Consider the following 144,179-nt stretch of genomic DNA (forward strand, 5'->3'; position numbering starts at 1 on the left):
ATGAGATAACCTATGTAAAGTGCAAATCTTTAAAAGTACTTTATACCAGTTTTATTATTTTTATCATCATCATCACCTTCAACATCACCATCATCACCATCATCATCACCATCATCATCATCATCATCTCATTCTCCTTCATTCACATGTACAATCGATTGCCTAATCTTGTCCATTTTACTTCTACTACTTCTTTAACATCTATCCTCTTCTCTCCTGTGACACAATTGCCAACCTAGTTAATTTCTCATCAGCTACCATCTGGACTGTTACAAGGGGCTCCTAATTGTCCTCGCTGCCTCCAGTCTCTCCTCTCACTAATGTATGTGCCACACAGTGTTCGAAGTGATATTCTCACATAGTTTGTATTTTGTTACTCTCTGCCCATTAAATTCCAGTGGTTCCCTGATATGCTTAGGATCTGATACAAGCTACTGTTTGGCATTTATAGCCCATTGCAATCTGGTTCCAACCTACTTTTCCAAGCTTTTTTATATATTACTGCCTTTTATGCTTTGAGTTCCAACCAAAATTGGTCTTCTGACTCAAAGATTCCACACATGGAATTTTTCTGTCTCCTCATCCCCATCTCATTTGCTTCAAAACTCAGTTCCAATGCCATCTGTTACATGAGACCTTTCATGATCCTCCCTCCCCACTTCAGCTGCTAGTCTCTTAAAATTAACTACTATTTATTTTTACATATTTTGTGTATATGTGTACAAATGTATATTTGACATTTTATCTCTCCTTCCCTCAATAGAATCTGGGCTTCTTGAGTACAGGATTGCTTCTTTTTTTCCATTCCAAGTACTTAGTATAGTTTCTTATATATAGTATGTGCTTAATAAACATTTGGGGGCTTGAAGTTAATTGACACTTCATGTCAATTCTAATGAGGTGCTCAAGAATGAGGCTCAGTATTAAGTTCAATAAAAACTTGTTTTCCATCTGAAAGCAGGCAACAGATGAACCAAAGGAAAACATCCTAGAAACACCTTGTAAGCATATTGCATTTTCATAAAAGATGGAAAAAATATCTTCAAAAGTCTGCTGCATTATGAAAGAAAAAGAATAGTACAAAGCAATCTGACAAAGATGTATGGTTCAATCAGAAAATAAACTATGTAATTTTCCACTGAAGCAACACACCTGTAAATGCGTATCATGCTGTCCCCTTCCTGAGTTACACATCCTCAAAGTGAAAAATGATAAATGAATTTCTTGGCTTTGAATAGAACAAACAAATTAAACTTTTACTGCCAATGGGCTATTGTGAATAGACTACTGGACTTGAAGTTAGGAAAACTTGAATTCAAATACCACCTTTGAGATCTAGTTTTGTGATCATCCACAAACCACTTAACTTCTCTGATCCCCAGTTTTCCTTTCTGCAAAATTAAGACATTAATATCATACTTTTTATGCAAAATTAGTGAAGTTTAAACGAAGAGTATGGTACCACAGGGAGAGAGTACTAACTCTGGAGTCAGAAAACATGGGTTCAAATCTTGCCTTTCCTGCCTGCCACTTCTGTCACCTTGGGCAAGTGTCCAATAGACTGCCAGGGCCTCAGTTTTTTCAGTTGCAAAATTAAATAGTCCAGATAGCTTCTGCAGACCTTTGGAACCCCATTTATATGCTCCTATTTTTGTAAAGTCCTATTAAAAGATGAGTAGTGATTACAGACAAATGCATGTGGGCCATTGGCTCTGAACTTAAGCAAGTAAAAGAGTCCAATTATCATGCTAGCTAAATGGAAAACAATCATAAAAAACTTCTCTTTCTCCATGCTTTAAGAACTGAATACTTCAAGAAACAGAAAATGAAATGTTTATGAATCTTCCGCCACACATAGGACATCTGGGTATATCAAAGCTTTTGCTCTGAATATTCTGTAAGTTTGTAATTTTTACAGAGTTCTTAAAAACATTTGAAAGTGTTTGACAAAAAAAGAAATAGATTGATGCCTTTAAGAAGAAATTTCTTGCAGGAACCAGTCTGGGACCTTAAAGATCAGTAGTAGAATACAAATTAAACAGAAAAAAAAAAGATAGTGAAGGCACAATTCAGGTATAAAGTAAACAGGGGATTTTTCCCTCTGACTCAGAGAAAAATCACTAGAAACAGTAATTGGATTAGATAGTAAAGAAGATGCTACAACATTCACACACAGTTGGTTCTGACTCTGTCCTTCCATAGGTAAATCATTGAATCTCTCAGGGTCTCTATTCCCCTATATGAAGATGAGATATCTCTTATACAATGTCCTGCCATGATGCTCCAATGCATAGGAGATTCTGGATCCACTCAATGCATGCCTACCTAGCTCCTATCACTTTCCATACACTATGGTGCTATTCCTTTTCTTCTTAATTTCCCAAAAACAGGATTAAGTTTTTTTTTGAAATGAAACGTACTAAGAAACCAAAAAAAAGCATCTAATCAAATTTCATTTCTTGCCAATTTCCTCTAAAACAAGGACAAAAAATTGTAGAAATGATAATACAAACAACCTATTTAGGTTATTCAAGTCCTTATGTCTTTCCCCTTATTCATATCCTGTCTGAGGATTCCTATTACAAAGTCCCCCTTTCAATAACTTCACAGCTTCTCCCCTTTCCCCTCTTCCTCTCCTTCAAAGGAGTCACTTGGGCAGAAGTCCTAGTTTTTCCTCTAACCAAGTTGGAATAGAATGACTAATGGATCAGCCATTCACTTATTGGCTTAATAGTAGCTAACCACTATATCATCTGCTTAACAGTAGGTAAGCACTTTTTAGCAGACATAGTACCAGAAGGACAGACTCTCCCAAGCCTCTAAGAAGTAAAGCAGTCTAGAATTTTCTTACATCAAAGTTGTTGATGGTTGATTGGTTAAATCCTTGTTCCTTCAATAGGACCAGGAATAGGACTCACAATGGGCTGAACATGAGAGTATTTTATGATACAAGTTGAAGTCTTCTTATGGGTAAAAGAGGGAAATCCATGAAATAGAGGACACTATTCAAAAAGAGGATAGAATCACCAGATGATTCATATGGTTAGCTGTCATCAGTAGTTGAGGATATAGTTTGATAATTTGAAGGGTCACAGATAGATAGTAGTGTCCAGATTGAAAATAGGGTAAAAATAATTGGTCTGAGCAAATAAAGAGACATGATTTGGCATCAAACTATAGATTTTAGAACTTTTCCTCTCTCTGGCAGAGATTATGCTACTGGTGAGTTTGAATTCATATTTCCATTCTGTTGATTCACTGGTTCATTAGGCTCTCATTTCTAGTGTTCCTGGGGTAGTTCTAGAACAGATATTTTTAACTTGGGTTCCCTGAACATCTTTTGTTTAATATTTGGATAACTAAATTTTAATATAATTCATTTTCTTTTATAATCTTATATATTTTATTTAATTCATTTAAAGGCATTATTCTGAAAAGGGGCCCATAGCTTTTACCAGAGTGTAAACAGTGTCCATGACATACATGCCCACACACCCACACCCCCTCCACACCCTCACACACACACATACGCAGACATAAATGCATACACATTTCAGGGTTACTATGTATACATACATACAAATAAAGTTACTATGTACTAATTACAGTTCATATACTACCAATCAAAGAAATTCCTCTAGGTAATATACTGAGACCAGCAGTAAACAATGGTTTATGCTTTCTGAAATATCCCCCTTATTCTATTCTGAATGTTTTTGTTCATTTGTTTCTTCATTTTTGCCCCAGAACGCAGAAGATAAACGAATAGATAGCTCAGATGTTGTCTTAGATGACAAAGTGATAACAGCAGAGTTCTTTTTGTTAGGCAATCTGTACATTGCCATACACATATATATTAGGTAACCCAAATGAGATGAAAGAACACATCAAAATTTAGTTGGACATTAAGCGGAAATTCATAGATTCTGTGAGGCTCAACAATAAATTTATAATATTTGAAGTATGTGTCCATTATTTAATACTTAATTGTAATGATCTGCGAATCATAAGGACTAAGAAAAAAACCCAAATGAGAATTAGGAAAACCTAGGCAAAACCCTGAGTACTTCCAAGCATAGGTGGGTATTTTCATAATTGCTGCCAATTGTCAGCTGGGTGGCAATGTGGATGGAGCTCTGGGCCTGGAGTCAGTAAGATCTGAGTTCAAGTCCAGAATCAAAAATTTAGTAGCTGTGTGACTTTGGGCAAGTCACACCACCGCTATTTGTCTCAGTTTCCTCCTTTACAAGATGGGGGTAGAATAATAGCACCTACCTCTCCCAGGGTTGTTGTGAAGATTAAATGAGATGACTATAAAGCACTTACTACAGTGCCTAGAACATATGAAATATGTTATAAATATTAGGAATTGTTATTAGCTATTAATGTAAGACAGGAAAGGGCTACAAAACAGAAAAACAGATTTCAGAAATAAAAACAATACAGTGTCCGAAAATGGGATTTGAGGTTCTGAACCACGTCATAATTAGAGAGACTGTAGGTATCTTTTCTTAGTTTGAGTACACCTATGAGGGGCTATTAAAAGAGTATTTGCCTGAAGCTTTGACCTCAAATCAAAATTGAGCATGGAAACTGTGCTTTTATATCCACAGAGCTGGAGACAACTAAGACTATCTACAATGTACAAAGAAAACTACTGTTAGAGATAACCAGAAATTCATGAGACAAAATTCAAGAAATTAGATGTTCTAAGGTTTATACATCATATTTGTGTGAAAGTCTGAATAACATGCTAGGTGAACTGGAGCTCTTAAGGCAAAAAGTGAAATTTTAATTCATAAGTATTACTAGTATTGTGGTAGAACCATCTCAAATAATTTAGTCAGACCACCTCTAATCCAAGTATAGGCATTTATTGAGATTGTTGCCTCTCATGGAGGCAGCTAAGTTCCAAGAGGAACCAACAACTTCAGAGAAAGTAAGATGAATTTTTATAGGTTAAAGATTACAATGACACAATCAAAATTTACATAAAATATAGGAATATGATTAATATTGAAAAGGCAGAAGGAGTTTGTTAAGGGATTAGGTAATGGAGGCAAGATCCTAGCTTTAGGGGAACTGGCAGATGCTGTCATAGGGTGGGCCCCTTCTATGGTTTGGTAATCAAGTGTTCTGGTCATGTTGCCCTCCAATTGGCTAGCTATTGTGGTCCTATCTGGCCAACATAGATAGTTAGGTATTGTGGTCCTTTCTTGGGCTAGATAGATGATGTGATTGTGATTGAATGGGTCTGGGGGCAGTAGCTAGGTAGAGGCAGTGGCTGGGTTCCCATCATATGGACATGTCTGCTGTTTCTGTGGGAACTAAGAGTTCAGGGACACATCTGTTGTTCTAGTGAGCAGTGAGGCATATACGAAGAAGTTAGGATATTGTCAGGGGAGGGGAGCTAGGTAGATACAGTAGGCCTATAATGAACTTAGATTATTGGGGTTGGGGGCAACTCTATTAGGACTCCACCAATTAGGACTTTGGCAGGTAAGGCATTTGATTAAAATGATGCCCTGGAAGGGAATTTTTTTTGTTCAAAATGAATATATTTGGTAAAGGGGGAGGCAAAAAGGGTGGTATGGTGCATATTTAAAGTACATATTTATGATAGAAGGCATTTTGGTAGAGAAATGTAAAACAACCACATTGATTTTGTCATTAATGTATACCTCAGTTCACTGCAGAAAGAGGAAATAGCTGAGGTGTTAGAGAAACAATTCACAATCACATCAAAAGGGGATGATACAGTAATGAAGGACTTCAATTATGTGAACATATGTTATCTCTCTTTGTGTGTGCAAGGACAATCTTTTCCAAAATCAAAGTAGCTAATCATTTTATGGCTTGGCTGCTATTCAGAATGTGACTCTCACCATTCATCCATCAGCCCATCATTGAGCATTTATTAAGTATCTCAGCTTAAAATGGCCAAAGTCTCTCATTGCATTTGGGGTCATCTCCTGTTTGACTGATTCTTGATATCTCATAGAGTCATTAGCTTTCATTTGCCCAATGCTAATTTTTAACAAATTGTTTCCTTCTATTAGATTTTGTACCTCCTTTTCCTTTTAGCCCATTTCACTTTTTAAGGAGTTCTTCTCTTCAGTGAGTTTTTATGCCTCCTTTTCCATTTGGCCAATTTTACTTTTTAAAGAGGTATTTTCTTTAATGTATTTTTTTTCATTTGGGCAATTGTATTTTTTAAGGACTTGTTTTCTACAGTCAATTTTTGTCCTTCCCTTTCCAAGTTATTGACTCTTTCTTGCATACCTCACATTTCTTTTCCCAATTTTCCTTCTACCTCTCTTACTTGACTTTTTAAATCCTTCTTGAGATCTTCCAAGAAGGCTCTTTGGGCTTGAGACAGATTCATATTCCCCTTTGATATTTTGGATGTGGGTATATTGATAATGCTGTCATCTTCTGAATTTGTGCCTTGATCTTCCCTGTCCCCATAAAAAGAATATATGGTCATTGTTTATTTTGCTTTTTGCTCATGGTGTTTGCCTATTTCCTGGCTTTTAGAGTTGAGTTCTCCTGCTGGAGTGCAGGGGGCACTGACCCAAGCTTATTGTGCTGGGAGCCCAAGACCTAGTCAGCAACTTTGTGTGCTGGTGCCTCAGGTGCTGGCAGCTGGCAGCTGTAGGGTTCTGGCAGATTACCTGGCATTGAGCTGGGGTCAGCAAACACTGGAGCTCTCATGGTGGGGGTGGGGAGTTGGGCTCCTGGGAATGCCTCCTCACCCAGGCTTTGCACTCAAATGTTTGGCTGCTGAAGGATGTCTACCAGTCTGTAGCTGTGCCTCCTGGAGTTGTGCTTCCTGGAGTTGTGCTGAAGCACCAGGAGATTTGGCTGCTGGAGATTGCTGGTGCAAGCACATAGTGGTTTTTGAAGTTTGAGTCTACTGCTTCTCCTGCCTATGCTGAAGCACTCAGGGGGTCCTGGTCTTGGTGTTATCTACTGTACCATCTCAGGCTCAGGGTCTGCCCTGGGTTTGCTGAGGTGAGGCTTGCTGGGATGCCTCCCATGCTGTATTGCTCCCCCTTCCCCAGAGGAAGTGGGGCCTTTCCCATTAAGCCCTCAAGCTTCCTGAACTACAAGACTGCTGAACTCTATCTTTCTTCTGGCTCAGCTGTTCCAGGGTTTTTCTTGGGACAATATTTTTCTGAGCTTTCAGAGTTCAACAAGGGAAGGTGAGAGCAACTTACTTCTTACTCCACTACCTTGGCTTCCAGAGGTCTGTTTTATCTTTCAAGGAAAATAATCTTTGCACTAGAAAAAGAAAAATCAAATGGTTAATAGTTGAAATCAAGATGATCAAGGAGATATAGCTACTTAAGAAAAATTTAGATTTCCAAGCCCAGAAAAATTATATACCAGGATACTAAAAGAACTGAGGGATACAATTGCTTATTTTTCATTTATAGTTCTGGAAAATGTGAGATGTTGCTAGTATTATTATGAAAATAGTTTTGACCTTGAGGATCTCCTGAAAGAGTCTTCAGGTAGAGGAGGGGTACCCTCCACTCAGTGATAAACATTCTCAATCCTGCTCATAACTCTTTACATCCCAGTGACACTGAACTCCTGTATATCATTGTTGAGCCCCACTTCATGCTTCCTACTACCCAATTCCTCATTCCCACTCCCCCCAATTTTCCTATCCTCAGGTAAGGGTCCACAATCCTTCCACTGTGCCCTATGGGATGCCTATTCATAGGCAACAGACTTCCCTTCATCTGGAATTCATTCCTCTCCCACTCGTTCCATTAGCTCTTACTGAAAACTTGACTTTCCCAGGACACAACCTCCCTGGTCAACCTCTCCGGTACTGGCTGCACTTTCACTCATTCTTCTCTGCTTACTACTCAGGAGAGAGAGTTGGAATACTTCTTGCTCCCCATTACCACCTCCAGGTTCTCCTCCTCCTTTCAACACCCAATAACTTTATCTCTTTTCCTTTGAGGTTTATGTGATTTGTATCCACCATTCAATGAAAGTCCTGGTAGCTGTCCAAGTCACTCTCCTTTCTTCCTCAATGAATTTTATATCTGTCTTACAATTTGTCTTTCTCCCTCAGCTCCTGCCCTCATACTTGGAGACTTCAGCATACATATTTATTGTCCCTCAAATACCCTAAAGATTTACTTCCTCAACCTACTCACCTCCTATAATCTACTCTTTCACCCTACTTTACCAATATACAAAGATAGCATCTTGCCATCAACCATAAATATACTACCTCCATGTTAAAAAATTCTGTAATCCTCTACCCAACCATAATCTACTGGTATTTCACTTCTCCTACTGCCTTCCTTTTATATAGCCCTACTCTTCATCCATACTGTGACTTTCAATCTCTTGAACCCTTAGTTCTCTCCCAGGCCATCTCCCTTGCATTAGCCTCTTTCTCCTCTTTTCCCCATCCATTGATGAACCAATTCAACTCCACATTGTCCTCCTCTCTTGAATCCCTAGCATCCCTATCATATCACCTATTATGCCCAGCCAAGCTTCAGCCTTGGGTCACTCCCACCATTTTCAGCTACATGTGTGCTACTGAATAAAGGTGGAGAAAATCACACAACTGTTCTTACTGAGTCCAGTACAAATTTGTGTTACATAACCTCAACTGGGCCCTCATTGTTATGAGGCAATCCTGTTATATTTCCCTTATCAACTTGCTATTCTTCTCTCCACGGGAACTCTTCTAGTCCTTTTCATCCCTCATCAAACCTCTCATGGCTCCTTCCACCTCCCACTCTCTTAGATGAGAACCTTACTATATATGTTACAGAAAAGATGAGGCCATTCACTATAAGCTCCCTCTTCTTCTCTCTTCCTCATCTGCTATCACTCAGATATTTTCTGACATTATCTCCCCCTTTGCCCCTGTTTCACATGATGAAGAGGCAGTTATTGTTTACCTAGACTTTAGCAAATTTTTTTGACAAAGTATCACATGAAATTTTCATAGAAAATTGGATAATGGTACGGTCAGATGAATTAGGGAAAGGATTAAATTGTGACAAAGTATGCCATTAATAGTCTGATGTCAGTTTGGAGAGATGTTTCTGTTGGAGTGTGCCAGGAATCTGTCTTTGTTCCTATGCTATTGAGAATTTCTATTTATGATTTGGTTAGAGGTATAGATGACTTTCTTGTCAAATTTACAGCTTGCAAAAACCTGTCAGGGATAGCTAACATGCTGGATATTTGAATCAGGATTCAAAACAATCCAAGCAAGATCACATATTGGGTCAAATCTAAGAAGATGAAATCTTACAAGGATAAATATAAAAGGTAACACTCAGGTTCCAAAAATCACTTTCATAATTTTAAGATGGGGGTGGAGCCAAGATGGCCGCATGAAGACAGCATCTTACCGGAGTTCTCTCACAAGGTCTGTCAGATTCCTATAAAAAAAGTGAATTTGAGCAGATTTGAGAGAGTCAGAAACCGCGAGGAGTCTGTGTGGGGCAAATTTCCGACCCAGGAGAGTCTGAAAGGCTGGAGGCACAAATCTGTAGGCTTGGAGAGGGCTCGGTGTGGAGCTGCTCCAGACCAAGGCGGAAGCGGCTGGCCGGGAAATCCACGTGGGAGACAGGCTGGGAGAAAGCTGGGCACCCAAAACCGGCGGAGATCCCCAGGCCTCCCAACACAGGACGGCAATCTGTGGAAGTGACGAGAGGCAGCGCAATGCCACTGGCCCTGAAACATCTACTCCTGAGGCTTGCAACCCAAACATATGAAACGTGGCTTCTTGAACTTCGGGAGGCATAATGGCCAGATAAAGGGCTCTAATCCCTCCCCTCCCCACCCAGAGAATTCCTCGGGAAAAAAAAATGCTGGAACTGAGCAGAAAGTAGTGGGGCTTCAGTGGTCAAATAGTAGAGGTTCATCAGTCCCATAGGGGCAGAGTCGGCAGGGGTCAACGCCAGGAGCCCAGACATAATCTTGCTCCCCCAGGGGAAGTGCCAGACATCAGCTCAAACAACAAACAGCTGAGACCATTGCTGAAAAGCAAGTGCTGGAGAGCACCCATAGGGAGTGAGAAGCCAGGGAGCCAGACCCCTCCCCCACACCTCAGGAAACTGAAGGCTATAATTCTAGACTCACAATCCCCAGAATAAGAAAGCTGGGACAGAAAGCCCTGAGGCCCAAATGTAGAAATTCATTGTAAAGCCAGCAAAAGGCAAACCAACATGAAGAAGAACACAAAAAAAACCGAGGACAATAGATTCTTTTTATGGAGACAGGCAGGATCGTAATTTTAAGGTGAGAGTAAGGGGAGGCATAGTGCTTCTGGGGGATAAAAAAGGTCTAGATATTTTAAAGTATCACAACATTAATATTAATGAAAAGTGATATTATAATCCAGAAAGCAAATCAAAACTTGGTTATAATAATACAATCAATGTAAGGAGGACAAAAGAAATAACTGTGTCTCTGCATTGTGCCCTGGCCAAAGTACCCACAGAGCATTGTACTCAATTAAAATAGCCAAATATTAGGAAATATATTGGTACACTTGAGAGTGTATACAGAAATCTAACTAGGATTGTTAAGGGTCTTGATATAATACCATATATGAATCAATTGAAGCAATTGAATTTTTTTACCCTGATGAAGAGAAGATTTAGGGTTAAAAGGATAGTATTTTCAAAGATTAAGAGTATCTCAAGGATTAGAAATTATACTTGTTCCACTAGGCCTTGTATGACAGTACTGAGAGCAATGGATAGAAGTTTCATGAAGGGAAAATTTAGGTTTGATCTAAGGAAAATCTTAATAACAATTAGAGCCATGCAAGTGGAATGGATTATATCCTTATGCAGTGGATTCCCACTCACTTGGAATCTAAGTATTCCCCTTGAGTAGAGATGACTTTACTAAAGGTCTTTGCTAGGATCAAATTCATGCTGGTATGGAACATTCTTTTCAGAAGAACTAGATGAAGCCTTCCAAGAGTGAGATGTTTTGCCTTTAGGTTTGTGAAAGGAATTGAAAGTAATTTTACTGAGGCTTCTTGCAGAGGGAAGAACGGCTAAAGGTTATAGTGGTTTTAATCTCTTAGTGACAAAGCTAGGAAGTCTCTATAGCAGAACTAGGCCTAGGGAACTGTATAAAAATGTAAAAAAGTAAAGATTCCATGCTTAGTTTGAATGATACCATTAGTCTTTAAAAAATGGTAAGCAAATCTCATTCCAAGAAATTAAGTAGAACAGAGAGATCAGGGCCAAATTTGAGACTAATTAAAAAACAAAAAACAACAACAACCTGGAATAATAAAATTTTGATTAAGATTGAGAGTGTTGCCAGATTAATATAGAGTGGCCTAATGGCCCTAAGAGGGAACCTTTGGTGATAGTAGGAGGAAACATCACTTAAAAAATACAGATATACAAAGTTTTCAAATCATTGATTCCTCCAGGGAGGTTGACAGACATGGCTGGCATAAAATCCATAGGAGGAATCTTTAGGGGCTAGATAGAGAAGTGTCTTCTTTGTGATGGGGTCACCTTGCCACTGATAAAACTAGGAAATATGTTCTAGAAAAAGGTTAAGAATCCTAGCAACCAGATCAATCTAAGTTTACCTCAACTAAAGCCTGCAGAGTCTGAGTAGATACCCAATGCAGAAAAACTTGAGGGAACTGAATGGAGACAATATGAAAACCATGTCTGTTGGGTCAGAGAAAAAGGCTTAGTTCTAGAAATATCAAGGTTTAATTTCCTGAATACAAATCTGGAAAGCCCAGGTTCCCTGTGGCAAATTTTTGTAATGTTACAACTTCACCCTCTATTTGCTTTTTACAAAATTTTGCATATTTCTCTATTAGCAGCAATAAAAAGCCTTAGAACACTTAAAGACACTGTCTTTATTTGTAAAAATAAGGTATGGCTTGGTTGAAAGCCACATGTCACCATATACCATTTTAGGAAATCTTCAGAGAAATAGGAGGAATTGGCAACATTATAGAGAGGAAGAACAAGTCACTTAGGTGTTGTAAAATTACCTATACAATCAGTTCATTCAAGACATTACCCAGGAATTCATTTTGTGTTAGAAATTCTTAAGAATAATTAAAAGGGAAAGCTCCTTTATTAAACTACTGACTAAACTGAGCGATTGCATTCTATCCATTTTCTGTAGGGTTGTAAATATTGGTGTGAGTGGAAGATTGTTCTTTCTTTGAACAATAATCTATATATGCTCTGGGAACACTGGAAACATCGGCTTTTCTGTTGTATTGCTGAATTATAGGAAAGTAATGATTTTTGTCGACAGAAAAGAAACACATTGTTCAAACAATAAATGATATATACCTATGGTGGTGGAGTGAAAAGATGATGTGTCATTTTCTGATATGTGCTTGTGTTGTCTGTTAGAAAGATAAGGCTAAAATGCTTCAGTCTGATTTTCACTGAGAGACTAAGAATCAAAATACTTTTTGGTAAACTGGAAAACAGTCTATAATCATCAATATTCATGCAAAATAAATTCTCATGATTTATTTATTAGTCACATCTTTCCAAAATATTTGTCATATTAAAACCCCACAACACTTTTTATTTTTTTTTGGTGGGGGAGGCAAAGCCAAAGTCTGTTTGAATAAGAGAACCTTATGAAAGGTTGAGTGCATGAAGGAAAGATATAGGGAAGTAAAAGAGCTGACAGTAAGATGATATGAAATGCTGTTTCTGCTCTTGCCTTTGTATCTGACTCCATTATTCATTGCTCTGGCCCTGAAAGTGGTATCTCAGTTTAGACTGTTTGTAAAAGCCCAAATTTTATTCAGCACAGAGTAGATGAAATTGAACATGAACTGTGAATTGGTAATTTATGCACCCTAGGTATGCTCAAGAATTATGAACAAGGTGACCCGATGGTATTTCTGAATAATTGGTTGTCTAGCTTCCTAGGAAATTTCACCTTTATTACCTCAGCATGGTACCATCCCTGTAATGTCTCATCAGATCAGGCCCCACCACGAAGTTTGCTACCAGTTTCTGTCTCTCTCAAACTCAAAAATATTACTGAAGGATGGAAAAACCCCACAACATATGAAATATGCATTTTTCTGAGATGGAATTCTGTCTATTAACATGAAAACTATCTTGACGGAACTAGTCAAGAGAAGTCTATGATTATGAATATAAATAGGGTTGTTTTACTCCCACATTGGAATGACTTCCTCCATATCAACTGAGTCAATCAGCTGCCATGGAGTTATAAAGAAAATTGTGGCAAACTGGTACGTGCTACAGAAGGGCACAACGTTCCACAGAGGTCTTTGAAAATCAGATCAAGTTTCATTTTTCAGGATTAGGTGTGGTCATAAATTAATGCAACATTGTTTGTATCATGCTTTCTCAAGATCTCTTTCAGTGCTACCCTTCTATAGCATTTTTAAGTCCTTAGTAGGATCCTTGCTACATTTTCAATATCCACAGCCATGTAATGCAATTAATCTTCTTGGGAGCTTCAAATATTTAAACTTCCCTTTCAGCAAATCTGGGACAAAATCATTCACTGGAGTAACAATGAGACTAGCTCATACTTTCTGTAGCTATTTAGACAGGCAGACAATTTGTGATGAGAAATCAAGGAAATGTCTCCTATTAGAAAAGCAAGAAAGAAAGTCATAGAAAATGATAGGCTTCTGAAATTGGAAAGTAAAGGTATCTCGATTTCCTCTAGAACTAGAAGGAACCTTAGAACTTAGGTCACATAGGTCAATTCCGTCATCTTATAGATAGAAAAAAAGGCTCAAAGAACATAAGTGGGTTGCCCAAGATTACACCAGAAGTGAGTATCAAAGCCAGGACATTCAATTATGTCCTCTGATTTCACATGCAGCCCTTGCCAACCAATCCACTGGAATTACTGGAAAATGTTTCATGGAAATTTTTCTCAGATATCATTAGGCTGTAGGAAATTTGAAAACAATTTCAAATATTAACTTACATTTTGAATTCAATCTAAGGAAATATCTAGTAGAGAGTAAAGTATGACGAAAAAATTCTGGATTTGGAGTCATAGACTTTGAGTTCCAATCCTGTCTCTGTCACTTTCTACCTATGTATCTTAGGCAAGTGACTTAATGTTTCTGGGACTCAGTAGTCTCAAATGTCAAAAGCAAAGTTTGGATTAAATACCCTCTGAGATCCCTTTCAGTTCTAAATCTATGATCTTATGATCTACAATCAAATGGCATGAAGGCTACTTTAAGTGCTATGTACCCATACAAATTACGACGGAACTATAAAGATGAAGTTACTGTTGTCCTTTTCTATTAATGATATCACAATTCTCCCATGAATCCAGTCTCCTGAGAATGTTTTTATTTCCCCTCTCTATCCTCTCCCTTCAATTAGTCACTAAGTCCTAATGATTCTTCTTTCAGTGTATAGTGGTGATGATGATGATGATAGTAATAATAATAATTATAATAGCATTTATGCAGTACTTTAAGGTTAGCCAAGTGCTTAACAAATATCTTATTTGATATTGAGGCAAAGAGGCTGAGTAACTTGTCCAGAGTCACACTGGTAAATGTGTGAGGCTAGATTTGAACTAAGGTCTTCCTGATTCCAAGTCCAACATTGTATCCACTGTACTCACACCACTTTCCTACCTTGAGTTCTCAACATCTTACATCTCAACATCTCTTTCTGCATCTATCTTTCCTATACATGAATTAAACAATCACAAACTAGTACTCACAAAGGGTATCAGGCACTATGCCAGGCTTTGGAGACACAAGGACAAAAATTAAACAGTCTCCTTCAAGAAGCTCATAGACATCAAGACATGAATGTTTCTGAAACATCACTTTGATGATATGATTCCTACTAAGAAACCTTCAAGAACACCCCATTTTCTTTCTTTTTAAAATTTTTCCCTTTTAAAAATCAGTTAATTAATTTAGTTTACAACACCCAGTTCCACAAGTTTTTGAGTTCAAAATTTTCTCCCCCTCCCTCTCCTACTCCCCTCTCCCCTCAAGATGGCATGCAATCTGATACAGGTTCTGCATATACCTTCACACTAAACTTATTTTCCCAATAATTAATTTGTAAAGAGGAGTCATAACCAATGAACTAAACCATTAGAAAGATGTAACAAAACAAAAAATAATATAAAATAAAATAAAGAAAAGAAAAAGAGAGAGCAAATAGTTTGCTTCAATTTGCATCCATGTAATTCTTTCTCTGGATGTGGATAGCTTTTCCACCATGAGTCTTTTGGAGCTCCTTAGAACTTTGCATTGTTGAGAAGAGCCAAGTCTATCAAAGTTAGTCATCATAGAAGCAATGTGTCTGTTGTTGTGTACAATCTTGTCCTGGTTCTGCTCCCTTCAATCATCATCAGATCATATTTTCTAGGGAACAAATCCGCAACTCCTTTAACCTGAAAATAAAACCTTCCATCATCTTTTGTGACTTTTTTTAACCTGATTCCTCACTAATCAACTACTCAAGCCTGTTCCTGACTGTTCCTTGCCGCTAAAGACTGTTCTCTAAAACTGCAGTGTACTCTGTCTTCATTTTCTCTCTTGATAGTTCATCTCATAAGCCATCTTCTTCATAAGACCCTTCCTAATCACCCCCAATGATTGTCTACTCTTACAATTACGTTGTATTTATTTTGCATTTGTTTATAGTAATTTATGTACATGTTGTCCCTCCTATAAGTCCATCTCACCACCAATAGAACATAAACTGGTTGAGAGTATTTTTTATTTATATCCCTAGTGCTTAGCACAGTGCCTGGCATGTCGTAGGTATTTTAGGAATACTTGTTTGATTAATGTGTTGAACAGGCTTTTTAATGGACATTTTCTGCCTTTCCTTCTACTACTTCCCCTGATTCCTGTGCTTTAATATTTATTCACTATAATCTCACTATGAAGCCTTCCTTAATACAACTATAAGATGATCTTTCCCTCCATTGAACTATAGCATTTAATGATTTTACCATTCATTGTAGTAACCATTTACAGGCTTGCACTAGTTATCTGTACCCTTGTTTTATCTTTCTACTTTATACTTTCTACATTGTGAAATCCTGTAGAGCAAAACCCGAGCTTTGATATACTTTGTATCCCCCAAAGAACCTAAGAAGTAGTTTGCTGATTACAAGTGAAGCAGTTTGTTTGTTCTATCATATAATTTATAGCCTTGTTCTTGTCCAGCTGACAATATCTTGTTCTGCCTGCAAGGAATCTTCTTGTACTAGAAAAGATGAGACCTAAACTTTCAAATAAATTTCTTAAAAATATGAAAAAGTAGTTCTCATTTTTCTTTTTGTTTTGTTTTCTCTTCCTAGCTTCCTATCTTCCTTCACATTTTCTCTTTTTATTTCTTTCTCTCTTTTTCCTTCCTTCCTTCTTTTATTCCTTTTTCTTTTTATTTCTCTCTCTCACCTTTTCCTCCATTTCCTTCCTTCTTCCCTTTATTCTTTCCTTCCTCTCTCTATCCCTATCTTTCTATCTCTCTGCTCCTTCCTTCCTTCTTTCCTTCCTTCCTTCCTTCTTTGTTCCTTTTTCCTGCATCTTCCTATCTAGGCCAAAGTGGAAGTGCAGTAGCTACTCATGGTCTTGACCCCATTGCTGATTAGCACAGATGCTTTGACTTGCCCAGTTTCTGATCTGGGATTATTCATCCCTTCTCACCTGGTGACTCCGACATCTAGGTGCTCAATTTATTGGTTGCAGATATAGTGCAGATACATGGTCAGCTTTAGCAGTACTTTTACTCAGAACTTCCAAACTCATGTGATCCACCAGGCTCAGCTTCTCTAGTATCAGGAACTATAGGAATGCACTGCCACACTCAGCTTACTTTTCACAAAATTCCAGTTTTCAGTGAAAATAGGAATTCTTCAAGCTTTTGATATAATATTTTATTATATAAAATTATGAGAAGACATGGAAAAAAATCATACAAGACAAAAATGCACGGATGGGCTGTAATCTGCAACACTGGAGGGAACACCCATAGTAATGAGACCATAGATCCTTGGCAATGTCAAACTAATGAAAAACTCAAATGAAACAGTGGAAGAGGTTACATTTACGAAAAATTGATTGCATAGTAATAGGTTCATTTTAACTAGTGTCTACAGAAAGAAGGAATTCTTTAACTTCTTAAATAACCATCATTATTTTGTAGCAAGTATTTTTTAAGTGGTAAATTGAGATGATATTATGGTTTCTCTCTTGAGGAAAATGTGAAATTCCAAAGAGGAGAGGTAAAATTTTAATCTAATTTAGGAATTAGTCCTTTCTTTTCTAGTAAGGATAGACTTAATGAGCTAAAGAGGATTTTGGGAGGGTGGAGCCAAAATGTCAGAGAAAAGCCAAGAACTCACCTGAGTTCTCCCCAGTTCCTCTACAAACAACTTCAAACAGTGTCTCAAAACAAATTATGAAAGGGCAGAAGCACAAAAGGAAAGAGTGAAAGATCTAAGACAACTTAGAAATTTGATGGAAAGGTCTGTTGCACTGGGGTGAAATGGAATGCGGTCTACTGCAGGTTTTACTAGCTTAGGCCAGGCCCCAGAAAACCAGCATCAGACCTTGAGACCAACCAAATCAGCCACAACAGCAGTGACTCCTAGAGTATTCAGCCCATAGAAAATAAAAGGGTCTGACAACTGGTCAGATGGAGATTGCAGATGTCACTTTGCTTGCACTGGATCCAGGACTCTGTTGCATTACTGATATGCAGATCCTGGTCACAGTCCTGAGTCATAGTTGTATTTCAAGAGTGAGGAACATTAGAACACCTTGAGCAGCAGGTACCAGTTCTAGAATAGAAAAGAGTGCTTATGATTGCTCAGAGACCATGGCACAGGCCAGGTATGGAAGAACTGAAAACTTACCGACCCCCAGAAGTAGCTTTGAAAGCAGAAGTAAGAAAGGCCCCCTTGAAACAGTGCTGCCTCCAGCCTAAGATCAGAGTCCAACTTTAACATACAGTTAAAATTTAAGAAATAGTCTGGGGAAAATGAACAAAAAACAACAACAAAATAGTAACAAAAAAAACCTGACAATAGAAAGTGATAGGGAAATTCAAAACACAGCCTCAGAAGAAGACAAAGTCAAAACTGCTATACCCAAAGCCTCAATGTACAGCGCAAATTGGTCTCAGGCCATGGAAGACCTCAAAAGGAGTTAAAATCAAATAAGAGAGGTAGGGGAAAAATTGGGGAATGATATGAGTGATGCAGGAAAATCATACAAAAAGAGTCAACAGTTTGGTAAAGGAGGCACAAAAAATGCTGAAGAAAATAATAGCTTAAAATCAGAATAGGACAAATGGTAAAAAAGGCACAAAAACCAAATGAAGAGAAAAAGTGTTTAAAAAGTAGAATTGGCCAAATGGAAAAAGATATTCAGAAATTCACTGAAGAGCACTCCCCAAAAAAGCAGAATTAGTCACATTGAAAAAGAGTTGCAGACATTCACTGAATAAAACAACTCCTGATAAGTAGAATTAGCCAAGTGGGAAAGAATGTACAAAAACTTGCTGAAGAAAATAATTCCTTAAAAATTAGAATTGTGCAAGTGGAAGATAACGACTCCATGAGACATCAAGAAACAAAACAAAATCAAAAGAATGAAAAATACAAGAAAATATGAAATACCTCATTGAAAAAATTATAATTTAAGATAATTTAAGATATTTAGAGTTAATTGAAGAATTATTGAACTATGTGAAAGTTATGATGAAAAAAAAAGCTTAGCCATCAACTTTCTTTTTTTCTTCTTTTTTTAATATGTTAGTGTGTTTTTATTTGCTAAAGCAGTCCACAGTTGTTTTTGATGTTTTTAAACAGAGAGGTAGCCATACAAAACAGAGAACTTATGAGAGTTTTGTTAACCTTAGGTTAATAATGGTAAATAATGAGATTTTTAATTTTTAATAAACAAAAAAGGAAACAAAGAGTCACATAAGAGCAACAACATAAAAGATGTCATCAGAAAACAAAAAGTTGGACTGATGTGAATTGGTTTAACCATTCTGCAAAATACTTTGAACTATGGGAGAATAATGACTAAACAATTTACCTTTTAAATGAGAGATCCCACTACTGGTCATAAATATCTAGGGTGTTTTTACATATATATTTTATTTAGTTTTCAGCATTGATTTTCACAAGAGTTTGAATTACAAATTTTCTCCCCATTTCTACCCTCCCCCCACTCCAAGATGGCATATATTCTGGTTGCCCTGTTCCCCGGTCAGCCCGCCTTCTATCACCCCACTCCCCTCCCATTCCCTTTTAGCTTCCTTTCTTGTAGGGCAAGATAAATTTCTATGACCCATTGCCTGTGTATCTTATTTTCTAGTTGCATGCAAAAAGTTTTTGTTTTTTGTTTTTGAACATCTGTTTTTAAAACTTTGAGTTCCAAATTCTCTCCCCTCTTCCCTTCCCACCCACCCTCCCTAAGAAGTCAAGCAATTCAACATAGGCCACATGCGTATCATTATGTATAACCCTTCCACAATACTCATGTTGTGAAAGACTAACTATATTTTGCTCCTTCCTAACCTATCCCCCTTTATTGAATTTTCTCCCTTGGCCCTGTTCCCTTTCGAAAGTGTTTGTTTTTGATTACCTCCACCCCCATCTGCCCTGCCTTCTATCATCCCCCCTTTTTTATCTTCTTCCTCCTTTTTTCCTGTGGGGAAAAATACCCAAATGAATATGTATGGTATTCCCTCCTCAGGGCAAATTTGATGAGAGCAAGATTCACTCATTCCTCCTCACCTGCCTTCTCTTCCCCTCCTACAGAACTGCTTTTTCTTGCCACTTTTATGTGAGATAATTTATCCCATTCTATCTCTCCCTTTCTCCCTCTCTCAATATATTCTTCTCTCATCCCTTAATTTGATTTTATTTCTTTAAGATATCTTCCCTTCATCTTCAACTCACCCTGTGCCCTCTCTCTCTCTCTCTCTCTCTCTCTCTGTCTCTCTCTCTCTCTGTCTCTCTCTCTCTCTCTCTCTGTATATATATATATATATATATATATACACACACATATATATACATACATACACATTCACAGATACATGTATATACATAAAGATACATACATACATACATATATATATATATATACATATACATATATATACATGCATATTCCCTTCAGCTACCCTAATACAGAGGTCTCATGAATCATACACACCATTTTTCCATGTAGGATGTAAACAAAACAGTTCAACTTTAGTAAGTCCCTTGCAATTTCTTTTCCTTGTTCTTTTTCTCGATTACCTTTTCATGCTTCTCTTGATTCTTGTGTTTGAAAGTCAAATTTTCTATTCAGTTCTGGTTTTTTCACTGAGAAAGCTTGAAAGTACTCTATTTTATTGAAAATCCATATTTTGCCTTGAAGCATGATACTCAATTTTGCTGAGTAGGTGATTCATGGTTTTAATCCTAGCTCCATTGATCCCTGGAATATCATATTCCAAGCCTTTCGATCTCTCAATGTAGAAGCTGTTAGATCCTGGGTTATCCTGATTGTGTTTCCACAATACTCAAATTGTTTCTTTCTGGCTGCTTGCAGTATTTTCTCCTTGATCTGGGAGTTCTGGAATTTGGCGACAATATTACTAGGAGATTTCTTTTTGGGATCTATTTGAGGAGGCAATCGGTGGATTCTTTCAATTTCTATTTTGCCCTCTGGCTCTAGAATATCAGGGCAGTTCTTGATAATTTCTTGAAAGATGATATCTAGGCTCTTTTTTTGATCATGGCTTTCAGGTAGTCCAATAATTTTTAAATTACCTCTCCTGGATCTATTTTCCAGGTCAGTGGTTTTTCCCATGAGATATTTCACATTATCTTCCATTTTTTCATTCCTTTGGTTCTGTTTTATAATATTTTGATTTCTCATAAAGTCACTAGCTTCCCCTTGCTCCAGTCTAATTTTTAAGGTAGTATTTTCTTCAGTGGTCTTTTGGACCTCCTTTTCCATTTGGCCAATTCTGCCTTTCAAGGCATTCTTCTTCTCATTGGCTTTTTGGAGCTCTTTTGCCATTTGAGTTAGTCAATTTTTTAAGGTGTTGTTTTCTTTGGTATATTTTTCAGTATTTTTTGAGTCTCCTTTAGCAAGTTATTGACTTGTTTTTCATGGTTTTCTCTCATCCTTATTTTTCCTCTACTTCTCTAACTTGCTTTTCCAACTCCTTTTTGAGCTCTTCCATGGCCTGAGCCCAGTTCGTGTTTTTCTTGGAGGCTTTTGATGTAGGCTCTTTGACTTTGTTGACTTCTTCTGGCTGTATGTTTTGGTCTTCTTTGTCACCAAAGAAAAATTCCAGAGTCTGAGACTGAATCTGGGTGTGTTTTCGCTGCCTGGTCATATTCCCAGCCAACTAACCTGACCCTTGAGTTTTTCAGCGGGGTATGACTGCTTGTAGAGTTAAGAGAACTATGTTCCACACCTGGGGGGATGAGCCAGTTCTGCCACACCAGCACTCCTCCTTCCCCAAGAACCCCCAACCTGGACTGGACTTAGATCTTCAGCAGGCTCTTCACTCTGCCACTTAATTCCTCCCACCAGGTGGGCCTGGGGCCGGAAGTAACTGCAGCTGTAGTTCTGTAGCTGTTTCACTTCCGCTGCCCCGGGGGCGGTGGCCAAACCGTGAACTCCTTCTACTCCCACAGCTTTTCCCACTAACCATCTCTGTTGTCTTTGGTGTTTGTGGTTTGAGAAGTCCGGTAACTGCTGCAGCTCATTGATTCAGGGCTTTAGGGCACACTCTACCCGGCTCCTGGTCTGGTTGTTCCACGCAGCATACGCTCGGCTCTGCTCAGCTCTGCTCCCCTCTGCTCCCAGCTCCGTGCGGGATAGACCTCACCCAGAGAACACCCAGGCTGTCCTGGGCTGGAGCCTTGCTTCCCTCTGCTATTTTCTGGGTTCTGCAGTTCTAGAATTGGTTCAGAGCCATTTTTTGCAGGTTTTTGGTGGGGCTCGGCAGGGAGCTCATGCTAGTCCCTGCTTTCCAGCTGCCATCTTGGCTCTGCCCCACCCCCCCAGCCATCAACTTTCAATAAAATATTAAGGAAAACTGCCTGGTAATTATAGAGCCAGAGGCTAAACTAGAAATTGAAAGAAGCTATAAATTGTTCCTAAAAAGACTTTCTGAAATGAAAATTCCCAGAAACATTATGAACAAATTCCAGAGCTCCCAAGTCAAGAAGAAAATATTGCATACAGCCAGAAATAATTCAAATATTGCCGAACAACAGTAAGGGAAACAAAAGTTTTGGCAGGTCAAAAATTGAAGGATTGGGGGAGCCTTGGAATATGATATTCTAGAGGGCAAAGGAGTGAAGTTTACAACCAAGAATGATGTACCCAGTAAAACTGAGCATAATCCTTTTGGGGAAAAAATGGATATTCAATTAAATTGAGGACTTTCAATCATTCCTGATGAAAACAACTGAATAGAAAAATTGACTTTCAAATACAAAATTCAAAAGAAGCATAAAATGACAAACAATAAAGACTAATCATAAAGGATTCAATAAGGTTAAATTGTTTTCATTCCAAATGGTAAGATGATACTTGGAACTCTTAAGAATTTTCTTCTTATTAAGGGAGTTAGAAGGCATGTGCATAGACATAGGACTTGAGTGTGAGTTGATTATGATGGTATTATATGTAAAAAATAAAATAATTTAAGATGTGAGAGAGGGATTCATTGAGAGGAAAAATAGGAAGGTAGAATTGGGTGAATTATCTCATATAAAAGAAAAATGAAGAGGCTTTTATAGTGTTGATAAAGTTGGGAGAACTGGGGAGGGGGGCACTTGAACATTACTTTCCTAGGAAATAGCTCAAAGAGAGAATATTATATACACTCAGTTGGATATAGAAATCTATATTATCCTACACAAAAGGAGGAGGAGAAAGGGATAAGAAAAAAGGGAGGCCTGATAAAAGAGAGGGTGGATTGGGGAAGTGGTGATTAGAAGCAAAACACTTTTGAAGATTGACAGGGTAAATGGAGAGAGAGGGAGTTGGATAAATGGAGGTGGGGGAGGATAGGATGGAGGGAACCATATAGTTAGTAACTGTAGCTATGAAAAAAAAATTGCAGCAAATTTCTCTGATATATATGTGTGTATGTGTGTGTGTGTGTGTGTGTGTGTGTATAAACTGAGTCAAATGTGTAAGAATTAAAACTATTCCCTGATAGATAAATGGTCAAAGGATATGAATGTTTTCAGACAAAGTAATCAAAACCATCTATAATCATATAGAAATGCTCAAATTGGCTAACATGACAGAAAAGGAAAATGACAAATGTTGGAGGAGATGTGGAAAAATTAAAACACTAATGCTCTGTTGGTGAAGTTGCATACTGATTCAGCCCTTCTGGAGAGCAATTTCAACTATGCCCAACAAGCTACAAAACCATGCATACCCGTTGATCCAACAATAATACTACTAGATCTATGTCCCAAAGAGATGTACAACAAAAAGGAAGAGGACTTCTATGTTCACAAATATTTATAGTACCTTTTTTTAGTGGTAACAATGAATTGGAAATTGAGGGGATGCCTATCAAATGGGGAATGTCTGAACAAGTTATGGCATAAAATTGTGACGGATATTATAGTTCTATAAGAAATGACAAGTAGGCTATTCTCAGATAAAGCTGGAAAGAATTACATGAACTGATGCAAAGTGAAATGAACATAATTGGGAGAACATTGTACACAGTAGAGCAATATTGTACAATGGTCAACTTTGAATGACTTAGCTATTTTCAGCAATACAATGATCTAAGACAATTCCAGAGGACTTATGCTATTTACCTCCAGAGAAAGAAGTGGTGGAATCTGAATGCAGATGGAAGCATAATTTAAAAAAAATAAACATGCTCTCAATTTTTATTTTTTGTCTGTTTTTCATGACATGACTAATGTGAAAATATGTTTTGCATGATTGAACATGTATAACCTTTATCAAATAGCTTGCTTTTTCAATAATGATGGAGTGGAACAAAGGAAGAAGGGAGATAAAGTGAATCTCAAAATTTTAAAATAACAGGTGTTAAAAATTGTTTTCACATGTAATTGGTTGAAAATGAAGTATTGAAGCAGTATTATCTGTGGGTAAAAAACAAACAAAAAAGAGGATTTTTTTTCTTCCTTCATTGAGTCCATTGACTTTGCTGCTGGCCTCCTAAAACAATATGCTCCAAAAATGTATTTGGGCGGTCTCTAATCTGATTGTCAGAAAATGGTCAAGCAAACAATGGGAAATAGAGGTTGAGTTTGTTCTTTTTGATAGAACTATTCTTGAGTAATCTCTGTGCTGCAGTTTCCTTATCTGTAAAATGAGGATAGTGATAAATTCACAAGAGACAGCCATAGTGTAGTGGAAAGGATGCTGACTTCACTGAGGAAAAATTGATTTCAAGTCCTACCCTTAACAGAAATTTGCTGTGTGACTCTAGAGAAGTCACATTACCTCTTAAAGTTCTAGGCAACTCTCTAAAATTATAAGTTACAGAGGAAATACCAGTCTTCATTGATAGAGAAATTTTCCTCACCTGCCATTCTAATGCAGAAAAAAATATGAATCTTATGAGAGATTTAAGTTGGAAATGATAAAATAATAAAATATAATATGCTCAATGCTGAAGAGAGAAGAAAGTGATGGGCAAATTTTGTGTCATAGTTCCCTCTTGGATTCTGCAAATCACACTAACATCTCAGGAAATTTTATTTGGTGTCTGAACCACAGTGAAAACAGCAGAGCAGACATATTGAGCAGCCCCTTATGGCCATGAATAAGATGTTTATAGATCAGATACATGTAACTTATGGAGAGTTTGTATTAGCAAATCACAATAACATTATGAAAATTGTGTTTTCAGACATCAGGATAAAAGACAAATTACCCAAGGAAAAATATCCTTTGATAAGCATCTATCAAGACGTGGGTGACATGCATTGAAAGGATCAAGACATAGTTTGGAATAACTGACTCATTGTAAGTTGGATTAATATCAAGTACATGAAAATAACTTTGATTTTAGCTAATTTACACAGAATAGAATAAAGATCATTATAAAAATGAATCAAAATTGTCATTTCTACAACAGCTACAAAGATATTTTTGGTGGAATTCTAGGATTAGGCAAAGTTAGGAGAAAATAATATGTGAGATGTCACTTGCTATGCTATATTTGACCATTCATTCATTCATTCATTCATGCACTCATTCATGGCTACTGTCTGTCAGATGCTGGAACACAGAAAGAAAGAAATAATTCTTGTCCTGAAATAGCTTACAGTAGGTGACAAATGGATATACGACCTCAATACCAAAGATCTTACTGTTAAAAATAATTAGAAGAGAAACAGATCATATAACTCTCATAATTATCAGTGTGGTACTCATAACAAACAAGGGATAGAGGCAATTACAAAGGAAGCTAAAATAGATAACTTTAATCAAATGAAACTAAAAAGATTCTGCATAAACAAAATAAATGTATCTAGGTCAAGATAGGAAGAGGTCAAATGGGAAAAAAATTGAGAGGGAGGGAGGGAGAGAGAGAGAGAGAGAGAGAGAGAAATTAAAACAACCCAGAGGTGCTCCCTCACAGAAAGCAAATTTTCAAAGATGATAAGCCAAACAATTAGAAATGAATGTTGCAGAATCCGTGATATCAAAGATGAGATTTGAGAAGACATATCTCCCCTTCTCCTTTTTAGTTTTAGCGTGTCCACAATTGTGGATCATCACATGTATTTTCCAACTTTTTCCAATGTATTAGTAGTCTTCCTGTGATTTTGCTTTTCTTCTTTTTTTCTTTTTGTTTATAATATGTCCTTGAATTATGGAATGGATTTCTGGAAGGGGAAGAGGAAGGATACTGAGATAAATGTAAGTGATGCAAAAAAAGATATATATATATATATATATATATATATATATATATATATATATATATATATAAATATATATATATAAAATATATATATGTATGTATGTATATGTATATACAACCTCCTTTTTAAATTATTAAATCATTAAAAGAAGATGGCTGAGTAGAACATTTGAAATTTAAAAAGAAGGGAAACTAAAAAATGTAAATGAGTGAAAAAACAAAAGGGACATGATTTATATTTTAATAAGAAATGTATTGTTTACATTTTAGGGAATGAAATAAGTATCCCAATAGAATTCTAAAGTTGTCAGGGGTCATAGAGACAGTTAAGGAAGTTAGAAAGGCTTACACTAGGTAATGAATGTATAGGAAGAGTGAATTTATTTCAAATTAATAGAATGCATAAGTAGATTACAGGGGGAAAAGAGGAAAGAGTGAGAGGGGTGATCGATATGTAAACTTCGCTTTTATCTGTATTGGCCAAAAGAAGATGGAACACACAAAATTGGGGTAAAAAAGAGCTAATGGGAAAAGAGAGGGAGGGGTACAAGAAGAAATTAGTTTCCTGAAGGAGTTAGCTATAAGCAAAATGTATTCTTACCTTGGAGAGTGCACTCTGCAGATGGGTTTAAAGAGAAAGCAAGAAAGAATAACTTTTGATTGAGGTCTGGCGAAATGATAAAGAGGGCAGGAGAATGGAAGACGAGTTCAAGAACAAAAAGCACTACTTTTAGCTCACCATCCTCTTCTTATTTGTAATTAAAGGATTTGGAGAAAGGAAAAGAAAACAAATACTAGAGAACAGGACCTATAAATATATTTTTTCACCTTTAAAGATATTTATTAATGAAAGATTCAATAAATGTATCATATAAATGCATACATGTTAACATAATTAACAGATTCTATGAAAAACATTAATATTTTCAAAAATAAAACGATTACAAAGGAAGAATGGAATTGTTTTATATAGAAATATAAAATTGAAAATAATAATGCTGGGAGGGAACCTATTCAACAACTTTCTAGAGCATATAGCTAATACATCTTAAAGGGATCCATTAGTAAAGTGAAAGGAAAAAAAAAGCATGAAAAACTGATGACTTTTAGCCTAAATTAAAAATTCAGTTCATTACCTTATTCATTCGTTTGAGAGTGTAAAAAATTAAATGTCACAAATATGTGAACTGAGAAGGAAAATATTGCAATCTCCATGGATGAGAATTGAAATCAAAAGTTTCTGCTGTCCTTATTATGATGTTTTAAAAATGACAAGTTAATTGTTTTTGTTTAACTATGAACAAATAAAAGTATTATTATGCAAAAAAGAAAAATGATTAAGCAATACACATTTCCATATCAACTGAAGTTTGCTAGAAAATGAATGAATAGAATCATTTCTGGATAACAAATAACTAAAATTCAGGATAATATCATTTAGGATTCTGCCAAATGTCATCTAACAGTGAAGTTTAATGGCTGAATCAAGCCTCCAACTGTCATTGGCATTTAGATAAAGTACATGACAAAATTGTCTTAATATTTTTCAATCCAATTCTCAAAACCTGAGTGGATCGAGATTATAGCATTGTTAGGAAATTTACATTGAACTTTCCATTACCTTCATCATACCAAGGAAGAAATATATATATATATATATATATATATATATATATATATATATATATTTACACATATATATATATACATATATAAATCATGTACATCTCTTTGTTAAATTAATTTTTAATAAGAAACTATACTTTATAGCTTTTCAGCCTCAATATTTGCAGGTACAATGGTCTAAATGATCTTATTTGCTTCTGGGTGAAACCTGTATGTATCACTTTATATGATTTAAGGTATTTGGGCTCTATCAAAACATGTTCTACTTGGGGCAGCTAGATGGCACAGTGAGTAAAGCACCAGCCCTGGAGTCAGGAGTACCTGAGTTCAAATTCAACCTCAGACACTTGACACACTTACTAGCTGTGTGACCTTGGGCAAATCACTTAACCCCAACTGCCTTGCCTTCCTCCTCCAAAAACAAAAACAAACAAAAAACATGTTCTACTTACATTGCATATACTCAAAATAGCAAGCATGATTAGAAGAACTCTGCTAATTCTTACATTATTGGCTTTGGGAACAAGGGACAGATAATTTTCTATGAGAAGCACATGAAAAAATACTAAATTCTACCACCATATCCCAAAGTTACATAGTTAAAACTTTCGTTTCTTTATCCAGTTAAACAAGACTCTAATTATTAAGTATAAAATGTTTTATTTTTTGTACTTGATAAATATGAATACTTTTAAATTAATGGAGATATTGTAAGGATATGAGAGCTAGCAGAAAACACAATTCTTTTAGAGTCAAAGGACTGAATCCTGGCTTTGTTACTTTCAGACAATGGGACCTTGCAAGCTACTTTGTCTCTCTGGGCCTCAGTTTCCTCATCTTTAAAATTATGTAGGGTATTTCTAACTAATCTCTAGAGTGCTTTCTAATTCTAAATTTATATTACAATAATCTTATATTATAGAGGATATTGAAAAACCCCCAAAGTATTTGTAATGGGTATTCATTAGATTTTAATTCTTCTTTTTAGGGTAGTTAACTATTTATTAACCTAAACAGATAAGCTCATATATTATACCTGCCCATATTTCACAGAGGTACCCTATGTCCTAAACAATCCACATACTTCACTAGCAATAAAAGAGGTTCAATATGCAGCAAGGATTTATATTTGTAAAATATCAAAATGTATGATTTGGAATAGGCATTCAAAAATATGTATGGGTTTCCTTAGATTTTATTTCTAGTTTGTCAGAGTTACTTATTAGCCTAAACAGATAAATTCATATATTCTTCAGTTAGTGAATATTTAGGCATGGCAACTCCTTTTCTCTCTCTGGGAGATGTAGGTTTTCCCAAAAAGTTTATATCATTTTCACAATTAAACATTGCCTTTAGTGGCACTCTTTTAAAAAGCTGAAGAACTTGAAGGTACTCTAGAGTAAAGTAACTCCCATTAATATGGACTCCACCTTCCATAGCCAATATAGTTCTCAAGACTTACAGTATTGCCTTGAGTTAGAGTGTCCCTTGAGGTGAAGACACTTAAGGTTGCTAGGGAATTGAGCAACATATCCTTATAGTGATCCCCAAATTTCTCAGGGGCCTATACAGTCACTGAAGGTTTATGCTACCTTCCTGTTGTTTAATATTGCTCTTTCCTCTCAAATTGAAAAAGAATACAAGAGTCTTTCTCTGCTAGCTCTTTGCAATCCACATGAATCATAGTAATAGTTCAGAGGAAGGTTTGAGTTTGTTCTTCCTTCTGTGTGGTACTATGATTTATTGTTCATTAGTTCTAGCTCTCACAGTTACTTTCTTGGATCATGGTCTTGCTTTGGTCCAGGAACTCTTCCACTTAGTTCAAGAAATCCTCTGGTGTACATCTAATGCCACCCTACGTTAGTCAGCTCATTATTGCGGTGACACAAGAGGAAAGGGAAGTTTCTCTGGGCAATGGCCACACATATCTGCTATATATATATCAGCCTTCAAATCATCTCTTATATTTGAAACTTATTTTCCCTCATTCTCCCTCAAATATATCTTACAGTAAAGCTATTGATATTCCTTATTTTTATATCACACGAATTTTCCTTTGTATTCTGATCCCTCTCCCTCCCAGGGATCTAGGCCATATAACAAAGAGTATTTTTTAAAATAAAAAGGGAAGGGGGAAAAATCAGTAAATTTGATCAATACATTGAAAAAATAGAAAATTTATGCAACATTCCACATATGTAGACTTCCCACTTTGGCAAAGAACTCTTCTTACTGTTCATGGATTTTTTTTTAATTTTGCAACATCATTTTTAATTGTTTTGTGGTAGTCGTTTGTTTCCATTTAGATTGTTTTAGTTTTGATTATTGTTTTCTGACTTAGCTTTTTCATTTTGCATCAGTTCATACAGATCTTTTGATTTTTCTCCATATTCATCACTTTTCTCAAATACAGAATAGAGAAAAGAAAAAGAAATATTATAAACTTAAATACAAAATAACAAAAGGAAAAAGAAATATCATGTACAGTTAACAACAACCTTGCTAGCAGCTACTGTGGCTATGTAAAACCGACAACCAGCATACAGAAGGGAAGCTAACAAAGGTTCTTTGATCTGCTTTACTAAGGAAAGCAACATTAAGGGGATAACAATCATACTTTAACCCAACGTACAAATATAACTTACTTAGTTCAGGAGGAAAAGCCAGCAACCTGAACTTCAGAGCAAATACAAACAAATTACAAACATACACAGTATAAATAGACCAAATCACAATTCATACTTACCAGGAAAGCATCAACATCTGGGCTTACAAGCCAGGGGCTCTTAAAATGACTGCCCAGAGTCCCACACCACTCTTGCAGTGACTGGGAGCCTCAAGGGAGAACCCCAACCCTTGGGTTTATATATTTTGTTCAGGGTCAAAGGACATCACAATGTGAGACTCACCACATGACCTAAGAGCATCACAAACCTGGGACTCAAACCCATGTGGCTGAAAATCCTCTGGCATCACAGACATTTCACTCAAACCCATGCAAACCAGGCTTTCCCTTGAGGCAAGGAAGTCATCAAAGACTCCTAATTTAATCACAGAAACAAAAGCTGGACTCATCAAGGGCACTTGATTAAATAAGTGCTAAAAGAGAGAATTGTAAAAAGTCCCACCTTAATTAATATTATGTGTATGCAGAACATAAGAGGATTCAAAATATATAACAACAAATTTTCATTTCAAGAAAGCTTGTATGATAAGTGCTACACGTTTTGTTGAGAGCTGTCCATCTCTTCTTTGCTTCCTTGTTAGTTTCCTTTTGTTCTCTGCTATGCACTTTTTGCATTGTTCTTTCTCCCCCTTTGTTCTTCCCCAAAAAGGCTACAATTAAGTGTGGATGTATTTGTATATAGATGTAGAAATATACGTATACATACATATATAAACATATACTTTCCCTAACAAATTCTACTCTTGATCTTTGTTTTTATGTTTGTGCATATCTTATTTCCTATCCTTCCTGACTCCTCTACTTTACTTCAATCCATTACCTTTCCTTCCTATTAGTTGCCTACCGTCCCATCCAACTATCCCTCCCCTATCTTCCCATTCCCCTACATTTAAGCACCTTCCTATAACCCCCTTTGACCTATTCCCTTACCATGTCCTCTGAAGATCCCTCCCTTATTTTCCCAAGGACTTCTTCCTTATTCTCCAATTCCCATTGATGTAAATACCCTTCTACACTCCCCTTTAATCTATCTTTCACCCTCTCCTCTAGAGATCTCTCCCTTCTCCTCTCCCCACCTCCCTATCCTCTTACCATGTTATTTCTTCTGAATTTAGAAGACTTTTGTATTCTTGTAAATTATCTATTTTTCCCTCTTAAACCCGTTCCTGATGAAAGGAGTTTACCAGAACTACCAGCCCTCCTTCCCCATCTAATTCCTCTATGTTGATTATTCCTCTACCATCCCATTTGTATAAAATAATTACTCTTTTTTAGCTGATTTTGTATAGTTTGTTTTAAATTTTCTTTTATTTAATTTATTTAATATATTTAGTTTTCAGCATTGATTTTCACAAGAGTTTGAATTACGAATTTTCTCCCCATTTCTACCCTCCCACCCACTCCAAGATGGCGTATATTCTGGTTTCCCCACTCCCCTCCCCTCATCCTTTCTCTTCTTCTCTTGTAGGGCAAGATAAATTTCTATGCCCCATTGCCTGTGTATCTTATTTCCTAGTTGCATGCAAAAACTTTTTTTTTTGTTTTTGAATGTCTGTTTTTAAAACCCTGAGCTCCAAATTCTCTCCCCTCTTCCCTCCCTGCCCACCCTCCCCAAGAAGGCAAGCAATTCAACATAGGCCACATGTGCATCATCATGTAAAACCCCTCCACAATACTCATGTTGTGAAAGATTAACTATGTTTTGCTCCTTCCCAACCTATCCCCCTCCACTGAATTTTCTCCCTTGACCCTGTCCCTTTTCAAAAGTGTTTGTTTTTGATTACCTCCCCCCACCACCACCCCTGTCTGCCCTCCCTTCTATTGTCCACACCCCTTTTGTCTTCTTCCTCCTTCTTTCCTGTGAGGCAAGACACCCAATTGAGTGTGCATGGCACTCCCCCCTCATGTCAAATCTGACGAGAGCAAGACCCACTCATTCCTCCTTACCTGCCCCCTCTTCCCTTCCCACAGAACCGCCTTTTCTTGCCACTTTTATGCAAGACAATTTGCCCCATTCTATCTCTCCCTTTCTCCCTCTCTCAATAAACTCCTCTCTTATCTCTTAATTTTATTTTATATTTTTTAGATATCATCCCTTCATATTCAATTCACCCCGTGCCCTCTGTCTATACACACACACACACACACACACACACACACGTATGCATATTCCCTTCAGCTACTATGATACTGAGGTCTCATGAATCACATACATCATCTTTCCATGTAGGAATGTAAACAAAACAGTTCAACTTTAGTAAGTCCATTATGATTTCTCTTTTTTGTTTACCTTTTCATGCTTCTCTTGATTCTTGTGTTGGAAAGTCAAATTTTCTATTCAGCTCTGGTCTTTTCACTGAGAAAGCTTGAAAGTCCTCTATATTATTGAAAATCCATATTTTGCCTTGGAGCATGATACTTAGTTTTGCTGGGTAGTTGATTCTTGGTTTTAATCCTAGCTCCATTGACCTCCAAAATATCATATGCCAAGCCCTTTGATCCGTTATCCTGATTGTTTCCCACAATACTGAAATTGCTTCTTTCTGGCTGCTTGCAGTATTTTCTCCTTGACCTGGGAGCTCTGGAATTTGGCAACAATATTCCTAGGAGTTTTCTTTGTGGGATCTTTTTCAGTCTGAGACTGAATCTGAATGCGTTTTTGCTTCCTGGCCATATTCCCACACAACTTACTTGACCCTTGAGCTTTTTGTCGGGGTATGACTGCTTGCAGAGCAAAGAGTACTTTGTTCCAAGCTTGAGGGGATGCACTGTTGCTTTCAGAGCTATTTCTATACAGCCAGCTCTGCCACACCAGCACTGCTCCTTCCCCAAGAACTGCCAACCCGGACCTGATGCAAATCTTAAGTAGGCTGTGCACTCCTGCTCTGATCCGAGACTTAATTCCTCCAACCAGGTGGGCCTGGGGCCAGAAAGGTAAATTTATTTGTGAAATTTCAAGGACCTGTATGATGATATTATGCTAACATTCAAATGAACAAATAACCCTCCAGAACCTCAGTCTTCAAAGTTTAAATAAGAAAAATGTAAGTCCTGTGGGACATTTGAAGATTGGAAAAAAAAAAAGAGAAGATAAAGGTAATACAGTAGTGTCAAATGGGAGAAGAGTGTAGAATTTGCTATTTCTTATAATTGGTGTGAGTGAGAAGAATATAGAATCATTGAGGAAGGAAAGCAGTAGGGATAAGATAAACCTATCTTTTTTTCTGAAAGGACATGTAGTCCTCATGGATTTTTTTTCCTTTTAGTCTCTATTTGCAATTTTTGTGGAATTTTTTGTTCCTTCTATTTGGTGATGTCTAGAGATTCTATATTTTTTATACTGATTAATAATTGCTATAATTTCTATGATTCATCTCTCCAACTTAATTGCACACACCCAAACACACACAGTTAGAAACAGTTGGATAAATAAATTCCTCAAACCCAAGAGGGAAAAATGATGGCATGGGTTATGATGGAGAATAACAACAAATAGGGAATAGTCACAACCAAAACAATTTCCATGATCATGAGGAGAATTTGAAAGGGGAAAAAAGAGTAAAAAACAACTAGAATCTCAAGAGATATTTGAACAAATTGTGTAAGTCCTGAACAAATAGGGTAACATGAGTATAACATATTATTTCACTTTGCACTATAATAAAATTATTTAAGGGAATCCTAGGTAGTACAAATTGAATTAGCGCAGAGGCAGCAGATCCAAGGAAAGCAACATTATAATGAAAAATAACTTTAAAAAACTTAACTCTGATCAATACATTGATAATATATTTCTAAAATAACCAATGATGAAACATGTTACCCACTTAGTGACATAAGGGGTGATTGGCTGAAGATGAAGAGAAATACATTTTAGGCATGCTATATTCTGCACTCATTTTTTTCTTGACTAAGATAATTTGTAATTTTCTTTTTCCATTTTTGATTTCAATGGGTGGGAGTGTGTGAAAGGAAAGAGAATTAGGAAAAATGATGTCAGAAAAGGAGTGCCATTGAAACATTTTTAAAAAGTGAACAGAAGAGACAGAAGTTCAGCAGGAAGTAGAGATAAGCAAGACAGTTTTAAAAGTAATGTTTCTTATAAGCTTTAAAAAAGTAATATGAAACAGAAATTCACAGTTCCATATAGAATGCTTTTTTTTGTGCTTGCAGTTCTATCTATAGAAATGCTCTTTTTATGGTGTTTAAATACAGATTTTTTTTTAAATTCAGGATTTTACTGTCTCTATGCTTTTCCCCCATGCATTTCTCCTACATAGGATGCCTTCCATACTGGCCTTTCAAAAAATTCTAACGGTCTTTTAAAGTTTTATTCAACTTTTGCTTTATCCATGAAAACTTCCTGGACTCTTCTTGTCTATATCACTTTTCCCTTCTTTCAATTCCCATTGCATTATTATGAACTTTCAATTTTGAACTTAAAGTATGGTGATCTAAATTTTTGCTTAAATATTTCCCAGATGTATTTTTTGTTTGTTTGTTTGATCTTGGTAACAAATAGCAACTGAGGTCCAGACCATGTCATGCATCTTTACTAATTCCCATAAAATATATTATAGCTCTAAATGTACTAAGTAGAAACATTATCTGGAGATACCATATGGCCTCTGATTCTGATTCCTTTGGCAGAAAGTAAATAATAGTTGCCTGCCTTCCTGACATGTTTTTGTCAGAAATAGTTCACCTACTTCAGTTTCTTGCCTTCCAAGTTACTGTTTCTTTTCTTTGAGCTGCCAATATTTAGTTCTGCCACAATTTCTAAATTATCTGTAAACTAAGGCAGGAAGTGACTGTTTCAAAGAACCTTTTTGACTACCATGGTCAAGAAAAAATGTGTATTATGTGTGCTGTCACCTGCCCAATTTATTGATTTTATGATATTTTGACAATATACAAAACTTTTTACTTGTACTTACTGATCAGAAAGGCTAGCGTTAGGTCTGAAGTCAGGAAGACTCATCTTCCTGAGTTTAAATCTGGCCTCGGACACTTATTAGCTCTGTGACCCTTGGCAAATCAGTAAACCATATTTACATTAGTTTTCTCATCTGTAAAATGAAATGGAGAAGGAAATGGCAAACCACTCCAGTATCATTTCCAAGTAAACCTCAAATGGGATCATGAAGAGTTTGAGACAACTGAAAAGACTGAACAACAACAGTAACAACAATAACAAATCAGAGAATGTAACTTATTCTTCTAGCCACGGAATATCAACTTAGCTTCTGTCAATATATTTCTAAAATCAACAATACAATAGCTATATTTCATTGTAATTATTTTGTTTTTAAGTGTTACATATTTTGTTTTATGCATCAAAACATTATTCTATGTAGTAGTGATTAGGTATCATAGAATTGGTAAAGGGGCCTATGACACAAAAGAAGGCTAAGATCCTCTGCTCTAGGGCTACAATGTGGAATAGTAATGATTAAGAAGTCATTAAAACAGTGTTAAGAGAGCAACAACTACATTTTATTAAGAATTCACTCCCTTTTACAAGAGGCACACTCTATAAAAGGAATCAAAATGGAAAGAGCTAATCAAACAATTATTTAATTTGCCTTCACTTTCATAATAAAAGTTAATTATACAAGCACTGTAGGGGGTGAGTGAGCATACTTATAAATTTATGAAGCATCACTCTTTTGTCTGGGCAACATCAGCCTTTTGTCCTAATGGGGAATATTGTATATTTATGGTTCACTGAAAGAGCAAAAGCTCTTTAATTGAGTTGATCTACAAAACTCTTTCCTTTTAAAATACCCAAAAAGTAATTGAATGTATTTTGTGTTTGATTAGGACCATTCCTCTGTATTAATTTAATTATTCCTTTTCATACAGTCATACTATTGGACTACATCTTAAACAACCCCTGAGAATTAGCTTTCTTTATCTTTAAGGTAACAAATGAACGATGGCTTACTTCAAGTTAATTATCTTCTGGCCTATACTTTCAAAATTGGGTTATACCAATGTTATAAGTGACTTCTCTTCCTTCCTTCCTTCCTTCCTTCCTTCCTTCCTTCCTTCCTTCCTTCCTTCCTTCCTTCCTTCCTTCCTTCCTTCCTTCCTTCCTTCTTTCATTCCTTTTCTCCTAGGTCATCCTATCTCATTCAGGCTGGAAGTACAGAGGTCATTCATGTGACCTAGGCAACTAGTGATCCATACAAAAGCTTTGACTTTCTCCATTTCTGATCTAAGATCGTTTGCCCCTTTTTGGCAGCTTGGGACACCACAGTCCTTGGTGTTTACCACATTAATGCCAGACTTTGGAAAAACAATGGCTTAGCTTTAGCCCACTGTAGTTTAGAACATCAGAGCTCAAACATTTCATAAGACTCAGCCTCCCTGGTAGTAAGGATTATAAGAGTAGGCCACCATATTTGTTTCTTACTGTTTAGCACAATCTTTGGTGCCTTTTCAATCACATTCATGTCACTAAATTCTGTTCTTGGATCATGTCACCAGTTCTAGAATAAAACCAAATATTGCATCCTCAGACTTCACAATACCTTCATTAAAGATTATTGTCCATGAAAGTAGATTGAAATTGGGGAATCTAGGTGGTGCAGTGAGTAGAGCACTGGCCGTGGAATCAGGAGGACCTGAGTTCAAATCTGGCCTCAGATACTTGACACACTAGCGGTGTGACCTTGGGCAAGTCACTTAACCCCAGTTGCCCTGCATTCCTCCCTCCAAAAATAAAGAAAAAAAGTAGATTGAAATGAACTGAGAAGATGAATAAATCATTCCATAGCTCAGGCTACATCACTGTAATATTTTTTTTTTCCTGAGTATTCAAAGAATTTCCTCAGAATTCTTTAGAGCACTCTGGCAATCTGCCTCTATCATACACATTTACAAATCAATACAAGAATGTAGATTCTACTGTATACATAGCTGTACCTGAGCACTAAATACATTTTAAGAGGGAACTTATAATTCAATTAATTTTATTTTTTCCTTCTGTGGTCAGTCTAACTGGATGTGCTCTTAAGTGTATAGAGAATAGTGGGAAAAAAGGTTTTCTCTTCCTAGGGACTGCTGTTAAAGACAGTAGACATTCAATAAATATATATTGATTGAGTAATTTTTAACAGGTTTCACTTGTCTTTCTCTTCACCTTTTAAAACATTTACCTTTCTAAGTTGTAGCATCTTTCGATTGGGGTAAAACACAATCTAGGGAGCAGACATTGTAATGGCAAGTAGGGTGGGACTTTTTGCTGTTTTTTCTTTTGGAGTTCTTCTCAGCACTAAGGTAATCAAGTGCCTTTGAGTCTTTCCTTCATTTCAACCAAGAGTCTTTGGTTGAATCAAGAGTCTTTGATGACCTGCTTAAGTCACAAGAAAGCCTAAGTCACATGAGTTTGACTCACATGCTTGTGATGCCCTCTGACCCTGAAGATTCATTTACATTCTCAGAGGTTAGGATTTTGCTTCAGGGACTCACTCACTGGAAGAGTATTTGTGTAATCTGTCCAGACAAAACTCTGGGTAGTCATTAAGGAGCCCCATCTTTGAAAACCCAGATGTTGGTGCTTCTCTCTATGGTAACTCTGTATGTATTGCTATGAACAGATGGTTAGAAGTCTTGCCTGCTGATTTGTGTTATTTGATCTCTTTATATAATTTCTGCTTGTAATTTTTCTAAAGTTTTTGTAAAGTTTTCTAAAGTTTTTGTTTTGCTGTAAAGTTTTCTCTGAAGTTCAGGGTGCTGACTTTTTCCCCTGAACTAAGTGAATGATATATGTATGTTTAATTAAAGTGAGATTGTAAACCCTTAATGTTGCTTTCCTTAGAAAAGGAGATCAAAGAACATGTGCTAGCAGCCCTCTTGTGTGCTGGTGTTATTGGCCTTACACCTCCACAGCAGCTGCAAGCAGCATTGTTGTTACAGATATTTATGAGGATTTTCAATGTGTTTGAATAACATAAATAGTGTTAAAATAAATAAAATACATATAAATGGTTGTGAAAAATTTTATACATGTTGCAGTTGCTAGTGAAGATCTCCACATTTATCAAAGTGTATTCCATATGTTATCAATAAACAAATCTCAGAAAGTATGAGCATTAATAGAAATGACACTAGAAATCTGATTTGATTTTAAAAAGATACCATATTCCTGAAGTTGGAATAATGTATCTTTTTATCTCCTTAAGAATATTTTGAAGTCTTGAAAATAATACCAATTTCACCTTTGGCAAATTATTTCAAGGATTAATTGTCATTTCATTAATGGGAAATATTTCATACTTATGGTCAAAATGAATTTAAACAAAATAGCCTCATATTCTTAGTTAGATGTCCTTATGTCATTTTACTAATTCTCCTTTCCCCTTGTTATTTAGACTCTTTATGTATTTGTAGTATGTTGGCATTTCACTATTGGTCATTGTTTAACCAAATTACCCTTGTTTACTTTTTTCATCTTTTCTCAGTTTCTTTTATCTGTTCATTAATTAATCATATATGCATATACAACCATGTATGTATATGTGTACATATCTGTATATGTGTACATATATACATATACAAGCATATATATGAATGTTTGTAAATATGCACGTGTGTAACTAATAATGTGGCTCCTTAAACTAAATATGGATTTGTTAATATTTTTCCTGGAACATTGCTCCTCCCTCTCTCTCCTACTCACGGATTTCACTTGCCAATAAGAATCATGTAGTTTTTTGGTCAGAAAAACTGACTACTGAATTCTAATTTTTAGAAAGTTTGTTACCACAGTAAGGTTTTATAAAACTTTTGGTAAGGTTCTAGTCCTTTATCCCAAAGAAAATAAAATTGCCCCTCCTACTCAAAAATATAAATAGCACCCCTTTAGTGGTGACAAAATGCTGGAAATGAATAGAATTTCTGGCAATTGAGGGATTTTGGAATAATTTATAGCATATATATGAAAAGGAGTATTATTTTGCTGGAAGAAATTAAGAAATAGATGAATTCAAAAACATGGACTTACATGAACTGACATAAAGTGAGCAAAAGCAGAAGAAAAACTTCAGTATCAGTATTGTAAAAAAATACCAATTGAGTGACTTTTATAAATTGATGAAGAATGAAATGAAACTGATAAAGAGCTGAATCTGGAGAACAATTTATATGACAGTACTGTAGAAACAGACTTTGAAAGGCATAAGTAGGGATATAAGGTGGGCCTACAGATATAAAATTTTGCATGAACATTCATACAAGTTCACTCTATTACTAATTTTACTTAATTATTTTACTTTGTCATAAGAGACTTCAGGAAGTGAGAAAAGTCTCTATTTCATTTATTTTATTTGTTTATTTATTTAAATTTATTAAATTTAATTAAAAGTATTTAATTGCAGTAAGTAAAGACAAAAGACCTTTAATATTTCTCTACCATCATGCTGTTTGTATATGTAAGTGTGAATATCAGTTTTTTTTTAAATCAAAAACAAACAAATGTAATTTCATACACTAAAACTAGTATTTATTTGAGAAATTATTAGCAATATTTATTTATATTTTAGGACAAAGTAGTTCTGGTTATTGATAAGTGGCTACATTTAGACCGAAGTAAAAATACTGATGACAATGGGGCAGAGTTTTCACTACCATTTTGTAGTACACCTAAATTGACAAAAAAGAAGAAAATGTTGAATTATTTTTGCAATATGGATTTCATTCTAATAATGATGACGGTGTGAAAAAAAACTTCTTTGCTTAATTTGTAATGAGGTTTTGGCTGGGGAGCTCATGAAAAGAACCAAAGTTAAATGACATCTTAATACCAAGCATGCATCTCACTTCAATAAACCAAATGAATATTTTGAATGACTTTTAAAATCTTCAAATAAAAAAATACAATGTTATGAGAAATTTGTTACTGTCAAAGAAAAGTATTTACTTGCATCTTTCAAAACTTTTTATTTAATTGCAAAACCTTAAAAGCTGTATGTGGCAGGAGAACTCATGTTACCTGCTGCTATTAAAACACCAGAAGTAGTTCCTGGGAAAAAGTGTGGGCATGAAATTCATAAAATACTTTTATCGAATGATACTGTTTTCAAAAGAATTTCTGAAACTGGTAATGAGCAATTCCAGCAGGATATTACCAGGTGCTGCTAAGGGAAGCCTAAAGATTGCAATTCATTTAGATGAAACAACTGATATTTCTAACATGGCACAATTGTTACTTTATGTAAGATATGTTTATGAAGGAAGCATACCCTTTGGAAGGGCACACAAGAGGGAAGATTAATATCTTGGTGAATTAATTTTTCATAAGTGAAGGGTTATAGTGGAAAAATTGCATTAGAGTCTGTGCAGATGGTGCTGGAGTAATGAGTGGTAAGAATGTTGGATTTGTAGCAAAAGTTAAAGCTGGTGGCAGTGAAAATATCACTTTTACTCACTACATGATCCATCGAAAAGGATTCATAGCCAAAAACATCAGAATTAGATGCTTTGTATCAAAATCATTAACTTCATTAAAAGCCATGATTTTAACACTTGTTTGTTTTCAAATCTTTGGAAAGACATGGACTCTGATTACAAAAGCTCCATGAATAGGTAAAGTGAATCTGAAGAGGGCAAAGTTTCAACAGGTTATTGAAATTTAAAGATGAAGTTGTTATATTTTTGACTGAGCAGAAATCTGCTTTGATTAATTTTTATAATGATTTATGGCTTTCAAAACTGTTATTTGTTAAATATTTTTGAAAAGAAATCACTGATGTAAACATGTCTCCAGGGGAAAAAAAATGTAACATTGATGTTAAAAGATAAAATTGAAAATTTTACAGAAAAGTTTAAATATGGAAGAATAGGGTAGAAAATGGTTCTTTAGAAATGTTTATAGCTACAGATGATTTTATAATTGAAAATAACCTTCCCAAAGATTAAATTGTAAGAGTTAGAACTGATCATCTGAAGTGCCTGGAGACACAGTTTCAGAAATGATTTCCTTCAAATTTTGATTCTAAAAACTAAGTTGGGTTCATAAACCATATTCAAATGAAATAAAAAAAATGTCAGTCATTTGCCATTAAAAGTTCAAGAAGAATTTGCTGAGTTATCAAGAGACACAGCTTTACAACTTGAGTTTATTAAGAAATCATTAAAAGAATTTTGGCTCAGGATTAGGACAGAGTTTCCAACAATTTCTGAAATGGCCCTAAACATACTTCTGTCATTTTGCATGTGTTTATACAAAGCAGCACTTTCAGCACTGAGGATTGTAAAATCAAAATATCAATCAACTCTGGAAAATGTTGAAGATGCTCTATCTATGTCCTGCAGTATTAAATATTCAGCTAAGCTTTATTCTTTATGTAAAAATAAACAAGCAAATCATCTCATTAGAATGCAAATTTGCTTTAACCTTAAATAAAGGGTAAAGTTATATGTATACCAAAGAATTGTTTTTAAAATAAATTTCTTTAGGGTTTATTATCAGTAAATATTTGATTTATACACCTATTTTATATACATATGTACACTTGGGTCATGTAAAAATTCCTTGGATGAAAATGGAGTGGAAAAAGTTTAAGAAGACCTGTTCTAAAACATGATGCTTTAGGTTGTTTTTCTACTTCATTCTTAAAACTTTGGGGAGTTTTAAAATGCAGGCCTAGAAAATACCTATAATATTTATATTAGCCTAGTGAGCTCATGACAAGTATAAAGTGGCATAATGTATTTTTGTTTCTTCTCCATTATTTATGGCATGTTCTATTTTTTCTTAACATGACTCTCTCAGATCTTTTCTATCCACTCTTTTTTCCTCACAAAATAATTGTTAGTAGTGCACTAAGCACAAACAATGTTTTCCTTGGTGTTCTTACCTACAGATTGTATCAAAGCACAAAATGGTATCATATATAACCTAAAATATAATTCACATTCAATTATTAATTCCTAATAAATTATTTTGAGTTGTCTTTCATGCTTAGTCTCTACGCAATTGATCACATTTCTTAAAAAAACAACCTCTTTGGGGCATTTTACTTAATGTAATTTACACAAATTCAGTCCCCATTTTAGCTGTTTGTGAGGTGTCATGGGTTTATTTTTTCTCATTTTCTCAGGTCTACTTCCTCTTGAGTGTTTCTTTCATCAAGGCTTTTATTCTGATATTTTGCATTCAATATGATATTATTTGGCTTTCCTATCTTTGATAAATTATTTTTGAAAGAATGTGTAATATCACCTGTTTTTCAAAATTATTTTTCTGAGGTACTGCAGCTAAAGAATTTGGAATGTATTTAATTGGTGGGCTTTTAAATGATCATGTTTCCTTCAGTTCCCAGAAATTTTAGTATTTGCCTTTTAATATACCCAAATCAGAGGATCTCTGCTTTTCCAAATTCTGATTTTTAATAATTCAGAGCTGTTGTGCTTCTTTATAATGTGAAGCCATGCTTTGATTTGCTAAAGTCAGAGAGCTCCTGGGAATTGACATTGTTATGTTTTGTTTCTGATAAGGTCACTTAGTCATATAAATTATTTCTCTATGATTATGATGCATGATTTTCTGAACTTCTGTGGAAAATAAATTATTCCTATAAAATCACCAGTGCTTCTTTCATTTCAAATAGCAATGCCTTGCTCATCAAAGGATCATTGATATTCATCATTTTAGTTCTAGAAGGAAACTTAGAGGTTCTTAAATACTTCTCCTGCCCTATTGTATAAATGAAGAGAAATCAAAACCCAGGGAAGTAAAGGTAGCTCATCGAGTCTAACGTCCATCTGAGGCAGGTCCCAGGTTTGACGAACAGTCATCTAATTGACACTTAAAGCTCTCCAGTGGGAGAGCTCACTATTTCCAGAGGCAGCGCATTCCATTTTTGGACAGTTTTGACTGCTAGGAAGTTTTTTTTTTTTTATTTCAAATTGAAGATGGCCTCCCACCCACATACTTGTCTCTCCTTTTACACACTCTTCCTACTTCTGTCTTCTGGGACCAATCATCACAAGATAACCCTTCAATTATCTGAAGGCTGCTATAATAACCTCTGTAACTCTTATTCTTAGGGTATAATAGGCTATCTTGGGAGGCAGGGAGGGATGAAAAGGGGATAGGGAAATAAGCATTTATATAATGCCTGCTTTGTACCACTGAGTAGAAAGTAATCTGAAAATATTAAAGAACTGCAAGTTATTTATATTAGTGCAATTTAAAAAAAATAAATTAAATTAAGTTAGTCTGTTACTTCTCTGCTCAAAAACCTTCAACCTACAATATTGTCAGACTGATATTTTTGAACCTTTGCAGGCAGATTCTTATCTACTTTTCCAGTTTTACTTCATTCAATTTTCCTTGAAATATTTTAAAAATTTAGGCCAAATGAAATACTCTTCTATAGATCCTCATCCACCGAATCATTATATCACAGAATTGTAGAATTAGTAGACATCTCAGAGGTCACCTAGCCTAACAAATTGACATACACTCATTAATAACCACTTTTGGGGGCTAAAGACATTTAAGTAGTTCTAAATCAATCTAACTTTATGATTGGTTAACCTATGCTCCATTTTCAATGTTCTTTCCACTAGAACTTGCAGAAGAAAACCAGGGAGAACATATTAGTTTATTCATTTCCATTTAATTTAGGTCTAAAGCAAAGTGGGAATATTGTGAACAGTGGGGAATCCATGACTACTTTTCTGTTTTTTTTCATGAAAATGGGATTCTTAGATCCTAAATGGAAACCAGTGTGTAAACTTAGTTTGGCCTTGTTTGGAACACTTTCTCTTTCCTTTATCAGCTTAGCCTCATTTGCATACTGTTCCCAAACTGTCCTTTATGTTTGTAAATGTTGTTCTTGTTGATTGCCAGTGTTAAGCTATATATAATATCTATTTTTATTTATGTATAGATGCCATGTAACTGTGAATTACAAGACTGCAAGAAAGGAATAATAATGAACTCATTTGCAATGAAGTGGACTCATTATCATGCCAGCTGCTGAAATTTTCCCACCCAGCATTCTTCCAGGCAAAGTAGGTCCCAGGGGGAGAAGCCTTCTGTCTGGTTAAAGGAAATAATTCTATCCTTCAAAAGAAGTCTCTTTAAATCTAGTTTTCACTGCTTTAATAATAAGTGTTATACCATTGATGAATAGCAATAGACTTTTAAAAAATCAACATTCACTTTTATAAGATTTTGAGTACCAAATTTTTCTCCATCCCTTCTTCACCTCATCCCTCCCCAAGAGAGCAAGCATCTGATGTTGGCTATATATGTACAATCATATTACACATATTGCTACATTAGTCATGTTGTGAAAGAAAAATCAGAATAAAATGGGAAAAAAATCACAAGAAAGAAAAACCATAAAACAAAAAAGTGAAAATAGTATGCTTTGATCTTCATTCAGACTCCATAGTTCTCTCTCTCTGGATGTGGATAGCATTTTTCATCATAAGGCTTTTGGAATTTTCTTGGATAAACATAGTGTTTAGAAGAGCTAAGTCTATCATAGTTGATCGTTGCACAATGTTGCTGTCATTATGTACAATGATCTCCTGGTTGTGCTCACTTCATTCAGCATCCATTCACGTAAGTCCTTCCAGGTTTTTCTGAAATGCACTTTACATTATTTCCTACAGCACAATAGTATTACCTTATATTCATATTCCACTACTTGTTCAGCCATTCCCCAATTGATGGCCATCCCCTAAATTTCCAATTTTTTGCCTCCACAAAAGAGCTGCTACAAATAATTTTGTACATGTGGGTCCTTTTCCCCTTCTTATTATCTCTGGGATACAGACCTAGTAGTGACATTGCCGGATCAAAGGGTATGCACAGTTTTATAGGCCTTTAGGCATAGTAAGTTGCTCTCCAGAATGGTTGGATCAGTTCACAGCTGCATCAATGATGCCTTAGTGTTCCAACTTTTCCACATCTCTACCATTTATTATTTTCCTATTTTGTCATATTAGCCAATCTGTTAGGTGTGAGGTGGTACCTCTGAGTTGTTTTAATTTGCATCTCTCTAATCAATGGTGATTTAGAATATTTTTTTGTATGACTATAGATAGCTTTAAGTTCTTCATGTGAAAACTTGCTATTCATATTCTTTGACCATCTGTCAATTGGGGAATGACTTGTATTCTTATCAATTTAACTCAGTGCTCTGTATATTTGAGAAATGAGGCCTTTATTGTTAATACTGGCTATAAAAATTGTTTCCCAGCTTTCTGCTTACTTTCTAACCTTGGTTGCATTGACTTTTTTATGCAAAACTTTTTTACTTTGGTGTAATCAAAATTATACATTTTGCCTTTCACAATGTTCTCTATCTCTTGTTTGGTCATAAAATTTCCCCTTCTTCATAGATCTAATAGGTAATCTATTCCTTGCTCTCTTAATTTGCTTATGGTACCACCTTTTATGTCTAAATCACATACTCATTTTGACCTTATCTTGCTATAGAGTATGAGATGTTGGTCTATGCCTAGTTTCTGCTGTACTATTTTTCCATTTTCCCAGAAAGTTTTATCAAATAGAGAGCTCTTATCCCAGGAACTGGAATCTTTGGGTTTATCAAACAGGAGATTATTATAGTAATTTGCCATTGTGTCTTGTGTACTTACCCTATCCCACTAATTCACCACTCTATTTCTTAGCCAGCACCAAATTGTTTTGATGAGCAATGGTCTAAGGGATCTTCAAATTATTATATTCAGATTATTGCTTTTATTATTGTTTCTTTTCCTCTAGGAAAATATATATATGTTACAAAATTTTAAAAAAAATAGCTTGAAGAAATATTGTAGTATATATACAGACTGATGAGGTCCCCTATAGAATATTTAAAATATATATAATCAAATAATGCTGCTATTGATAAATAGGGCTACCAAAGCTCTTTATTAATTACATTTGCACATACATAGACACATATTATGATGTGTATATATACGTATATGTGTGCCATGAAAACATGTATATGTGTCTATGTGTACTGTGCACACATACATACATTTGTTGTTATTGTTCAATCATGTCTGATTCATCATGACCTCATGGACCATAGCAAGCCAATACTGTCCATGGTGTTTTCTTAGCATATAATAATGAAGTAGTTTGCCATTTGTTTCTCTAGTGCTTTAAGGCAAACAGAGATTATGTGACTTTCCCAGGGTCACACAGCTAGTAAGCGGCTGAGGCCAAGTTTGAACTCAGATCTTCCAGACTCCAAGGCCAGTGTTTTATCCACTGAGCCATCTAGCTGAATACATTCACATCCATTAAAATCTCATCATAGCTTTGAAATAACCTTGGATTTTCAACTGCAATGCCAGTAGAGAACAGGTACTGGAGGGTCCTACCAAGCTAGAAAAAAACTTCAAGAAAGAGCACAGTGATTGACTACAAGCCTGCTGTCTGAGGACCAGACTATTTAAATGTGCAGAGGCTGAGTAGTAGGTTCATCAAAGGGCAATTCATTTTTCCTCAGCAGCAATCCTCTTAAATGAATGTGTCCTGACATTATATTCATTAATAGTGTGTATGCAACAGGGAAAAGATCATTTGTTGTATTCTTTTTATGCATGTCTACATGAGTGCTGAGTATTTGGAATTGCTTAATGTGATGAAATTAAATAACAATTTTGCACATGTGTTCATGATACCATGCAAATGAATATGCTTATTGTCTTTCTCATTTTCTTTTAGTATTTTTGTAATTTGAAATGCTTGGATTTAGATCAGCATAACTTTTTATTCTAATTTCTATAGCCTGAAGGAAATGCTAATTTTTTTTCTTTTGGTTTCATATTTCCTTTAACTATCACCCAGTTATTAGCATCAACACAAGCTGCTATTATGTATCATGTAAGAACTCTTTTAATCCAATGTATTCTCTGCAAAATAAAATAACTGCCTATATTAGAAAAGTTTTTTGACTGTAACACAAAGATCTGTTTATAGCCGGTTATTTCAATTGCTCTATTTGGTGTGAAACTTTGATTTGAAGACATTGTCTTCTTTTGTAACCCTCTAGCATTTCTTTGTCTTTCCTTACATTTGTGCTTAGCACAGTTACTGCACAGTATCTGTCAAAGTAAGCTCTTTTAATGAAAAGAAGCATTTCAAAACTCTTGCTCTAATCAGATAAGCAAAAGGAGCAATATTTTGAAGTGTCATGTGACAAGTACAAAAAAATGTAGAGGAAGGAAAGTAGGATAATTAAATTTCCTTTATTATATGCAGAAGTGGTTTGGTTTTCTTACAGTGTTACTTAACCATAGTGCACTCAACATCTACATATTTGGTAGATAGGCAGAAACTATTATAAACAAACATGTTTTCTCCATTAATTGAAGCTCATTCCCTTAATAATAGCTATAGTTTATATGTCATGGAAAGGTTTTATAAACAGCTTTGTATCCACATTATTTATAAGTAATGTCTCAAAAACAAATTCAACAAGTATTTAATAAGAATTTACTATGTACAAAACATGATATTAGATTACCCAGAAATAATCTAACACTGCAACAATTCTGTGATTTCATTGATATGGACATACCATCCAGTGATAGAGAAGGTGACCCATCTGTGAATACACATCCTATGGGATTTTCATCATATCTTCCTATAAGTTCTCCCCAGACAATCCAGAATGACTGAACTTTATAGTTGTTCTTGTAAAAAAGAATACCTCATTCAAATTTTCAGCATCAAAGATGCTTCTATATTGATAATGGAACTAGCAAGCAAAAATGAAGTTTACAAAACAACTAGCCCTCATTCTATTTCAGAGAAAGTTATTCAACTCTGACTTAAGTATATTTCTTTTTCTTAATTTTGTTTTTTTGTTTTCTGAAGGGGGGAAGGCAAGACAATTGGGGTTAAGTGACTTGCCCAAGGTCACAAAGCTAGTAAGTGTGTCAAGTGTCTGAGGATGGATTTGAACTCAGTTACTCCTGACTCCAGGCCTGGTGCTCTACTCACTGTGCCACATAGATGCCCCTCAAGTATATTTCCTAGTCACAATTATTTTGGTTTCCTTGCAGAAAACAAACTAAAAAAGAATATACCATTTTTCTCAATAACACTATTGCTCAGGAGAATCAAAATAGAAGAACCAAAACTAATTATACTCTTACAGATCCAAAGGCATGAAAAAAAATTATTGAAACATTTTGTATGTTGCTTAAGTTTCATTCAATTTTTTAAATATTGATTTCACAAATCTCACTAATAGATGGACTATATAATGAATATATGTTCACATAATATTTAACAGAGAGAGCAAAAACAATTCAGAATTCTTACTGAACAGTATTTCCATGTGACTATTACCACATTAAGGAACATGGAGGAAAGGGATGGCTATTTAGGAATATTCTTAAAGATAGGCATCAAATACTACCGAGCAAAAATAGCTTGAAAATACTATTGTAGACAAATAGAAAAAAATTAAAGATTATATCATTAAACATACCCATCACATCACCTAATGAAAGGTAAAGATAAAGAATCATGCAGGAAATCTAAAACACAAAAACTATATCAGAAAACTATTTCAATTTAAAATTTTAGTTTCAACACTACTTTGGGTCCTCTTTTGAACTTGATTTCATGTATTTTTTTTATTCTACCACAAAGATACATTAGTATCTATCTATCCATTTCTAGTCATCTTTACCTATATCTGGTCACTGTACTCAGATAGCTCCATAGGAGAAAGTGAGGCTGGTGACTTTGCATAGCCCTCCCTCACTTAAATATAATTCACTTGCATGCCATGGCATCACCTTCCTGATGTCATGGTCCTCTTTGAGAATGAAGGACAAACAACAGCCTCAGTAGTAGTAAGAGCTGATCCACTGGGGACCCAATTGAAACAGTTGAACAAGAGTTTCCTTTGTTCCTTCCTTCTTTCTTTCCTTCCTTCCTTCCTTCCCCTTCTTTATGTCATGTAGCGTATCATACCCTTACTTGCAGGTGCTCTGTCCAAAGGAATGTAATTTTTGATCACTGAAACCTTGCAAGATATCTCAGGATTTATGAGCTAGATTTTTTTTCTTTAAGACCATGTCTTAAAACCAAATCACTCTGGCTCTCACTGATTAGCCAACAATAGTCCCAGGCCAAGTTCCTCTTGGTCATTGTTTGGGCATTGATTGGCTCAGAGTCAATATAAATAGCAATTTTTTTTTTTGTTTTGACCGGGAACACAGAGAGTCTTCTCTTCCCAGATTCATTCATTCATTCATTCATTTCATCTATCTATTTATTTGTTTGTTTGTTTAATTAGGTAAATTCTCTACCTTATTTATTACCTAGCCTCAATCAAGGAACTGGCATTGTCACAATCAAACTGAGACAAAGACCTTGTTAAAGACCTTGAAAAGGACAAGGTCTACTACTGCATCATCTGACAACTGAGATCATCTCCAGTTGTCTTGACCTATAACTTGCTACTGGACCCAGATGGCTCCAGAGGAGAAAGTGAGGTTAGTGACTTTGCACAGCCCTCTCTCACTGAAATCCAATGTGCTTGCACGTCATGGCATCACCTCCCTGATGTCATGATACTCTTTGAGAATTAAAGACAAACAGCAATAACAATACAATCTATTTAACTATTATCTATCTATCCATACATATAGGTCCTTATCTTATTAAAAAATCTCTGTTGTTTAGGCTTAGTAGTGGCATCTCTGTGTCAAAAAGTATGCATGACTCAGTAACTTTTTCAAAAAAATAATTTAATTTTAAACTCAAGGGACAGAACACAAATACCGAATAGAGAAAAGAAACAAAACATGTCATAAACTTAAATATTGAAACTTAAATACAAAGTAAGAAAGAAAAAAGCCTGTCATGTGCATAGCAGAACATGAGAGGATAGAAAATATATATTAATGGATTTTCATTTAAAGAAAGCCCATACGATAAACAGTACATGTTGTGTGTTGAGAATTGTCCATCTTTTCTTTGCTTTCTTGTGAGTTTTCTTTTATTCTCTGCTGTGTACTTTTTTACTTTGTTTTTCTTTCCCTCACCCCCGAAGGCTACAACAAAGTTGAGATACGTTTCTCTATAGCTATAGATATATACATACATATATAAATATATACTTTCCCAAACATACTCTACTCCTGATCTTTGTTTTTATATTTGTGCATATCTCTTGTTTTATATCCATCCTGATTGCACTACTTTACTTCTACCAACTGCTTTGCCCTCCTATTACTTGCCTACCCCCTCCAAGGATCCCTCCCCACCTCCCATTCCTAAAAATCTAAACAGCCTTCTCCTCTCTAAAAATCCATCCCTTATCCTCTCCGCCCCCCATACTCTGACCATTTTATTTCTTCTAAATTGAGAAGACTTTTATGCTCTTCTAGATATATGTATTGTTCCCTCTTAAACTCATACCTGATGAAAGTAGGTTACCAGAACTACCAGCCCTCCTACCCCGTTCTGGTTCCTTCTCACCCACACGGCTCTTTGCAGCACAGCTGGATCTGGTGTTCCTCATCAGCATAGGTTCCCTCAATCTTCCTGGGCTCAAACGTCCAACTTCCCTCACTATCTGGGGTGAAAATTTCCTGCGACTAGGGCCTAGGCAGACTTTCCAACCAACTAACCCCAGGGCTTGCTGCTAGTTGTTCACTTGGCTTATTGCTTGTTGTTAAAACGGAACCTAGCCAGGAGGTGTTTACTCCTGGCAGGGACCAAATCTCTTCCTGGGATTTTTCTTAGTCCTGGGATTTTTCTATGGATCTTCCCAATTCATCCCAGGAAGATCTTGGTTGTGCCCCTATTCTTCTTTGTCTCCATCCACACCTTGTTTGCCCTAAAGTGTCATTTTAACTTTTGCCGGGGAAAATCTTCGAGCTTGGAATTTTCTGAACTATTCTGTAATCTTCCCAGAAAACTCTTGACTTAGTAACTTTTAAGGTCATATAGGCCACCAAATTGTTTTACCTAATAGCTGCTGATAATCATTTAATATTAATTTAATAACATCAGTAAGGGCCAAAGCCTGAATTAATCAACCAGCAGAAGAGTATGGACCTAACAATCTCTTTGTTCTCTGAGTAAAGTGAGAAAATATCTCTTATGTCAAGAAGTCCAGATGGCGATGATTTAAGAGCATTCTTTCCTATCTCTATGGCCATTAAGGATGAGACCCTTAACTGGAGATGCTATCCTGAAAACGTGACATTTTCTTATCTTAATATTTTATGGACACATACTATGTTATGGCATGTTAATTGTAAATTATACAGAGATTCTGGGTTATAATTTTAATTGACACTTTGTCAATCCTCTTATATTATTATATTTACAACCTATTCAATTAAGAAAAGTCGTTTTCTTGTATCATTGTTAAACATTCATGGAGATCATAAACTTGAGTGACACAGACATGCTGAGCTGGGACTGTTCTAAAATGTATTTAAGCCTTCTCATTCTTTTGTTCAGATAGCCAAATTTCTTCTGGCTCCATACATGTATGTATGATGCTAGCTTTAAGGGAATAAACAACGTCAATTTACATATCACCTAGCTTGTTTGCCTCCTTTAATCAAAAACTTTCAGGTCAACACTACCCACTGTACAATCTTGTGCTTTACCTATCACCTCCCTTCCGATTGCTCTTATTTCCATTTTGTTATTATTTTTTTTTACAAATTGATGAGTATAATGTAGATTATTAGAGTCATTTTAATTTGAATTTAACTTTTAATTATTTCTTTGGAGAATTTAATCTTGTAGTTGTTGATAGTTCACCTTTATTCTTTTGAGAACTTCCTTTTCTGTTGCTTTTACCACTTTTCTTTTTGACAAATGGTCCTTTTTTTGAACAATGTCCTATGTATCTTGGATATTCAACATTTATCAGTGAAAATTACTACAAATATTTCCTCAGTTAATTCTTTACCTTCTAATTCTAACTACATTCATTTTATCTGTAAAAAAACCTTTTCAATATTACATTATTAAAATTGTTTTATACACGGTGATCCTCTTACTCCCTTGTTTAAGAACTCTTCCACTATGCATATGTCCATATATGAAAAATACTATCTTCTCTACTTCTCTAGTTTGTTTACAATACAATCTTATATATCTAGATTGCTTATCCAATTGAAATATTTTGTGCTGTGAGATGTTTGTCTAAATCTAATTTCTCAGACTACTTTCCTCTTTGCTGGCAGATTTTTTCCTCTGGTTCTCTTCCCCTGAAAAGTGAGTTCTTACTACATTAGCTGGAATCCTTGTATTTAATGAACATTCCATTGTGAATGCTTTCTTGTGGGTCTTAGATACCAATTATATTCCACTCATTAACTTTTCTTTTTTTAATTAGTCAATAAGAGAGTTTTGATGACTTATTTCATAGTAAAATTTAAGATCTATTACTCCTCTGTCCCACATTTTTCCCCATCATTTCCTTGGAAATTCTTAACTGTATTTTTCCAAATGAATATTCTTTTTCTATTTCTATAAAGTAATCCTCTGGTTATTTGACTGTGATAACAAGAAATAGGTAAATTATCAAAAAATGTCATTTTTATTATATGAGCAGGTTCCAATCATGAGCTTTTAATATTATCTATAATGCAGACTTCTGGGAGCTAAGATGGAGTAAACAGTAAATAACTGTAACTCTTCAATATTCACCTCCAAACAACCATAAAATAGCACCTAAAAAAATCCTAGAAGAGCAGAACCAGGAAAAAAGACAGAGTGAAACATTTTTTTTACCCAAGAAACTCAAAAGATCATCATGGAAAGTCAATCTCACTCAGGTAAAAGAGGAACACATTCCAGGACAGGAAGCATCCCAGCAAACCAGCAGCAAGCCCCACCTCAGCAAAACAGCAGGAGATCCTGACCCCCAGGATGGCAAAGTAGGCAGATGCTAACACCAGGATACTCCTGAGGCCTTAGCATAGCTAAGGGAACCAGCAGACTCCAGCTCCAAGAACCACCAGGTATTTCAGCATAGCTCTGGGCAAACAGGCATCCTCCAGTAGCCACACCTCTACAGGGTAGCCCTGGGGAAATGCAGAAACACCCCACCAGGCCTTAGCAGATTCCACCACTAGGACCATGGCTTAGCACCAGATAACCTGGAAGACCCCTACAGCCTCTAGCAGTACCAGGCATCCCTCACTTCACCCCCTTAGCTTAGCACCAGATATGACGGCTACTGTGGGGCCTCAGTAAAACACCACATAAAGAACAAGGACCTGCAGGCTTTGGCACAAGAAGCCTGAGACCCTGTACCTTCCACCCTTGGTGCAGAGTTCAAATTTCAAAGAAAGGGAAAAAGGTCAAAAATGAGAAAAGTGTATCTGATCATAGAAAGTCATTATCATGACAGGGGAGACCAAGACACAAACTGAGAAGAGGACAGCAATGCCAAAACACCTATGGGCAAAACCCCAAAGAAAAATGGGAAGTTGTCTTAAGCCCAGAAAGAACTCATGGAAGAATTTGAAAAGGAGCTTAAAAATCATATAAGAAACGTAGAAGAAGAAATGGGAAAAGATATGAGAGTGATGCAAAATAATTATGAAAAAAAGAGTTAACGGCTTGGAAAATGGCTAAAAAGTAGAATTGCCCCAATGGAAAAAATAAATGCGCTGAAATGTAAAAATGCACTGAAGAAAGCAGCTCCTTAAAGAGCATAATTGGTCAAATGGAAAAGAAAATACAAATGCTAATTGAGAAAAATGACACCTTAAAAGTTAGAATTGCACAAGTGGAAGCTAATGACTCTAGGAGACATCAAGAATCAATCAGACAAATTTAAAAAATTGAGAAAACAGAAGAAAATATAAAATATCACTTAGAAACAGCTGACATGGAAAATAGATCCAGGAGAGAGAATATCAGAATCATAGGACTACCTAAAGGCCATAATCAAAAAGAGGATGTACATGGCATCTCTCAAGAAATTATCAAGGAAAACTGCCCTGATAGCTTGGAACCAGAGGGCAAAAGAGGCATTGAAAGAATGCACTGATCACCTCAGGAAGGACATCCCAAAATAAAAGCTCCAAGGAACATGATAGTAAAATTTCAGAACTATCACATCAGGGAAAAATACTACAAGCAGTCAGAAAGAAACAATTCAAACATTGGGGAGCTACAATCAGAATTACAGAGGACTTGGCAACTGCAGTATTAAGAGATCACAGATCATTGAACATGATATTCTGGAAGGCAAAAAAACTAAGACTACAACCAAGAATCACTTACCCTGCAAAATTAAACATAATACATGAAGGGAAAAATGGTCATTCAATGAAATACAAGAATTGCAAGGTTTCATAAGAAGGCCAGAACTAAACCAAAAATCTCACCTCCAGTATCAAGACCCAAGAGAAGCATAAACAAGTAAAAAAGGAAAAGAAAACATGCGGGATTCAATGGAACTAAGCTTTATCTGTACATGGCAAGATGATACTTGTAATTCTTAAAAAAATTGTAGCACTTATAGTATAGCTAGAAGGAACATACATAAACAGAATGTACAGATATAAGATGAATTTGAGAGAATGACATAAAAATTAAGGGATAAGAAAGAGGAGTATAAAGGGTGCATGAGGAAGGCAGAGGTAGAATTGGGTAAATTATTTCACATGAAGAGGTGCAAAAGACCTATCAGAGTGGAGGCCAAGGGTCAGTAATGAACATCCCTTGAACTTTATCATTATCAATATTGGATCAAAGAGGGAATTGTATATACAAATAGTTGAATACAGAAATATGCCTTACTCAACAAGGAAGAAAGAGGGGAAGAAATCAAGTAAGTAGGGGTTGGGGACTTACAGAAGGGAGGGCAGATCAGGAGAAGTAGTAGACAGAAGCAAAACACTGGTGAGAAGGGAAACAGTGAAGGGAGAGAGAGGACAGGCAGGAGGAAGAACAGGAGAGAGGAAAATACATAGGTGGTAACAATAACTGTAATGTGAAGGAAATGATCTCTCCCAAGAGAGACACACATATAGTAAAGGTAAGAAAGGTAAGGGGCCAGAGCAGAATCTCTTATGCTTCAGCTGAAGTAAAAAAATAGCAAGGATAGCAATCATGCTCTCAGACAAAGTAAAAATAAAAATAAACATAATTAAAAGAAATAAAGAAGGAAACTACATCTTGCTAAAGGGTAACATAGTCAGTGAAGCAGTATCAATATTAAACATGCATGAAACAAGCGGTATAGCATCCAAATTTGCAAAGGAGAAATTAAATGAATTATAGGAAAAAATAGACAGCAAAATTATACTAGTGGGGACCTCAACTGCTCCCTCTCAGAACTCAATAAATCCAATCAGAAATAGACAAGAAAGAAACTAAAGAGATAAATAGAATATTAGAAAAGTTAGATGTGACAGACCTTTGGTATAATTTTGACATAAAGGGTGATACCATAAGCAATTTGGAAGAGCAAGGAATAGTCTATCTGTCAGATTTATGGGGAGGGGAAGAATTCCTCACCAAGCAAGAGATAGAGAGCATTACAAAATATAAAATAGATAATTTTGATTATGTTAAATCAAAAAGCTCTTGTACAAACAAAACCAATGCAACCAGGATTAAAAAAAAAACAGAAAGATAAGAAACAATCTTTACAGCAAGTGGCTCTGATAAAGGCCCCATTTCTCATATATGTGTGTATACATACATACATACATACTATATATGTATATATATACACACATACATGCACATACAGTATACATGCATATACAAACATATGCATACATAGATATACACATATACATACACACATATAAATACATGTACATGTACAAACACACATACGGAAATTGTCTACCATTTTCAGAAGCGGGGAGGGGAGGGAGAAAAATTTGAAACTCAAAATCTTTTAAAAATGAATGTTAAAAATTACCTTGCCATGTAATTGGGGGAAAATAAAATGCTACTTAAAAACAATAAATCAATAAAAATAATATTATCTCTAATCACTGTCTTAAAGACTAATTTGTTTTCATTAATATAATTCTCATATTCATTGATAAGTGAACTCATAGATTTTCATATATTCTATAGGTTGAATAGAATTTCTTTTATGGTTCTTCTTGCTTTACTTTGTTGCAAGGTTGATGATTTTTGTATCCTGATATTTTACTGAATCAATTATTTACTGCAATTAATTTTGATTGACTACAGAGTTCTCTAGATATATTGTCTATTCATTTAGAAAAGTTATTGTTTCATTTCTCTTTTCTTGTATTTATTCTCTCAATTTGTTTTTCTTGTCATAGTGCTATTACTAGCCCATCTAGAACTACATCAAACAACAATGGTCACAATAGGCATCCTCATTTTACCCTTCATATTCTAGTCATGTTTCTCCAGTACAAATTATGCTACTTCTTTGTTTTATTTAGAGACTACTTACTATATAAAGAAGTGGCCCATTTATTCCTATGTGTTTAAATATATTTAACACAAAGATAATTTTGTCATAATATTTCCATATTTCTTCATATAATAATTTTATGTATGTCATTTTGATATTAATATGATCTATTAAGTTTTTCCATCTATAGAACAAATCCAAGGTTTCAGGCATAAATCCAATCTAGTCATAAAGCTTATAATCTTTTAAAATATGTTTTATAGTCTAGTAATCTATTCAATTTTTTGTCTTTATTCATCAAGAATATTGGTCTATACTTTTTATTCTTTGCTTTAATCTCTGCTTGGTTTAGATAACATAAGGATATTTTTCTTTTGAAGAAATTCAGCATAAACTCTAATTTTGGGAAAATATATAACATTAGAATTATCTGTCCTCTTTATATTTGATGGAATTCATTTATATATCCTTGTAGGTCACATTCAAATAGGGAAATATGATATGTAAATTATTTGATTGATGCTGTTTTCTAGTCCATTCTTCCATCTTTCTTCATTTATTGGTCCATAGTCCTCATTCATATCCACTTCTAATATTATTAATTTGTTATTTCTGTATGTGATAATGTTTTATATTTCTTCATATTTTTCCATCACTCTATTTACAAAGAAGTGGGTGGAGAAGAATCCATATAACCACTAGCAATATGTAATTTGAAAGATTTTCTTTATCCCTACAAGCTTCACAAAGCCCAGCCTCTGTTTTTTTTAACTTTCTTTCTTTCCTTTTAATCTCTCCCTTTATGATAAACCTTTTGAAAATGAAGTTGATTTTCCTTATAACTATTTCCCTCCTCTACACTAATGTCCTTCCTTTATGTGCTCACACCTTTTCTTGTATCTGTCTATTCCCCTGTGGAGATAAAAATATTTCTAATGAAAACTCTTGTGTGTGTACATGTATGCTCAAACTTATTTTATCAGTTTCAGATAAAAATGAGGTCATTTGATATCCAGTCTTTCCTCCGGGTCTGTATAGACAATATGCTCTGTACTCAAAAGGCAACTAGGTAGCTCAGTACTGGTCCAGTAGTCAGTAAAATCTGAGTTCAAATCTGGCTTCAGATATTACTAGACATGTGACCTTGGGCAAGTCACTTAACTTCAGTTTCTTCTATTAAAAAAAAGGATAATAATAGCACCTATCATTCAAGATGCTTAGTAAGTAGGTGCTGTACAAATACTAGCTGTATTTTTTTTTGCATAATCCAGTAATGTAAATGCATAAGTTCCTTCTACTTCTTGTTTATTATATTACTGAACATTTTTTCATCTCTTTTCTTCTTTTAAAACCACCAAAAATAGGAAAAGAAACTATACCCAGGACTCTATTTCTTTTATTTAACTACTTCTAAGACCTTTGATGGTATTAGGTCTATGAACAGTCAGTGATTTCTTCTCAGCCCATTAGAAGGTAAGCATTGCAACATCATTGTGTGTGTGTGTGTGTGTGTGTGTGTGTGTGTGTATGAATCTCCCCTCACCCAGGTTTTCTTGAATCCTATGTTTTCATTCCTAAATTTCTACTCAGTTCAATTGTTTTCATCAGAAATGTTTAGAAGTCTTCTATTTTATTAAGGATAAAAAAATATCTTACTTTTAGGATTATGTTCAATTTTGTTTAACATATTTGGCAGAATTAATTTTTGGTTTTAAGTCATATTCTTTTGGAATATCTTAATCTAACACTTTATCATCTTCATCATAGCTGCTACTAAGTCGTTGGTGGTCCCTATTGTGATTACGTGGTACTTTTATTTCTGAGTGACTCATCTACTCTTCTTTGATTTGGAAGCTCTGAATTTTAAGATAACATTCTTTGGTGTTTTCAGTTTGAGGTTTTTGTTTTTTAGATGGTTCATGTTGAATTTTTCTATTTTACATGAATGTCTCATTCTAATAGATGCAGGTAGTGCTGTTTTGTGATTTCATACATATGGCACCTAGGGGCTTTTTGCATTTTTTGAAAGGAATCCAGTGATTCTTAAATTCTCTCTCCTTCATTTTTTCTTTTGTTTTGATATAGAAATCCTATAATTTTTTTGAAGTTTCCAAATGCTGAGGTGACTATTTTCTTATACGCTCATGCCTTTAGCTGCAGTTAACACATGATATTTCTTTATTGTGTTTACTATTGGGAATCAGAGCATCATTTGCAACAAATAGAAACAAAATTATGTTTCAGAATTTTAGAGAAAGTGGTGTAGAGAAAGTACAAGACAGAAAGATAAGGTGCCAGAGCATGAAGATTCTACATGCCAAAAATATATTTTATATTTGATCCTATAAGGAATAGGGATTCATTTTAGTTTATTCAGGAAGGAGGTGACATGGTGAGAACTACACTTCAGATTAAAAAAAAACACTTTGGCAGCTAAGTAAAAGACTAATTTGAATTGAAAGAGACTTGACATTGGAACTAGAAAGATATTATAATCGTCCAGGTGTGATATCATAAGGGCCCATCCTAAGGTGGTTCATGGAGAGAAAAGGATAGATGTGAGAGGTGCTGATGAATATATAAATAGGATTTGACAACAGATTGGAAGTGGGATGAATATGACCAAGGAATTGAGGATAAGAGAGAGGGTTGAAAACATGGTGGACTGAGAAGTTAGTGATGACTTTCTCTGTAATTGAAATTCAGGAGAGAGAAAGATTTTGGGGGAAATATAATACATTCTACTTTGAATATCTTAAGTTCGAAGCGTCTGTCTTATATCCAAGTCAAGAAGTTTAAAACAAAGTTGGTGAGGTAAAACAAGTTCAAGGGAGAGGTTAGAAACCAAGAGTAATGGGGACAGATTGAATTCTTTCCAATAAGATCGGGGTGAAGTAAGTATGTCTATTATTATCACTGTCATTGAAGAACATATTAGAAATATTAGCTATAATGATGAGACAAGTAAAAGAAATTGGAGGAATACAAATAGTAAATGAGGAAAGAAAAGGGTTACTCTTTTCAGATGATATGATAGTATAGTAAAAGAACCCTATAGAATCAACTAAAAATTAGCTGAAACAACTAACAACTTGAGCAAAGTTATGAGATATAAAATAAACCCAAAAAAACCATCAGCATTTATATATACTGAAAACAAAACCCAGTACGAAGAGAGAGAAAGAGAAATTCCATTTAAAATTACTGTAGACAATAGAAAATACTTGGTAGTCTATCTGCAATACCAAATTCATGGACTTTTCACACAAATAAAGACAGATGTAAAAACTGGAGAAATATTAATTGCTCATGGTCAGGCTAAGCTAATACAATAAAAATGACAAATCTACCTATGTTAAATTACTGCTTCAGTTCCACATCAATCAATTACCAAAAAGGTATTCTATAGAACTAGAAAAAAAAGTAACAACATTTATCTGGAAGGACAGAAAGTCAACAATACCAAGGGAATCAATGGAAAAAATATGAAGGAAGGAGGACTAGTAGTAGAAGATTTCAAATTATATTACAAAACAATCTGGTACTGGCTAAGAAATAGAGTAGTGGAACTTTGGATTGGATTATGTGCACAATACACAATAGTAAATATCCACAGTAATCTAGTGTTTGATTAAACCCAATGGCCCAAGCCTTTGGAGTAAGTACTTGCCATTTCACCAAAAATTGTTGGGAAAACTGGAAAGCAGTTTGGCAGAAACTAGGCAAAGGGCAACATCTGATACTATATACCAAGATAAGGTCAAAATTAATAAATTATTAGGCATATAGTTAGATATCATAAATAAATTAAAGGCACTTGGGAGAAAAATGTATCAGATCTATGGATAAGGGAAGAGTTTTTGAACAAAAAGTGACAGAGAGGATCATGGAAAGTAAAATGATTAATGTTAATTGCATGAAATTAAAAACTTTTACACAAATAAAACTAATGCAGCCAGAAGTAGAAAGAAAACATGAAACTGGGAAAATTTTATAAAACTTTCTCTGATAAATGCTTCATTTCTCAAATATATAGGGAACCAAGTCAAATTTAAAAGAATAAGAGACATTCCCCAATTACTAAATGGTGAAATGATATGAACAGGCAGTTTTCAGAAGATGAAATCTAAGCTATCAATAGTTACATACAATGGTCTAAATCACTACTGATTACAAAAATGCAAATTAAAACAACCCTGAAATACCTCCTCACACCTATCAGATAGACTTATATGACAGAAAAGGAAAATGACAAATGCTAGAGACGATATAGAAAAATTGAGACACTAAAGTACTGTTGGTGATGTGAACTAGTCTAACTCTTCTGGAGAACAATTTGGAACTAGACCCAAAGACCTATAAAACTATGCATACGCTTTGACCTAGAAGTATCACTACTAGGTCTGCATCCCTAAATAAAAGAAATGGAAAAAAGGAACTATTTGTCCTAAAATATGTATAGCAGCTCTTTTTTTTTGGTGGTAAAGACTTGTTAATTGGTGGGATGCCCATTAATTGGAGAATGGCTGAACACATTGTGGTATATGTGTGTAATGGAATATTATACTCTAAGAAATGATAAGGAGAATGATTAAAAAACAACCTAAGAGGACATATAAGATGATGAAAAGTGAAATAAGCAGAACCAGAAGAACACTTACACAGTAGCAGCAGCATTGCAAGGATGATTAGCTATGAAAGACTAAGTTACTCTGATCAAGAAAATGATTCAAGATAGTTACAAAAGATACATGATGAAAAATGCTAGCCACCTTCAGATAGAGAACAGATGAATTCTGAGTAAAGATCAAAGCATATATTTTTACTTTATTTTTTGCATGAATTTTTTTTTACAACAGTGTTAAGGTGGAAATATGTTTTGCATGACTTCACTTGTTTAACTGACATCACATTGCTCACCTTCTCAAGGGATGAGGGAGTGGGAGGAGGGAGGGAAAAATTTAAGGCTCAAAATTGTAAAAAATAAATGTTAATTTTTACATGTAATTAGGACAAATAAACAAAATTAGTAAAAGTATATTAAAAACAACAGAGGTTCAGACTATATATTTATCCATTCTAATAATCTGCATAGAGGTGATCATTGAGCCCATGGGAGCTTATGAGATAATCAGGTAATTTAAGTATAGAGGGGAGAGAGGAATTGCTTTGAGAAATAGCCATGACATTTTTCGGTAGGACCTAGATAAAATCCAGCAAAGGAGACTAAGAAAGAGCAGTCATTCACATAGAAATTAAAGGGGAAAATGTTGGGAAAAATAGAGAGGAGAGAGTATCAAGAAAAGTATAATCAATAATCTTAGATGCTGAAGTTCTAGAAGGATGAAGATTGAGAAAACTCACAAGATTTTTACAATGATGAAATCATTGCTAGCTATTGAAAGAGTTGTTTTAGTTGAATGATAAGGTCAGGAAAAGATGAGAAGGGCTTAGATTAGAAGTGAGAACAGATGAATTTCAGGGAATAAGTGTAAATGACTTTCCCAAGGATTTAAGAGGAGATGGAGAGGAGAGAAATATAGGATGATATCTAAGATACATGTTCAGAGAAAAAAATGATAAATAAATAAAAACTTATAATTAAAAGTATGTATAGAATAATATTACGTATATATTTGTGTATATGTATATGTGTGTATACACACACATACCTATACCTATTTGTGTCTAATGTTAGCCATCGCTAGGTAGGATTGGAGGTTGGGAAGAAAAAAAGGGAATAAAAGACATTCACATCATAAGTTTTTGTATATTTGAAAAGAATGACAAGTTGTACATAGAACATTTCTAAAATATACAAAGAACTGAGTCAAATTTATAAGAATACAAGTCATTCCCCAATTGATAAAAGGTCAAAGGATATGAACAGGCAGTTTTCAGAGGAAGAAATTAAGTAAATTAAATTAATAGTCATATGAAAAAATGCTCTAAATCACTATTGATTAGAAAAATGCAAATCAAAACAGCTCTTAGGTACCACATCTCACCTGTCAGATTGGCTAACATGACAAAACAGGAAAATCATAAATGTTAGAGAGGATGTGGGAAAATTGGAACACTAATGCATTGTTGGTGGAGTTATGCAATGATCCAACCATTTTGGAGAGCAATTTGGAACTTTGCCCAAAGAGCTGTAAAAATGTGCATATGTTTTACCCCATAATGCCATTTGTAGGACTGTATCCCAAAGAAATCATACAAATGGGGAAAGGACCCTTATGTGCAAAAATATTTATAGCAGCTCTCTTTGTGGTGGCAAAGAATTGGAAATCAAGGGGATGCCCATCAATTGGGGAATGGCTAAACAAGTTGTGGTATATGAATATAATGGAATACTATCATACTATAAGAAATAAGGAACAGATGGACTTCATAGTAACCTGGAAAGGCTTACATGATCTGATGCTGAGTGAGGGGAGCAAAACCAGGAGAACATTATACATGATTACACACACACCATATCTCTGATCACTAACTTTTCTAGACTTACCTCCTTGCAGCAGTGCAAGCTTCTAAAGACAACTCCAAAAGACTCCTGGTGGAAAAAGCCATTCACACCCAGAGAAAGAATTATGGAGTCTGAACACAGATTGAAGCAAACTATTTGCTCTCTTTTTCTTTTTCTTTTTGTTTCTGTTTTGTTCCTTCTTTCTTGTGGTTCATTCCATTGGTTGTAGTTCTTCTTTGCAACTTGAATGTCGTGAAAATATTTTTAGTGTGAAGGTATATCTAGAACTTATATCAGATTGCATGTTGTCTTGGGTGGGGAGGGGGGAGGAGACAGAGAGGGAGAAAATTTGAAACTCAAAAACTTGAGGAACTGAAAGTTATATACTAAAACTAAAATTAATGAATTAATTACTTTAAAAGTTTAAAGTTTAAAAGAGTTGCAGTTTAATACACAAACATCTTTTTATTGTACTGTTTTATTCAATAAATTAAAAATAAAATAAATTATAAAAAAATTAAGAGACATATTCAGATCAGAGTCTTTTTTCAGGATCAGGATCAAGAATGGATGTTTTGTAGGCAAAAGGCACTCATTAGACGGGGTGAGATGAGATTGAATATTAGCAAGAGATTGAGGAAGATGATGGAACAAAACTGCAGGAGAGGATAGAATGGGATGGGATCATATGTGGAGATAGAGGGATTTGACTTAGTAATGAGAAGGGCTACTTCTTCAAATGAGACAAAGGTAAAGAAGGAGATAATAGCAGATGTAGTTGAATTGTTAGATGAGGAGAAGGGAAGGAGAAGATTTTGGTGAATGCTCATATTTTTCAATGAAGTGTGAGGGTAGGTCCTCTGCTGACAGGATGGGGGTGATGGAGTGTGCTGTGAGAGGCTTGATGAATGAGAAATAAATATGAAAAATTTAGAAAAGTTATTATGATTGATGGGATAGCAAATCTATTAGGGAGGTATCAAAGGATTTTGTTGCTTCCAAAAAGTCCATATTGACATTATGTAACATAGATTTGTAATGTAATATAAATTTGTAATTATGATTCTTCCCATCTCTGTTCAATAAAATATGAATAGAAGGAAAGGAGGGAGACAATGGGAGTAATCTAAACTTGAGCTTTGGCAAGGAATGATCAGCAAAGTTCAAAGGGGCAAGATACTTGGTTGTAAAAGATAGTGTAGAGTTCTAATGACTTACCAGGTTTCAAGATAGGGAATGGAGGAGAGTGTAGCTGTTGGACATTGTAGTTCATAATGGGGATAAAGAACAGGTTTAGAAGCTCTCAGGCAGAGGAAAATTTAAAAAAAAAAGATCAGCTAAAAGAATTTGGAGTTCATGTTTGTAAAGGTGGAACAAATGTGAGTGATGGTAAGATTCTGTTTCAATATTTAGAAAAATGTTTGTCTTGCAATTGCCTAAAAGGAAGCCATCAGGTACAAAAGGAAGAAATTATTAATATTAATATTAAAATATATGACTCATGCTTAATATGTTATGTGTAGCAAATGAAAAAGAAAAATATGGTAAAACTTTATGGCTTAAAATATCACTTCCTTTTGTTATACTTTTCATTAATTCTGACAATTCTTTGTTCTATGTTGTAGGTTATGCAAGACCTAGCTTCATTAGTATTATGGTTATTTTGTCTAACTATATAACTTATTTTCCCAGATAACACCAACAAAATGGGACCTCTTCAGGACTTTGAAAATGTCCCACATTCCTGCTAAGCATGTCCATCACATTGTTTCCTTTCTCTTGTATTTTAAAGGGAAATGCAAAGCTTCCCTAGCAGAATGAAATAAATGAAGACAGAGTCACCATATCCACATATTAAGAAGTAAAATGCTTTAAAATAATTACTTCAAAACAGATGGTGGTGTAGTGTTACAGCTACCTGTAGGTGTACCAGTTGTAAGTTGCCAGCATCAATCCATAGGAGATAATTTAGCAGTAGGAGCATCTGGCTTTTTGACGGGCTCCTCAGGCATTTTTGTTGGCAGGTGCTCTTTGTGTCTTGGTTGGTTACTTGATAAGGATAGACAACAGCTATATGCTATCATTTAATCTTACCATTTTCAACCCCTCTTTTACCTTTTATATCAACATGGAGGCTCAGCATTGGATTAGAAGTGTTTTTTTTTCATTTTTGTTCATTGAGACCACTTAGAGAACTCATATCACTTCTATAATGCAATCCTTCAAGACTGATGTTAGTGATGTAGGTATACCTACTATTTTTAAAGATCTCAAACCTCTCTCTCATTCAGGTAACTACTGTGATAATACAAGTAGAGAAGATGGTCTTTGAGAATTACTGTAACAGAAAAAAAAATCAAGACATGTTCCTTTGGCAATTAGATGCTTTGTATGGGACCAAAAATGTGACTCTCTCCAGTACAATCCAACTTTTAGAAAGTGTATGGCTCCTCAGTATTTTAAGTGCTTTGGTAAGCAGCCCTGCGGAATTTGAATACCTGTGGCCAAATACCCTAGGGTAAATCTAAAGGCCTATAAGATAACTGGAGTGAAACTGTATTCTAGGGAGTTCTGGTTCCATTTATTCAGGTTGTGGGGGCATTGCCTGTTCTGAGTAAAACAGAATATCAAGTTGAAGAATTCACTTAGATAAGAAAATTGCAGCGACCCTTGTGTGATTAGAGTGGTAAGGAACAAAGTGTTCCTCATAGCTAGGACTACTTCTGTTAGAATCAAAGTCAGAGTCATATAGGACAAGATAAATTCAGAAATGGAGGCCTCCTGATCTCTTTTACACGTTTAAATTTATTTTACCACAACAAGGAATTTGTGTAGTATTTGGTTCTAACTAGAGCCGGTCACCTGTGAATGCAAAGAATTAAGGCCATTGGTAGGTATTGAGTTAAAGTGCAGATAGAGATACATTCAGGAAAGGATACCTTGCAGAGAGGGACATCTGTAGATATCTTTTGGGACTCTAAGCAAGTAGGCGGAAAGATCCATAATCAGAAGTGATGATAGGAGGCTGTGATTGGTGACATATTCAGGGAGTTGGTTGAAATTTCAGAAAGCATGGAATGTATGTAAATAAAAATATTGGCCAGGAATTCTGAGGAGCTGTGATTGAGTAGTGTCAACATGAGAACAACCAATTAACTAATAGACCTAAAAATAAAAATAGTGTAAGTGAAAGACAATATGGAGGCCTGTGAGGAAGACTGCTCACTGGTTGGTATTGTCATTTCTCTGTGCTCTGATATGAGCCCTATTTGTTGTCAATTTCTCAATCAACAAACATTTATCAAGTGCCTATTATGTGATAGCATTTTACTAGGTGCCTAGCACACAAAGTTAAAATTAAAGTTTTTTTTTTCTCTTAAGTAGCTTACATTCTATCAGGGGGCAAATATTTAGTTACAGAAACACGTGTAAAATATATACAAAATAAATCCTTAAATGTAAGGAAGAACTAGCATATGTGAAATCAGGAAAGCTTTGATGGAAAGTTACACTTAAGATGATTTTTGAAGGAACCTAGAGTTTTGAAGATGCAGAGATGAAGAAAAAGTTCATTCCTAGGGTCAGGTCAGCCTGGGCAGAGTCACAGATGTGAGAAGATAGGAGATACCCTATGCAAATAGCAGAGGTCATTTTGACTATAATTAAATGTTTGTGAAGGTTGTAAGAGTGGCCTCATGTCAGACTTTAATGGTATTTAAATGCCTACTGAGTAGTTTTTATATTAATCAAGATTACGGGCAGTCAATGAAGTTCTTTGAGCAAAACATTAGCATGGTCATAGCTTTAAGAGGAGGAAGTAGTTCAGTTTGATTGGAGTCTAAGCTCAATTATGTGAAATAGTATGAAGTAAGTATAGGAATGTGTAGTATTTCTAGGTTGTAGGAATTGAATGCTGGGGGAATCTGCATTTTCACCCACATGCCCATTTTGCAGATTGTAATGCAATACTTGCCTATTTTGTAAGAGTTGTCCAAGTCTTTACAAAGAATTGCTACATTGGGTCCACTGAATATGCTGGTGGATATCTATGCTTTATTCTGACATCATTCACTAAATATGAGGGCATAAGTTATCCTCCACTTTTCCCACTTTGCCAGTTCATCCTCTTTTTCTATCACGCATTTATTTGATAACACAATTTATTGTTTTTCTTCTACTTAGTTTTTTTTTTAATTTGTTATGCTTTCCAGCCTGTTCATACCCATCAAGGGGCTTTCTCTTTTTCTCTGAGGGATATTCACTTTTATTTCTTTGTGTTTCATTTCATTTTCAAATTTTTAAATTTTCATTTCAAGAAAACATGTATGATAAATCACACACATTGTATTGAGAATTGTCCATCTTTGCTTTCTTGTGAAATTTATTTTGTTCTCTGCTGTGTGCTTATTTACTTTGTTCTTTTTCCTCTCTCCCCACCCTACCCATGAAGGCTACAAGAAAATTTAGATATGTTTCTCTATAGCTATAGATATATACTTACTCATATACATGTATACATACATATATAGGCATATATGTTACCAAACATACCCTACTCCTGATCTTTGTTTTTTATATTTGTGCATATCTCTTGTTTCCTATCCCTGTGATTCCTCTACTTTATTTCTACCAACTACCTTGCCCTCCTCTTACTTGCCTTTCCCTCTCCAAGGATACCTTGCCTATACTCCCATTCCCATAAATCTAAACCCTCTTCTATACCCTCTTATACCCATTCCCTTATTCTCCCCTCTAAAACTGTCTCCCTTGTCCTCTCCACCCTCACTATGCCCCTGCCATTTTATTTTTTCTAAATTTAGAAGACTTTTATACTCTTCTAAATATGTATGTATTGTTCCCTCTTAAACCCATTCCCGATGAAAGTAGGTTACTGGAACTACCAGCCCTCCTCCCCCAACTAATTCCTCTGTATCTCTTCTTCCTCTTGTACCTCATTTGTATAAAATAGTTACTTTTTCTAGCTGCTCCTAAATGGTTTTACTTTTTAAATTCATATCATAGTCAGGTTTATCCCAATATTTCTTATGAGCTTGCCAATTTTTAATAAGCATCTTAGGCATACTTATTACATTATGTCAAAGGTTAAAAGTCTGTCCTTATGAATCCTTATGATCAGTCTTTGTTATGTACCTTATGATTCTCTTGGTTCTTGTATGTCAAATCTATTAAGTTCAGGATTTTTAAACAAAGTTTTGAAAGTCCGAAAGTTTATCAAATGTCCATTTTTCCCCATTCAAGATAATACTTAAATTTGCAGTGTATGATATTTTTGGCTAGAACCCCAGGTCTTTTGCTCTTCAATATATTGTGCTCCAAGACCTGTGGTTCTTTAATGTCTCTGCTGCTAGGTCTTGTGTAATTCTAATTGTGGCACCATCTTATTTAAATTGTTCTAATCTTTATGCTTTTAATATTTTATCCTTGAGCTGAGGATTTTAGAATTTGAATATGATATTCATATGAGTTTTCCTTATAGGATCTCTTTTAAGTGGTGATTAATGGATTTTTTCTATTTCTACTTCCCTGACTTGTTCTAAAGCTTCAGGACAATTTTCTTTAATTATTTCTTGTATTATTGTATCAAGATTCTTTTTTAGATCATAAATTTCAGGTAGTCTAATATTTTATATTTTCTCTTCTTGATCTATTCTCTAAATCTGTTGTTTTTCTTATAACGTATTTCACTTTCTCTTCTGTTCTTCCTTATTCATGTTTTGTTTAATTATTTCTTGATCTCTTACAATTTCACTAGCTTCACTTTGCCAAATTCTAATGTTCAAGGTGTCATTTTCCTCCTTAAGATTCTGGATCTCCTTTCTTAATTGGTTGACTTTCCTTTCACAACTTTCTTGTCTTTCTTGGATTATTCTTATTTTTTAAAATTTTTCCTCCATCTCTGTCATTTGATTTTTAAAGTCTTTTTAAAGATCTTCTATAAATTCTTTTTGGGCAGGTGACCATTTGATGTTACTCTTGGGGGGTTTCTTTACTTCAATATCCTCCTCTGAAGATGAACTCTGGTCATCTCTATTCCTGTAATAGCTTTCAATGGTTGGATTCTTTCTCCTTTGCCTATGCATTTTTTGTGGTAAAAGCTTGATTTTTGTAATCATCTCTAGTTCTGGGGTATGGGGAATGGTGACTTTTGCCCCAGATCTTCAGTTCTCCCCTCTAGCCCAGAACTCAAGCCAAACCTCCAACTTCCTGTAAATGCCCACATCCAGGAGCTTTCTGCCCACTGCTTCTGCACTCACCCAATGTGTGCTGGTTCCTTTTCACCCCCACTGCTCTTTGCAGCATAGCTGGATCTGGTGTTCCTCATCGCAGAGGTTCCCTCTGTCTTCCTGGATTCAATCACCCAACTCCCCTCACTATCCCGGGGTGAAAAGTTCCTGTGGCTGGAGCCAAGGCAGCCTCTCAAACCAACTAACCCCAGCACATGCTGCTAGCTGTTTAATTGACTTGCTGCTTGTTGGTAAAGTGGAACCTAACATGGAGGTGTTCACTCTTCATGGGACCAAACCTAGTCCTGGGATTTTTCTTCGGATCTCTCAAATTGTCCCAGGAAAACCCTGGTTGTGCCTCTATTCTTTGTCTACACCCAGACTTTGTTCACCCTAAGGTGCTATTTTAACTCTTTTGTGGGGTAAAATCTTGAGAGCTTGGAATTTTCTGACCTACTCTGCCATCTTCCCAGAATCTTCTGTATATCTCCTTCCAACTGAATGTAGTTGAATTCTGTCAACAGCCATATAATTTAGATTACTAGTTGCCCCATCATACTACATAAAACACCAATAGGAAACTGATCAGTGATAAACAAAGTATCACGGATTTAGGATTGCTGTGTGCCTAGGATGTCATTTATGAGGTCATTCCCCACACCTTAGCACATTTGCCTCAGAAGTTGAGAGAAATGCTGAGAGATGATCTAGAGTCAAGAGAGACCAGAGTCAGGGAAGCCATTTAGAATACTCATAATAGCAGCTGACATTTTTATAGTGCTTAAATATTTACAAAGCACTTTAGGATATGTCATTGGTTTATGGTTCTCTTCATGTATAATTTTCATAGCTTCATTCCTTTACTTCTATTTACTCCAGATTTTCTTTGCCCTTACACAATCATTTTAAAGTTTTGACTGCTTGTTTAAGATAGAAGAATTTACTGCAATTACCAGGCAGTTGTTTATTTTGGCAACTTTTTTTCTCCATGAAAAAATTTGGCAGATTCTATTGTCTTTGCATTGTCTTTAGAGTGGCCGAAGATCAGCAATTCAGCATTCTCTGTAGAACTTTTGAATATAGTTATTAATTTGCTCTTCATTCTTGAACTGAATTCTCCAGACTAATCTTTCCTCATAAATTTCATTTTCTGTCTCTTTTTTCATTTGTATTGCTCCTTTTTGAATCCTTTCCAATTTCTCCAGTCTTCTTAAAATGTGAAGACTAAAACAGGACACAATTTATTATTGTCTGATCAGTGCTGACTATAGTAGAAGCATTATTTCACATAATATTTGAAGTTCGGAAAAGGAATCCTGTCTGCAAGATTGGAAGTGCACTTATAGTTTTTGTTTGTAGATCTCTTTGGAAGGACAGCATATTACCTTGCAAGGAAATGAATATCCTTTGGAACAGCCACAGGTCAATTATTACCAAGTTGCTCTCAGACTGAACTGAAATTTAACTCTCTGAAATGTCCACCCATTGTTCCATATTATGCTCTTTGGTATCAGGTGGACAAAGAATTTTGAAATAAAACCCTTGCAAATTCTTGAAAATTGTCTATCTTCTCCTGGAGAAACATTTCCAGTTCCTTCAACATCATTCTTAAAAAGTGTCTCGATTCAACTTAACAAAAAATTGTTAAAATGTTTACTATATGTAGGATATTGAGCTCAGTCCTGGGAATACAAAGATGGAAATGATACTTTCCCTAAACTCAATGATATTAGATTCTAAAATATTATGAATGAAGTCTGATTAGGACAAAGTATTACCTTACTTTTCCAGAATACTATGGCTCTCTGTGGTTGTGTGGTCTGTCCTTCATTCTCAGAGGACCAATGACATCAGGGAGGTGATGACAAGACTTGCAATTGAATTGGATTTGAGTGAGGGAGGGATATGCCCATGTACTGGCCTCACTTTCTTCTCCAGAGCCATCTAGGTCCAGAGTCACGATATCAATCATATTGGTTCTTGTAGTCCACTAAAATCCCTAGACTCTTGAATGTATGTTGTCTCTCCATACTTCTACCTTCATTTACTTTTATAATTGATTTCTAAATAATAGAAGGCCTTTACTTTATTTATCCCTACAATATATAACCTTACTAGATGTGAACCATCATTATAGCCTGCCAAGACCTCTTTGTAATCTTTGTCCAATTAGTACTATCTACTAACATATGAACCATTTTTAATTATGTTGACCAAGTTATGATCAACAGAAATAGAAATATAAAATTTTACATTTTCATTTCTGTTGGATTTGACCCATGCTGACTGAAAGCATCAGAATTAAGCTTATCACATTCATCTGATTACACACCTCAATCAACCTAAATGAATAAATGTGTTAAATCACCCACTCACATTAATTGCATGGATTACAGTGTTTAACTTTTCCAGAAGCACTTGTGCCCAATGAGTTATTTTCAGTTTTGCATATTGACTTTGGTTATTTGTTCTACCCTGGTTGATTTTTATCATTTGTCTTTCTTAAACACAATCCCAATTTAGAGAAACTATTTAATAAGTATCCATGTACCCTTGAATTGTATATTTATCTTTAAACATGTTAACAACACTTCACATCTATTCTTCAAACTTAATGAGATTGTTCTGTGTTCTGAGAAATTGGTGAATAGTAGTATGGAAAACCAGAATCAAGGCTATGCATACTCCATAGAAGAACACTGTAAACATCCTGTATACCCATGGGAGACATTTGCCCCTTTTTTTCCCCAGCGCACAGCTTCCTTGTTTGTATAACTAAAGGAGTACAACATTTCACACCACTTTATTTCTGAGTTAATATATCAGATAGAGAATACTTCTTTCTCCTTTTTGGCATGCAATGTTCTCTTTATCTGTTTAAATAGCAAACCAATAACTATTTTTAATATGTGGGCAAACATGATCAAATGATAAGAATGGATACTATCAATTCTACTGAATGGCAATGTGGTAACATTAATAAAAAGTTTACTTGATGTTAGGAGGAGATAGGTTTAAGCACCTCCTCTAACATTTACCTATGTGTACCCCTGAGCAAATCACTTAAATTCTCAGTGCTCTAGGTCATTTTCCAAGACAATAAATAATAGAGGAGTAGATAGTATACATTTCAGTGGGTATCTCTACCTCAGAAATTCCCCATACTGATGAAATCATACATCTGTATTGATTTTTTAAAAATCACTGTTATTGTTTGTCTTCAAAGAGGACAAAAGACATCATGGGGGGTTGCCTTGACTTGTGCAAGAATTGCATTTAAGGCAGAGTTGTGCAAAGTCGTCAGCTTTACTTTCTCTTCCAGAGAAATTGAAGTTTAGTGGCAAAATAAATTTGAGATGACTGGTGATGGCTAGGGATGCAGTGGATGACTTTGGAATCTTCAATGTCTGACCAAGTTCTAGGTGCTCCATAGCACCTACTTCAGCTGCCTTCATGGACATTGGAACAAATTGTTCTCATCCACCCATTACACCAGTGGAAGTCTTTATATGCTTGAGGCAGACATTTCCTTGACTCATGAGGTCTCTTTGCAAAGTGTTCTACAAATATAAGGAGGGGATGTTTTTTTTTATTAGGGATAACAGAATGAATTCATGTATTGATCACAGTCCATACCCTGCAATAAGAAGAAAGTGCTCCTTCCATGATGTCTACTTGGTGAAGGAGCAATTTAATCTAACAGCTAGTACTTATTCCAATCCTCTCTACTCCACCAAACTAAACCAGGCTGAATGTAATGGACAGGCCTAAAACCTGTCAGTAATATTACTGACATACAAATAAATTGCACCTTTTACAGGAAGTTTTCTATTACCCCTTTCCAAACAGCTAAATGACTTTTCCTTCATCTGCATTAAAACAAAGTATTGGTTTTATACACACATGTATATTTACATATTAACACATATGTGTGAATTAAAACACTTATTAGTGATAAAAATTCTGCCTAGCTTCATGGTATAATTCAAAGAAAAATAAAATTTTAACCACACCAGTGGGTTCAAATTCAGGTTTTAAGGACTTGCAAGGGCAGAGCCATAGCAGTAGCATAGAAAAAGAATTCATTGAACTCTCCTAACATTCCTCACCAAACACATTTAAGATAATGCCTCAAATGAAATTCTAGAGTAGCAGAGCTGAGAACAGTGAGAGCAAGAAATTCCTCCAGCCTGAGACAATGTAATAGATCAGAAAGTGATATCTTGGAAACAGGGATGGAGGCTGGCCCAGGGACTATATGAATGAAATACCAGTAGTGGGGTCAGGCTGCAGTGACAGAAATATCAACAGCTTCAGGAATTCTCAATTCAAGGATGGTAAGGAGACCTGGCAACTGTTCAAAAATAGATCAGAGGTGACCCTTATGCTAGCACTAGATTTGGTCTTGGAAGTTAATTGGCATCTCCATTGTATAGACCCATTTCTGGATAACAGTTCAAAGGTGGAAAGGTGAACATTGGTCAAGATGATGCCTGAAAGGCAGCATCACTTTTGTTCACAAAAGATCAGGGACATTGAAGAACAATATTGTCTCTGGTCCCAAGAGGGCCAGGCCCCTTCTTGGGTAATGACTAGAGTTCAGATAAGGAGAGCAGTAACCAAACCTCTCCCCATATCACACCAAACACTTCTAAACCAACAGAAATAGTGTTTAAAAACATCAATGTGAAAAAAAGTCCAAAGGTTAAGACAGTACCTATCCCCAACAGGCTGGGAACAGAGCCCAACACAAACATAAAGTTCCAAATTAAGAAATAGGGTGGAAAATGAGCAAACAACAACAACAACAAAAAGGCCTGACCATAAAAACTACTATGATGACAAGGAAGATCAAGACACAAATTCAGAAGAAAACAATGAAATCAAAATAGCTACAAGCAAAACCTCAAAGGAAAAAAAGTGAATTGGACATAAGACCAAATAAGAATTCCTGACGGAGCTAAAAATGATTTTCAAAATCAAATAATAGGGGTTGAGGAAAAAAAATTGATAAAGAGATGAAGGCAAAGGAAAATAATTAAGAAAATATGATTAAGAGATGGTAAAAAGGCACAAAATCTAAGAAAATAACACCTTAGAAACCAGAATTGGCCAAATAGAAAAAAGGTGCAAAACATCAGAGAATTCCTTAAAAAATCTTGAAAAACTAAAATTGACCAAGTGAAAAAAGAAGTGTAAAAGATCACTGAAAAAAAAATAATTACTTAAAATATAGAACTGCACAAGTGAACTTTGTGAGATAACAAGAAACAATAAAACAAAGTCAAATGAATGAAAAAATGGTAAAAACAGGAAGTATCTCTTTGGAAAACAAGTGAATTAAACAATATATTGAGAAATAGTTTAATAATTATCAGACCCCCTGAAAGCCATAATCAAAGAAAGAGCTTAGACATCATATTTCAATAAATTACCAAGGAAAACTGCTCTAATATTTTAGATCTAGAAAATAAGGATTTGAAAGGATCCATTAATCAACACCTGAAAGATATCCCACAATGAAAACTCCCAAGAATATTAGAGCCAAATTCCATAGCTCTGAGTTTAATGAGAAAATGCTTTATGCATTCAGAAAGAAAGTATTCAAATGCTGTATGGCCACAACTAGCATTACACAACAGTTACTATGTTAAAGGAGTGAAGGCCTTGGCACATGATATTCTGGAAGGCAAAAGAGCTGGGATTATAACCAAGAATAACCTATTCAGAAAAAAATGAGTATGATTCTTCTGGGGGAAAAATAGACAATCACCGAAAAAGAGGATTTTCAAGCATTCTCAATGAAAAGACCAGTGCTGAATAGAAAATTTGACTATCAATTGAAAGACTCAAGAGAAATATAAAAATGTAAACATGAAAGGGAAATTATAAGGGACTCAATAAGGTTAAACTGTTTACCTTTCTATCTGAAAAAATAATATGTATAGCTTCTAAGAATTCTATATTAGAGCAGTTAGAATGATTATACTTAGAAAGAGGGTACAGAAGTGAGTAGATTATGTTGGAATGATGTAAAAAAAGGATAAGAGAGAAAGAAGGATGCCTTAAAAATGGGAGTGAGGAGAGAAAGAGTGGGGAAAATCATCCCACATAAAAGAAGCATACAAGAAGAACTTTTACAGAAGTAAGGAAAATAGTTATGGGGCACAAGCAATGCTTGAACCTCATTCACATCAAACTTGTTTCAAATATTTTCTTCAGTATTTTTTGGGTCTCCTTTAGCCAGTCATTGACTTGTTTTTCATAGTTTTCTTGTGTCACTTTCATTTCTCTTCCCAATTTTTCCTCTACTTCTCTTACTTGCTTTTCCAAATCCTTTTTGAGCTCTTCCATGACCTGAGACCAGTTAATGTTTTTCTTGGAGGCTTTTCATGTAGGCTCTTTGACTTTGTTGACTTCCTCTAACTGTATGTTTTGGTCTTCTTTGTCACCAAAAAAGGTTCCAAAGTCTGAGTCTGTTTTTGCTGCCTGGCCATGTTCGCAGCCAACTTACTTGACCCTTGAGTTTTTCATTGGAGTATGACTGCCTGTAGAGTAGAGAGTACTTTGTACCAAGCTTGAGGGACTGTGCTGTTTTTTTTTTTTTCAGAGCTATTTCTAAACAGCAAGGTCTGCCACACCAGAACTCCTCCTCTCCCAAGAACTGCCAAGCTTGACCGGACTCAGATCTAAGCTGGCTCTGCACTCCCGCTCAGATCTGCTACTTAATTCCTCCCACCAAATAGGCCTGGTGCCGGAAGCAACTGTAGCTGTAGTTCTGTAGCTGTACCACCTCCACTGCCCCCAGGGAGGTGGATGAACGGTGAACTCCTTTCACTGTCCCAGCAGCTTTTCTCACTAACCTTCTCTGTTGTCCTTGGTGTTTGTGGGTTGAGAAGTCTGGTAACTGCCACAGCTCACTGATTCAGGGAGCTAGGGCCTGTTCTGCCTGGCTCCTGGTCTGCCTGGTCCAGGTGCAGCTCACACTGGGCTCTACTCCTCTCAGCTCCCAGCTCTGTGGGATAGACCTTACCCCACACCATCCAGGCTGTCCTGGGCTGGAGCCCTGGTTCCCTCTGCTATTTCATGGGTTCTGCAGTTCTAGAATTTATTCAGAGCTATTTTTATAGGGCTTTGGAGGGACCTGGGGGGTAGCTTATGCAAGTCCTTGCTTTCCAGCCACCATCTTGGCTCTGCCCAACTTGCCACATAATTAATTTGTACATTATACAATTATGTATCCACACTGATGACCTTAGTACTTGTTTCTAATCAGTTTCCTCCAAATTTATTTTTAAATATTTTCTTTTCAATTGTGGATGTAATTTCTCATCTGCATATTCTATAAAAGGTGTAAGGACCTTTAAACATATAGTACTATGAGGCATGCTAGACTTGCAATCAAGAAGACTTAAGTTCAAATATACCTACCGAAAATTACTACCTCTATGATCGTGGGCAAGCCACTTGACCTTTCTCAGCCTCAGTTTCCTCCTCTGTAAAATGGAGATAATTATAGCATTTACTTCTTAGGGGAGTTGTGAGGATCAAATGAGATAATATTTGTAAAGTGCTTTGCAAAACTTAAAATGCAATGTTCATGCTACCTATTATTATCCTGGTAAATCTTAATCTTAAAAAATTAAGACACCTTTGAGAAAGGAAAATGTTTAAGATATTGCTTTTTCCATCATTCTTTTGGGGATTATTTTTCCTAAAAACTGGAGCTATTTGACTATACCTTTAAGTCCAAATCATTCCAAATTCCATTGATTGGCCAATCATACACCCCAGCCCAGGCCTCTGTTGCTCATTGTTTGGGTTTTGATGCCTCAGAGTGCAAAAAGCAAGATTTTTTTTCAGTTCTGGCCGGAAATTCTGAGGGTCTTCTCTCATATTGTTACTTTTGTGGTGGTAAACCATGTCATCTTTTGTCTCAATTCTTAACTAATGCTTAGTCATTGAATGGGCATTGACTCAGACAAACTGAGACCTTGGAAAGACCTTAATTTAAAAAAAAAAGGCCAAAGTCACTCACTGCATCCTCAGCCATCTCCAGCCACCTTGATTCTTGTCTTGCCCATGGACTGTGATGACTCAGAAGGAGAGTGAGACTGAGAATTGAGCAGTTCTGAATCACTCAAATCCAATTCATGTGTTAGTCAAGACATCAGCCTCTAGATATCATTGCTCCTCTTTGAGAACAAAGTAACAACAACAAATATTTTTTCTAAGTAACCTTATTTCTATCCTTTGCTCCCCTCTATACCTATCCCCAGGATCTTAACCCTTGTGCAGGTCCATTTTTTCCCTACTGAACTATGTACATGTTTTCCTCCCTAAATTATCTTGGGTACATTTAGTTAGATTGATAAGAGTTTCGTGTTCACAAATCTGACTCAAATATCCCTTTGTGGAATAATTGGGACCTTGGAGAAGCCAAGGCCCTATCAACAGATTGCAAACTCAGATCCAATCCTCATGGAATGTCTATCAGTAGGTTTTAGACCACATACCCTGTCTATAATTACTGCAGACAATACTAATTAAGCACTGAGAGGCTTATCTTCTAAGCATGATGTCTTAGAATGAATTATTTGACTATTAAAACCTAACAAGGAAAGTTCCTCTTAGTCTTGAGCATTATCTGTCAGTTTTGAGATTATCTACAGACATTTATTTCACTGTGGATACACCATATAACTTCACTTCCACTCAGATCAGAAGTTCCACCTCCCTCTGTTTATGCAATCCTAGTCATCATAGGCCTACCCTTTGGGGAATTGTCTTAGCTTTGTCAAGGAATGGGGTTACATCAAAACACTGGATGCTTTGCTAGTAGCCAAAGGATAAAAATAATACCAGATCACTTGAATCATCAATCTTGACATTCTCACTTTAAATTAATCCAAAAGATAAACAAAATTTTAATTATATGCAAAAATGGCGCTTGAGTTCAAGGTGAAGAAACAAATACATCATTTTGTAGGATATGTAACCTATTTTTTTCTTCCAATGCTCCTGCTAAACATTTGCAAAAAGACCACCATGAAAATAATTGCAATTTATGTACCAACTTTTCCCATAGAGAATAAGGCAGAAAAATTTCATGGAGAACATGACATGACATTCCAAAATAAGTGAACATTGTAATACTTGATGTCTTCAATGCAAAGATAAAAATAGAGAAAGATGTGGGAAAATATGTTGGAAGATGTTGCTTGATAATAAGAAACCAGAGAGGCCAAAGATTTGTAGACTATACAACATTCTTACGCTTATGTATCATGAATATTTTCCTCAAAAATTGTTGAGAGGTACCATATGCATTGAGGATTGAATAATCTAACAAAAATGAAACCAAGATTATTATGAGAGGAACAACCTTGCCTTTTCCTATCCAAATTTTTATGTTTGTTTTTCTTCCAATCATAATATGTTCTATCCATATTACTGCTGCTTGCTATTTCATACATGCCTTATCTCTGGACCTTTGTACTGAATTTGCTCCATTTTTGAAATGGTTTCCTTCCCAATCTATGATCAGAATCCCTGCCTATAATCTCTGGCTTCCTTTAAGATTCAACTAAAGTATTCACTCCCCCAGAGGTTTTTCCTTCTCTGCCAGCTGTTATTGCCACCTCTTTGAATATTATTATCCATCTAGTCTATATTTATCTTGCATATATTGATTTAGATATGTATCTCTGTCATTAAAATGTCAGTCTCTTGATAAGAAGAACTGCTTTTTCTGCTTTTTCTTTGTAATCCCAGTGGTTAGCAAAATACTTGACATGTATGAAGTACTTAATAAATATTTTGCATTAATTTACCAGTTTGAGAGTCATTTCCAATTCAGCTGTTCATGTGTGGTCATACTGTCTACTTGTCAGGATAAAGATCAGAATCAATAACAGATTAGAATAAGAAATAAAAATAAAGAATAGATGCTATATAACTGAGGAAATACTAAGTAGCCCTAAGTAAATAGCTGCTAATGCTTAAAACAGGTAATGCTTAGAACAGATCATCAGCATTTCATAAGAAAGTTTAAAAAACCAATGTCAATCAATCAACAAGGTGTAGAACAAAACATAATAGATACTCTGTCTGTAAGCAAACATAATCTCTTTGCAAAATGGAGACTGTGGCAACTAAAAGCAACACCAGATTATAATATGTCAATCTATTTTTTTTCCAGTCATTTCTGACTCTTTGCGACCACTTTTGGGGTCTCTTGGCAAAGATACTAGAGTAATTTGGCACTTTTCTCCAGTTCATTTTATTGATGAGGAACTGAGGCAAAGAGAGTGAAGTGGCTTGCCCAGGGTCACACAGCTAGTAAGTTTATGAGGTTGGATTTAAACTCAGGAAGATGAGTCTTCCTGACTTCAGGCTGTTTCAACAATCTGGCTAGCAGCTGTTGTGGGGGTGAAAGACCAGCATAAGCCCAACAAGCATGCTGCCAAAGCCCAGGTTCTTTTGATCTGCTTTACTAAGGAAAGCAATGTTAAGGGGTTGACAAGTTTACTTTAATTCAGCATACGAGTACCACTCACTTAGTTCAGGGGAAAAAGCCAGCACTCTGAACTTCAGAGGAAATTACTAACAAATTACAAACATCAACAGACATACCAAATATGTTTCATAGTTGCCAACATCTAAGTTCAGCCCGGGAGCTCATAACAAGGGCTGGCCCAGAGTCATGCATGCCACCACAGCTGTGGGTAAGAGCTCCAAAATGAGAAAGCCAACCCCAGGTTTTATATCTTTTTCAGGGTCAAGGGTGAGTCACACTTGCAACTCACCCACGTGACCTAAAATCCTCACAAAGAGGCAACTTAAACCCACATGGTCTAAAAGCCTCTGATGTCCCAAACATGTCACTCAAACTCATGTGTAAACTAGGCCCTCTCCTGAGGCAAGGAAGTCACCAAGGACTCCCAAATCTAATCAAGGAAACAAAGGCCAAACTCTTCAAGGGCACTTGGTTGAACTGAGTGCTAAGAGCCCATTTTGTTTACAAACACACAGGCCCAGCCCTGTGTTACGTAGTTGCTGAAAGAGAGGCTTCAGGCTTCCTATATAAATTTTTCTTAGTTGTCGTATCAAACATCTCATGACTCAATTTAGGATTTTTATTAGGAAAAAATAATGTATTGCTTTGCCATTTTCTTCTCCAGATCATTTTGCAGTTGAGGAACTGAGGCAAACAAGGTTAAGTGATTTGCCCAGGGTCACACAGCTAGTAAGTGTCTGAGGCCAAATTTAAACTCATGATGATAAGTTGTCCTGATTCCAAGTGCAGTGCTATATGCACTGAACCACCAAACTAATTTGTACAGTGTTATAAAGGACAATGGTAGAAGATTAAGAATAACAAGCCTAGTGATAATGAAGGCATTCTTGATGAGGGTAAGAGAAGCAAGGTGCCAGGCTTTTGAAGATAACATTCTACAGTAGATTTCACAAGGAATACAAGGAATAACCACGGTAAAATAGAATAAATGTGTGATTTGGTGTAAGAAGACTTGAGTTAGTTTCTGGCTATATACCTTAATCTTTTTCTAACCTTGGGCAAATCACTTTATCCCTCTGGGCCTCAGTATCCTCAAATATGAAATGAATTTTCAGATTAGATGAAATCTAAGTTCCTCCCAGCTCTGAATCTCACATACACATTTTATTCAATATGGTGAAATGCTCCCTTAATCATCTCTCTGCCTTAAGGAGTCTTGGATATATTAGGTAAAATTATATATGCTTTCTTGATGAATGAAATCATAGCAATAACACTTCAATATTATTCTGACCATTAATTTCAAGTGAGACATACAACGAGGGGTGTCGTGTTCAATAAAGAATTTCACATTTCTGTGGAGGAAAATAAAACCAGAATCTAGGATGAAGAGGAGTTTCCCTAAGATGCAGAAGTCCTCTAGATGATACTGTCTGAGGACAACATTGTGCTGATTTTTTTCTTTAATCTTAACACACTAGGAAAACTTCTAAATGAAAACTGTAATCATTCAAATGCATTTGACCTGCTACATAAGAAAATCCAGATGAATGAAGAATATAATATTGGAAAGAAAATATATGGAGCTTGTCCACCAATACACATATTTTGGGAGGATGATTCAGATGCACAATTATCTGGACTCAGAGTTAAATAGGAGGAAAAATGCTAAGTAGACTGCAGGTAGGAAATCATAGTTTTTTAAGGATTCCAATCTTATCTCTGAAAGAATATTTCAAATACTGATACTATTAGAAATAGAGTGGTGGATCAGTGGAATAGCTTAGGTACATAAGACACATTAGTGAAGGACTATAGTAACCTACTATTTGGTAAACACCAAAACTCCAGTTTCTGGGATAAGAAATCACTATTTGACAAAATCCACTTGGAAAACAAGGAAACAGTATGGCAGAAACCAGGCATAGACCAACATCTCACACTCCATATCAAGGTAACATTAAAATGGGATCATGATTAAGACATAAAAGGTGGTACCATAGGTAAATTAGGAGAGCACGGAATAGTATACCTGTCAGATCTATGGAGAAGGGAAAAATTTATGATCAATCAAGAGACAGGAAACATTATGAAATGCAAAACTGATAATTTTGATTACATTAAATTAAAATTTTTTATACAAGCAAAATCAATGTAACCAAGATTAGAAAGAAAGCAGTTTTTTAGTCAGTGTTTCTGATAAAGGTCTTATTTCTCAAAAATATAGAACACCAAGCAAATTGATAAGGATATAAGTCATTCCACAATTGATAAATGGTCAAATGATATGAACAGGCAGTTTCCAGATGAAGAAATTAAAGCTGTCTATAGGTATATGAAGAAATGCTCTAAATCACTATCAATTAGACAAATGCAAATTAAAACAACTCTGAAATACCACCTCACACCAATCATATTGGTGAACGTGACAGAAAAGGAAAATGATAAGTGTTGGAGAAGATGTGAGAAAATTGGAACACTGATGCATTGTTGGTGGTGTTGTGAACTGATCCAACTATTCCAGAGAGCAATTTGGAACTATGCCCAAAGGGCAAAAAACTGTGTATACCTTTTGACCTAACAATACCACTACTAGGTCTATATCCCAAAGAGATCATAAAAAGCGAAAAGAACTCACATGTACAAAATATTTTGAGCTCTTTTTGTGGTGGCAAAGAATTAGAAATCAAGGTAATGACCATCAATTGGGGAATGGCTGAACAAGTTGTGGTGTATGAATGTAATGCAATACTATTGTGCTATAGAAAAGGATGAGCAGGCAGATTTCAGAAAGCCCTGGAAAGACTTATATGAACTTATGCTGAGTAAAGTGAGCAGAACCAGGAGATCATTGGATGTAGCAACAACAACATTGTGCAATGTTGAACTATAATAAACTTAGCTCTTCTTAGCAATATAATGATTAAAGAAAATTTCAAGAGCCTTGTGGTGGTATCCATACTATCAATATCCATAGGAAAAAAAATGTGGAGTCCAATGTAGATGGCAGCATACCATTTTCACCTTTTTGGTCTTTTACTTTTTTTCTTTCTCATGATTTCCCCCCCCCTTTTGTTCTGATTCTTCTTTCACAACACAACTAATGAAGAAATATGTTTAATATGACTGTACATGTATAACCTATATGAGATTGCTTGCTGTGTTTGGAAGGGGAAAGAGGAGAGGAAGAAAGGAGAGAGAAATTCGAGGAAAATTTGGAACTCAATATTTTACAAAAATGAGTGTTGATAACTTTCTTTAGTGTAATTGGAAAAAATAAAATTCTATTAAGTGGAAAAAAATAAAAAAAGAAGACTGCCATTAAAAAGAGTGATACTGTTTAGTTAGAGAATATTACATTGTCTTAACAATGATAATTTTCCTACAAAGGGCAGTGGAGAAGAACACTGTGGTATCAGGCATACTGCATCATATTACCAACACAAAATTATTCAGAAGAAACAAAGTAAGGGATATTATCAGACAATATATGATAAGTACAATAAGTGGGCTGCTCATATAGTGAGTTCAAGGATTATCTGATGGACAACTAATGGACTTCATGAATTGTGAAGAGACAAAGAGAATAACTATGTGACTAACAAGGCAGAGGACTAGATATTTTCCCTGATTTTCACAACCTCCCAAACTTGTCCAAAATACTAATTATGTACTAGACAAATGTATTTTAACTGAAAGCAAGTTCAGCTATTTAGAACACCATGATCTAGGGCAACAAAAAACAAAAACAAGTTAAAATTTAATGAACCAACAGCAAAGAAAGTTAACTGTTATCCCTCAAAATTCTAGGCAATCAGTGATATACTGATAAAGATAATTTGTAGCTTCAGTAGGCTACAGAATCATTTGCCTCAAAAAAGACTCAAAAATCAATTGCATTTCTATACAATAATAATATCCAAGAAGCAATAATAGAAAGGGAAATCCCATTCCAGATTTTTACAAAATATACAACATATCTGGAGCTCACTCTACTGAAGTACATCAAAGACTTGCAGAGATTCAAATTTAAAACATTTCTTAAAGAAATAAAGAGCAACTTATACAGCTGGAGAAATATTTGGTGCTCATCTTCGAGCTGTCTCAATATAAAAAATATGAAAATACTATCAAAGTTAATTTGTACTTTTAATGTTATACCAATCAAATTATCAAAGGGATACTTTATTGAATTAGATTAAAATATAATTCACTTAGAAAAACAAAAGATCAAGGATAGCAAAGATAAAAATGGTAGATGCAAAGGGAGAATAGTACTTCCAGATCTCCAACTACATTATAAAGTAGTAGTCATCAATATCATCTGGTATTGATTAAAACAAAAACATAGAGAGGTCCTAAACAAAGAAAGAATGCAACTCACTAAACTAGTGTTTGATAAATTAGAAAATATTAATTATTTATGAAAAAACTTTTAAAAAACTACTGGATAAACTATGAAGCAGTCTTGCATTAATTAGGTAAAGATCGGTACCTTACACTATATTTCACAATACATTCTAAATAGACCTCTTACCTTAATATTAAATATCATAGTATGAAAAGAAAACTAGAAAAGAAATAGATCATATACTTTTCATAGCGATGGGTAGGAGATGTATTCCAAACCAAAGGATGGAAGTAGTAAAAAAAAATAAATATGACAATTGATTACATGTAACTGAAATGCTTTTATATAGACTAATTCAATTCACATAGGATAAGAAAGAATGTGATTGAATGGGGGGAAAACTTTGTATCTGATAAAAGTTTGTTATTCAAGATTTTATATACACACATGAATGTATGTATATGTATACATATATGTATGTATGTGTGTATATACATACACACACGTATAATCTTGGAAAAATTGGAATACTAATGCATTATTGGTAGAGCTGCAAATTGATCCAACCATTCTGGAGAGAAATTTGGACTCTATGCCCAACAGGCTATAAAACTGTGAATACCTTTTGATCCAGCAATAGCACTGCTGTATCCAAAAGAGATAACAAAAAGGGAAAAGGACTGACATATACAAACATATATATATATATATATATATATATATATATATATATATATATATGTATATATATACGTATAGATGTATGCAGATATGTAGTACGTATGCATGTATTATGTGTGTATACACACAAATATATACACATACACATAGTGCATACATATATGTATATATACATACATATACATACACTAATGTGAATACACACACACCCATACATAGCTATATGTAAGACCAAATGCCATTTCCCAATACCTAAATGGTCAAAGCATGTGAAGAAACTGTTCTCAAAAGAAGAAATAAAATCTCTTAGCAACCATATGAAAAAATGCTCTGAATCACTAATAGTAAGAGAAATATAAATCAAAACAGCCTTTATGTTTCATTGCACTCACTGAAAGCTAGCAAAGGTGATGAAAATGGCATTAGTGAGTTTTGGAGGGGTTGTGACAATACAGGCATGGTGATGTCACATTATCAGTACAAATATTTTGGAAAGCAATTTAGAATTATGCAAATAAATTGACTAAAATGTTCATACATTTTGACCCAAAGATTCTATTGCTGAGCTCATATACTAAGCATGCCACTGATAAAATAAAAAAAATCCTTATATACACTAAAATATTTATAACAGCTCTTATATGACAGTAGATCTTTGGAAACAAAGTAGATGACCATCACTTGAGAAATGATGAATTAAGTTATGGTTCATGAATATAATGAAGAATTATCATGATAGAAGAAATGATGAATGTGATGAGTACAGAGTATGGAAAAATCTACATGAACTGATGGAGAATGAAGTAAGCAGATTCAAGAAAAATAAATATACATAATTACTATAATGATATAAATAGAAGGAAAAAAGCACACAAACACACAAATCATAAGTAAATATTGCAAAATTATAAAGACAACACTCATAAACTACCCCTTTGCAAAGGTGGGAGTTCCACAAGTATTCCACTGATGTATTTTCAGAATTTAGATGTATTGATAAAGTATGCTGATTTTTCCTACTTTTATTCATCATTTATTTATTTGTGTGATTTTTATTTGTTTACCTTAGAAAATACTATTTGCTGGATGGTATTGTTTTGTAGGAGAGACAAAGTCAAGGATACTGAGGAGAACTCTGGTTTTTTGAAAAACAAAAGACATAATTTTAAAAGTTCATTTTTTAAAGGAATAGAGAAAATTTTCCAGTATTTTAGGTAAACAATTTTGTGGAATTTATGAACTAGGTTTATAATGAATGTCAAGGCAGGATGTGGTTTTCTGAAGTGTTAGGGTATACCCACATTGATGAATGCACAGATTAATTCAGGTTTTTGAGAATTATGAGAGGTGTCTTTTTTATCAAAATCATAATATTTTCTAAAATTCCACATTTTATTGTGTCCTTAGAGCTAATTCTTCAAGAAAAATGTTTTAATTTACACTTCTTGATAAGTCATCAGCTGCCTACCTACCTCTATCACTATCCAAATGAATTATACTAGGTACATTGATTGTAAAGTGAATTTCTGATGACATTCATTAATTAGTCAGTCCAACATTTATGGAGTAGCTGATTTGTTCTTTGCTAAATGCTGTGGATACAAAAGAAGGTAAAAGGCAAGCAATGCTCTCATAGAGCACAAAGTCTAATGGGGGAAATAACATGAAAAAAACAATGTATGAAAATGTATACAAATTTAATAAATTTAAAATAATCCACAGAGGAAAAACATTCAGGTAGAAATTGAGGTTTCATAAAATGATTATAAAAATAACCAAAGATTGATTCTCACTGCAAAAAATATTCCCAGTAATATGAGTTGTACTTTTTGTTGAAAAATGAAATGACATGTTTGTTGAATATGTAGCAAATTAACTATTCTGTTATATTGTCAACATTATGCCCACTTGAAGCACTAGAATATTGAAATGATAGCTAATTATTAGTAGTTAAGTTTTGCTCACTTAATATGTTCTCATTCCTACTTTGCTGATTTTTTTTACCCTAGTGTTCCAGTTTTATTACTTGAAAAATATAGTCCTGGGCATGTGATACTCTCACAGCCCTTTTTGTCAGCCTAAGTAAATATCAACTTCACTTTATTTTTATTCTCTTTTCCTGCCTTGATAAACCCAACCAGGAAAATCTATGGAATGCCAAATTTCCCTGAAGTAGTTAGGGATTTGTTTAAAAGTTGTCACTTTTATATTGAACTCTATTTATATGGATCAACCACTGGCAAACACAGTTGATCCAAAGGCACAGGAGTTTAGCTGTCACACCTAGATAGAGGCTCTGCAACAGATTTAACAGATGTTCAGATATAGTTAATTGCATCTCTGCTCCCTAATGTCAGCTCTACTCCCCAGGGACTTTGTTCCTTTAGACTGTGCTTCTCAAGTGATTCATCTCATTTTTGCCTCTAGTGACTCTGTCATACCACTTCTTTCTTTCTACATGTTAAGTTCCTTAGCTTTCCTTAATTTCAATGAATCATGACATTCTTCTACCCAATGGAATGCCACCCTTACCACCACACCCCCAGATTTAATTGTCCAGGAACCCTCTCTTCCATTTTCTACTATCACAGAAACTTTCCTCACACTAATGTTTTCCTAGGTTCCCCTGCCTTAGTGTGTTGTACCCCTGTGTGACTTGGAATAAGTCACTTCTTTTTTTGTGGGGCTCAGTTTCCTTTTCTGTTACCTAACAAGAAGAGAATGAGCTGTATAATTTCTCAACTTCCATTGTAGTTCTAAATCTAAGATCCATTGGCCTGCACACTGAGGTCCAATCCATGTTTCACTTCCTACGGATTCTTTCTCTACTCACATTGAGGACACTAAAAATCACAATTGAGGATGGAGGAAGAATGAACTGCTAGCAGGAAGGTCACCCTACCCCTTCCCTTCCCATTTGCCTGTGCTGTTCAATTGCTCACAGGTTTTAAATAAAATTGAGTTATTATTTTACATAGGCATACCTTGCTTTATTGTACTTTGCTTTACTGTATTTCACAGACAATGATATTTTTTTCTTTTTATTAATTAATTTGTTTTTAGTTTTCAACATTCACTTCCACAAGATTTTAACCCCACATCAAGACAGTGTGCATTCTGCTTGTCTCTTCCCCATTCTGTCCTCCCTTCTATCACCCCCCTTCTCTTATCCCCTATTCTTCTATTTTCCTGTAGGGCAAGATAGATTTCTATACCCCACTGCCTGCATATCTAATTTCCCAGTTGCATGTAAAAACAATTTTTTAACATTAGTTTTTAAAACTTTGGGTACCACGTTCTCTCCCTTCCCCCCTCCCCACCCACTCTCAGTGAGAAGGCAAGCAATTCGATATAGGTTATACAGGTGTAGTCATGCAAAACACTTCTGTAATAGTCATGTTGCCCATATTTACTTCCATCCTGTCATGCCCTCCATTTATTCTATTCTCTCCTTTGACCTGTCCCTCCTCAAAAGTGTTTGCTTTTGATTACCCTCTCCCCCAAACTGTGATCCCTTCTATCATCTCCCCTCTCTTATTCATTTCCCCCCCTACTTTCCCATCGGATAAGCTAGATTTCCTTCTTATTCCCTCCTTAAGCCAAATCTGATGAGAGTAAGGTTCACTCATTCCCCTCTTACCTCTCTCCTCTTCCCCTCCATTGTAAAAGCCCTTTCTTGCCTCTTTTATGTAAGATGATTTATTACATTTGACTTCTCCCTTTGCCCTTCTCCCTGTAGATTCCTCTCTTACTCCTTAATTTTATTTTTAGATATCATCCCTTCATATTCAATTCACCCTGTGCCCCCCCTCCACATACACGCACACACACACACACACAAACACACATACACACACGCACACTCCATCCAACTACCCTAATGCTGAGAAATATCTCATGAGTTACAAATATTGCATGTAGGAATGTAAACAGTTCAACTTTCATATGTCCCTTATAATTTCTCTTTCCTGTTTACTATTTCATGCTTCTCTTCAATCTTGCATTTGAAAATCAAATTTTCTATTCAGTTCTGATCTTTCCATCAAGAATGCTTGAAAGTCCTCTATCTCACTGAATATCCATTTTTCCTCTGAAGGATTATACTCAGTTTTTCTGGGTAGAGGATTCTCAGCTGTAATATTAGCTCCTTTGCCCTGCTGAATATCACATTCTAGGTCTTCTGATCCCTTAATGTAGAAGGTGATACATCTTGCATTATCCTGATTGTGTTTCCACAATACTTAAATTGTTTCTTTCTGTCTACTTGCAATATTTTCTCCTAGACCTGGGAACTCTGGATTTTGGCTACAATATTCCTAGGAGTATTCCTTTTCGGATGTATTTCAGAAGGTGATTGTTGGATTCTTTCCATTTCTGTTTTACTCTCTGGTTCTAGAATATCAGGGTAGTTTTCCTTGATAATTTCTTGAAAGATGATGTCTAGGCTCTTTTATTTGATCATGGTTTTCAGGTAGTAAAATAATTTTTAAATTGTCTCTCCTGGACCTATTTTCAAGGTCAGTTGTTTTTCCAATGAGATATTTCACATTGTCTTCTATTTTTTCATTCTTTTGGTTTTGTTTTATAATTCCTTGATTTATCAAAAAGTCATTAGTTTCCATTTGCTCCATTCTAATTTTTAAGGAATTATTGTCTTCAGTGACGTTTTGGACCTCCTTTTCCATTTGGCCAATTCTGCTTTTTAAGGCATTCTTTTCCTCATTGTTTTTGGACCTCTTTTGCCATTTGGATTAGTCTATTTTTCAAGGTGTTATTTCCTTCAGCATTTTTTGGGTTTCCTTAAGCAAGCTGTTGACTCATTTTTCATGATTTTCATGCATCACTCTCATTTCTCTTCCCAATTTTCCTCTTCTTTTCTCTTTTACTTGACTTTCAAAATCCCTTTTCAGCTCTTCCATGGCTTGTGACCAATTCATATTTTTCTCGGAGGCTTTGGATGTAGGAGCTTTGTCTTTTTTGTCTTCTTCTGGTTGTATGTTTTGATCTGTCACCGATGTAATTTATATAGTCTGATTATTTTTTGTGCTGTTTGCTCATTTTCTCATTCAATTACTTGATTTTTTAGCTCTTTATTAAGGTACAGCTCTGCTTCCAGTGTAGAGGGTGTACTCTTCCAGGCTTCAGGGGTTTTACGCCACTGTTTTCAGAGATACTTCTAGGGGTCTCTAAATTTTCTGTTCTTCCAAGATGGTGTGATCAAAGGAGAGGTATTTATTTCTGTGCTCTGGTCTGTGAATGACCTCAAGCACTCTTTTCTGCCTTGGAACTGTGAACAGGATTCGCTCTCCACTGCTGCCACAAGCTTCACCACATAAGCCTTGCCCCAGGACTGCCACCCAGGAATACAACCCAAATCCAAGCATAGGCAAAACAAGAGAATCCTGTGTCAGAGCCAGCAAAGAAATCCCTGCAATCTGCCTCTGATCAGCTGCTCAATCCCCTCACCATCTGTGGGCCAAGAACTCTGGAAGCAGCCCCTGTCACTGCCCTGTCTCTGCCACTCTGGGGCTGAGCCTGGACCACACTCCTCTCTTTCCCAGGTCCCACAGGCCTTTCCTACTGACCTTCTAAGTTGTCTTTGGTGTTTGTGGGTTGCGAAGTCTGGAAACCTTCACAGCTGCCAGTCAATCAGTCCCGTTAGCCCTGCTCCAGTCTTGCTGGGGGCTCAATCTGTGCCAGTATGGCCCATGCTAGACTGTGCTCCTCTCCCAGCCTGGTGCAACAGACCTTTCCTGTCCAGCTTCCAGGTTGTCTTGGGTGGAAATTTGTTTCAGTCTGTCATTTTGTGGGTTCTGCTGCTCTAGAATTTATTTAAAGTCATTTTAGAGGAATTTTGAGGGGTTTTGGGGAAAACTCAAATCCCTGCTTTTACTCTGCCAACTTGGCTCCACCCCCTGAGTTTTTAGTTTGATTGAATTTAAAAAAAAATAATCCATTCTTCTGCAGAATGGTGGACTACCAGGTATTTCCATGAATCATGCAGCTGAATTTTTTTCTTACATGTGTTCTTCCCCAATTCCTTTACTTAGTCCTTTTTGGAAATAAGCACCTGTAGATCAAGGACTATATTGCTTCTTCTGTTTGCATCCCTAATGCTTAGCAGAGAATTTGGGACATTGTAAGAACTTAATGAACGATTTTTAAGTCATTCATTTATAACCAAATGAATTTTTAAATCTTTTCAGAAACCCTTTCTTATTTCAGGTTAAGAACTCAAAAGTAAGTTTACAAGGTATATACTTTCTTGTAATTTTTTTTCATTTTTAATTAAATTTTTATATATTAACTATCCATGGTCCAGTGGATATGATTTGCACACATAAACTCATTTTTCAGCAATCATGTGTTATTTATTTCCATGGGGAGATACCTTGGAAAACATATAAACAGAATAGCAAAAAGGAAAATTCATGCCAATGCTTATAAAATATGCACATTTGGCAAGTAATAAACTTTTGGTTTTTGAAAACCACCACATTTCCCTGGAATTTTATTATTGTACAATAACTATGCTGGGTTTTGTTTGTTCATTTTTTTTAAATTTGGAATCTGCACACATGTTTTGTTGTGATTCTTTGATGTAAGCCATTTGGGGTAGAGTTTAAAAGGAGAGTGATAAATTCTTTCCTGAAATACAGAGACATTTTTGGAATTGAAGATATGAACAAAGATGGCAATCGTATCTTACTTAATTAGCCGAAGACAGGCAGGGATACTGCATCAGTTGCTATCTTCACCTCTGAAGTGTTAACCGCAATTCTTTGTTTCTGGGGCTTCAAGGAAGGTGCCCCTAATGAGTACAGATCTTGAGTACCAGCAGCATTTTCCCAGTGTCACAGCAATGACCACTGCTTGTACATAGGAAATAGAGTACACATACTGGCTAAAGAAGTGGCTTTCTATTTATGTTGCTTTGGATTTTTTCTCAAGCATCAGAGGGCAGAGTCCATCCCTAGTAGCAGCAGCATTAATGGCTCTCCTTCCCAGCACTAGAAGGATCACAGAAACTTTTTGCATAGCTGGGCAGTCAGGCTTGCCCTAATAGAGTATAGTGAGGATCCAACAAACATCAGTAAAACAGTTCTGAGCTCTACAGAAGCATTCTGTTCCAGGATAGTGCATGAGAGCTTAAACTCCACTGGTAGCAGTTTTCTTGCCTCTGTATAGTGGGTAGCAATTGACTAGCAGAATGAGCAGCAGGCTATGAGTATTTCCTTATGTTCCAGTACTGAACTTAAGTCAGGGCCAGCCCAAAACAAGAAGAGTGCAGGTATAGGCAAGTAGGTCATAATTTTGATGTGTGTGTGTGTGTGTGTGTGTGTGTAGATCCAAAATAAGTCTGGACACTAATTCATTCAACAAACATTTAGGAAGTGCCTATTCTGTGCAAGTTGACCTGTACCACGAACAGAGAGTTGGCCTCAAAGCTAGTAAGAGCTAGGTTTAAGTCCCATTTATGACAAATATTGACTATATTACCTTGAGCAAATCACATAAACTTTTCCAACTATAGACAACTTTCTAACATAAAAAGGTGCAGAGGTGATCTGCACTGGTAGAGAGAGTTACCTCACCAGAGAAATCCTTGTTTCAATGCCATAGGTCTGGTCCCTATCTCTACCTCATCCTATAATGTCTAAAACACTATTCTCACCACTGGAGATACAAAAAATTTAAATGAACAGTTCCTCAAAGAGTTTTCATTACAAGGATGGAAAATTTATTTGCCCAACTGTTTTCTACAGAACTCTAATTTTTGACATGATATAGTGGGGTGAGGTTGTGGAGGTATATGAGAAGATCTCCATTTTAAGAATATTGTTCTCTCTAAAATCATGACCAGGAATGTATTAAAATTATTCTAACAACTGTAGTGAAAATTCTCCATTTTGCTTTAAAAGGTCTCTAGTCTCTCTTCTATCCTAAGAACATTTTAAACCCACAGGATCCTTGGCTCAGCACTTTGGGATCTTAACACATTTCACCTCCAAGGTAACCAACCAGATTAGCTTGTAAGAGACCATTATGTGACTGTATGGATGCAGGTGCCCAGCCTCCTCATAATCATCAATTTCCCTGCAGTTTGGAGCCCTACATACCCAGACATTGAAATGGGCCTTAGTTATACCCATGACATCAAGAAAACTTATTTTTCTGGTTTCTCTGTCATTCCTTAGCCCCACATATATTTTCAGTGATTAATATAGGGAATGAGTCTTGTGCCAACTGTTTAAATGACACTCCTTACAGTTTTACTGAATAAAGTTCACTTTTAAGTCATTAGAATACAGGTGATTTGGATACATCTTTTGACTTGTTTTTCCATAAATACTCCTCAGCTATCAGTTTGCCTGTTAATTGAGTCAGTAATTACCACAATAATAGAATGTATAAAGACCTCTAGACTGCTGACTGCATATCCAAAAGTATTCATGGAATTGAATGATTCTATCCTCATATATTAACATGTTAACAAATAATTAGGCCATTCCAAGGATTAAGTTTTTGATTAAGTCTGTCCCTTCTTGGAGAGATTTCAGTGAGACAGTGTCCTAAAACAAAAACAAAAACAAACAACCAAAAAATACCCTGACAAAATGCTCTAATTTTAAAGTAACTATCTTTAAAAAATCAGTCCTTAAAATAGTTCCCTTCATTTTGAGACCTTATATGCCAATTTTCTTCTCAAAGGGAAAGAAATTTTATGGCAAAGTTATAAACCATTAGCAATAGAGGGTTATAATAGAAATGCTGACAGTCTTAGCTCTAATGGTACAATCTGCAACACTTTAATCTCTTTGCCGCTGAAGGGAGTTACAGTCGTATGTACTAGAGGAATGCTCAGATTTGGGGGCTCGTCATGTTTATCCCAGTACAATTTGGTTCTAAGGTACCCTAGGCAAGTCATAAATGCCCTGTGTTTGCACATATGTATGCATTCAGCATTTAGAAGGAAATGAAGTTTTCCGATCCTTTGCTCAGAACTCATTTAAAGCACTTCTCAGATTTCATTCAAATGGACAATTTCCCCCTACAATCAGTAATATTAAAGTCAATTATGAAAGAGATTATGTTTACTGACTATGAGGCACGCAGCTGGAATATGCATTCTGGAAACTTTTTATCTTGAATTACTTGTCTTGAGCTGGACAAGGAACTGTGTAATCATTCCCATGTATTTGTCTATGTAAAAATATCTGCTGTTATAGATACCTCTCCTAATCTCTTCATCATAACAGAAAATTTCAGCTAACTAGAATTTATTAAGCACCTACTATCTGCTACACATCGTGCTGAGCACTGAGGATACAAAGAAAGTCCAAAAAAGAAGTAAAAGAAAACAAACAATGAAAAAGAGAGTACCGGCTCTCAAGGGTTTCACAGTATAATAGGTGAGACAATATACAAACAATTGTATATTGTGCAGACTAGATTTATGAATGATGAATTGGGCATAGCTTCAGAAGGAAGGCACAGAAAATAAGGAGGATTGGGAAAGGCTCCTACCAGAAGGTGGGATTTTAGATGGACTTGAAGAAAGCCAGGTAAAGTAGGAGGCTGAGACAAGGAGGCAGAGTGTTCCAGGTATGGGAAATGGCCAGAGAAAATTCTGAGTCTGTGTTCAAGGAACAGAAAGGAGGTCATTGTCAATGGATGGAAAAATACATGGAGGGATTTTGATCATGTTTAAAGGAAAAGCTTTTGTACAAACAAATGAATGCAACCAAGATTAGAAAGAAAGCAAAAAGCTAGGAAACAATCTTTACAGCATGTGTCTCTGATAAAGGCCTCATTTCTAGAATATATAGAGAAGTGATTTAAATTTATGAGAATCCAAGCCATTCACTAATTGACAAATGGTCAAAAGATATGAACAGGCAGTTTTCAGATGAAGAAATCAAAGCTCTCTACAGGCATATGAAGTATTCTAAATTACTTTTGATTAGTGAAATGCAAATCAAAACAATGCTAAAGTACCATCTCATTCCAATCAGACTAGCTAATATGGCAAAAGAGGAAAATGCTAAATGTTCGAGAGGTTGTGGGAAAATTAGGACATTAATGTACTATTAGTAGAGTTGTGAACTGATCCAAACATTGGCGAAACCAATGTGGAACTATGTCCATAGCGTTACTGTGTCTATATCCCAAAGAGATCATAAAAAGGGGGGAAAAGACCTACATATGCAAAAATATTCATAACAGCCATTATTTGAGGTGGCAAAATATTAGAAATTGAGGGGATGCCCATCAATAGGGGAATGGCTGAATGAGCTATTGTATATGAATATAATGGAATAGTGTTTTGCAATAAGAAATGATGAACAGGCAGATTTCAGGAAAACCTGGAAACACTTTTACAAACTTACGCAAAATGAAAGGAGAAGAACCAGGAAAACATTGTCCACAATTTCAGCAACATTATGTGATGATCAACTATGAATGACTTAGCTCTTCTCAGCAACACAATGATCCAAAACAAGTACAAAGGACTCAGGAAGGAAAATGCTTTCAATATCCAGATGAAGAACTGATGGATTGTGAATGCAGATTGAAGCATATTTTTTCTCTTTACATTATTCTTTCTTGTTTTTTTTTTCTTTTGATGTGTTTCTTCTTCCACAGTTGTGATGAATAGGGAAGTATGTTTTATATGATAGCACATGTATAAAGCACATCAAACTGCCTACCATTTTCAGAAGAGTAGAGAAAGAAAAAGCTGGAACTCAAAATCTTGTAAAAACGAATGCTAAAATTTTCTTGATACGTAATTGGGAAAAATTTAAAAAGATTATAAAATCAAGGTTATCAAAAAAATACATGGAGGGGAGTAAAGTGTAAGAAGACTCAAAAGGTAGGAAGGTGCCTGCTATGAAGAGCTTTAAAAACAAAGCAGAGAAATTTATACTTGATCTTATGTGTAATATGGAGCCATGGAAGTTATGGAATAGAGAGTGAGGGGAGGGGGAATGGTCAGAACTGTGCTTTAAGAAGATCAGTTTGACAGCTGAGTGGAAAATGGATTGTAGTGTGGAGAGAATTGAAGCAGAAAGACCAATTAAGAGGCTATTGCAGTAGTCAAGTTCATGGACACTTGTGCCAGGATGGTGGCAGTGTTAGAAGAAATAAGAGAGATGTCATGAAGGTAGAAATGACAGGACTTGACAACTGATTGGATATGAGGGATGAGAGAGAGAGTGAGGAGTCAAGGATGACACCTAGGATGCAGACTTCAATGACTGGGAGGATGGAACTCCTTGTGCAGTAATAGGGAAGTTAAGAAGAAGGGACAGTTTGCGGGGAAAGATAAGGACTTGAGTTTTAGACATATTGAGTTTAAGATGTCTACAAGACATCCTTCTATATAGGCACAGTGGATTAATCAAAAATGTACGGCATGATAGTTTTAGAAATTCTTCACTTTGCCCTTATAGAAATCATTATATACACTGGAGATTTTAAAGAATAAAATAAATTACATTTTTATCAATATAGAAACAGTAATAAAACTGGGATTCTCAGAAAGTAATTTCCAAACACCATTACTGTGTACATTAATTTTCCCAAATTGAGAAACACTAAATGTATGTATGTACGTATGTATGCATGCATGCATACGCCTATAGCAACATAATTTTCCATATAAGCATGTACATGTATGTAGAGACACACATATACACATGTGTATATATGCTTATGCATATGTATATGTGTGTACATACATATATGTGTGTGTGTCCACTGAAAATTGACATGGCCTAGACAGAGACCCTTTTAATACTTATTTGAATAATTCATTAGAGATGTAAAAGAATATAAAGGATATTCATGACTGCAGCTAGATGAAGCTAGATGAAGAATTCAGAACTGAGTGTCTTAGCTTTTATGACAGGATCCCAGAAGGTCTGATTTGGAGGGTGGAACAGTAGTGGCAGAGAAAGTGGGTGAAAAACCAAGGTACCTGACTTCTGAACTAAGTGTCTAGTTTGGAATATAAAAAAGTAAAAGAGAGGGGCCAGTCAAAAGATAAGAGGTAGAAACAGAAAATTAATGAGTGAAAGAGAGAGAATGTGGGTACAGAGACAAGACTAAGAGAGAAACACAGAGAATGAATGAAACAAACTGAGTAACATAGATAGACCAAGAGATAGAGACTAATAGATAGACTGAGAGATAGAGACAGACAGACAGTGCAAAATTCAGCTGTCATAATGGAGAGATATACAATACCTACATATATAGAAATCCTGTTTTCATCATCCCCTAGGCTATATCTCTCACTCTATGCGATTTGTAACTTTATTTCCTTGTCACTTATGTCTCTATAACTTTTCCTATTTACAGGATGTTTCTGACTGTTTAAGTTAAAATGTGACTTATGCATTCCAGCCTCTAAGTCTTATTTGACTACCATGAAGGGGCTGAAACTAAGAAGGTTAAAAAACCCACTGAAAATGTTTCTGAGGTAAGCAGTTTACTAAAAATATCTCTGCCTCTTTCTTAACAGTTATGAACCTCACTTTAGTAATTCTTTATCAATGTGACAATGACCTTGTATTTACATCATGCATAAGTGAAAATAAGGTCTAGTAATTGATTGCTTTAAGAATGGTCATAATTTTATCTTCTAAATGACTTACATAGGCATGAAGTAGTGCATCTATTTGGGAACAAAAACAGTGAGAGAACAGCAGTAGTATCCCTTTGTAATATTTTTGATTATTTACTAACCTAGGTGGTGCAGTGGATAGAGTACCAGCCTTGGAGTCAAGAGGATCTGAGTTCAAATCTGGCCTCAGACACTAGCTATGTGACCTTGGACATGTCACATATTTTGCCTCAGTTCCTCATCTGCAGTATGAGCTGAAGAAGAAAATGACAAATAGATCTAGTATTTTGGCCAAGCAAAACCCAAATAGGAGCACGGAGAGTTAGACACAACTGAAATAACTCAACAACCATAACTTGACAAAACTCTTCCATGATCTTGCTATGACTAGTTTCCTAAGGCCTCCAACAGTAAACAGCAGTTACATTTTGGGAAGTTTCAGACAGAACTCTGCTGAGGACATTTCACTGATGGAGAGGCTTTGGGGTATAGGAAACATAGATATGAAAGCTACCCAAAAAGGCTAGTGTGCTTCTCTTAAACAATATTTAGAAGGATTTGGCATCTTACCAATGTGTTCTTTCCAGAGAAGATCACTGCTAGGATATTATGTCCTTAGTCTTGGACACATCTGTCCCCATAGAATTCATCTTATGAGTGAAATGAGTGTTAGGCCTTATGCCAGAGCAAGGACTATAGTCTGTATCAGATAGGTCATAAGAAAGAGACATGGGATGAACTGTTTAGTCAGAAGGCAAAACATATACATATACATACATATATATATATGTATATGTATGTATACACACACACACATATATGTATATACACACATATATATGTATATACACATATACACACACATACAAATATATATACATACGCATATACACATGTGTGTGTATGTGAATATGTGCATATATATGTGTGCATATATGTGTATATATGTATAAAATTTTCCTCCAAATTAGTGTATACACTATATGCTAATATAATAATTTATTTTCCCCAAATTACATGCTAAATACAATTTTTAAACATTTTTAAAAAGTTTAAGTTTCAAATTTTCTGCCCTTTCTGCCCTTACCCATCCCTGAGATGGTGAGCAATCTGGTATAGTTTATATGTGAAAGCACACATTTCTTTTAAAACAATAGACATACAATTTTAGTTCTAGAAATAAAAAATAATTGTTGCAAATATGTGTATTTAGAAAACTTTTTCCTATACTATACAAAAAAATGATCCTTCAAAATATTTCTTACTACAGAGTTACCACTTTACACATTTGTACAGACCAAATATATTTTTCAGATCACTGCCTTCCTTTAAGACTCAAATCAGAGAACCTGGAAAGCGGGGACTTGTATGAGCTCCCCTCCAGGTCCCTCCAAACACCTATAAAAATGTCTCTGAACAAATTCTAGAACTGCAGAATACACGAAATAGCAGAGGGAAGCAGGGCTCCAGCCCAGGACAGACTGGATGGTCACTGGGTAAGGTCTATCACAGGGAACTGGGAGCAGAGCAGATTGGAGCAAAGCCCAGCATGAGCCATGCCTGGACCAACCAGAACAGGAGCCAGGTGGAACAGGCCCTAGCTCCCTGAATCAGTGAGCTGTGGCAGTCACCAGACTTCTCAACCACAAACACCAAAGACAACAGAGAAGGATAGTGGGAAAAGCTGCCAGGGACAGAGTGAAAGGAGTTCATGGTTCGGCCACCGCCCTGAGGGCAGCAGAGGTGGTGCAGCTCTGAGGCTGCTTACAGATCCACAGCTGCACTTGCTTCTGGCCCCAGGCCCACCTGGTGGGAGGAATTAAGTGTTGGATCGGAGCAGGAGTGCAGAGCCAGCTTAGATTTGAGTCTGGTCCTAGTTGGCAGTTCTTGGAGGAGGAGGAGCACTGGTGACGCAGAGCTTGCTGTGTACAAATAGCTCTGAAAAAAAGTTTAGCCCCTCAAGCTAGAGATAAAGTACTCTCTACTCTACAAGCAGTTATACCCTGACAAAAAAACTGAAGAGTAACATAAGTTGTCTGGGAACATGGCCAGGCAGCAAAAACGCACTTAGATTCAGACTCAGACTTTGGAATCTTTCTTTGGTGACAAAGAAGACCAAAATATAAAGCCAGAAGAAGTCAAAAAGGTCAAAGAGCCAACATCAAAAGCCTCCAAGAAAAATATGAACTGTTCAGGCCATGGAAGAGGTCAAAAAGGATTTGGAAAAGCAAGTTAGAGAAGTAGAGGAAAAATTGGGAAGAGAAATGAGAGTGACACAAGAAAACTATGAAAAACAAGTCAATGACTGGCTAAAGGAGACCCAAAAAATATTGAAGAAAATAACACCTTAAAAATAGACTAACTCAAATGGCAAAAGAGCTCCAAAAAGCCAATGAAGAGAAGAATGCCTTGAAAGGCAGAATTAGCCAAATGGAAAAGGAGGTGCAAAAGACCACTGAAAAAATATCACTTTAAAACTTAGACTGGAGCAAGTAGAAGCTAGTGACTTTATGAGAAATCAAGATATTGTAATACAGAACCAAAGGAATGAAAAAATGGAAGACAATGTAAAATATGTCATTAGAAAAACCACTGAGCTGGAAAATAGATACAGTAGAGATAATTTAAAAATTAGATGGTCTACCTGAAAGCCATGATGAAAAAAAGAGCCTAGATATCATCTTTCAAGAAGTTATCAAGGAGAAATGCCCTGATATTCTAGAGCCAGAGGGTAAAGTAGAAATTGAAAGAATACACGAATAGCCTCCTGAAAAAAAGATCCCAAAAAGAAAACACCTAGAAATATTGTCTCCAAATTCCAGAGCTTCCAGATCAAGGTCAAAATACTGCAAGAAGCCAGAAGGAAACAATTTGAGTATTGTGGAAACACAATCAGGATAACACAAGATCTAGCAGCTTCTACATTAAGGGATTGAAGGGCTTAGAATACGATATTCCGAAGAACAATGGAGCTAGGATTAAAACCAAGAATCACCTACCCAGCAAAACTGAGTATCCTGCTCCAAGGCAAAATATGGATTTTCAATAAAATAGAGGACTTTCAAGCTTTCTCAGTGAAAAGACCAGAGTTGAATAGAAAATCTGTATATATATATATATATATATATATATATATATATATATATATATATATATACACACACACACACACACACACACACACAGAGACATATATATACACATATACATACATACATACATACATACATATACATACACACACATACACACACACACACATATATATATATATACACTTACATATATATATATATATATATATATATGTATATAGACAGAGGGCATAAGGTAAGTTGAATATGAAGGGATGATATCTAAAAAAACAAAATCAAATTAAGGGATAAGAGAGGGACATATTGAGAGAGGGAGAAAGAATGGGGTAAATTATTTCACATAAAAGTGGCAAGAAAAAGCAGTTCTATAGGAAGGGAAGAGGGGGCAGGAGAGAGGGAATGAGTGAATCTTGCTCTCATCAGATTTGGCCTTAGGAGGGAATACCATACACACTCAATTGGGTATCTTACCCCACAGGAAAGAAGGAAGAAGGAGATAAAAAAGGGGGGATGATAGAAGGGAGGGCAGAAATGCCTTTGCAAAGGGACAGGGTCAAGAGAGAAAATTGAATAAAGGGGGATAGGATAGGAAGGAGCAAAATATAGTTAGTCTTTCACAATATGAGTATTGTGGAAGGGTTTTAGATAATGATACACATGTGGCCTATGTTGAATTCCTTGCCTTCTTAGGGAGGGTGGGTGGGGAGGGAAGAGGGGAGAGAATTTGGAACTCAAAGTTTTAAAAACAGATGTTCAAAAACAAAGTTTTTGTATGTAGCTAGGAAATAAGATATACAGGCAATGGGGCATAGAAATTTATCTTGCCCTACAAGAAAGTAAAGGAAAAGGGGATTGGGGGGAGAGTGGGATGACAGAAGGGAGGGCTGACTGGGGAATGGGGCAACCAGAATATATGCCATCTTGGAGTGGGGGGTGGGTAGAAATAGGTAGAAAATTTGTAATTTAAACTCTTGTGAAAATCAATGCTGAAAATTAAAAAATTAAATAAATTAAATAAATAAGAATATGGTGAAAAAAAGACTCAGATCAAACATCAATTCCTTTGGGATGCTTTTCTTGGTCTTTCCAGCTGTTAATGCCATTTCTTCTAAGATTAGTATCTATCTAGTCTTTAGCTTGTGTTGTGATTTATATGCCATCTCCCCCATTAAAATGTCAGCTTTGTGAAAGTAGAAACTATTTTTATGTTTTTTTTTCCCTTGTATCTATAAGGCTTAGCTTAGTGGCTGGCACCTAATAAGCACTTACTAAATGTTTTCTAATTGATTATTTGATTAACACTTTGCCACAGGACTAGCCTAGCTTCTTTTCTAATCATCTGATTTGTGGATGCTCCCCATTATGCCTCTTTTTGAACCTAGGTCAGAACTGTAAATATACTGAAGTCTATTTGTGCTCATCATATCTCTCTCCTTTGCTTTTTGCATGATCTGCCATATTAGTTCTTCAAAGACTGTGATATACTGCATAACTATATAGTAGTGCTGAAGAACATTTGTGTGGGGTGAAAAAAGATGAGGTTTTACCCAAGTGAGCAACTTGGTATTTTTCAAAGCACTACACAATGTTTTATGCATAATCCATCTCAGTCTTTTCTTCTTATTCAATTCTCGGTCCAATTTATGGTTTATCAGCAATGACTGTCACAGATAGATGCATGAACTCAATGGAAGGACCATCTGACTCTCTTATAGTTATAAAAGTGGGCATTTTTTATGAATTTAATTTTTTCTTGTATGGATTGTTAGGCTAATGTCATATTGAAAAATGAAGAGATCTCAAAATTATTTTTATTGGGACTGAATTAATAAATGGGCACATTTCAAATTCCTTATAATAAAAAATATTCATTACATACCAGCTCAGGTCTAGTGTCACAGGATCAAGGGTGGGATATTGCTGAATGCAATCTGGAGGTACCCAGACGATGGAAGTAGCAGACAACAGATTTGGGCATGAAAAGTCAGATCAAGAGGGAAGATTAAGGATGGGATGCAAGGGGGTTCCCACAGTGTATACCCCATTATGCAATTTATATTTTGTAAGAGCCCTTTTGATATATTTAGGATTTTCCTTCTATATAGCAAAACAGTGACTATTATCTCTTTAAACACTCAAGACCAGACTCTACCGTTCTTTGTTAAAATCTATTTTAAAGCAATCTAATATCCGACAATTCAAATTTCATATAAAACTCCTTCCACTAAAGCCCTAAACTTATGTTTCTCTGTGATGTGAAAGTCACCTGGGTTTTTTTTGTTTGTTTGTGTCATGGCTCACCATTTTCTTTATTTACACAAATGGTTAAATAATTATGAATCCATTGAGGGGAAATAGTGTTTATGGCTCAAACAATTCCCTATGTCCTGGAGCATTTTTGTATTCTCAGGACTAGCAGCTTTGTCCCAATGGTGCTTAACCTTCCAAGTCTGGGCTTGGCAGCCTGAGGATGAGTGGGCTTTGTGATCTTGCGGGTGGCAGGTGAAAGCTACCCCAGCAGAATGTAAGCTCTGTTAGATTCTAGCAAAAGTTAGAAAGTTTTTTGAATACCTGCCTAACTCTGAGCTGCTTGGGACTAGCCTCAGTTCAGAGAATCATTGCTAATTAGTTGGACACTAGCTAATGAAGTTTTGAATCATAGTAGCTCATGAAACACAGAAAAATGCAAAATAGCTCTCAGTTTTGTGTGGCCACTTTCTACTTTGGCAGTAAAAATGACAGAGATGTAGAGTGGTAAAAAAGGGAGTGTCTAATAAATATTTTTTCAGGCATCTAATCCATATTTAGTGTATACTATTTATGCTAAGGATCACACAGTTTATAGGACATTTTTAAACAATAATTTCGCTGTAGTTGTGCTAAATATGAGATTTTTCCCAGTGACCAGCCTCATAACATTTTAAGGCAAGCCACAGCAATGTTGACACCCTTGTTATAAATTATATGAGAAAGCAAGAGAAATCTACTCCTAATGGAAGGATGCCTTGCAGGTTCTCTCTGGAGAATTAAACAAAATAGTTAACAATGTAAGTTTCCTCATTTTCCCATACATATCAAGGAAAAAAAAACTCTTCAAAAAGATTTATTTTAAACTTAGAATTGAAAATCAACATAAACAGTTTTGTTTGTGTTGTAGTTATTTAGACTTAAATAAAGGAATTTTTACACATAAAACATCCCCAAATTTCCTCAGTCAGTTCCTCAAAGTCAATGTTAAGATTATATGGTTTTCCATTCGCTTACTTTCAATTATTTCACTGCAGCCCTTATTTTGTCTTAGCTGATATTGTTTTTCTACTTTTTTTTCTCTCCCCTTCTTCATTTTGTATTGTTTCATAAGCCTCCAAAGTTTTTGTATTGTTCTCACAGTTATAAACCTAAATTGCATTTTGGTAGTCTGTAACATAGGACTGGTGCCACAATTTAACGGCATACAACATGCCTAGGAATTGTTTTGGGTCTTTATGGTCACACTTTGTTTTACATTGATAATGAAACTTTATAAAAGGTGAGATTTCTTTCAAAAAGGTTAACTGTTACATAGGACATCAATTCCTTGCCTTGTCCTAAACTGTTATAATGGTTCTCATTGAAATTGCATCAGTGATAATTGATCAGGTTCACACATCTGAACTATATCTTTGGGCAGGACATTTACATATAAGGTAAAGAGAACATGAGTTGGAAGACTCTACAGAGAAAAGCAGGTAAGGTACACCAAGACATGGTTCCCTGAAGAGAACCCTGTGTTTCTAAGAGACCATGTACTCCAGGCAACCATAGGTCCCAGTATGACAGTGGAGTCCCTAGTGAAAGAAGTAGCAGTAAGGAATTGAATTTAACTGAGGCAGAGCTGTACAAAGTCATAAGTCTCATTCGTTTTTCCAAAGTCATTAAAGTCTAGTGGCAAGAGAAAAGTCAAGATGACTGGCTGTGGTCTGGGATGCAGTGGATGACCTTGGCCTTTCTAAATTAAGGTCTTTCCTAGGTCTCAGTTTGCCTGAGGCAATACCCATTCAACTCCTAAGGACTAGGTAAGAATCGATAGAAAAGATGGTCTAATTTACCATTGCAAAAATGCCAATTTTGGATTCTGGATATAACAGAAAACACTTGCTATTTGCACTCATTCTAAGCCACAAAAATCTAAGCTATGATCCATCGAGGGTTGGGCTGGAGGGTGGGTGGGGGGTGAGTGGGAAGGCGTATTGTTGGCCATTCAATGAAAGCCATAGTAGCTTGGGTTTAAAGGCCTAGTAAAGTAGCACTGTTTGAAACATAATGGGCTTTTTTAAAGCCTGTTTTTTTCAGAGCTATACTTCAAGTGGAAGTGTACCAACCTTGCTAGGGCAAAGGGAAAACAAGAGAAAGATCTGTAACATGGGAGGATGAATTTGGACCTTATATCTCATGAATTCAAATGAAGGTAGGGATCAACTCCCAATGAACCGCAATCTTTTTTTTTCTTCTCTTTATAGTATGGAGTGGTATCTAGGGTAGTACTGCAAATTTGGACACTTGTGAAAACCATTGAGATCTATAACTCATCATAGGTATAGTTTGTTGATCTTTCTAACAATCTTGAGTTCTTTCTCCTTGAAGTGAGATAAAACTTCTTTCAAGGTAGTAATATATCTGCAGGTCTATTTAGGTCTCTGGATGTTGAAGCTTAAAGAGAAGTTAGATTGCTTTAATTACTAGTGATTCTAAGTATTTTCCCTTGCCAAGGACATCTCAATTTATTTGAATGTCTCTACTTATAAGACCAAATAGGTCTTTAAAGGAAGAGGCTTATTGTTATCATGACTGTTATCAAGAGTTATCATGACTGGTTATAGTCTCACATGTTAATCTTTTTCAAGACTTTTTTTTGGAGGGATGTGTATAGAATCAGGTGAAAGAAAAACCTGGCACATATTTAATGTTTTCTTACCCTGAGTGCTTTTATGGGAACGGAGGACCTCTTTCTTTTTTGTTATGTTGTGGCAGGAGTAATATTTGCCAAAAACTTTGCCGTATAGATTGAACTAGTCTTTTCCCTAGAAAACAGAGAAGCTATCCCCAAGATTGGATTGGTGCAGTAGATTGTCTTTTCATACCTTTTACAGTATATCACTATGACTGGTATTATAATAGAGTTAAGAAACATCATTTTGTCTGGCATCTTGCAATTCTCATTATAATTTTAAGCAAAAAGACCACAGTGAAGATAATGATAATTTATGTGGAAACATCTGTTGCAGAGGAGGAAAAGGTAGAAAAAAATCTCAGAACTTGACAAGATACTTCAAAATAAGTGAGCATATACACTAATACTTGGTGGCTTTACAGAAATGTAGATCCAAAGGAAGAAAAAAATCGTGGAATATATGGTTCTCCATGAAGAACTGAAAAAGATTAAAATACTGTAACCAAACAGAAGTCTCATGTCTATTTATAGTTAATATTTTTTGGAGAAGAGATTCAGAAGGCACAACACATGGCAAATACTGAATAACGTAACAAAAAGTAAAACTGACTATATCTTAGATGTGACACATCTGGTTACTGATGTGGAAGTCATTTCTGAATCAGCTGCATTTTTGTTGTCAGATAATCTTCTATTTCAAACAAAGGTCAAAATTAACACCTAATTAGAAGAAAGGATGAAAATGGGAAGACACTAGATGAAATTATGGCTGTTTTATCCTGACTTACTCCGAAGTTTTTGATGCTGAAAAATGGAAACTGTATTGATTACAATCATCTACACTTAATGAAGTTTAACCCATGTAAATTTAGTGGCCTGATGAGTAGTCAAAAATGCCTAATGATTGATAAAAATAGGTTCTGATTTACTTTTTCTTTTATCTTGTATAATGCCATTGTATCCTCAAAAAACACATTGGAAATTAATTATTGCAACCACTTTGTGCAACAAATGCTTGTTTTCTTTGTGGAATGAAGAGACACTGAAGCCAAAGGCAATGCCAGTTGAGAAAATATACTTCAAGGCTCAGCTAAAATGTCATCTCCATCAAAACAATTGTATTGCTCATTCCTCTCCCAACATTTTGCATTTGTTTTCTATGTCAACCAGGTCTTAAGCCTAAAGCATTTTCAATAAGACTCTTCTAATTGATAGAAAGATCGATGCCTTGATAATGAGTGTCTACATGATTGCCATGTGAGCTTTGGAGAGGAAAGACATTGTTTATACTTGCTCACACACACACACACACACACACACACACACACACACACGTACACAGACAGACAGACAGTGACAGAAAGAGAAAGACAAATACAGAGAGAGTGAGCTTCATATGCAGTTCCCGGCTCCAAGGGACCAATTCCAAAGAGGAAAAGGAATAGAAAAAAGACTTTCTTACAGACATATAAAATGAGCCAACTCCTTGATATGTCCTTGATTTCCAGCTTGTCTCCTTAGCAACTTCAGGGAATTTCACTTTGGATAAGATTGAGGCTTATCTCTTAGTTAAAAGAAATCTCAGCTTGTTCCAATCTAAAGAGCTCATTCACTCTTTTATATTGTATTAAGTATTTTGTCTTCATTTTCTATTTACTATGTGCTTTGACAAAGGGGTTTATTCATCAGTCACTCTTTTTGATGCCTTTTAGTGTAACTAGTGTTGGTGGGAAGAGGCTAAAGCAATGGATATTCTCTTTTAAGAGCTAGTAGCCAGGGAAGTGATTTTAACCTAAAAGTTATGCTCCTAGACCAGCAATATTTTGGGGAGGACATATAGACTTCCATTCTAGTTACCACTTTCAGAGGAGAACAGAGCAGCCATTCTCATTGGCTCTTCACCTGCAATCCTCTAAGCAGCGATAAAAATCATCCTTGGAAAAGAGTAGGCAAGATTTCAGTGAAATTTATCCTTGGACCCCACAAGTTGCATTTAGAGTACCTATGTGGAAGTACACATCGAATATTTGAAGCTCATACTATCTAGATGTTCTCCGTTTATCTATGAATAGGTTGTATGTCTCTAGCAGGATATCATCTCTTTGAGTACAGGGCACTATCTCACTTTTGTCTTTGCATCCCAACACCTAACGGTGTCTGACATATACCAGGTCTCTTTTTTCTTTATTTTTTCTTTAATATTTTTAATTTTCAACATTGATTTCCACAAGATTTTGAGTTACAATTTCTCTCCCCATTCTACCCTCCCCCACCCTAAGATGGCATAAATAGTGATTGCCCCTTTCCCCAGTTTGCCTTCCCTTCTATCACCCCACTCCACTTCCCCTTATCCTCTTTCCCTTTATTTTCTCATAGGGCAAGATAGATTTCTATACCCCATTGCCTGTATATCTTATTTCCCAGTTGAATGTAAAAATAATTTTTTTAAAGATGCGGTTTTAGAACTTTAAGTTCCAAATTCTCTACCTTCTTCCCTCTCCACCAACCCTCCTTAAGAAGGCAAGCAATTTAACATAGACCACACAAGTATCATTATGCAAAACACTTTCATAATAGTCATGTTGTGAAAGACTAAGTATATTACCCTCCATCCTATCCTACCCCACTTTATTCACTTTTCTCCCTTTACCCTGTCTCTTGTCAAAAGTATTTGCTTTTGACTACCTGCTCCACCAATTTGCCCTCCCTTCTATCATCCCCCTGCCCCTTATCCCCTTCTCCTCTACTTTCCTGTAGGATAAGATACCCAATAAGTGTGTATGTTATTTCCTCCTTAAGTCAAATCCGAAGAGACCAAGATTCACTCATTCCCTTTTATCTTCCCCCTCTTCCCTTCCATTATAACTACATTTTTTTGCCACTTTTGAGATAATTTATCCCATTCTATCTTTGCCTTTCTCCTTCTCCCAACATATTCCTCTCTCACCCTTTAATTTTACTTGTTTTTTTACATATCATCCCTTCATGTTCAACTCACCCTGTGTCCTCTGTCAATATATATATACATAAACACGAATATATACATATATGTGTCTATATGTACATATATGTGCGTGTGTATGTTTGTGTGTATGTATGTATGTATATGCCCTTCAACTACCCTAATACTGCATGAGTTACAAATACCGTCTTTCCATGTAGGAATGTAAACAAAATGGTTCAACTTTACTAAGTCCCTTATGATTTCTCTTTCCTGTTTAACTTTTCATGCTTCTCTTGATTCTCATATTTGAAAGTAAAATTTCTATTCAGCTCTGGTCTTTTCATTGAGAATGCTTGAAAATCCATATTTTGCCCCAAAGCATTATGCTCAGTTTTGCTGGGTACGTGATTCTTGGTTTCAGTCCTAGCTCCTTTGACCTCTGGAATAGCATATTCCAAGGCCTTCAGTCCTTTAATGCAGAAGCTGCTAGAGCTTGTGTTATCCTGATTGTATTTCCACAGTACTCAAATTGTTTCTCTCTGTCTCTTTCTAATATTTTCTCCTTGACCAGGGAACTCTGGAATTTGGCTACAATACTACTAGGAGTTTTCTTTTTTGGGATCTTTTTCAGGAGGCAATCAGTGGAATCTTTCAATTTCTATTTTACCCTCTGATTCTAGAATATCAGGGCAGTTTTCCTTGATAATTTCTTGATGTCTAGGCTCTTGTTTTTTGATCATGGCTTTCAGGTAGTCCAATAATTTTTAAATTATCTCTCCTGGATCTATTTTCCAGGCCAGTGCTTTTTTCCAATGAGATATTTCACATTGACTTCCATTTTTTCATTCTTTTGGTTCTGTTTTATAATTTCTTGATTTCTCATAAAATCACTAGTTTCCACTTGCTGCATTCTAATTTTTAAGGTGGTATTTTCTACAGTGGTCTTTTGGACCTCCTTTTCCATTTGGCTAATTCTGCCTTTTAAGGTATTCTTCTCCTCATTGGCTTTTCGGAGCTCTTTTGCCATTTGGATTAGTCTATTTTTAAGGTGTTATTTTTTCAGTATTTTGGAGGGTCTCCTTTAGCAAGTCATGACTTGTTTTTCATTATTTTCTTGCATTACTCTCATTTCTTTTCCCAATTTTTCATCTACTTCTCTTACTTTCTTTTCCAAATCCTTTTTGAGCTCTTCCATGGCCTGAGACCAATTCGTATTTTTCTAGGAGGCTTTTTTATGTAGGCTCTTTGACTTTCTTGGCTTCCTCTGGCTGTATGTTTTGATATTCTTTGTCACCAAAGACAGATTCTATACTCTGAGTCCTTTTATGCTGCTTGCTCATTTCCTCAGCCAATTACTTGACTTTTGAGTTTTTTGTCAGGATATGACTGCTTTCAGAGTGCAGAGTGCTTTATCCCAAGCTTCTGGGGTTTTGTGCCATTGTTTTCAGAGCTACTTGTATTCTAAAGTGTTATGATGCTCCTCTCCTGGCCTGTGCTCTGGTCTGTGAATGCAGGCACTCCTTTCTGCTGCATAACCACCAGGGGGACTCCCTCTCCACAGCCACCACAAACCTCTGCCACACCAGCACTCCTCCTCCCACCAACCAGGAAGGCAACCCAGATGCAAGCAGGGCAAAACAAGAGAACCTTGCCTCAACATGAACAAAGCCATCTGTGCACTGCTGCTCTGATCAGCTGCTTGATTCCCCCCACTGTGTGGGCCTGGGGTTAGAAGCAACTACTGCCACTGCTGATGTTGCTGCTGCTTCTGCGTAGCTGCTGCTGCTGCATCCACCTCCTCCTCCCAGGAGCTTTGGCCAGACCATACACTTCCCTCACCCAAATCCAACAGTTTTTTTTTTTTCCCACTGACCTGCTAAGTTGTCTTTGGTATTTGTCAGTTGAGAAGTCTGGTAACTACCACAGTTCAGTGATTCAGCGCCCTGAGACCTGCTCTGCCCACTCTACTCCATTCTGGTCTGTCCTGGCATGGCCCACCTTGGGCTGTGCTCTGTTCCCAGCATGATGCAATAAATCCTTTGCAGCAACCATCCAGGCTGTCTTGGGCTGGAGACTTGTTTCCCTCTGTTATTTTGTGGGTTCTGTAGCTCTAGGATTTGTTTAGATCCATTTCATACAGGTATTTGGAAGGATTTGGGGGAGAGCTTAAGTGAGTCCCTGTTTTCAAGCTGCCATCTTGGCTCTACCCCTGCCCTCCACATTCCAGGTTTTTAATAAACTCTTGTTGAATGAATGATTTATTGAAATTGTTTTAATCAGGGGATGCATCATCAGAAAAAGTATTAGGTAGGCAGTTGAATGAAAATGTGCATAAAACATATGGACCAATTATTACACTTGTACCTGAAGAATGTTAAAAGACTTAAAGGAAAGCCCCCATCACATTATGTGGAATCTATCTGTCAGGTTTATAGGAAGATATGAACAAGAATTGTGGAGGACAGGAAGCTACAGATGTGTAGTGATCACTGCCATTGGAAGTTATATCATTAAGGCAAGTTTCACCACCTCTAGGATGACCATGAGCACACACCTGTATGATTTGGAATCAAAAAATATAAAAAAAACTCTCTAGGCAGAAGGAAGAGGAAGAATAACATTTACTGAGACACCAGAGGATCACATCCCAAAACCAATAATTCCAATTTGATATAGCAGTAATTATATTCCAAAACCAGTAAGCCCACATGTAGGAACAAGGAAATTTTAACACAGTATTATAACCTTACCCTGTGCTGAGGCCTCCCTGTAAACACTAAGCAATCCTAATTGTCTGCTTGCCTATGTTCTCTTCCTCCCTCAGTTCTCTAGTTTCCACAGATCCCTGGTTTCCACTCTTTGCTCTGTACTGTCTCTCTCAGTTCTCTGTTGACTTAGAGTTCCTGCTCCTCATCCTAGGGTTGAATTCTGACTTCTGACTTCTGTAACTCTCTCCAGATTCTGAGATCTATGGCTACCTTCTGGGTATATATACTCTTTTTAGGGTCTGAGGGCTTCATATCTCTAGTGACCTAATTAGCAAAAGGGTGTAGACCTGGGGCTTCATGCCTAGTTATTGAAAAGATGTGGGCCTGCCTACAATCTAGCCTCTCCAAATCAAGTTTCCCTTAAATGGCTCCACCTGAGGCCTATGGAATGGGCAGGACAGATCTTTAATCACATTATCACCACAGAAGTAAAACCCACAGTGACAAGACTATGCATTCTATGAAGTTCAATAATTTTACCAGTGGTTATATCTATGGCTGAACTACTGATGGTTTGTCCAAATGTTAAAAAATAAAATTAATAATAATAATTGCTAGCATTTATATAATGCTTACCATATACCAGTGCTGTGCTGAATACCTTATGATTATTATCTCATTTGATCCTTATAACAACTCTTGGAGGTAAATGCTATTATTATCCCCATTTTATAGATGAAGAAATTGAGGCAGAGGTTAAATGATACATCCAGGGTGACACAGCTATGAAGTGGCTGAGATATGATTTGAATTTAGTTCTTCCTGACTCCAGAGCCAGAGCTCTATCCACCAAACCACGGGTGTTTCTAGTTGATATCTTTGGAGAAGAGGAAAGATGTGAAGATGGCTGGGGTGGGGGTGGGGTAGGGAGCAGGGAAAATTCATGGCTGTGTTGGACTATAGTTTGTATTTAATGTTTTAGTTTTAGTTTTTCCATTCATTTATGCATTATGACTCCAAGGGACAGGGACAGACAATTTGAAGAACCCTAATGATAATTAACTACCTACTGAACCTGACTGAGAAACAAGAAAAGCACAATGGAGGGACATGAAGAATAGAAACTCCATATTGGCAGTCATTCTGTGACCTTTTATTATTCATAGGCAGGCATATTTACTTAATATAGTTGTTGTCCATCGTAACAACAATGTTACTTGTAGCTACTATGGCTATGTAAGGCCAATAACACCTGTAGACAGGAGGGCTGCTAGCACAGGTTCTTTGATCTGCTTTTCTAAGGAAAGCAACTCTAAGGGGTTTATAATCTCACTTTAATTAAATGTACATATATCATTCACTTAGTTCAGGGGAAAAAGTCATCACCTTGAACCACAGAGAAAACATAAACAGAAATTACAAGCAGAAATTATATAAACAGAGCAAATAACACAAATCAGCAGACAGAGCTTCTAACTGTCTTTCCATAGCAATACATACATAGTTACCAGAAAGAGAAAAACCAACATTTGGGTTTTCAAAGCTGAGGAGCTCCTTAACAGCTACCCAGAATCAGGTATGGCAAGATCACAGGAACACCCTTCCAATGAATGAGCCCCAAAGCAAAATACTAACCTTTTACTATATATACACTTTTTTGGGGTCAGAGGGTGTCACAGCCATGTGACTCAAACTCATGTGACTTAGGCTTTCTTGTGACTTAAGCAGGTCCTCAAAGAATCTTAATTCAATCAAAGACCAGGCTCAGTCAAAGGCACTTGGTTGCCTTAGTGCTGAGAAGTACCCCAAAAGAAAAAACAGCGAAAAGTCCCACTTTGCTTGTGATTACATCTATAAGTTGGTGTCCAGACCACAGTTATAGTCTTAGGTCTAGTCATACCCATATTTCACAGTGAACTACTCATTTTATCCTTGGGATAGGCCAAATCAGTCGATCAGTCAACAAATATTTGTTTGTTATATGCCAGTAATTGCACTAAGATTTGGGAATATTTAAAATGAAAAGGATAATCTTTGATCTCAAAGAGCTCACAATCCAATTGGGGAGAAAACATGCAAACAACTAGATATGGACAACCTACTTACAGGAGTGGTGAATAATAATCAACAAAGAGAAGTCACTAGAATTAAAGGGGTACAGGAAAGGTTTTGTAAAGCAGATGAGATTTTAGCTGTGACTTGAAGGCAGTCAAGTGGAAGAGACGAGGAAAGGAAGGGAATACTATTTATATAGTACCTGTTATGTGCCAGGTACTATGCTAAGCACTTTTAAAAACATTTCATTTTATTCTCATATAATAACCTTATGGTGTAGATGCTGTTATAAAGGTTATGTGACTTGCCTGGGATCATAAAATTATTAATTGTCCAAGGTTGAGTTGGAACTCAGGTCTTCCTCACTCCAATCCTGGTGCTCTATCCATTGCACCACTTGGGTGTCTTAGCTAGAAGGGAGGTGAGTACTTCAGGTATGAGAGTGCCAGTGGAGATGGACTATCTTGTGTGAGAAACAGCAAAGTGAACAGTATCACTGAATCAGAGTATGAGGAGGGCATGAGGGGTGTAATAGGTAAGAAGACTAGAAAAATAGACAAGGAAGATTGTGAAAGAATTTGAATGGAAAGGAGAGGATGCCACTGGAGTTTCTTTAATGGGGAGTAGGGGGATAACAGGTCATGCCTGCTCTTTAGGAAGATCATTGTGATAGTTATGTGGAGAATGAATTGGAGTGGGGAAAGACTTGTAGTGAACAAACTCACCAGAAGACTATTGCAATAGTCCAGACATGAGGTGATCAGGGTCTGCCCCACTCTTATGGCAGTGTCAGAGGAGAGAAAGGAGCATACAGGAGAGATGTGATATGAAGATAAAATTGACAGGCCTTGGCAACAAATTGGATATGGGAAAGGACAGTGAGGAGCCAAAGATGACATCAAATTTTAAAGACTGGGAGGATGGTGGTACACTAAAAGGTAATAAGTTAGAAAAGGGGAAGAGAAGTTCCGCTGCTGGGAGCCAAGATGGTAAAGTGAGAAGTAAGTTGCTCCGACTTCCCTTAATGACCTCTGAAAGCCCAGAAAATATTGCCTCAACAAAAACAGCTGAGCCAGCAGAAAGATGGCATGCAGTAGTCTTGTAACCAAGGAAGGTTGGGGGATTAACAGGAAAGGCTCCTCTCACTATGGAGGAGGGGGAGCAGTACAGCATGTGAAGTGTCCCAGCAAGCCAGTGGCAAGCCCCACCTCAGCAAATCAAGGGGAGATCCTGAACCCTAGGTTGGTGGAGCAACCCACACCAGGACCCTGTCCACACCAGGACCTCCAAGTGTCTCCACACAGGCAGGGGAACTGGTAGACACCAGCTCAGAAAACCACCATGTGCACTGGTATTCTCCAGCAGCCAAATCTCCTAGTGCTTCAGCACAACTCCAGGAAGCACAACTCCAGGGAGCACAACTCCAGAAGGCATAGCTCCAGGCTGGCAGACATCCTCCAGCAGGATTGGATTACAACCAAGGATCAACTACCCAATGATATTGAGCATAATCTTTCAGGCAAGGAGATGGATATTCGATGAAACAGGTGACCTCAAAACCTTCCTGATGAAAAGACCAGACTCAACAGAAAATTTGATCTTCAAATACAAGACTCAAGGGAGGCACAAAAAGATATAAAGGAAAGAAAAAAATACATTTTTAGTAAGGGCAAACTGTTTAAATCCCTAGAAGGGAAGATTACACTTTTAACTGTTGCGAACTGTATTGTTAATATGCCATTTAAAAGGCATATACATAGACAAGGATATGGGTATATGTTGACTTCAATGTAATGATAAAAGATCTAATTAAGTGATAAAAAGGGATTGTACTAGGAGAAGAAGAAAGAAAGAGGCAGAAAGGGGTAAATTACATCACATGAAAAGGCAGAAAACCTATTAGAGTAGAGGGAAAGAAGGGAGGGAAATGAGCATTATTTGAACCTTATGCTCATAATATTTGGCTCGAAGAGAGAATAACACAATCAGTTAGGTATAGTAATCTAACTTACTCTGTAAGAAGTACTCAGGGTAAAGGGGAAGAAAAGGGAGGGGACTGATAGAAGGGAGGGTAGACTGAGGGAAGCAGTGGTTGAAAGCAAAACTCTAGTGAGAAGGAAAAGGGAGAAAGGTGAGAGAAAAGTATAAATGGGGGAGAAAATAGGATGCAGAGAAAGACACAGTTAGTAATCATAATTGTGGATGTCAATGGGATGAATTCTCCCATAAAACTGTAGCAAATTACAAAGCAGATTAAGAACCATAATCGTATAATATGTTGTTTATGAGAAACACATTTGAAGCAGAAGTATACACACAGAGTAAACGTAAAAGGCTGTAGCAGAATATCTTATGCTTCACCTGAAGTAAAATAAAAAGCAGGGGTAGCAATCCTGATCTCAGAAGAAACTAAAATAAAAAAAATAGATCTAATTAAAAGAGATAAGGAAGGGAACTATATCCTGCTAAAAGGTACCATAGATAAAATTCTGCATACCCTTTTACCCACCAATATCATCTTTATCCCAAAGAGATCATAAAAATGGAAAAAAAGAACCACATGTACCAAAATGTTTGTAGCAGCTCTGTTTGCAGTGACCAAGAATTGGAAACTGAAGGGATGTCCACCAATTGGGGCATAGCTGAACGAGTTGTGGTATATGAATGTAGTGGAATACTATTGTGCTATAAGAAATGATGATCAGGTGGACTTCAGAAAAACCTGGAAAGACTTAGACGAACTGATGCTCAGTGAAATGAGCAGAACCAGGAGAACATTGTATACAACAACAGTCACATTTTGGGATGACCGACCTTGATAGGCTTAGCTCTTCTCAGCAACCATCTAAGACAATTCCAAAAGGCTCACAATGGTGAATGCTATCCACCTCCAGAGAAAGAACTTTGGAATCATAATGCAGATGGCAGTATATTATTTGCTTGCCTTTTCTTTTGTTTTGTTTTTTCTCTCTCCTGGTTCCTCCCATTAATTCTAGTTCTTCTTTACATCATAACTAATGTGAAAATATGTTTAATATGAATTTATAATTAGAGCCTATATCAGATTGCACAACATCTTGGGGAGGGCAGAGAGGAGTGGATGGGAAGGAATTCAAAATTCAAAATTTTATGCAAGTGAATGCTGAAAACTAAAAATTAATTAATTAATTATAAAAAAGCAAGTGGGGAAGAGTTTAGAAGGAAATACAATTAATTCAGTTTTTGACATGTTTGTTTTAAGATGCCTCTGGGATATCCAGGGTAAGATATCTAGTAAACGGTTGGAGATGCAAGATTGGAGATCAGCAGAGAAGTTATGGGTGAATAGATAGATTTGAGAATCATTAGCATGGAGACAATAATTGAATCTGTGGGAGAAAGGAAAGGAATGGACATTTATTAAGCATCTACCATGTTCCAGGCATTGATCTAAGTTCATTACAAATACTATCTCATTTAATCCTGAGAACGACTCTGTGAAGTATTATTATCCCCATTTTACAGTTGTTGATACTGAAGCCTACTCTGTGTGTGTGTGTGTGTGTGTGTGTGTGTGTGTGTGTGTGTTTGTGTGCAAGCAAGTAGCCTAGGGTCACACATATAGTAAGCGCCTAAACTTGGATTAGACCTCATGGTTTTCTGATTCCAGCCCCAGTGTTCTAAGTACTGTTCTACCTAGCTACATTGAAGCTAATTTGATCACCAAGCAAAATAATACAGACAGAGAAGAGATAAGGGTCCAGAAAGAACCCTGTGGGAGACTCACTGTTATAGGGAGCCAGTAGTTGCACAACAAACTAGAAAGTATTGGTATAAATAAAATAACCAATCTATAGGGCTTAAAGCAGCCATGGCATAACGTATATGGCATTGGCTTTGGAGCCAGGAAAGCCTCAGTTCAAGTCCCATCTTTGACACAAACTGGTTATGTGATGTTTGGCAATTGACTCAACTTTTCACTGCTCTAGAAAAACCTCCAAGATTCTAAGTTTCAGAGAATGTTCAGATTTCTACTGATAATGAAGATTGTTTTTCTATTTGGAAGTTCCCCATACCAAGGAAATCCAGTCCACTCCCTATCTCTGTAAGTTTTATGCTGAATTGCTTATTAGTTCTGATGGACCAAAGGTTAAAATCATATTAACAGTAAACCATATTTGGGCAGTATTTCTTTTGTTGATATGGACTAGGCTTTCTGTGTAATTCTATTTAAAAAAACATTTCTAGGGAAACAAAATAGGACCAGGGTTTAAAGGCTAAAGTGTTTTCAAGTTATTCTGAAATTTTGAACTGTTTCATAAAAGATGGTTATGGTTAATAAAAGTGGCAGAATTTAAGCAGCACATTTTTTGGTATAACTCTTGGGGGAATTAGTGGCATATGAGCATTAATGGTAATATGGAAAATTCCCCAACCACTGCACTGAAATGTAGCCCAGAGTTACTCATGTAATATTAAAATCATTCTTTAATAATGACCACAAATGGAGAGTTCAAATGTATTTAGGGCTTTAAAATGCAAATTGTTCGCTACATTTTTATTTGTTTGTGCTTTTCCTTAATTCTGCTTATGGGGGCTATATGCTTCATATCAGACTGATTTCCTTTCCTTGGATTTTTGTGACTTAAGCAGAAAAAATTGTCTATATTATCTTCTTGTTTTTGTAAAAAAATAGGGTCTGAATGTGGCCAAATGCTAAGTGAAGGTTCTCGCTTCTGGTACAAAAATATCTTACATAAATATCTCTATTTAAAAAAAAAATAAGCAAGAAGTTTATTTAAACAACAAGATATTTAACTTGAAGGGAAAATTATCGAGGATCAATTTTTATAGTAATTTATCCCTACTGAAAGACAGAGATTGTCCTAAATGTAACAGCTACATTCAAAAGTGATAAAATTGTCCTTGGTCTTACTATGATAAAAGAAAAAAAATGAAATTATCCAATCAAACAAGGTACACAAGGATTTTGTTCTTCTTGTTGTTAAACATTTACAACAAAATAACTTACTGGAGTATAAAAATAAGAATTGAATAAGCATGCTACTAGTGGAAAAAAGGGCTATTTCACTAAACCAGTTTGCTTTTCCTCCTCCCCATCTCCATTTGATGTTGATCAAAGTGTAGCATCAGCCATTTAAATAAAAATAAAATGTGTTATGTCTGTGCACTTATATTAATTACTTTGTGTACAACAAAAGAATGGAGGAAGGAAATCAAAGAAGAAAGAAAACTATAATGCAGTAGGCGGGATGTGAATGAACCAAATCTTGATTTTCTAATTGTGAATATATTGTTTTCCTTGGGCTCACAGTTCTGGGTAGAGTTGAAGGCTTTCTTTTCAGTAAATGCCTCTTGTCTGTTGCTGGAATATCAATTGGTTCTTCTTCTTCCATTTCCAACTACGCATGTTCATCTCTTTCATTGCCTGGTTGCCCATCAAATCAGGAGGTGATCTACCTCATTGACATATCCTGTCATTCACAATTGACTTTAATTAATTTATCAACCGTGCCTGCCTTTTAATCTTAAACTGCACCACTGAACTATCTGGCTCTGTCTCCTTCAAGTTAATGCTGTCTTTGTTTTCAGTTGACTCCTTACTTAGGCTGCTCATAGACCATGGTGAGTCTGGGGGTCTCCTCAGCTACAGTTTCACAAAAGAGGCACCAGGAGGGTGTGAAGCAAGGGAATGGGGGAAGAAGCAGTAGCAGTGGGAGCAGGAGGAGAAAGGAGGAGAAGAAAGAGGAGGAGGAGTGTCCTCAATTCTTACCAAACCCTAGTCTTCTATACTATTTTTACATCATTTTCCCTGTATAATAAAATAATTTCTCCCTTCCCAAACACCAATCTTGTTTCTAGAAAGCAGGTTTACTTCTGTTCTCTCAGTAGAGAGTTGGGAACTATACAGGTGCAGAAGGTGGCAAACCCTGTCAGACACTGTTGCATTATTAATTGGTTTTGTAAATTTGTTTTCCTTTGTAAAATGATTGGTATAAAAACAAACAAAAGTATGGATTTAAAAAAAACAGCAAAAACAATATGAATGAAAACAAATCCAGGAAACTTTCTTTCACCCTGTGGCTACCTTCATTCTAGAGATTCTATGTCTTTTTGACTCCCCATTTTGACTGGGAAATCAGTATGAAACGACAACAATAAAAATCCAAGTAAAATAGCCAGGAGACTTTTGCTCCATTTCCTTTTCTGCTTTTTCCCAGTGACTAATCTGTAGAAAATCTATGAAAAGAAGATAAGGAATGATGCATATCAAAGTATTTTTTCAAAGGTTTTTCATCTATGCTACTGAGTGTATAAATTTCATAAATGCTTCTTCCCAAACATCTGCTCCGGAAATAGCATATCCTGGCCACGGTTCTTATGAGTCTTCTGGCTGCCAAATGTAACCTATATGTGGGAATGAAGGCTGGCTCCCAAACTGAAGTGGATCAGGAATGAGGGCAATGTACAGCAGGTTCAGGAGAGCCAGCGATGTGGGGGAGAGTGGTGTGCCAATTTTTTTTTTCAGAAGTCACCTACATATGTCCATTTGCTTTGTAATTGCAGTATGGTTCTTTCTGTTACAGAGTCAGAATTACAATGCAGAAAATGCCAAGTGACAAAACTTTCTCTCAATGGAAAATGAAATGAGCTACAGATGGTGAAGCTTTGCTAATCTTCTATTACCTGAAGTTGTAAGTCTGGATGCAAATCACTGAATACTCTTACCTGAAACCACATAAAACATGACAGGAGAATTTAATATTTGAGCCAGTTAGTCCTCTCATCTCTGATCCTTCAAATGAGTTCCAAAGAGTAGCCTAGTATTTATTTCAGTGAGAAAATGTAATTTTGCCACCCTTGGACTAGAAGAGAAAAAAAAAACTATAGTCATATAAAATATCAAGAAAGATAAAGATAAATAGAGATAAGGGAAAAAATAATGCCTTTGCATCCTGAAAAGCTCAGCAAAACTATTTTGCTAAGATGAAGTATCAGTGGCATATGGAACAAGGTTGCATCACTTCCAAAAGAGTGATTGTGTGTAAAAACATGCTCAAGTTTGAAGAAGCATAAGATTTTTTTCTAAAGCCTGAGCAATTATATAGTGAGGCACTGTATTGTGGTGTGGTATGGGAATAGACCAATTAGACACTGGATTTGACAAGTTGTTTAACTTCCCTGAGCCTTAATTTCCTCATCTTTAAAATGGGAGTAATGAAGTATCTGTCTCACAGGGATGACATGAGATTTAAATGATATCATATTTTAAATTACTTTGTAAATTTTAGACCATAATTTAAAGACAATTATTATGGAATGATACAAATTATATTAAAAATAATTTCTCATTTTTTTCTTTTAATTTTCTGTCATTAATACTGTTTTGTAGGAGGAGTCAAAATGTGAGAAGTAGTATTTTTTTGCTTTAGCTTTTGTACAACAACCTAGAAAGCAAGCCAAACAGAATTCTGATTGGAAAGACTAGGAAAAGGTCACAATGAGTCATTTTCTAGCCCAAGGTAGCTTAGGAAGATAGAAAGAGAGATCTGTAGATGCTTGGTTGGGGCTGGCCAAGAGCACATAGCATAATTATCAGAGAGAAATACAGTGGGCTATGGAAGGAATACCAGCATCTAATAAGGAGACTGAACACTTGGGCAGAAAGAGATCTCAGAGGACCCCTAGACTAACACTTGGAGTAGGAATGGGTGCTATCTGTTATCTCTGTTGCCCATTACTCAGTTTCAAAGTGGAGAAGAGTAGTCATGAGGGGACACCTTTGTAAAGAATAAGGAATGAGTTCCAAAACCACAGATGTGTAGCTCTGATTCTAAGAGCAGGGTGGGGACTCATTTCTAACCTTTAGTCTACACAAAAGCCTACAGTGAAATCAACAGGGGCAGGAGAACAAAACCAAGGGGAAGCCAACAATTCATTCACTCTGAACTTGTAGAAGCAACCAGTCACTTACCTGTGACTGAGTCCAGCAGCAATATACAGAAATGCAACAACACACAAGCAAACAGATTCAAACCAGGTCAGGAATTTGCACAGAGCAGACATGAAAGGCAATTAACAGTCTTCTTCCTGGTTTTGCTCTCTCCCTCTCAAATCTCTATTTTCTCTGATTTGTCATATAAGTTGACAAATTGATAGCCCTAAAGTGTGAGACTAACCATGTTCCTGTGCTACTCTAAGAACTCCAGTGACCTCCTATTGCCTCTAGGAAAAATAGAGTAACTCATTTTCTAGAGAAACCTTAAATTTGTTCCAGATTCAGTTCCAGGCTATCTTTCCAGATTGATTAAACATCACTTCCTTTCATATACTTTGTAGTCCAGTCAACTGGTCGATTTGCTGTTATTCACTCACACTATTCCATCTCATGCCTTCATATTTTTGCATAGGGTAACCATTACGTCCAGAATGCATCTCTTTCTTATTGACACATCTTAGAATCCTTAGTAGACTGCAAGGTTCTACCCAAACACAACTTCCTCCATAAGATCTTTTCTGCTTTCCCCGAAATTAACATATATTTATTTTGTATATATTTCATGTTTACTTATATATGTAATGATCTTTCCCCAAATAAAATAAAACCTAATTGAAAGCAAGGACTTTTTCTTTTTTGTCTTTGTGTCCCAGAACCCATGACAGGGTCTGGTGTATGGTAGGAATTTAATCAATTTTTTTGATTGACTATAACATGGTGGCTTACTATTTTATAGTCATTGTAAATATTATTACTAGGTAAAATTTATATAATCCTTTAGGTTTATAAATTGCTTTACATCCAAAGATGTTTTATTATAACTTCTTCACAAATAGTATATTTGAATCTAGAATTGAATTTTACCTGTAGTTCATATGATGAATAGGTGGAGAACCATACAAGCTTTGCCAAAGGTGATAGATTAATTGGAGGTTTACAACTTTAGAAAGAAGAGAGGTGTAATCATGGAAGGATAGAGAGACTAGGGGTTGTGGTTAGGGTAAGGAATAAACTTAGGGTAAATAGCTAAAAGGAAAGAAATCGATTAGAGATTACGATCAGAATGTGAATTTTTAGAATTAAAAATCATGATGGTATCATAATCTATGGTGAGATGACTAGAGAAGCTTCATGGTACAGTGCAAAGAGGGCCTGAATTGTTGTGAGAGGACCATGGTTCTAGTGCTGGTCCTGCCAATAAATGGGTCACCTTGAGTAAGTCAGCCTCTCTGGGACTTATTTTCCACAAGTATAAAATTAGAAACATAGATAAAATGATCTCTAAGGCCTCTTCTAGCTCTAAATCTATGATCTTGTGAATATGCTGGTGGTAAATGAATTTTCATTCAAATGGAGGTTGTAAGAGTTTAGGATGCTGATGAGTTTGATGTAAAGGGCACAAATATATACACTGAAGCAGGATGGAAATGATTTGAGTAGATAGGAAGCCTTTGATCATGGCACTGAACCTCTTGAAAAATGAGAAAGTGTGACCTGGAGGCTAGTAGATTATAATGAAAAAAACTCTAGAGCTAATGATAAAACCTGATGAAGAGTTCCATCCAGGAATAAATATTGCTGAATGATCATAGCAGAGAGAAATCAAGAGGCAAGAAAGAATTATACCGACTCCTCCTCATGGTCCAATGTGTCTGAAGAATGAGAAAAAGAGATACCAACATAGAAGGGGGCATCCAAAAACACAGTTTTGTTTTTTAACAAAAGAATCAGCAAAGATGGTGAGAGGCTTACGATGGACATATGCTTTAACAGATGGAATGAGGGTTCTATAGGGGAGGAAAAAGAATGAAGCAGAGGGAAGAGATTAGAATAGGGTAAAGTTTGAGTTGGATGAGTGTAACAACAATGTTACTTGCAGCTACTGTGGCTGTGTAAGGCCAATAACACCAGTAGACAGGAGGGCTGCTAGCACAGGTTCATTGATCTGCTTTTCTAAGGGAAGCAACTTTAAAGGTTTTCAATCTCACTTTAATTAAACATACATATGTCATTCACTTGGTTCAGGGGAAAAAGTCAACACCCTGAACTTCAGAGAAAACACAAACAGAAATTATAAGCAGAAAGTATATAAACAGAGAAAACAACACAAATTAGCAGATAGGCTTCTAGCTGTCTGACCAAAGCTATACATATATAGTTGCCAGAGAAAGAGGCACCAACATTTGGGTTTTCAAAGCCAGAGGGCTCCTTAACAGCTACCCAGAGCCTCCACATGACACTCTTCCAACTAGTGAGTCCCCAAAGTAAAATGCTAACCCCAGAGTATATCTACAATTCTTCAGGGTCAGAGGCATCACAATGTTGTGACTCAAACTCATGTGAGTTAGGATTTCCTGTGACTTAAGCAGGTCACTAAAGTTTCTTGAATCAAAGACTCTTGATTGAAACAAAGGCAAGGCTCAATCAAAGGCACTTGATTACCTTAGTGCTGAAAAGCATGCCAACAGAAAAAAAAAACAGTTAAAAGTACCACCCTGCTTGCCACCACATTCCATCCCTAGGTCACAGTAAGAACAATCTCCTCCATCATTAAGAAGCATAAAGTCTTCTTTCATCTTGACTCCAAGTTGACTTCCAAGTCCCATGGCTCTTCCTCTGTAGGTCAACTACCAATCTAGCCTGGATTCACATGTAGGCAGCTCTCTGCTCCTGCACGAAGTCCCAGCTCATGGGGAATGCTCCACTCTAAGCTCCTGCCCAACAGCAGGCTCTAGGGGTCCCTGCCCACAGATTTTGTTTCTGGGAAAATGGAGCTTAATAGGGCAGCAACACACACCACCAACACCACCATCTCAACTCACCTCCAAAGTCTGGATGCTCTATGTTAACTGTTCACTTCAACAACTCTCAAAAGGGGCTTTAGCTAACCCTCCTTCTCTTGCCCTTGTAGGGCATGTCTCTGTCCTACAGGTCCACTCACCTTCGAAGTTTGGAGGCTCCTTCAGAAAGTCTCTGCCATCAAAGGTCTCCTCTCCACTCTTGGAGGACTCCTCTGTGCTCTAGAGGTCTTCTCCCAGCTCCTTTAGGCCTCTTGCCAGCTCTTTTAGGTTTCCTTTCAGCTCAACACTGACAGCTCTCTCATCACTGATTATCTCTCAGTTTTATTCTCAACACTGGCAGCAATCTCGATGTTTTCTCTTCAACACCCTCTTGATGTTTGCTTCTCTCACACTCTGGGCTCTCCTGATATACAGTTCTAGCTGACATCTGATTGGCTAGAACTCCGGTCTCTGGCTAAATTCATGCACATCTGATTGGCTAGAACTCAATGCACATATAAGTCTCTGATTTGCTAAAACTCAATGCACATTCAATCCAGCAAAAATCCCCCTTTGCTTGCCATTACAATGAGGAATCAAATATAGAAAGAAATACCTACGGCAGAAGAAGGGGGTTTCTGTCTCAGGATATGGTAACTCTACAAAGGGAGAACAGAGAGATCAGATGTGAATGCCACAAAAATAGGAGCAATAAATTATGAAGAAAGAATTTCCTAGCCAAAAGATAGAAGGGATGCTGATTGATTGTGGCCCCTGCTTTCCGAAGTCTTGTGATATTGGAAAGAAACATTTGCATGTGTTCACTCACTAAACATTGGAGAGTTGAAATGGTAAGACTGTGTTACTTAGAACACAGGTCTTTGTTGAATTCACTTGACATATTAATTTCTTTTTAGGGGAGATGTCAGATGTCAGATGTACCTATCTTTTGTTATAGACAGTTGCCTAAGAAGCTCAAGCAAAAGACAAAATGAAAAAAGATACTGAGAAAAAAAAAACCTAAATATCCTCTCTTTGGGGTCAGGTTCCCGTAGGACTGAACCTTGTTGTTGTTGTAGTAGTCCTTCGGTCTCAAAGAGGGCCAAAATGACATCATTATGCTAGAGTCAAGTTTCAATGTGTCTGACTGTGGCTGATCAGACCAATATGAGCTTGGAATACCGAACCACAAATACTCTGTGTGAACATTTGGGGTGGATACTCCAATTTTGCACATCCTGCATTTCCTTTGAGCTGTTTCAATTCTGTTTTGCTCATTGAGCACAGCACCTTCTCTGATGTGGGCACACCATGCTGAGTGATCCTGTGCCAATGTCTCCCATATCGCAAAATCATTTCCAAAGTTCTGTCTTAAGAGAGACCTTGAGAGTGTCCTTCTATTGCTTCTTCTGACCACCATGTGAATACTCACCCTGTGTGAGTTCTCCATGACATAGTCTTTTTGGCAAGCATACATTTTGCATTCCAACAATGTGGCCAGCTCATTGGAGTTGTACTCTCTGAAGCAGAGCTTGAATGCTTGGCAGTTTAGTTTGAGTAATGACCTCAGTGTCTGGTACCTTATCCTGCCAGGTGATCTTCATAATCTTCCTGAGACAATTCAAAAGCCTAGCATGAGGGCCCTCACCTTAGTAATGTCATGAGTGACATTTACATGATTCCAATTTTGTAACTTCATTCCAGAATTGTGCCATACCTGTAAGTATCCCACATAAAACTTTCCCTCAGTTATATTTCAGGCTTGGAACCTTAGGCTGTCATCTGTACTTCTGATGCTAGTTATTATGCCTGAGTGAGTTACTATTGAAAATCCTCATGTGGATGAATATTCAACTAAAATTACACATAGATATATATTTTCTCTAGGGTTTAAGTGATAAACCATTAGCAAGTTAGATGCATTAACTTTTAAGATCATTAGTATTATTCTGTGCATTATTATTTAAGTTGACTAAATTGTATTGTAATAGGAGAAAATGTGGGCAGATACATAGTAAACAGCATTATTTGGGTCAAGAGTGAAGACGGACAGTCATGTACCAGGTCTCTTTTGCTGCCCCAGTTCTAGAATACAGTTATGTTACAACAACTTTGTGCTCAAATCTTTATTGAGACAATCCATACTACATTATTGTTAATCTTTTATTTTCTGTCTATGAACTAGTGGCAAGGTTCATTATGCTAACTGTCAGGAATAAGACTTTGCTCCATTAGGAATATTTCTGAGTCAGAAGCAACATAACAGAGTGGAAATAATGCTGTATTTGGTGTTAGAGGACCCAAATTGCCATACAGTATCTGTCACTTGCTGCTTGTGTTGTCTTGGACAAGTCTTTTAACCTCTGATGTTCTTGGACTATGTGATCTCTAAGGCCCATTATTCTGTGATCCTAAGGTCACACAGAGAAGACTAAATTCCCTAGGCACACAATAACTAAGGTACCTCAGATACTTCCATTAAAGAAGGAATCACTTGGCCCAAAATTTCTGATTTTCAAGTATTTAGTATTTGTTAGCTCAAAAGTAACTATTTAAAATTAAAACAAAGATTTTGAAGGTAATGTGGAAATAGATTTAGTCTACCTCCATGACCTAAGGTCCTTTTATACTGATGACAGTCTGAAGATGAGAACCTATAATATTTTAAATATAAGTCCCGATATATATGCATTTACTCAATATACTGAACATAAAATTGGATACTGAATTACAGATCTTTCCTAACACTACAACTTTTTATCTCAGGTTGGGAAAAGGGGTTCGTTTCCAGGACATCTGCTGGTGTTTTGTTATTTCTTGATGAATATGTTATAGAAAATCCCAACAGTGAACACTGTCTACCAAAGTGTCCTTAAAATCCTACCTAAAAAAAGCAGAGGATTTGATTTCTGGAAGAGAATACACACACACACACACACACACACACACACACACACACACACACACGTCGTTGACTTGTTTTTCATGGTTTTCTTGTGTCACTTTCATTTCTCTTCCCAATTTTTCCTCTACTTCTCTAAATTGCTTTTCCAAATCATTTTTGAGCTCTTCCATGGCTTGAGCCCAATTCATATTTTTCTTGGAGGCTTTTTATGTAGGCTCTCTGACTTTGTTGACTTCTGGTTGTATGATTTGATCTTCTTTGTCATGAAAAAAGGAATCTAGAGTTTGAGTTTGAGTCTGAGCTTGAGTCTGAGTTCCTTTTTGCTGCCTGTTCATATTCCCCGCCAACTACCTGAACCTTGAGCTTTTTATCAGGGTATCACTGCCTGTAGAGTGCAAAGTATTTCGTCCCAAGCTTTAGGGTCCAAGCACTGGTATTTTCAGAGCTACTTCTACTCCACTGTCACCCCAGGCTCTGTCACAGTAGTGCTGCTCCTCCCCCAAGAACTGCCAATGAGGACCACAATTCAGATCCATGCAGGGCACAGCAAGAGAATCTGCCTTTGTGCCCACAAAGCACTCCTTGCATTCCTGCTCTGATCTGCTGCTAGATTCCTCCCACCATATGATCCAGGGACTTAGGAAGCAGCTGATGCTGGCACTCTGGAGGCAGCCTCAGGAGCTTCCTGCTGCTGCTATCACCACTGTTGCATGACCTCCTCTACCCCCAGACCTGGCCACCTGACCACTCTGAACTCTATCCTGCATTTTCCCCCTAACCTGCTCTTTGGCATTTGTGGGTTGAGAAGTCTGGTATTTGCCACAGCTCACTGTTTCATGGCCCCAAGGCCTCTTTTGGCTGGCTGACTCCAGGTCTGGTCTGTCCTGGTGCAGCCCATGTTGGGCTGCCCTCCGCTCCCAGCACAGTGCAATAGACCCTTCCTGGCAACCATCCAGGCTCTCCTGGGCTGGAGATCTGTTTCCCTTTGCTATTTTGTGGGTGCTGCAGCTCTAGAATTTGTTCAGAGCCATTTTTCACTGGTGTTTGGAGGGATTTGGTGGGGAACTTAAGGAAGTCCCTGCTTTCCTGCTGCCATCTTGACTCCACCCCCATCCTTATTTTTAAATAGTATAAATATAAGGTGTTTTGTAATTTGACAAAAATGGAGCACTGAATGTGTTTTTATCTCCACCCCCACTGAAACAAAATCTTCTGTAATAATTTGCTGAGAATATTTGTAGGAATGACCCTAGCAAGGTTAGTGGGAAAGTACCTTAAAATATAATAGGAGCTTTCTGTGAGTAATAAGAAAATAGAATCTAGTCCTTGGTGACTTAACACAAGAATAGTAGTTAGTATCATTTGGGAACTCATTATGCCATATTAGGACTGTAGGTGAGTAGTCACTGTGCCCTTTGCCAATTTCACTCAGCTAACTTCACTAAACCCTTTATGGTGTGAAGCTATTTGGAGAGGAAAGAAGAAAGAGAGACAGAGACAGAGACAGACAGAGACAGAAACAGACAGACATAGAGAGAGACAGTCAGAGATAGAGATAGAGACAGACAGACAAAGACAGAGAGGGAGAGATAGAGAGAGACAAAGATACAGAGATAGAGAAAAAGAAAATTCTCCTACCAGGGCATCTTAAACTTTTTATGTTATTAATGTCTTTGACAGTTTGGTAAAGCCTAAAAACCTGGATTCCCTGACTTCCTTTAAATCTCAGATAACATCCCGTCTTGTACAAGAATCCTTTCTTGATCCCTCACGATCCCAGTACCTTCCCTCTGTTGATTATCTCCAATTTATTCTGTATATATAGCTTGCTTGTACATAGTTGTTTTCACGGTGTTTCCCCAATTAGACTATGTGGTCCTTGAGAGTAGGAACTGCCCTTTGTTTTAATTTGTGTCCCTAGAACCTAACATATGATTGGCACAATGTAGGCACTTAAAAATGCTTATTGACTGACTGGACCCATTCTCAGAATCATGTTTTAAATTTCTATCTGATTACAAAAGAAACCGGTAATACTGAAACAGTTTGTCTATCATGTATCTATCTATCTATCTATCTATCTATCTATCTATCTATCTATCTATCTATCTATCTATCTGTCTGTCTGTCATTCTGTCTGTCTGTCTGTCTGTCTATCTATCTATCTATCTTTTAAGTTTATAGATTTCACGTTAGGAATACCTGCAGAAGGTTTATCCCATTAGATATTAGGCTACTTCTTCTGAGTTGCTTTGATTAGATCATCTCATATATTCTTACCAAGTAGCAGTAGCACTCTGGGAAAGGGAAATTTGAGATGAGAAAGAGAAAAGGGTAAGAAGGTTAATGTTGGAGATAGAAGAAATACAGGGGAAGGCAGACAAGTGTGGATGAACAATGAGAGCTCAGCATAAGGGCACTGTGTAAGCAGGAGTGACAATAACTCAAGATAACCATTCAAAAGAAATAAATTAATATTCCCCACTACAATATCAAATGCAATAAGATACTAAGTCTTCTGATCCTCTGAAAACTTCAAAGCACTATGGAAATGTCTGATGTTATTGTTGTTTCTATAAAGGATACAACAACTTTCTAGGGAGACTTAGTCTAGCAGTCTGGCTGTGGTAATTTTCCTTTAATTATTGCCTCAAGGGAATGATTGGAGGCAACAGAAAAAAAACAAAACAAAGCAGTTAGGTTCTGGGGACACAAATTAAAACAAAGGGCAGTTCCTACTATGTACAAGCAAGCTATATGTACAGAATAAATTGGAGATAATCAACAGAGGGAAGGTACTGGGATCGTGAGGGATCAAGAAAGGATTTTTGTACAAGACGGGATGTTATCTGAGATTTAAAGGAAGTCAGGGAATCCAGGTTTTTAGGCTTTACCAAACTCTCAAAGACATTCGTAACATAAAAAATTTAAGACACCCTGGTAGGAGAATTTTCTTTTTCTCTATCTCTGTATCTTTGTCTCTCTCTGTCTCTCTGCTTCTGTCTCTCCCTCTCTGTCTTTGTCTGTCTGTCTGTCTCTATATCTGTCTCAGTCTCTCTCTGTGTCTGTCTGTGTGTCTGTCTGTCTCTGTCTGTCATGAGATATCATGTACATTGGTGTTGTCTAAAGACCAGACAGATGGATAAGTGACAATGTAATATTGCACCATTAAGGTGGAGCAGGGAAGAAGAAGTATTTTGGAAGTGATAGATTAGTGTTATTTCAAGATCACTGTGGAGTAACCCACTGGTTTTTCTAAGTGCATTATAGGAGTAGGTTACATTTAAGACTTAGGCTCCTCAGATTACAAATAGATAAAAATTACACACACACACACACACATGCCTATTTGTGTCTAAACGTAGCCACCTCTGGGGCAGAGGGGAGGGAAGAAAAAAAGAAAGGAAAGAAATTTACATGATAACTTGGTTGTATAATTGGAGAAAATAGAAAATTTTACATGGAAGATTTGCAGTTTCATGTACAATCATCTTTTTTATTATGCTGTCCTATGGAAATGTTTGTTTTGTTCCCTGAATTGAAAATGAAATAAATTTTAACAAAAAAAAACCCAGAGGCCATTAGATTACAAATGGATCAAAGGATCATTGAAAGGACCTCAAAGATCATCTACTCCAACTTTCTCATTTTACAGATTAGGAAACTGGGGCCCAGAAGACTTAAGTGATTTGCTCAAGGTGACACATCTTAGTAAGCCTCCAGGGTAGGATTTGATCCCCAGTCATCTTACTCAACTGTAACAGAGTTTGACTAGCAGTAAGTTTGACGTCAGCTTTCTCCTTAAAACTATCCTAAGGAGCTAAGAGAGAAAAGAAGTAACTAATGAGATTAAGTAGAAAAGGAGCTCTAAAATGGAGGTGATAAAAAAGTGCCCTACACGAATTTTGTAAACTTTATGTTTTTGTTTTATTTTTTTCTGAACCTTTGACATGGGTAGTGGTGGAGAGAGAAGGTCAGACCTCCTACTCTGACTTAGTCCTTCCATGGCTCCCTTTTTAATTAGTAAAGTATATTATTAATGCATTTCCATGTTTGAAGAAACCTCTGTAATGAAGCCTCTGAAAATGTGAATGGCTTCCTATATTCTGGAATTCTGATAAACAGTTTTGTCAGTTTTTAAAAATTTCTTTCACATTCTCAAAACACCTAGTGACCTTTTTCTATTTCTGTGCCATGTTAACCCTAGATGAAATAAACTCTATTTTCTAAAGCAAATGTAAAATGTTTATACACTATTTAGTTATCATAGCTACATGCATCATATGTGCCATTTCTTGGCTTAATTGTGATCTATTTTTTAACAACTGATTTAAAATGAAATAAGGAATTTTTCCCACAGCAAATGAATTCTAGTTTCTGTCATGAATGTTAAGAAGTAAGTGTGAATTTTTGGTCTTTAACATTTTAATTTATTTTATTGCTTATAGTGCAGAAATTCTCATCTGCCCTCGCTTCTTCCCTCTTGCTTTGTTTTAAAACTAACATCACTATGGAACTCATTTATTTAACTTTTTGAGCAAGTAACCCTCACCTCTCTTTGCCTTGCCTTCCCTCCCTCTTTCCTCCACTTTCCCTTTACTCATCATATTTGCCTTCTGTCTTTTTTCTCCTTTTTCTTCCCTGTCTGTTACTTTCTCCTTCACCTTCATCCCTTTCTTCCTCTACCATTCCCCTTTTCCTTCTCTCTTACCAATGTTGTTTTAGGAGGAAAAAGTAAACAACATTTGTTGGAAACAATTATACTTACCTTTCCTTGATCTAAACATCCCAACACTGGGGTCAAGAGATGTAGCCCTCACTCCTTCTTGAATCAGTAATTTCATATCTTCCTGGAGTCAGAAAAGTCACTTTTAGATTTACTATTCCTTGGCTTATTTATACACACCTTATATATAATGATCATGTTCTAAGGCTGTTAACATATGGAATGATTGAATCAGACCAGAAGGAGAATGTTAGTTCATTTTAATAAATTGCCTTTATTTATATGATGACATTTTTGGTGCAAAAATGGAATTTTCGCTGTATTGGTTAGAACAATTTACTATAGATTCTATTAGTTATTTGATGATTGTACAGAAAAGGTAATGGTGAATGTATTATATGAGTTTTAGGGCATGGAAGCTACCTTTTCTATTGGTAAATATGTATCATTGCTATATGTTTTCACTACATATTTAATTAATGATCCAACTAACATTCACATCAGTAGGTTTTGTCCATTAGAGAGGCCTTCATTGTCCTGGCTGCTTCTTGTTTTTAGTCTGCTCTGTCTTGCTGTGTTCTGATCTTCTAGTTGACATTAGTCAGCCTGTGAAATGGGAGTCATGGAAATAACTTTGATGGTGGCTTCTATAAACTCTCTTGTATTGTACAGCCTCACTTACAGCCCATTCTCTGCTGCAGTAAGATCCCAGTCCAGAACCTCTAACTATATCACCAAGCTATTGTACAACTGAATTGTGCCCTTTAAAGTTTTACTCTCTCCATAGGAAACAGCTCGATGATGTTATGTATACAAAATTTATTGCGCTCTGTAATTCTCCAGCTGCATATCATTCATACCATGAACGTAGCTCCAATTGACTTCCAAGATGAGAAGGCAGATAAATCTACAAGCTTATTCATCCCCTTCCCCCTCAGAGCTGATACTACCAGCAAGTTTCAGTGAACTCCAGTTGATAGAAGACAGTGTTTACAACATGTCCAATTTCAGAAACCCAGTTTAGTTGCAGTGATGACATCTTAATGATAGGCTATAATGTTGGCCCCAGATGAAAAATGTTGTCAGAGAAAAGAGAGAAAATGATAGAAAATAGAAATCATTCCAATCAAATCCTGCCACCCACAAATGCCAAATACTGTTTAAGTAGAATAGAATAAGTTCTCATGAATATATTTCATTTTCCTCCCAAATGAAGTCTCAGTTGATCTGTACTCTTAGGACTGAGCAAGTTTCTCTTCATTTTGTTCAAACACTTTTTGTGGCAGTTCTCTTTCTTCCACTCTTAGAAATCATCTCAGGATTGTCCATTATGTGAAAAGGAAATTAAAGAGTTTATATTAAAATTATTATTATAAATTTTGACATCTAATAAATCATACTTTTAGAAAAAATGTCATGCTTTATTCATATTGCAAACTTTAACATGACAAACCTCAAAGCCAGCTCAGTAGGGTTTTTGACCTTAAAAGCTAGTAAAGAGGAGAACCACATTTGTATTTGTTAAAATATTTGCATGTAATTGCAGGATTTCCAAATGGACTCTCCAGGCTTTAACAGTAGTTATGAAAATGATTCAAATGTATAAGTGTCCAGTTAGGAAATCTGAAGTGTTGAGAAGAGTTTGTGCAGTAATTTTAATTATCTTATTGATTGTTGGGAAATGGGCAAAATCCTTTGGGAAATTTACCATTAAGTGCTAAGTGGTAGCACTATTTAAGAAGAGACGGACTAATTGTCATCTAACTTAGGACCCTTGGAAGAGATGTTGAAAAAAAAAACAACGTGTGTTGAAAATGATTTGGAAAAGTTGAACAAATTATGATATTCTCTCCTCCTCAGTGTTATCATTATTCCTGGACCAGGCCTGGAAAATTGATGTCAAACTTATTTACCAGTCAAAATTCTGAAAGGTCTAAGATGAGAAGGCTATAACACCAGACAATTTAGATCAGGTATAGTACTGGGACTTAAAAGCATCCTTTTTTGCTGTGGTTCTCCTATATATTTAAGATTAGAGAGACCCGAGTATGCTCACAGGTGGTGCTAGAGATGGCTTATCCTTAATGTGTTAACTAAATAATGCTGTTGTTGTTGTTGTCATAGTCGTTGTTATTCTTTGATGAAACCTTTAACCCAGTGGATATGCAATGGTCTGATGTAATGTAAAAGCCCAGGGTCTGGAGTCAAGAGAATTCATTTCTAATATGAATTTTTTTTTTCCATTTAGAAGCTGTTAGTAACTCATTTGACATCATTGTGCCTCAGTTTCCTCATCTGCAAAATATGGATAACACTTGTACAGCTTACTTCACAGGGCTCACATTAGGTAATATATGTAAAATGCTTCTTCAACTCTAAAACTTGCTTTTTATTACAGTTTTCATATACTGGTGATATGTAAGACAACTTAGCAGGCTTTTCAGATGGGCCATATTTGTTTATTAGAAGATCATCTGTATGTATAAAACCACAAATACTTCAAAGTGTAGTGATAGGATCAAAGATCCATTGATGACCATGAGATCTCCAACTTTGGACTGCTCCTCAACTTCCTCACTTATGCTGATAATACTTTCAATCCTTTATTGTCTCAGTCTCCCAGTAGCCCAGAATGCTAATAGTTAATATGAACAAAAAAAAGGCCTTCAACTTCTGTCTTCATTAGGGTTGCCAAATTAGGGAGGTAACCTTGCCTTCAGCTTCTGAATAGGCAGAATAACATAAAGGTCAGTGATGACCCAAGAACTAGAAGCCTGATTTTGTTGGTCAGCATATTATCATTTATAGAGGTAGTGATTTTTTTTACAGAGGTACAATTTTTTTTAACATGTCCATATTAGCAACTCTCAAAAATCTGGAAACTGACTAAAACAGTACAATATCTATGGTTTGATAAATGAGTAAAGATTCAGGCTTGTGAGAAATTTGGAGTATTTTTAATAGAGGTGTTAGAAATACATTGTATTTCCCTTGGGGAGAATGTATGTTTTATTTGACTCAGTGAAATATGAAAAATGAATTTATAGTAAATATGAAATAAAAGGAGAATGAAGAATCTGGGTTGGATTTTCGGATTGTTGTTTGCTTGTTGTTTTTGCCTCTTTCCAAATTCTGAAATAAATTTTCAGCCTAACCAAGAGTCACAGAATCATAGATTGTTACAGTTAATAGGACATCATGTTTGTGATCCTTTCATTTTACATGTATTAAAAAAGGAGACCTCAAGATATTAAATAATTTGCATTTATTGACATAACTGAATCTAGAACTACAAGACAAGAAATTTATTGTCTGTGAACTAGAGTGTTTGTGGTCCAGGAAGAATACTATGTAGCATGTGGTACTGTATAAACAGTTTTAGCTCTGGAATCAGTATGTGGTTTCAAATCATACCTCTGATTAGTACTATTTATGTGACTTCGGGCATATCATTTAACTTCCTGATTTTTAGGTTTCTCACTTGTGAAATTTGGAAAATAATAGGGTTAGACTATATGGCTTCTGAGCACACTTCCAGCTCTAGATCTATGATTTTCTTAGATGTACGATCTTTTCACAGTGTGCCTACAGATCTTGCATTTGGTATGACAATGGAAAGACTTAATCAGGTGCAGGTGTGGATGCAGAAAGCAATTAGAACTCCATGCCTGGTGGTAGCATCATGGAAGGTAAATACTGTCAGTTCCTGCATTCACCTTTTCAAAGGATAGAGCTGTGGTGAAGGGTAAACTTTGTTGTGAATTAGTAGTCATCTGCCCTCAACGGTCAGGGCAGTTTGTGTGTGTGTGTGTGTGTGTGTGTGTGTGTGAGAGAGAGAGAGAGAGAGAGAGAGAGAGAGAGAGAGAGAGAGAGATTATGTGGTTGTGTGTGTGAGTGAGTTTATGTCTGTGGAGAGAGAGAGAGACAGAGAGAAAGAGACAGAGAGACAGAGACAGAGAGAGACACAGACACAGAGACAGAGAGAGAGAAAGAGGATGCTTCCTGACCTGAACTCATTTTTAGGAGAAAGAGGTGGCAAAATTTCCTAATGTCAGGCAATAGTCTAGAGAAGAGATGTCAAACTCATGGCCCAGGGGACACAATCAGCCAGCAAAACTCTTAAACCAAGAACCAGATTAAAATATTAATGGGAAATGTTTAACAAAATAAATGATGTTAATTTGTAGTTTTCTAAGTCAATATGTAGGGCCCCCAGAAATCAGTTTCTATTTTAGTTTGACACCACAGTGGTGTAAAAATCAAAACAAAACAAAGGCCACTAAATCCTTCATTAGGATCCCTGTAAGCTGCATATTGACTTAATTTTAAAATGTAACATTAGCTTTTTTATTAAATTTTTGTTAGTTTTATTAAATACTTCCCAATCACATTTAATCTGGTTGAGTACAAAATGCCACCTGTTCGTAGTGATAGTCCATAGTGACATCCAGGTGATAAATTGCTGTAATCTCTTTGATAACATTTTATTTAAAATTTTTGCTTAGATATTCATTAGGGAAATTGGTCTATAATTGTATTTCCCTGTTTTGGATCTTCTTGGTTTAGGTATTATCACCATATTTGTATTATAAAAGGAACTTGGTAGGACTCTGCCTATTTTTCCAAATAGTTTATATACTATTGTAATTAATTGTTCTTTGAATGTTAGGTAGAATTCACTTTTAAACCCATCTAGATTTTTTATTAAGGATTTCATTGATGGCTTGTTCAATTTATTTTTTTCTGAAATGGAGTTAAGTGTTTTATTTCATCTTTTGTTAATCTTGGCAATTTATGTTTTTGTAACTATTCATCCATTTCACTTAGATTCTCAGATTTCTTGGCATATTGCTGGCCAAAATAGCTTCTAAATATTGTTTTAATTTACAGTTCATTGGTAGAGAATTTACGCTTTTCATTTTTAATAGTGACAATTTGGGTTTTTTTTAAAAATAAATTAACCAAAGATTTACCTGTTTTATTGTTTTTTGCATAAAATCAACTTTTAGCTCTATTTATTCATTCCATAATTTTCTTACTTTCAATTTTATTAATCTCTCCTTTGATTTTCAAAATTTCTAATGTGACATTTAATTGGTGGGTTTTAATTTGTTTTGTTTTCTAGTTTTTATAGTTGCATGTCCAATTCATTGATTTAATCTTTCTCTATTTTATTCACTAAAGCATTTGGAGATATAAAATTTCCTTTAAGAATTGCTTTGCCTCAGGGCAAAATAGAAATTGAAAGAATCCACCGATTGCCTCTTCAAATAGATCCCAAAAAGAAATCTCCTAGGAATATTGTCGTCAAATTCCAGAGCTCCCAGATCAAGGAGAAAATACTGCAAGCAGCCAGAAAGAAATAATTCCAGTATCGTGGAAACACAATCAGAATAATCCAAGATTTAGCAGCTTCTACATTAAGAGATTGAAGGGCATGGGATACGATACTCCAGAGGTCAATGGAACTAGGATTAAAACCAAGAATCACTTACCCAGCAAAACTGAGTATCATGCTGCAAGGCAATATATGGATTTTGAATAAAATAGAGGACTTTCAAGCTTTCTCAGTGAAAAGACCAGAGCTGAATAGAAAATTTGACTTTCAAACACAAGAATCAAGAGAAACATGAAAAGGTAATCAAGAAAAAGAAATTGCAAGGGACTTACTAAAGTTGAACTGTTTTGTTTACATTTCTACATGGAAAGATGATGTGTATGATTCATGAGACCCCAGTATTAGGATAGTTGAAGGGAATATTCATATATACATATATATGTTTATGTATATATATATATATATATATATGTGAGTGTGTGTGTATGTATATATGTGTGTGTATATATATCTATACATATGTATATATATATATATATATATATATATATATATATATATATATATATATATATATATATATATATATACAGAGAGAGAGAGAGAAAGAGAGAGACAGAGAGAGAGAGAGAGAGGGCACAGGGTGAGGTGAAGATGAAGGGAAGATATCTAAAAGAAATGAAATAAAATTAAGAGATAAGAGAGGAATATATTGAGAGAGGGAGATAGGGAGAGATAGAATGGGGTAAATTATCTCGCATAAAAGTGGCAAGAAAAAGCAGTTCTGTAGGAAGGGAAGAGAAGTCAGGTGAGGGGGGATGAGTGAATCTTGCTCTCATCGGATTTGACCTGAGGAGGGAATACCATATATACTCAATTGGGTAACTTACCCCACAGAAAAAAAAGGAGGAAGAAGAAGATTAAAAAGGGGGGATGATAGAAGGGAGGGAAGATGGGGGTGGAGGTAATCAAAAAACAAACACTTTCAAAAGGGGACAGGGTCAAGGGAGAAAATTCAATAAAGGGGGATAGGTTAGGAAGGAGCAAAATATAGTGAGTCTTTCACAACGTGAGTATTGTGGAAGGGTTATATATAATGATACATATGTGGCCTATGTTGAATTGCTTGACTTCTTAGGGAGGGTGGGTGGGAAGGGAAGAGGGGAGAGAATTTGGAACTCAAAGTTTTAAAAACAGATGTTCAAAAACAAAAAAAAAATGCTTTTGCATGCAACTAGAAAATAAGATACATAGGCAATGGGGCATAGAAATTTATCTTGCCGTACAAGAAAGGAAGGGAAAAGGGGATTGGAGGGGAGTGGGGTGACAGAAGGGAGGGCTGAATGGGGAACAGGGCAACCAGAATATACGCCATCTTGGAGTGGAGGGGAGGGTAGAAATGGGGAGAAAATTTGTAATTCAAACTCTTGTGAAAATCAATGCTGAAAACTAACTATATTAAATTTAAAAAAAAGTCTAAAAAAAAAGAATTGCTTTGCCTGCATACCTTAAGTTTTGGCATGTTGTTTCATTATTGTCATTCCCTTTGATGAAATTGTTGATTGTTTCTATAATTTGTTGTATGACCTACTCATTCTTTAGGATTAGATTATCTAGTTTCCAATTAATTTTTGGTTTATCTTTCTATGGCCTTTTATTAAACATAATTTTAATTGAAACAGGATCAGAAAAGGATGCATTTAAGATTTCTTCCTTTCTGCACTTGATTTTGAGGTTTTTATTCAATAGAATATGGTTAATTTTTGTGCAGGTGCCATGTACTGCTGAGAAAACATGTATATTCCTTTCTATCCACATTCAATTTTCTCCACATATCTATCATATCTAAGTTTTATAAAATACCATTCACCTCCTTAACTTCCTTGTTGTTTATTTTGTGGTTAGATTTATCTAGTTCTGAGAGGTGGAGGTGGAGGTTCCATACTAGAATAGTTTTGCTGTCTATTTCTTTCTGTAACTCCATTGTTTTCCCCTCTAAGAATTTGAATGATATCCCACTTGGTGCATATATGTTTATTATTGATATTACTTCATTGTCTATGGTAACTTTGAGCTCAATTCTAATTTTTAAGGAGGTGTTACCTTCACTTAGCGACTATACCTCATATTCCATTTGGCCAATCTTACTTTTAAAGTTCTTTCCTTCCCCCCTGGATTTTTTTTTCAGTTTGTCAAATTCTATTTTTAGGGAGTGGGTCTCATCAGTTAATTTTTGTCCTTCCTTTTTCCAAGATATTGTCTGGCAATATCAGCATAATTGGTCATATCAGCAACAAAAAATAGATCCAGGAGAGATAATTTAAAAATTATTAGACTACCTGAAAGCCATGATCAAAAAAAGAGCATAGATATCATCTTTCAAGAAATTATAAAAGGAGAACTGCCCTGATATTCTAGAACCAGAGGGTAAAATAGAAATTGAAAGAATCCACTGATCACCTCCTCAAAAAGATACCAAAAAGAAAACTCCTAGGAATATTGTCACCAAATTCCAAAGCTCCCAGATCAAGGAGGGAATACTGCAAGCAGCCAGAAAGAAACAATTTGAGTATTGTGGAAACACAATCAGGATAACACAAGACCTAGCAACTTCAATAGAAGGGACTGAAGGGCTTGGAATATGCTATTCCAGAGGTCAATGGAACTAGGATTAAAACCAAGAATCACCTACCCTGCAAAACTGAGTATAATGCTCCAAGGCAAAATATGGATTTTCAATAAAATGGAGGACTTTCAAGATTTCTGGGTGAAAAGAACAGAGCTGAATAGAAAATTTGACTTTCAAATACAAGAATCAAGGGAAGCATGAAAAGATAAACAAGAAAGAGGAATCATAATGGACTTACCAAAGTTGAACTGCTTTGTTTGCATTCCTACATGGAAAGATAATGTGTATAATTCATGAGACCTCAGTATTAGGGTAGCTGAAGGGAACATACATACAAGCATACATACATACATACCTCTCTCTCTCTCTCTCTCTCTCTCTCTCTCTCTCTCTCTCTCTCTCCATATATATATATATATATATATATATATATATATAAATATATATATATACATATATATATATATATATATATATATATATGCAGACAGAGGGCACAGGGTGAGTTGAATATGAAGGGATGATATCTAAAAAAATAAAATCAAATTAAGGGATGACAGAGGAATATATTGAGAGAGGGAGAAAGGGAGAGATACAACAGGATAAATTATCTCACATAAAAGTGGCAAGAAAGAGCAGTTGGTTGGAAGGGAAGAGAGGGCAGGTGAGGGGGAATGAGTGAATCTTGCTCTCATTGGATTTGACCTGAGGAGGGAATAACATACACACTCAACTGGGTATCTTACCCCACAGGAAAGAAAGAGGAAGGAGATTAAAAGTGGGGACTATAGAAGGGAGGGCAGATAGGGGGAGGAGATAATCAAAAGCAAACACTTTTGAAAAGGGACAGGGTCAAGGGAGAAAATTGAATAAAGAGGGATAGGATAGGAAGTAGCAAAATATTTCACAACATGAGTATTGTGGAAGAGTTTTGCATAATGATACAAATGTGGCATATGTTGGATTTCTTGACTTCTTAGGTGGGTGGGGAGGGAAGAGGGGATAGAATTTGGAACTCAAAGTTTTAAAAGAAGATGTTCAAAAAAAAGCTCTGCTCTGCTCCTCTCTGTTCCCAGCTCCATGCATGATAGACATGCATGATAGACCTTACCTAGCGACCATCCAGCCTGTCCTGGGCTGGAGCCCTACTTCCCTCTGATATTTTGTGCGTTCTGCAGTTCCAGAATTTGTTCAGAGCCATTTTTATAGATGTTTGGAAGGACCTGGGTGGCGGGGGGGGGGGGGGGGGGGGCCGGGGGAGCTCATGCAAGTCCCTGCTTTCCAGCTACCATTGTTTCAATTCTAATTTTTAATGAGTTGCTGTCTTCATTTTGTTTTTGAGTCTCCTTTTCAAATTGGATGATTTTACCTTTCAGGGTGTCATTTTCACTATTTAGTTTCTGAATCCCCTTAGCTATTTCCCCAATTTTACTTCTTAATGATTTGATGTCATCTGTGCTTTTTTTTCCATATTTTTCTTTTACCTCTCTAATTTTGTTTTTAAAATGCTCCTTTAGATCTTCCAGGCATGTTTTTTGGGCTTTAGACCAGGTCACATTCCCTTTTGAGGTATCAGTTGTGGGTGTAGTGTCAGTGCTGTCCTTTTCTGAATTGGTATTTTGATCTTCCCTGTCTCCATAAAAAGAATCAATGGTCCTTGGTTTTTTCGTGTTCTTCTTCATGTTGGTTAGCTTTTTCCTGGCTTTACACTGGGTTTCTGCTTTTGGGGCTCAGGGATCTCTGTCCCAGGTTTTTTTTTTTTCTGGGAGTTGCGAGCCTTGTTACTGGCTTTGATTATTATGGCCTTAATTTCCTGAGGTGTGAGAGAGGGGTTGTCTGGCTGCCTGAAGTTTCCTCTTCCCCTGGGAGTGTCCTCCAGCACCAGTGTTCTCAGCTGTTGTCTGTGCTGGTGTCTGGCACTTCCCCTGGCTGTGCAAAGGCACTTCTGAGTTCCTGATGTTGACCCTTGCTGGCTCTTCCCCTCTGGGTCTCAGTAGTTCCCACTGTTTTTCTACTGAAGCCCCACTTCTGGCTCTTCTATTCCAGGGTTTTCCCCAAATAATTCTCTGGGTCAGTGAGGGAGGGAGTGATGGAGGCAGGGAGGGATGAGAGCCATTTACCTGGCCATATGTCTCCCAAAAGTTCTAGAAGGTGGGTTTCAAACATTTGGGCTGCACTCCTCAGGAGTAGATGTCTCGTGGTTACAAGCCCTGCGCTGCTGCCTTCTATCACTTCGACAGACTCCCGTCCTGTGCTGGGAGGCCTGGGGATCTCTACCGGTTTTGGGTGCCCAGTTTTCTTCCAGCCTGGATCACTGGCTGGCTTCCACAGCTGCTTTCAATTTGGCGTGATCTGGTGCAGCCCTGTGCCAGGTGCTCTCCCAGCCTACAGATCTGTCCTGTCAACCTTTTGGACTCCATTGGCTGGGAAATTTGCCCCACTCACTCTACTAGTGACTTCTAACTCTCTCAAAACTACTCAGATTCACTTTTTTAGAGGTATGTGACAGAACTTGTGAGAGAGCTCCAGTAACAAACTGTTTTCATGCAGCCATCTTGGCTCTAACCCCGGTCAGTTTCCCAAGTTTCTTTAAAATGTAAATAATTAAACGATTTGTTGTATAAAAATGCCCAAAGTCCTTACTACACAGAGATGCTTTCATGAAATTTGATCTTTTCTTCAAAGAAAGAAAAAGCTTATCTACCAGGAGAATTGAGAATAATATTCTTTTGAGGGCATTTTTGTCTTACAAGTATTTAGGAGTTTGTCATGAAAGGTAATTTTTAGTGTCATTGCATTTTCATAACTATAGGTAGATATTTATTGAAAAATGCAGTCAAAAAGCACTACACTTTCCTGTACATGTCAGGGATAGGGAAGAGAATGGTAACTGTGCTGTAATTACACTTCTCTTTGTATGATCCAGGCAAATCTAGTCTTTAGACAACAATAAAATTTAAAATAGTATTATAAAGTCAATCAATTTCTTGCATGCACATATGTAAATCTAATGTTTGATCTTTGACCCCTTATCAATGTGACAGCTAAGGCCAGTTGCTATTGGATGTTCTGTCAATCTATTTTGTCCCCATCACTGTCTCATTTCCATGATGAGGCTTGCTTCTTTGTAAACCTGTTCTCTCTTCATTCCACATTTTAATCATCCATACTTTATATGGTCTTATGTTCATGTTTCCCTATGACCAAAAGAGAGGTATAGTGTGTGTGTGTGTGTGAGAAAGAGAGAGAGAGAGAGAGAGAGAGAGAGAGAGAGAGAGAGAGAGAGAGAGAGAGAGAGAGAGGGAGAGAGAGAGGGATGATGAATGGAAGTTAGTTGAGAAGAGACAAATAGTTTATGATTGGTATTGAAACACTTTCAATTAATTATATTTAGTCCTAAGTGAAATGAGCTATTTGGGGAGATTGTGGGTTCCCCTCGGTGGAGGCTTTCAAGCAAAGGTTGGATTATCCTTACTATAAAGTGGTTATTACATTTTAGAGAAAAAATTGTTTACATGTCTGCTGATGTCCCCTCTGCAACACTAACGTTATGGGGGGGAGAGAGAGAAAGAGAGAAAGAGAGAGAGAGAGAGAGAGAGAGAGAGAGAGAGAGAGAGAATGTATGTAAGGATGTATATGCATAGGTGGTTATGCATATGTGGTTTCTCCATACCCTTTTTAATAGATCACTATACATATGAAAAAATGCCATTTCCCCCCATTCAGTGCATTTAAAGGCAATTTGAGTCCTTGAGGTCCACTGGCCATGTGATCAGTTCCAAGGCTACTGCTATCGGCCTGTATGCTTGATCATGATGATTGATAGTGAGAAGTAGATCCATTAGATGGATAAGAGGGATCATTTGGCTGATTTATTATTATGGTTTTTCACCTTGGTAGCTTTCTTAAAAGACCTTAGTATGTGACACATGATTTCTATCAACAGATAGATATTGCATGACAGATACAGACCTCATAACTACCTGAATGATAGAGAAAATATTTATTTAATTCTCTGGTCTTGTTTAGGGAACTACTTTAGCATTTCTTACTGTAGTAAAATCCTAGAGCTATCTTTGCAATTTGAAATTCTCTGTATAATAATTGTGGTTTGAGAAAACTGGTACACTTTAAAAAGCATTGAAAACAATGTATTCAATACTTTAAAAAAAATCTGTGATTTCATCCACTGCTCTTCTCCATGCTTGAAGATAAATCCATCATAGGGAGTCCTTCCAATGTGTCCATCTGAAGGTACTTCCAGTTCCCTTTGCATTATATGGATACCAATAGAATACATAAACTGCCCATTACATATCCTTTGCTCTTGCAACATGATTGTCCATGTCTTTTTTTTAGTTCTATGTTTCTCTGATGGCATCATTTACACTGCTTCTTTTAAGTTCCGCACTGATGACATTCAATATTGATTCTTAATAAACTATAGTTTTTAGTACATATAATCAGACAACATTGAAATAATAAAGGTATTATTTTTTTAAAAAATAGGTCAT

Source organism: Trichosurus vulpecula, chromosome 1, assembly GCF_011100635.1.
Source record: "Trichosurus vulpecula isolate mTriVul1 chromosome 1, mTriVul1.pri, whole genome shotgun sequence".
In the NCBI taxonomy this organism is placed as follows: Eukaryota; Metazoa; Chordata; class Mammalia; order Diprotodontia; family Phalangeridae; genus Trichosurus; species Trichosurus vulpecula.